General features: G+C 43.6%; 3 protein-coding genes across 10 annotated transcripts; 2 read left to right on the top strand and 1 right to left on the bottom strand.

Moving 5' to 3' along the window:
* Positions 1–12,512: 12,512 nt before the first annotated feature.
* Positions 12,513–79,574, bottom strand: PTDSS1 (phosphatidylserine synthase 1). Of its 2 annotated transcripts, none has more exons than XM_032609751.1 (13): positions 79,263–79,574; positions 67,650–67,741; positions 55,996–56,040; positions 52,654–52,778; positions 41,244–41,402; positions 37,819–37,970; positions 35,764–35,905; positions 33,727–33,839; positions 30,442–30,507; positions 26,474–26,573; positions 17,992–18,060; positions 17,169–17,238; positions 12,513–15,321 (listed from the first exon to the last, which is right to left on the bottom strand). In XM_032609751.1, the coding sequence occupies exons 1-13, from the start codon at positions 79,439–79,441 to the stop codon at positions 15,212–15,214; spliced, it is 1,422 nt and encodes a 473-aa protein (XP_032465642.1). In that variant the 5' UTR covers positions 79,442–79,574; the 3' UTR covers positions 12,513–15,211. The 2 variants fall into 2 exon arrangements, with proteins under 2 accessions (XP_032465642.1, XP_032465643.1); XM_032609752.1 differs by having other exon boundaries at positions 17,178–17,238.
* A 124-nt stretch (positions 79,575–79,698) lies between these two features.
* On the top strand, positions 79,699–107,067 carry MTERF3 (mitochondrial transcription termination factor 3). Of its 4 annotated transcripts, XM_032609753.1 has the most exons (9): positions 79,699–79,980; positions 80,128–80,742; positions 82,658–82,995; positions 84,305–84,457; positions 89,247–89,436; positions 93,619–93,766; positions 94,148–94,219; positions 95,626–95,787; positions 106,793–107,067. In XM_032609753.1, the coding sequence occupies exons 3-9, from the start codon at positions 82,671–82,673 to the stop codon at positions 106,985–106,987; spliced, it is 1,245 nt and encodes a 414-aa protein (XP_032465644.1). In that variant the 5' UTR covers positions 79,699–79,980; positions 80,128–80,742; positions 82,658–82,670; the 3' UTR covers positions 106,988–107,067. The 4 variants fall into 4 exon arrangements, with proteins under 4 accessions (XP_032465644.1, XP_032465647.1, XP_032465646.1 ...); XM_032609756.1 differs by lacking the exon at positions 80,128–80,742; XM_032609755.1 differs by lacking the exon at positions 80,128–80,742 and having other exon boundaries at positions 79,699–80,097.
* A 4,068-nt stretch (positions 107,068–111,135) lies between these two features.
* LOC116742539 (cytochrome b-c1 complex subunit 7) lies at positions 111,136–118,910 on the top strand. 4 transcript variants are annotated; one of them, XR_004346507.1, is made up of 5 exons: positions 111,194–111,224; positions 112,503–112,571; positions 113,735–113,806; positions 114,655–114,821; positions 115,497–118,496. XR_004346507.1 is itself a non-coding variant. In XM_032610257.1 (4 exons), exons 1-4 carry the CDS (start codon positions 111,206–111,208, stop codon positions 115,572–115,574), a joined length of 336 nt encoding a protein of 111 aa, XP_032466148.1. In that variant the 5' UTR covers positions 111,136–111,205; the 3' UTR covers positions 115,575–118,496. The 4 variants fall into 4 exon arrangements, 2 of the variants coding, with proteins under 2 accessions (XP_032466148.1, XP_032466149.1); XR_004346506.1 differs by having other exon boundaries at positions 111,198–111,224; positions 112,470–112,571; positions 115,497–118,910; XM_032610257.1 differs by lacking the exon at positions 112,503–112,571 and having other exon boundaries at positions 111,136–111,224.
* Positions 118,911–125,001: the final 6,091 nt, after the last annotated feature.

Here is a 125,001-nt window from a genome sequence, read left to right as displayed (position 1 = left end):
TTCAATATATATGAGTGGGAGTTGAATATATATGAGTTGTCTACCTATGGAAGAGAACAATAAACGGACTAGCTGAGAATTTGAATCATGGAATCGCAGAGCTGGAAGACATCTGGGAGTCATCCAATCTCATCTCCCACCCAAAGCAGAGATCTCTTCTATAGAATCTATGGTAGTTCCATGGCCAACCTAAAGGTAGCCAAGCTAATATCTTTGTTTTCTAGCTTTTGCTTATTATGAAGTTCCTACTTTTCATCAGCCAATACCTCCCTTTGGGGAATTCTCCCATTGGTTCAGTTTTTCCGTTGGATCTATATCAAATGTCACCTTTCTAAATGCTATGATTGCCCTTCTTCACATGGAGAAAGAGAAGAGAAGCATGAGTTGACCACCTACTCTGCTCCAGGACCACCACAATAACCCCACTAAATGGAGAAGATGATTTCTTATCTAAGGGCTCTGAAGCTAAGGTGTTGAGAAACGTGTCCAAGGTCACACAGCCCAGAAGTACTAGAGCAGAGATCTGAGCACAGACTTATCTCTTTTATACTATACTACACTGTCTCCTGAAGTCAGTTATCGACATGTCCCTTATCTTCTCTTCTACAGACTATCTAAATAGCCCTGGTTTCTGCAGAATTTCCTCCTCCGGGCACATGTTCTCCAGAATTCTCCTGATGTTCATCATTCCTTGAACAATCTCCAATCTGTCAATGTACCTCTCAAAATGGAACATAAGACCAGAATACAATTTCCAGTGTGGCCAAACCACCTTGGCTGACTTGTTTGCCTTCCAGGCCATCGTACATGCCCAGGGTGACTTTGGAAGCATGGTAGCCCTATCACACATTTGGCCTGGGCTGGTCTTAATGTAGCTGCAACCCCAGGTCTTTATCATATGAGCCAGTTTCAAGTCAGAGTTCATCTATCCTTTATTTATACTATTGATTCTAACAAGTCTCAATAAGATTCTGTTGGATTCCTTTCTTGGCTTTAAGACAATATTTCAGTGTGTTATATAGCATATTAACTGCCTCTCTCCCTTTAGGGTATCTGAAAAACTTAAAAGTAGGTCTTCCATGTTGTGATAAAATGTTGAACATTCCAGGAGACAGGGCAGAGCCTTGAGACATTACATTAGAGACCCCCCCCATAGGTGACTATTAATCAGTTAATTAAATGCTCTTTAGGTACAGTTGTCTGATTCCAACAACCTATTTTTTAAACCCACATTTCTCTACCTCCTTCACAGTTGATATGATAAAAAACTTAGCAAATTATCTTGCTGAGATTTGTCTAAAACCTTCTTTTCCAAGTGTGTTTTGTGGATCACTTGCTCATTGTGATAATGTTAAATATGTTCTTCACTGCAGGACTTCTCAGGGCCTTTAATGAGTTAATGTTCACTGTAACTCTCAGCAAAGAACTATAATAGCATAACTGGGTTTCAAAAAGCTGAGGTGGGTACTTTTAAAATTTTTAATTCTTTTTTAGCTTAGGTGGGGTTTATGCTCTGAAATTTGCTCATTTGTGATATTCCCTGGATCTCCCAATCTGGTAATCCTGTGAAAAAAGGACACATTAGCCTTGCACGGCTTGTTTAGTGAACCTCTGCTAATACCCAGTGATTAATGCTTTCTTCTGTAAGTATGGACACAGACCACCTTTAATAACCTGTTCCAGAACTTTACCGTGCATTAATACCAAGCTTGTTGATCTGCAGTTTTCAAAAATCTACCTCTATCCTCCTGTTTTAATGATACTTTCTTGTTTCTCTGGGCTTAACACACAAGGCTGTGAAATTCAGCACCATGATATTTACATGACATTTACCTAGAGATGACATTTTTAACACAGTTAGGTGGCATCTTGGGCTTCAATTCCCTCCCACCAATACATATTCTGCCTTTTTCAAGTTGAATATCGTTCTGTTGATGGAGACTATATAAATGAAATATAAATCACTCAGCCTCATGGTCAAGGCAGATTCCTAACTGACCCTACCTCAGACTTTCATGCTTCCCATTGACTTCCTGGATCTCAGCTAATTCGTATCATTTCCTTCTAAACCTTCATTCAAGTCTTTCCTAACCACATCTCTCCCTCCCTTTATTTCTTTGTCATGCATGTATTGACTTGTCCTGTTTTCTCTATCATATGTTCATTAAAGAATTCATTCATCTGGGGACTTCCCTGGCGGTTCAGTGGTTAAGACTTTGCCTTCCAATGCAGGGGGTGTGGGTTCGATCCCTGGTGGGGGAGCTAGGATCCCACATGCCTCGGGGCCAAAAGACCAAAACATAAAACAGAAGCAATATTGTAACAAATTCAATAACGACTTTAAAAAATGGTCCACATCAAAAAACCTTAAAAAAAAAATTCATTCATCCAAAAAACATTTGTTGAGTACCTGTTGTGCTAGATGTTAGATACCTGAGAGTGGACAAACCAAAAACGGTCTGGAAGTTAATAACTTGGCAGGGAAGACAGCTGTTGAGCAGGAACTAACAGTTACAAACGGAGATGGATGGTGCTATGGAGGGGCTAATCTAGGTTGGGTGTTGACGAAGGTCCTCGTATCGAAGTGATGTTCTAATTGAGAATGAAAGGACATGGATGAATTTGCTAGAGGAATAGTCGGGGACGGGATGTGATGGGGAAAACCCTTGATGAATGTTCAAGTAATGAAAATAGGTCAGAATGGCTGAAGTAAAGAGATTGGTGGCGGCGGAGGGGGGGCGGGGCGGGCAGTGCACAGGAGGGCCTGAACTTGACTTATGAGCCAAAATAAAGAGTAAAGAGAAATCACAGAAGGACCTGCAGCAGGAAGAATCATCTGATTGAACTTTTTCCAAACAGTGGACGCCATTCTTTTGCTTTCCCTTCTTGTCCTCTGTGTGGCTTTCAAAAGCGCTCCCCACCTTCATTTGAAAAATTGCTCTCAGAACATTCTAAACACCTCAGATCACCCCAGGCTTTGGCCACTCTGGATACTCTACTTTTACGGGGTGTTGTCACCCTTTTAGAAGCATCCTTGGCTACGAGCACTCTATTTTTGTATGTGCCCTTTAAAATTCTGAACCTGTTAGTCAGTGATAGAAGGTATCATAGAGTGAAGCTGGATTCTGAAGGTGAGAAATGTGCAGTGACGGGGCAGGGAAAAAAAAGTTTGGTAGAAAGGACAAATCCCCTAAATGCTTGAAGCCTGAGCAGCTGCACAAGCCACACAGGTTCGTCTTCTTCCTTGGTACTTGTGTACTGGGGCAGGAACGTCGCAGCGGGGATCTAGAGGCGGCCTGATCCCTGGCTATGGTACAGCCAGCTGTGTGACCCTAGCCAAGTTGCTTCACTACTCTGGGCCTCGGTGTCTTTCTTTTTCTCTATGTTTTTCCTAAATTGTGGTAAAATACACATAAAATTTACCATCTGGATCATTATCTAAGCGTACAGTTCAGTGGTTTAGAATACACTCATTGGGATTTCCCTGGTGGTCCAGTGGTTAAGACTCCGTGTTTCCAGTGCAGGGGGCTTGGATTCTACCTCTGGTCAGGGAACTAAGATCCCACCTGCTGCGTGGTGTGGCCATAATGGATAAAGTACACTCAAAATGTTGTGTTGCTTTCACCACCATTCGTTCACCTCCATAACTCTTTCCATCTTGTAAGACTGAATTTCTGCATCCATTAAACTCTCCATTTTCCCCTTTCCCCCAGCCCCTGGCAACCACTGTTCCACTCTCTGTCTCTGTGACTTTTTGTCTACTCTAAGTATCTCATGTAAGTGGAATCATACAGTATTTGTCCTTTCGCGACAGGCTTATTTCATTCAGCATTATGTCCTCAAGATTCATCCATGTTGAACGTATGGACACCAAGGAGGGAAAGTGGCGGGCGGAGGTGGTGGTGGTGGGATGAACTGGGAGGTTGGGACTGACATGCATACACTAATATGTATAAAATAGATAACTAATAAGAACCTGCTGTATAAAAAATAAAATTTAAAAATTAAAAAAAAAAGATTCATCCATGTTGTAGCATATTGCAGGACTCCTTCGTTTTAAGGCTGAATAATATTCCATTGTATGCATACCAAGATTTTGCTAATCCGTTCATCTGTCAGCGGACGCTTGTGTTGCTTCCGTGTTTTAGCTATTGTGAACAGTGCTGCTGTGAACATGGATGTACAAATATCTCTTCGAGTCTGCTTTCCACTCCTTTGGATGTATACCCAGAAGTGTAATTCCTGGATCGTGTGGTCATTCTATTTTCACTGTCTTGAGGATTCTCCGTACTGTTTTCCAGCAGCTGCACCATTTTACATCCCCACCAACGGTGCACAAGGGTTGCAATTTCTTCACTTCCCAGCAACACTTGTTAGTTTCTGTTCTGTCTTTATTTTGGGGATAGCAGCCATCCGGATGGGTGTGAGGGGGACCTTGGTACCTTGACCTGTGAACTGTAGGGGTACAACCATAGGCTGCCCCTGAGCCCCTTCTCCAAATGTCTGTTTCCTCTATCTGTGTGTGTGTGTTACAACATGAAAGTTATGCGGGCTCTGTCATCCAGCTCACAGCCTCCTCCTTGAACAGTTTGCGAGTCAGGAGCTGGACTGAAGAAACAACATCTGGGAGCAAATCTCTTTAGATTGGAGAGGAGGTGCAAATGTGCTATTCTGGGTCATTTCCTCAGACATCTTTTAATACAGCCCAGTCTTTTGGTTTCCATCAGCAGAAGGGCTCTGTTGGCTGATCATGGGATTGTAATTTTGCAGAATGAAGGTTGCCCTCTCCCTGCAGCCGGGTGAGTGATTCATTTTTGGCTCAGTTAACCCCAGAGAGAAGTCAGATTCACACAGACACTTGCTCAGAGAAGGTGGATTCTCCACATGGGGGTGGCTTTCTTGTGGAAACATAGTTTCAAAAAACACATAAGTGCTTTATTCAGGGGATAAAACACTTTACTCAATGGTCTGTCATTGCCTGCTTGGAAAGCTTGTGGTGAGCAGATGCCAGGGGGAAGAACATTTGTGTTCAAAAGCAAAAATAATTCCCCAAGCTAAACTGGTCCCAGCAGGATAAAGTTAGCTGGTTGAAAGATAATTATTTCAATTTGGGGAGAACCACCAATGGAAGTGCGTTTTCTCTGGGGCTCTTTCTTCATTAAAGCAGTCACCAGGCCTTGCAAGATACAGAAGGAAGGACATCTTTCCTAGACACACAGCAGATGCAGCTCCTGGCAGTCCAGACCCTGTGGCTCCGGAAAGAACCCCCGTGAACACCACTGTCACATTCTGAGAACCAGAGGGGCTGTCAGGAAGGAAGCAACATATATGGGAGCAGGAACTCCTCTGTATATTGGCAGATCTTGACTAGGCAGATCCAGGCAGCTCCTTATGGGGAAAGAAGCACAGAGCTGGGATGGGGGCCTTGGATGAATCAAGAACCAGGGAAGAAAATCAGAGCATTTTTGGGAACCTTGCAATATCAAAACGGGTGCTGGGCAGGAGAGTGGATGCCTTTGGTACCCGTCCCAGCCCTTGTGCTGAGAATCAAGAAGTGGTCCCTAGTCATCACCTTCAAAGGAAAGCTGTCCTAAGAAACTTGAAAACAAGGTATTTTCTGATTAACACTCCAAAGGGGCTCTGCCAATTTCCACTGCTGGTGGAAGTTTAAGAGAAAAAAAAAAGTAAGCAAGACAGCCCTCTGAAATGCCGGGGTGTGGGCCCAATGCACACAGGTAAAAGCACAGGCTGAAGAAGTAGAGGCAGGTCTATCACGCCTTCAGGGAAATGCAAATTTAAACAACGAGATACCACTAAATACCTATTAGAATGGCCAAAATCCAGAACACCGACACCACCAAATGCTGGCAAGGATGTGGAGCGACAGGAACTCTCATTCTTTGTTGGTGGGAATGCAAAATGGTACAGCCACTTTGGGAGCCAGTTTGGTGGTTTCTTACAAAACTGAATACACTCTTACCATATGACGTAGCAACTGCAGTGCTTGGTATTTACCCAAAGGAGTTGAAAATGTATGCCTACACAAAAACCTGCACACAAGTGTTTATAGCAGCTTTATTCATAATCGCCAAAACTTGGAAGCAACCGAGATGTCCTCTGGTGAGTGAGTGGATAAACAAACTGGTCCATCGAGACAACAGAATATTATTCAGCACTAAAAATAAATAAGCATGAAGGAGTCTTAAATGCATATTACCAAGTGCAAGGAGCCAATCTGAGAAGGCTACATACTGAATGATTCCAACGATATGACATTCTGGAAAAGGCAGAACTATGTAGACGGTAGAAAGTTCAGTTGTTGCCTGAAATTCCGGGGTGGGGGGGGGCAGGGATGAAAAGGCAGAGCCCAAAGGATTTTTAGGACAGTGAAAATACTCTGTATGATACTAAAATGGTAGAGATTTGTCGATTATACATCTGTCTAAACCCATACAGTGTACAATACCAAGCGTGAACTGTAAGGTAAACTGTGGACTCTGGGTGATAACGATGCATCCATGCAGGTTTTCAACTGTAACAAATGTCCCACTCTGGTGGCGGATCTGATACTGCATGAGTAGGGGCAGGGGCTATGAGAGAACTCTCTGTATATTCTGCTCAATTTTTCAGTGAACCAAAAACTCCTCTTAAAAGAAAAAACTCTTTAAAGATAAAGAGGGGGAATTCCCTGGTGGTCCAGTGGTTAAGACTCCACGCTTCCACTGCAGGACTGCAGGGGACATGGGTTTGATCCCTGGTCGGGGAACTAAGATCCCGCATGCTGCACAGCCTGGCTAAAAAATATAAATAAATGTCATGAGATGGACAACGGTATCATTAAAAGAAATAAAAATAAAGAGTGGAGGCAGCAGGACTTAACCGCAAGCCAACGTGCAGCTGGGCCAAAGGACTCCATGCAGGATTCCCGTGGAACCAGAGGGAAGTGGAACAGCCGCCCACACCTGGTGTCCATCCTGGAAGGGGTGGTCCTTGGCCTCTGTCCCACAGCCCCACTCACTCACGTACTCATTCAGAGCATTTACTGAGCACCTGCTCTGGCCTGGGGTTGGGGATGAACACTGCTAGGAACCTGGGCTGAGTCCAGGAGACCTGAGACAGAACTGCCACTCAGAGGTGGACACAGCACACAGGGATCAGGGGGCTTTCACAGAGCACAGCGTCTGAGCTGAGATTTTTCAGGACGATGAAACTTACCAGGCAGAATGCCAGGGGCAGACGTTCCAGGCGTGTCACAGATGCTGTGGAGCCTCAAAATGTGGTGTACTTGGTGGGCCATGGAGAGGGTGGGCGGGGGTCCCATAGTGCTATCAGTGCGGGGTGGAGGGCACGAGGGGGTGCAGAGGGTGAGCAGGAGCTGATGCTGGATACATGGCTGAGTCGGACCTTGCTGATCTGTGAGATGCCAAGGAGTGTGGGCTCAAGCCTGCACCTCCTTGCTCATCAGGTACCAGCCCCGCTGCTTCTCTCTGTAAGGCCTCTGCAGTCTGTCCTCCAATAAGGATCTCACGAGGGACGGATCAGATGATCCAGGGAAAGCACCACGCACGGTGTCCAGCACATAGTCAGCGTTAGTTTTGACTATTAATTATTTTGCCACCTAGGGCAAAAACACTACCTGCGAGTCACATTAGAGTCTCAACAGAAGAGCAGTTGGGTGATGCCAACACACTAAATATCAAGAACTTTATTTGGAAAAACTAAACATTCTTTCCCCCTCTCTCAGTCTGAGCAGCTGCTCATTAAAGGATTTTTTTTTTTGAACAAGATACGACTAACTGTTTGCAATGATTTTTTAGACGAGATCGGGTGCATTCAGGGTGGTATGGCTGTGGTGCTATGAGTTTTTAAAAACCAAGGGTCAGAATAGAACAGGTGGGAAAGGTTGGGGCAATGAGTCCAGTGTATGATGTGGCCTTCTGTTTTTGTCCTTGGGCCACTCTATTATACCCATCTGGGGTAGATTTCACGGCACTGGCCATCTCTGCAGCAGCGTACCAGAAGGTGTATGTATGCCCTTGTTCTAAACTAAAATGGCAATTCTGCTGTTCACGGCAACGTTATCTGAAAAACCAGTGGCAATACAAGTTGATTTACAGGCCAGCGATCGCACTTCGGAGCATTCATTACTCAAGGACTACAATTTTCATTTCCCTTTATAATTTTAATTTACAAACCTTAGTCTAAATATAAGCCTGGCTGTATTAGTCAGGGTTCTCCAGAGAAACAGAACCAACAGGAGATACACACACACACACACACACACACACACACACACACACACACACACACATCTATACATATGAGGAGAGCTATTATAGGAATTGTCTTTCACAGCTATGGAGGCCTAGAAGTCCCACAACCTGCTGTCTGCAAGCTAGAGAACCAAGAGAGTGGGCGCTGTGATTCAGTCCAAGTCCAAAGGCTTAACTGTGTGTGTGTAGTGGGGCAAAGGGGGAGTTTAAGTCCTAGTCTGAGTTTTGAAAGCTGAGAACCAGGGGCAACAACGTCCAAGAGGAGAAGAGGGATGTCTCAGATCAAGCAGAGAGAGAACAGATTCATCTGTCCTCTGCATTTTTGTTCTATTCAGGCCCTCAATAGATTGGATGAGGCCTGCCCACACTGGGGAGGGCAATCTGCTTTACTCTGTCTACTGACTCAAATGCCGATCTCTTTCGGAGACACCCTCACCGACACATCCGGAAATAATGCTTTACTAGCTGTTTGGACATCCCTTAGTCCAGTCAAGTTGACACATAAAATTACCCATCAGTTGACGTGTACATATTCTATAGCCATCACCACCGGGCTTATCTTCACCTTCTCTTGAAATTACTTAGATGTACATACACAGAACCTTCTGGTAGAGACACGATTTTGAGGAAGGGACCTGCAGCTGAGGTTATCCTGACAGTCAAAACGTACACAACACGCACTCAGAGATTTCTGAGAACCTTGGCCCTCTCCTCCGCGCCCTACGTGTGGTCTGGCTAGTCCTATGCTGAAGCCGAGCCTGGCATTTTGTGAATCAAATGTCCAAAGAAAATGACAGGAAGACATGAAGGTGAGCGTGGGAGTGAATAGGTGCTTGTAAGCCTATATATTTCTGTGGGTGGACACGCCTGTGATCTCAAGCACCATGTTCTCACGCACCCTCCTCTGCTGTCAGCACACTTCCTGACCACACGAAGAAAAACACAAACCCATCAATTTTAATAGATGCTCTGGCAGACTTGGGCCGTTCTCACAGTAGCTTGGGACCCTGGGTGTTTTTGCAGCATTCAGCCATCATTTTGAACTGGGACGAGGTTGGGTTTAAGGGCAAAAATGCTGAAGACTGGCAGAATGATCTCAGGTACTGGATTCTGTGGTCAGAGAAGGGCAGCAGGAATTCACCTGGTGACCAGTGGCTCCTTCAAGCCTCAGAGGAGCTGCTTCTGCCCTGCGTGTGAAGTCTAAGCCTGGCGCTGACCCACCCCAGGAATGAAAACTCAAACCCGGCCGCCGTTTGGTCTTCAGGATGAGTTTGCAGCTGTTTTCACTGTTTGCAGAAAGTAGAAGTAAGAAGTCTGTTCCCAGTGAGTGAGCAGACCTTGACTGCTAAGCGGGACAGGAAGAGAATTTCAAAACATCTTACAGAAAAAATCCTCCTCCTGGAAAGCCAAAATTGGGGGTGGGGTTTGCTAAGTGACAACACCAGGGGTTGGTTTGTAGCAGAGCGACCAGATTGGCAGGCTGATGACTGTGGAGGTGTCACTGTCACTGTCACCTACAGTCCTATCCCTCTCTGTGAAGAGAGGCATTTCAATCCTGGGCCAATGAGTCATCAGAAAATGCTATTTCTCATTTTGGAAAAAAACACTCTAACCCAGTGGGATATTTCACTGTTATCTGTTCTCCTTATAAATACGGTGATGGTGGCAGGGGGGAACGCAGGCCCTTAGAAATTAAAGCCATATGGATACCACATTTAAAGAAAAAAACACAAAACACAACAACCCAGGCCGTTACATTATTGCTGACCATAGGAATTCAGTATTTATAATTTACATTCTTTCCCATACTTTGCTGTTTTTCAGAAGTGAAGAGCAGAGGTTTATGGCCTCGCCGGATCGTAAATCAGATTCCTGAGGGTAGAGGGAGCTGCTACGGGCAGAAGGAATTGCCCGCTGACAGTTTGCAGAATGCACCAAAACATCAGGAAAAGAACCCAAATGGAGAGAGATGGGACCCTGCTTCAAGGAGCGTGAGACACCAGTTATTCCTTCCACCAAGCGTGCAACCAGCTGAAATCACACCAAGGATGGCCTGGAGGTTTGGCCATCGCTACAAAGCGAGCACCAGGGGTAGGGGAGGCAAAGGCGTGGGCGCCCCCAGGGGCTCCTCATAAGCCATTTGTCGAGGCTGTCTGGGAGCAAGGAAGGGGGCCAGATGGAGGCTCGGTTCCGGTAATGGGGCTTAAGACACGTGCCCAAGAATTAAGACAAGGAGCCTGGAGTCGGAGAAAGAGCATAAGCCTCTGGGTTGATCTGACGCCCCCTAGTGGCTGTGTACTCTTGGGTCAAGTACTCAAGCCTCATGACCCAGGAAAACAGGGATTAACAGCAAACTCACAGGACTGAAGAACACACATACGTCACAGGGGTGTGTGTGTGTGGGGGGGCGTCACAGGGACCCCCTTCCCCTGGAATTAGAAGTGCTGCCCTGGCACTTGGCTCTCCAGCAAAGCCAGCTGAGTGCTACGGTGGCCACTAGGGAGACTCGAGGGAAGGAGGGGTTTCCAAGAGCCCCATCCAGAGGTCTGGCGAAGGATCCCAGTCCTTCAAATGCCTTTGGAAGATTTGTTAGCGGTGGCCCTAGTGAACTCATCCCCTTGCTCTTGGCCTGGATTTCACACAGTCTAAGAGAAGGTAGAGGATTCTCAACATTTTGAAACCTGGGGATCCTCATAAGACTTTCCCAGGTTGCAACCATAAAATACCTAATCAGCCCGTGAATATGTAGTTGGATTGATGAGACCGAGTCAGGCAAGTGAGAACAAGAAGGTTTACAGTCCAGATTTTCCAGTATGGATTGTAACATAAATCCTGCCTGCAATTTCACACTGTAATTAAGGCTATAATATGTATACTTCAGACATGAGAATGCAATATTTTAGGTCTTTGGTCTCAGGTTTATCTACTTTTCTTTTAAAGGCAAACAAACCTTATTTCCTGTGTTGTAAAGCCACACGAGTCCCCTTTACTCAGCGTCCAGAAAAGGGGTACACGGGAACACTGGTATCTGAGGCCCTGGCGAGACCGTGTGGAGGCCGGGCACATCGGAGCAAACCTTCCTGCCATTTGGGGCATATGGGAGCCCACAACTTGCAGGCCCTTGGAGAACGTTTTCAGAGCATTCCAGTAACAAAACAAGCAAACAAAGTTAACACCTGGGGCACAGGAGGTTCAAGCATGAGCCCAGAATGGCTAAGGAGGTTGGGTGGTTGGTTGCCATCAGCTGGGAAAGCAAAACTCTCAGGCAAATTCTATTTTCTGAATGATGTTTCTGTCCTCACTGGGTTTATGAGAAGGGGATGGAAGAAAGGTAACGTCAAGGTAGACAAAGTTGCAGATGAATTTCTCAAAGGGATTAAAGGCGATCTTTAGTAAACATAGGTGACAAGGAAATTTTTACGTTTCAGCATTCCCACACACTAAAAAAACAAAACCCCAAAATATACACATCCAACTATTTTCCCCCTTCTTTGGTAGACATTAAAAATAATTCCTCTAAATTCACAGAAGACAGCAAAATAAAAAAGCTGTAGGTATTTATTGCATCAAAGGTAATATGAGAGTTAAATTTAAAAAATTTTGTAACCTTCACCTGTGATAGTCCTAGCATCAGGTTTAGGATAAAATGTGATAAAGTGAAATGTTGAAAAAATCTATTTTGGGCTAGCAACCAGACTCTGAAGCCCATTGGTCGTAGCCATTACTAATGCTGAAACTCACAAAGAACCAAATCTCAAATATAACCCTTGCAATGCACATGTACAGTGAAGGCAAGAGAGGCACCTGTAACGAAACACTGATGAACAGAAGTCTTGGTTCTCCTCGCATCTTGATTTCGATTGTAAAAGTGGGAAATACATTGAGGATTTGCAATTACCCACCTGGGGGATACCTGGTTTTCATAGCAATAAGAACTCTGTAAGTGAAGCCCACCTGGTGAACACGCGGGTAACCCTACGCATAATTAAAAGAGCACAGAGCACACAAATGAATCCCCCCTGTTTAAAGTGCTCACTTCCTCTGGTTTCCAATGGTTAAATTTTTTCTCTTCCACCCTGCATTTAGCTCCCCCCGTAAGGGCCTGAGTAACTGCACTATTATCAACAAGTAAGGCAACCCAAGGGTCCAATTCCACAAGGAGACCCCTGACAAAAAGAGGTATCACTTAGAGATGATGCAGAGCGGCTTCAGAGGGGAGACCAATAGGGCTGAACCTGATGGATTTGGTAAAGAATTTTATTTCTCCTAGGTGAGTACTTTACTCATGAGCTCACTACAGAAGCAGTCATGGTGAAAATAAGACTGGCATTTATAGGATGTCTTTTATCATCAAAATGCTTAGAACAGGTCAACGAAGTGTCCTAGCATTGCTATGGGAGCAGTTTGGCTAAGGCTTTTACAAATGGTGAAAACAGACACAAGAAAAGCAGGGAAGGGCCACGGAAAGACCAAGAATGACAAAAAAGAAAAAGTACTCAACACTCCATGCCATGCTACATACAGAGAAATATACGTAAAGAATTCGCGTATTACATCCAAAACAATGGTGCCTTTTAAGAGGGCAGTTTGTAAATGGCAAATGTGAGATCACTTGCAATCAAATCGTTTCTGATACTAAATGACAACTGTGATTAAAGGGATTAAAGGCGATCTTTAGTAAACATAGGTGACAAGGAAAATTTTACATTTCATCAATGTGAAGCCCATTTGCATAGAAATGAGTGGAAAAAGTAGACCAAACCCAGCAGCACAGTTTCTAGGAGGAAATGGCAGCCGTGGATCTGGCTGGTCAAGGAAAGCACTAGTTTTGGAAACACTGTAGTCAAGAGCTCTTACTGAAAGGGAAAAAAAAAGAAAAAGATTAAACTCAAAGAAAGGACACGGAAAGCAGCTGAGGACTTTCCCGGCCGTTCCGTACAAAGCCACTGAGGAAAGACTGTCTCACATGCATTCTGCTTTCACGTGACCCAAGGAAATCCAAGTCATCGCAGGTGGGCAGGTGCCTCTCCTAGGCCGGCCTTGGAGAAGGAAACGTCTTCTTCAGCTGCACCCGGCTATCGATCAGAGGAGGGTTAAAGCGCCAGGAAACAAACTTGGAGATGCTCAGGGAGGTGGCCCAGCACGAGGAAGTGGGGTTGAGGCCGACGACGTACACGATGTCCGTGATGCACAGACGTGCTCAGAGAAGCAAAACGAAACAAACTCACCTACTTTCAAAGTCAAACAAATTTTACATTGTACCCCTGTTTAAGAAAGGCCTCTCTGATGGGTGATAGAAGAGCGCGGGGGTCTATGGGACAAGCACCTCTTTGCCTCTCTTCAGGACTATCACGGGAAGGATGGGGCCGCTGCTGGGACCACAGGGCCGGCACAATCCGGCGCACCAGCCCGGTGACTGGCGAGGCTTCTCTGCTGGCAATGAGCACAGCAGGTGATCCTCGCTTTGCGTGACTCATTTAACCCCTTCACCCTGGGATTCTTTTGCAGGAAAAGAAAAACATGACACTTCTATGGGTAAAGACTTCCTTAAAGGGGGAAAAGACATCGAAACCTTTGTGCTCTGTGAAATGAGGGAACAAAAGGGTGGCTTGCAGCAAGTTTATATCTGTAGGAAAATCAACTGCGTACCGGCCACTTGCTAGAGAAAAAAATCCAGCTTGGTTGATGTAACCATTACCCTAGTAAGAAAACAATGACTATCTTGTTCATTTCCTCTTGATCACTTGGGAAGGTTAGGAAAAGGGACATATGTGTCTGTAAGCCCTCTAAAGTACACATTTTCTTCTCTTTTCTTCTCACTACGCGAAACACATACACATTCTTATTATCCTAAAGTCACTTGAAAAATACGGTGATTGCTTACAAATAGTGGAAAATACCAATAAAAGGCAAAGAAATGAGCACTTTACAGAGACAGAATTTGATGGGCTTTAACGTGAACCGTTTTATTTAAAACAGGGATCCATCAGAGGTGGTGAACTATCAGGGTCAATGTTCTAGAGCATGGCACGGATGGATGAAAGGGAATACTCACCAGCACCTCACACGGGACTAAAAGACAATGTCAGCAACACACCACGGAAGGAAAACAAACAAAATGGAAAAGGCACCTGGGGGGGAGGGGCTGCGGTGAGCACTGCCTCTCGGCAGGTCCACGCCTGTGCACTGTGGATAAGTCTGGACAAGCGACATTGGAAAGGGAACAAAAAGGTTCCGATCCGAAGCCCAGGATCCTACGTAGGTAGCTAACCTTTCCTCAGCCTGGTTTCCACCCACCGCTGTGTAGTTTCAGGTCCTAAAAAGGGGAGAAGGCTGCTAAAGTGTAACACAAACTCTCCCCCCCTTTTTTTCTCTAGGAAAAAAAAGAGAAACCTCCCCCAATTCAACCTCAGAGGTGGCTTCTGAAGGCTTGTTAAGCATCCTGACATAAAAAATAAGAAACAACAAAATAAAAGACAGGTAAGTGGCCTGGACTTAAACCAGTCAGTCAAACGGAAAGGCAGATTCAGAAAAATAAAACCTGGTGACCAGTCCGTCAGCTGTCTGGTTGGCGCCCTGCCTGAGTGAAGATGTTTAAACTGCATCCACAACACACGCACGCAAGCACAGAACTGCTTCTGGCAACTGAGTAAATAGCTACCCTCTCCTTTGAGCACGGTCCTGCTACCGGTGACCACGTGCCAAGTGCTGAAGTTACAAGAGACACCCGAGTGGCGAAGGACCCCCAGCAGTGGTCTGCCCCGTGTGGCCGGGTCTGTGGGCAACAAGACTTATGCTCTCAAATAATGACCCCTCCCAGCCCCCACTCCTTCCCGTTCACGCTATGCGTTTCGACCTCCCCGCAGGGAGGTCCAGCCGATTCTGTCCCCTCCCGGTTTGAGGCACTCCCTGGAACATCTTTGATTAACCAGGGTCCTTCATTTCTTTCCAACTCCGTTGGTGACTTTTGACTTGGAATGTCGATTCCTTCTTCTGGAAGAATGGCTCTCGTTGTTGCCTGGATGCTTGGGTGGGCCATCTTCAGAACCTGGCCAAAGGAATCGGGACACACCGTCACCGTGGGCTGTGGGCTGTGGGCTCCCGGCTCGGGGCTTCTGAAGCCTCTGATTCTGGTTCTCCCTGTCCGGGCCGCCCCACCGCTCCTCCACTGGTCCTTGTGCGCCATCTAGTGGCCTCGTTAATGAATCAAGGCACAGAAGCCCCGGCACTGAGCTAGCACAGCTGGGGCCAGGGTGTGCAAGCCATGGGCTCCACAAAGACAGGAGCGTCCTGAGGATGTTTACGTTCACACCGTAGGGCGGATCGTGGTCATGGTGATGGGGACCAGAAGTGAGAGCACAAATAACATCGAAGCACAAAGGAGGGACAATTAAAACAAACCACATGGGTGTCGAGTCTACCTTAGCAATCAAAGGACGCATCAACTAGGTGTCCACACCTTGACCTGCTACACACCATTGTTTCTAAATCCCTAAATGGGAATGGATTCTTGACTTGGCAAAAATCAAAGATATTACATGCCCTCAATGGTTTGATCTGGAAGCCACCTTTACAAATCTGCTGCTCATGACAGGCAGCCCCGGAGCGATACACTGAAGATGCCACATGTCCTCAAGAAGCTCACGGTCTGTGGGGACGGTGTCGTCTGTCACGCTCTATCATTTGTGTGGGAGCTTAGAGAAAGACGTCTACATTGGCTGAGTGCTGGGCAATCATCAGGCATCAGCCAGGTGGAGGGTGGAGCCAGGGCAGTGGTGGGGTGAGGGTGGGCATTCCGGGTAGGGGTGTGTGAGGCCTGGAAGGTCATCGGAACTTTCTGGCATTAGGCTGGCTCTGCCCTCAGGCTGAGAACATGGAAAACCTCTGGCTTAGCAGCTAAGCCAAAAGGTTCTCTGCTCCAGGGCTCAGATTTTTTTTTTTAAGCTGTCTACTTTTCATTTAAATATATCTCTACCATTGCTTGTTTCTTTTAGTCTTTTCAGTGGAGAACCCGGAATCGCCATGGACTGATCTCTAGGATGGTTCTGAATAAGGGAGCCCAGGGGAACCCCTGTGCCTACCTCCATCAGCATTCCATAATAGGTTACTGATTCAGGAGAAATCATCTCAGGGTGACCAGCACTCGGTAGAGTTTTCCCCAGGGACAGCTGTGATGAGCTTCACCCCAAAAGAACTCAGGAGAGCAACTGCCTCAGCAGTGTTTTCCCCTCCCTTGTCCCCGCTTCTCTGAGCAATTCTGTGGGTTAAAATTCATGGTCTCTGACATTCAGTTCTCTTCCTTCAGTCAAGCCCACAATCAGCTCATAACTGACACGGAAGTACCATCCAGTGGAGCCTCCTCTGGGTCATTGTTCTACGAGTCAAATTCTTTAAGAAAACCAGGTGGTCTCAAACCTTTCCGAAATGCTCCTTGGAGAGAGGCCAGTGGGAGATCCCTGACTACACTGTTGAGATCCCTCTCATGCTGGCCTATCTCTTGAATGGACACGATTAAGTCGATCCACCTCTTCGGAAAGGTTTCTCCTCCTGGCACACAACTCTTCCTAATGCTTTTCACTCACGGTGAAAGCCAAGAGGAGGAACATCCCCATCAGGATGCTCGAGACAGTGGGATCTTGTTACGTTTTCCTGTCTCAGAAAAGGCAGAACCACGTGGCACCTCTTCTTACGAAGCAAGTTTCTTGGGCAGAACCTGTGAGCACTTTGCATGTTTCTTAGTGAGTAACAGGAGACATGCGATGAGTAGGTTTGAGACCCTTCAGGGCATATATTTATCAACATTCGGAAGATAAATACTGATGCTAAATCCCTTTACTGGGTCTTGGGAGGGAGAGGACCCAGGAGCGTTTTTAACAATGAGCAAGAGAGAGATACCTTTTGTACCTTTCCTGTGAGGCCAGGAGATGTCAGGGCTGTAGGTGCCATCTTCACACTCTGAGTAGGTCTAGGGAGAGAGGCAGGCTTAGTGGTGGAATTTCAAGTGCTCCCGGGAGGAGGGAGACCAGCAAACAAGCGAGGCTGCTCAACCCTGGCCTCTCCCGGGCTGGGGATCCCCACCAGCAAGTGCAGGATCACCTCACGCTTATGCTCTCTGCTATAAGATCAAGGCTATATCCCAGGTGATGCAGATTACGTCTTCTAGGAAGCGCCTTTAGCTCCCTAGACTAAAAGTATGAATAAAGGATGAAAGCTGTTATTTTTACTTAAAAATAATTACAGTTGACAAGACTGCTACAGCATTTTAAGCCCACTCACATCTATCCTCTACCTTAATCTTCACCTACTATGAAGTGGGCAGGGCAGGAGTTTCCAGATGGGAGCCCCAGGCTGGGATACAGGTAGAGGCCTGGACAGAGTGAAAAACCTAGCTTTTCAAAAACTGCTCTGGGGCTTGCCATGCAATTTAAAAAATATATATATATATATATATATATATATAAACAAATAATTAAGCTTTAACCCCCTTAAGGAATGAGGATAAAAGTCCTGACCTATTGAATAGGGCAGTCACAAGTAAGGATGGCAACTGATAGGAAGTGAATTCTGAACTGGCTACGTTTCTAAAGCAGGGAGGCTGACACCCGGCTCTCACTGTGCCGTACATGCCACATCCTCACGTGAATGTGGTCTGGGCTAAAGCGCTAAGCAGGACGTGGTTAGTTTAAATAAAAGGCCATCTCCACCTTCCCTTCTATACCTTTTCTCGTTGACCATAGTGCTCTGCATACCAAACCATGCCGTACAGACACAGGAAGGTAGTGAAAGCCTGGAAGAGAAAAACAAGCACAAAACCATTTTATAAGTGAGGGTGCACAAAAAGATTCCATTTCCCGGAACTTCAGGGTTTCAACGGGAATTCATACACGATGGCTCGATGCATTTCTGCCTTCTCTCCCGGGATGCCGGTTACAGAATGGCTGGATGCGGCAGAGGTGAACCCCGGGGGGCAGGACCCCTAAAGCTTTCGACAAGAAGAGTTCCGATGAGGCCACAGTTACCACTGTGACTCCACTGTCAGAGTGAAGATCATTTCTAGATGTGGGATCAGGTGGGATGCATTTTCTGAACAGCTTTGCAGGTTCTGCCTAAGAGGACGTATAGGACTCCACATTGTACTTCTTTTTTTTCTTTTTGGCCTGATTTTCACAGCCTATCCTCTGCACCCTGCCCCCCATCACTGGAAAGAGTTAAAAGGACTTAGCTTGGGCTTCCCTGGTGGCGCAGTGTTTGAGAGTCCGCCTGCCGATGCAGGGGACACGGGTTCGCGCCCCGGTCCGGGAGGATCCCACATGTTGCGGAGCAGCTGGGCCCGTGAGGCATGGCCGCTGAGCCTGCGCGTCTGGAGCCTGTGCTCCGCAGCGGGAGAGGCCACAACAGTGAGAGGCCCGCGTACCACAAAAAAAAAAGGACTTAGCTTGTCAGCTTCTGAGGGGAAGAGGATTTCTGAATGAAAAAGCAGTTTCATTCAGTCTGGGGTCACAGTGGTGCCGGAGGGCATTGAGGACACACACCCACGTGTAGGTGGCAGACCCCAGCAGGACACCGCTGCCCTGGGCTTGGCGCTGCTTTTTAGTCTCAGTGGCCCGGCTCTGACCCCAGTTCTGGTTGCTTTTGTTTTTCTCAGTTAAGTAGATAGGAAACTAAAGCGAAAATAAAAATGTCTTGTGAGCCCTGGTGTGAAAAGAGAAGGGCGTGGTCCACGGGTACCCAGAGGCCAGGATCACCTCCGCTTCCCCCCATGTGTGCCCCACTGGCCCCCCTGCACCCTAAATTATACTCTAATTTAAGGAAAAAAATAGCACCTAGGGATCCAAAGTTTAAAAATGTGTCAAAAAACTACAAGTCGGGGAAAACTTCCTGGCTGTCTGGACTACGCAGTGTGTTGGGCCAGGTCCTCCAGCCAGGCCTCCCCTTCCCCTCGCGACTGTAAGTGAATCACCAAAACCCAACCAAACCAAACTGCCCGTCCTGCCATGACAGTTCCTCAGAATTCCTTGATTTAGGAACCCAGTGACAGTGAACCCTCTTCAAGGATTCCTAACCTCCATCTCTTCCACTGCATTTCCTCTTGGGGACCTGTCACCTTGACCCAGTCATGGGAACAGCTGTGAAATCATGATGGACTCTTCCCTTCTTGAATAATTTTAATTCTTTCTAAGAATCATAACTTTAGATCTAGAGGCATTGCCTCAGAGATCGTTAATTTCAATTCCCCTCATTTCACAGCAGAGGAACGAAGGCTCAGAGGCGACTGCCTTCTCAAAGACCCACAGCTAGAGTGTGGCAAGACTGAAGCCAGAACACAGGTCTCTTTATACCCCTGGATCTCATTTCAGGGCTGGCTATCGAGATAAATACTGATTTTATGTCTACACATCTTTATATCTCTATTGATCTGTCCACTCACCCATTCCCGGAGGAAGCAAAGCATCATGGGAAAAGCCAGTCCCATCCCATCCCTCTGCACAGCCCACAGCCTGGAGGGTAGAGCCAAGACTGCAGGGAAGGCTGGGCTGTGCGTTCTCATCACCGCAACTTGTAGTCCAGCCCTGGCCCAGTTCCTCAGGTCAGTGACGTTCACTGAGTGTCTGCTGGGCGCACAGAGTCACCTTAAGTCTCAAGAGAGAAAGGAGTCCAAGCGCTCCAGCTGGCCATTCTCCTTCTACATCAGTGAAGTGTGAATAGCGGCATGGTGGAGAGGTAACATGAACTATAAGAAGACCCACTAGTTCATTTTATATTAAATCCATTTACAAACTGGTATAAATTAGGAATTTTTTTTAAAAAGCTCATATCCCCTCCATCAAAAAATTAGGCAATGAATGAATATATTCAAATTACAGAATGAAAACTACTTCTAATCTTTAACATATTCCAGTACTTGTTCAGATTTCTAATATACAACCACCATTAAATGTACGATTTTCACGGCATGGCAAGAGTGGGAAGACTAGAGCATCCGCAGTGTGTCAACCTATGTATATGTCAGCTCCTTGACAAAGAGCAGAACAGGTCGGCCTAGGTTTCACAGGGAGGGCAGGGAGGACAGGTTCCACCTCCATGGGCCAGTCAGTGGCTGTGCGGCGGCGGCGGGGGTGGGGAGTGGGGGCAGCGCCGCGCCGCTAGACCGTGGGAGCAGTCAGGGCTGGGCTGGCTGTCACTGTGCAACCCGCCCACCAGAGGGCGGGCGTGTGGGGCTCTTCCTCTTCGTCCCCCAGCTTCCTCCCTTCCCCTGGGCGGGCAGGCGGGCAGCTGGGGCTGCTCCGGCACCAGACAGCTGAGCAGAGCTGGCTTTGCAGCGGGGCCGGCAAACACTGGCAGGTGCCGGGAGACTGATGCCTATCATCACGATCGCCATGCAGAGGGCCTGCCGCAGCTGCCAAGTTTACCACTTCACCTGGGTACAAGAGGCCCCTTTTATACACTTGTCCCAGGAGACAAAAGCTTGTAATTTATGGGTTTGCAATCACACCTGTGGAAATCTAGGCTCGTACCCACTTAAAATGTCAAGGCCTGGATTTAAAATGACAGTTGTACGGATTTTGTTTAAATAAAAGGAAGAAAGAAAGAAAAACGTGAGGGCTGAGAGCCAAGGCAGCACACACCCCCCCGTGTGGCTTCCACGCTATGGTAAGGTGTGCTCAAATTCACCCAGACTGATCAGACAACTGGTGCTGGGGGAGCTTATTAACCAGCATATGGGAGCTTTACTTCCACACTGATCCCAAATTCTGTGTACGTTCTCCTACCAGGCAAGGCGAATAATTGGGGCCTTTGTTTCTCTTAGTGTGGAGGCCTGGTGTAACTCAACGCTCTCTCACTCAATAATGTTTGCCTCACTCCTAAGATTGAGACCAATCTTGATCTCTAATAAAGGCCATGATTATAAAAACGTGCCAGGACCTTATTTCCACTCTTTTTCTCTAACTGGTAAATGTGCAAGGCAGTGGGGACCCCTAATCATCCCAGCCAAAGGCCTCTTTTCAGGCCAGGTCCCCCTGCATGGCATTCATCACTGCTAACACCAACTGGGGGATTCTGCTTATCTTCAAAGTCCTCTTTCCTGTGGCTGTTTCTTGCCCATGGCCTGGCCTCTAAAATGTGGCTGCTCCCCAGACGCCATTCTCAGCCAGCTCCTCCTTCCCACACTATGTTCCCCGACTCTTACCGACCCAACGGCTCCAACCATACCCGACACACAGGTGCCTCCCACCTCTTTCACCTCCAGTGCCGACCGAGTCTTTCCAGTGCCACTGGACAGACCAGAATTTCCAATGACACAAGACACCTTCACCTGTAAAATCTAAGGGTCCCTCACACCTAACTCATCTCCTTTCGAGGGGCTTCTCCGATATCCTCCAACCTGTTACTAGCACCAAAAGCCACCAGTGGCACAAACAGGAAAGCCTGGAGTTGCCCTCCCCAGCTCTCAGAAGAGGACAGCGTCTATCGAGTTGGGCTCTGGAGCTCTCAGATCCAGCCCTTTCTCTGCATCTTCAATGCCGCTGCCTTGGATAGGTTCTCACTGAGGTCCCTCCAACACCCTCAGGCTCAGCCCTTCTCCAATCCGCCCCCCGCCATACTCTCCCACCCTCCAGTTGCCCCATGAGACAGTCATTCCTCTGAAAAGCCTTCGAATCTCCAACCAAGACACACAGAGCCCATCCTACGCAGACGACCCCCTCTGCCTCCAACTCGCTCTCCTTCTTGCTCCCCAAACAGGTCGCCGTCCTCTTGTGACGCTGGCACGGGCATGGCTTCGAGTCTTTGGACGTGCTTGTCTCTCAACCTGCCTCGGTGTGTCCCGGTCTTTGTCCCTTGACCTCAGTCTTTTCTCCTCCCTGCGTGTGCCGAGTGTTTCCTGTGCTAGCGTCCGTGGGGACAAAAGGACAATGGAAACTTATTCTTTGTGAGCAGGAAGTGCCATGTGGAGGAGACCGATATAAATACCCCAAATTACATCACACTGGGGCTAGAACTAAAAGAAACATGTACCAAATGCGACTGGTCCCCCGAGGAAGGGTTGTCTAGTCTGCCTCGCAGGTGAGAGCGTATTGCATGCAGGACACGGATTTAAGTTTGGTCTTGGCATTAAGATTCACCAGGTAGAGAACGCAGGGAAAAGCACTCAGATCGGGCAGAGGAAGCCTCCTGGGTGAAGGCAAGACAAGTCGGGAAGGATGGTGGGTTGAGGTAACTAGGAATAGTCTGGCGGAGCCCGAGCACAGGGTACAGGGGGTGGGTGTGGTGAACGATCCAGAGAATGACGGCCCTAAACACACAAGCAGGACTTCCTATTTCAGCTGGTAGGTCTGTGGTGGGGATGCGGCTTCCTTCTTGCTGTTTCTGTCTACACAGAGGTATAACACTCCTGCTTTCCCTCACCCCTCGCCCCTTCCCCAGGGAGGCAAGTATCTTAACGGGGTAGGGAATAACAGATAAGGAAGCTGGGCGTCTCCCTTCTTTCCCTCTGGGTGCGAGGCCACCAGCGCAATGTGGGGGGCCTGCTTCCTGGGGCTGCAGAGGAAGCGTGTCTGCTTCTGGGGTTCACTAATCCGAAGCCCCTTGTTGGCACGCACCTGAAGCTGATACTGAAAAATGTGGACTCTCAGTAGTAAAGCTGCCGTTCTGTCTCCATAGCCTTCGTCCATCCTGACTATCTCTAATTGCTCTGAACCTGGTGGGGGGAAATGCTGTACTGTTAGGCCCTCTAGGCCCCAACGATAGGGAAAATGATTCTACGCAGGGCAAAGGGGTTCCGATCGGAAGTATGGAAGATCACTCTGGCAGCAGTGTAGGGAATGGAGGTGAAGGGCAGAATGGAGAAAATGGGTGTCTAGAGGGCAGAGGCGGTGGGAACAGAGAGGAGGGGATGGAGCTGGGCCACCCGGGTGAATGGATAGAGCCGGAGGGCCGACATGGGGGCTGACAGAGGAGAGGAAGCAGCCGCCTGGGTCTTAGGCTGGGGCACCTGAGGGATGGGGGAGCCGTTCACTGTGACCCTTTGTGATCCTGAGCACCCATCACCTCCAGGAGCTTCACCCCAGCTTGTCTGCTGCTCTCTCTAGGGCTCCTCTGGCTCCGTGCACACACAGCTTTCTTTTTGTTTTTTGCACACCTTTATTGGTGTATAATTGCTTTACAATGGTGTGCTAGTTTCTGCTTTATAAAAAAGTGAATATAACAAAGTGTATCAGCTATACATATACATATATCCACATATCTCGTCCCTCTTGCGTCTCCCTCCCACCCTCCCTATCCCACACCTCTAGATGGTCACAAAGCACCGAGCTGATCTCCCTGTGCTATGCTTCTGCTTCCCACTAGCTATCCATTTCACATTTGGTAGTGTATATCTGTCCGTGCCACTCTCTCACTTCATCCCAGCGTACCCTTTCCCCTCCCTGTGTCCTCAAGTCTGTTCTCTACGTCTGCATCTTTATTCCCTGTCACTAGGTTCATCAGTACCGCTTTTTTTAATTCCACATATATGTGTTAGCATATGGTGTTCGTTTTTCTCTTTCTGACTTACCTCACTCTGTATGACAGATTCTAGGTCCATCTACCTCACTACAACCCAAACATCTTTTATGATGTTTGCAATATAAGTAGTTTGCATGTGTAATTCCCACGTGGACTTGGAGATCCTCCGAAGGGGGACACCTGTGGAGGGGGAGCAGGAAATCTGCAGCCAGACTATCTGGGTTTGAGTCCTGGCTCTGCCACATGCTACCTGTGTGACCTTAGGTAAGTTAGTGAACCTCTCTGCGCCTTTATCTATAAAAGAGGGATAATAAAGTACCTCCCCTCAAAGCGTAAAGATCAAATATGCAATTCATGAAAAGCGCTTCAAACGGTGTCTGGCACCTAGTGAGCATGAATAAATCTCCACTATCACCTACCTGTGCGGCTCCAGCACCAGGGCAGCTCTAACAGGAACGTGGCAACATGACAGACGTATAAGGGACTATGCTAAGTGATACAGAGACTGAGAAACGGGGCATGTCCTCAAAATATGTCACTGTCACACAGACACCAAGGCAGATCAAAACTCGCCAACGTAAGGAGGTATATGCTAAGTGTCTAATCAGTAAAACAGAGTGAAAGTCTCTAAAACTTAGAGAGAGACTGGAGGAGCCCCACCGGCTGGGTGACCAGAGATCGCTCCTTGGACACGCCCTTGGGGAGACCTTTCTGGCTGCTGATGCCCCGGGGGGAGGCCCACAGTGGGCCGTTGTGAGGAGGGCCTTTGGCCCACGTCCCAGGAGTCCCGTCTGCCTCAACCTCCCTGTGGTCCCAGCGGCGCCAGGTGAGGGCTGCACCCACACCTGCCCACTGCCATGGGTCACGCTACAATTCACAGAGCTGGGGTGCCCACGCCAGACAGAAATTTGAGGAGCGCATGGTGAGATCTCCGGGCCCATCTGACACACTGCCCCAACCAATCCTTATATCTAGTCACACTGCAACAGAAAAAATACTTCTGAGCGTTAATTCCGGAGCCTGAGTACAAAGGAGATCATTATTCCCTTTCATTGTTCAAGATAAAACAGGATAGAACAGGCTCAAGGTGCCCTGGCACAGTTAGGATTTCTAGCAAGTAACCCTAAAAATAGACACCACAAAAGGCAATAAGAAACACTTTAAAAATGCAGAGTTTAGGGGCTTCCCTGGTGGTACAGTGGTTGGGAGTCTACCTGCCGATGCAGGGGACGCGGGTTCGTGCCCCGGTCCGGGAAGATCCCACATGCCGCGGAGCAGCTGGGCCTGTGAGCCATGGCCGCTGAGCCTGCACGTCCGGAGCCTGTGCTCCGCAATGGGAGAGGCCACAACAGTGAGAGGCCCGCGTACCACACACACAAAAAAAGAAATACAGAGTTTAGTTTTGCTCCCCGCCCCCACCAATTAGACTTGAATCTGATTAAGCCGCTACATCCAGCTACCGATTTACAGAAAGTACAGAGGACAAAGAAATCTGTTAAGTTACAGTAAGGATGGAGTCAGTAAAACCAGACTGAGGGAAAATCTAGAAGACAAAAGAGCTTGTTTCTTCAACGTAAAGGAGAGAGCTAGAGACAGAGGGAAAACTGTAGATTAAAAGAGACCTTTTATTAAAAGGCATGCCAACCAATTGCAATCAGTGGATGTTGACTCAAATAAACTGCAAAAAAATACAAAATGTAAGGAAACATTAGAAATGTGAACGTTGATTAGCTATTTGACAGTATGAAGGAATTAATTCTTTTTCAGGTGTGATAATGGTACGGTGGTTGCACCAACCAAAAAGCATCCTTATCTTCCTTAGAGATACGCCCTGAAATAGGGTCTGCTTCAGAGTAGCCCAGGGTTGGGGTTAGTGAGTATGGAATATAAGGACATAAGACTGCCCATGGGTTGATAACTGCTGAAACTGGATGATGGGTGCATGAGGGGTGAGCGACCCCCTATCTACTTCCACATATGTTTGAAATTTTCTATGATCATTAAAAAAAAAAAAAAGCCCGAGTTAATTTTCTGGACCAAGTAAGAGGGAAGAATCTTAAATGTAAAATAAGACTCCTCCCCAAAGTGACAAAACAAATTAAGAAGCGCAATCACCGAATTTTAAGCTAGGTAAGATCTTGCTTCATTTGAAAGAGGAGGGAAATGTCCCAGGACAACGGAGCTGGAGGCCCCCAGGGCTCTTCCCTTCCGAGAGGAAAACACATCCTTCACAGGCTTATAAAGTCGGCCTGCGGGGAAGAAACTGCATGGTCTGATTACCTCCAAGAACACCTCACCCGGCCTATAAACAACAGTCTGTCATTTTGTACATAAACCCTTGGACAGTAATACATATGTTACGGGGCACTGGAACTATCCTTAGCCCCTCACGGCAGGGCTGACACTTTCAGCAAGTGTCGATGAATTCTCATAAGCGAAATAAATGAGAGTGCGATGCACCTGCTGAGGGCATTTGACCAGAACCTGCAAAGGTGACCAATTTTAGGTGCCATGTGGTCCTATGTCTTTATTCTTCAACTTCAGACTAGTGGCCAATCTTGCGTTACTACAGTAGAATGTCCTGTCTATAAATTTCTAAGGAACCTTGGTACACAAGAGTGTTTTGTTTTGTTTTGTTTTAGAAGACACCATGGGGACTTTAACTAACACTTTGGGGTAAAAGAGTAATGACTTACCACACAAAGAAGCCAAAGTACAACATAGAGTATTTGGGTCTTAGAGAAGAGATCTTGTCCAAATTTTATGCAGACAATAGCTTCCAGGAAACCAATGACCCTGTTAGACAGAACAAGAGGTTAGATACGAATTCATCTTATCAGAGCATTATGCATTACCAGAAATATGCATAATTCCATCAAAAAGTTCAAGTGGTCATAAGATTTCTGCCCCAAACACTGGAAGCAGGTCCCCTACAAAATGACACTGTGCTTTCTTCAGGAATAATATATATTATTATATATACATACATATTTAGATTTAATTAAAAGTTTATTGTACTGTTACTCCTCTCTTCTTTTCTGCAGGCTGTTTTTTTTAGAGCAGTTTTAGGTTCACAGCAAACTTGAGAGGAAGGTACAGTCACTATACCCTCTGCCCCGACACATGCACAGCTGCCCCCACTGTCAACATGTATCACAAGTGATGAACCTGCATTGACACATCACCCAAAGTTCATAGGTTATGTCAGAGTTCACGCTTGGTGATGTACATTCCATGGGTTTGGACAGATGTATAATGACATGTGTCCACCATTAGAGGGTCATACCGAATGGTTTCACTGCCCTGAAAACCCTCTGTGCTCTGCCTCTTCATCCCTCTATCCCTCCCCAGAAATAATCAAATATTCTTTACATCTTCCTTCCTCACAGACTGCAATCTCAACTCGTACGTCTTCATAGCTGGAGGCTGCCTGGTATCTAAGTCGGAGCTTATCACAACGGGTGGACAGTCACCCCCTTGGCTGGAGCCCTTGCAGGGCCAGGGAACCTACTGCCTCTGTGGGCAGCTGCCTCTGCTGCCCAGTTTCTTTAGCTGCTGGGAAGTCGTTCCTTGTCTCAGGCTGGTACCTGCCTCCTTCCACCCCTGGTCCTAATTCTGCCCTCCGCAGTCGTATAGGGGAGTGTGAGCTTTCCAGGAGAGTCTTTCAGTAACTTGAAGGCAGCAATCACATTCCCTCCCAGCCATCTTAGAATTTCCAGATTTAATATGCTCCAGTTCTGCTGATGATAAAAACCCTTTATCCTCTGCATCTGTAAGCAATTTTGCTAAATCCAAAAACGTTGGAAAGAATAACTTCCATGTTTTCCTCTTTAGTTAAAACATTAGAGAAAAAAGCCAACCTTGTATAATACAACTTCATCTATGAATATTAAAATCAGACCTTTATTAAGGTTCAGAGCTTGAGGTAAGAACGGATGAGGTGAGGGTAACATAGCCGGTCACGTGATCCCAAAGACTGCCCAGGAACAGCGATTTCAGATAAGGCCACCTTAGGTGTGCCTCGATCACGACGGAATCTGGAGGGACTGGTCTTGTTGCACAGATAATCTCTAAAAAGGCAGGAAGAGGCCCAGAAGGCCCCCGGTCCCCTCCCTACTGGCAGACAGAGGTCACTGCCATGGTCAAGTGGATGGACGGCTCTAAACAACGGAATGCCCAGAGTCAGAGCCACCTGTGCAAAGCAGAAAGTCTCCTGGACACGCCTCTAAAGAATCTGGAGTTGTCTTGGCCCACAGCCCCAACGAAACAAGGTTAGGATTGGTTGCCTGAATCTTTACAGAGCACTCCCTGTTCCTCCCCAGCTCCCCGCCACAACAAAGGCTGGCACGTTGGAGAGCAGGGCTGAGGTCGACTGTCACACTGAAGTCGAGGCTGTCAGTGAAGCAGCGAGGGCAAGGGCGCCTGCCGGTGGACACACAGAGCATGTGCAACCTCTTGCTGGGACGTCTTGCTGGGATGCAGGACTGCATCAGAAACTGTTAAGCCCTGGAAAGAAGTGTGCCTACCTGCCCTTAACCAGACAGAACACCCAGAGCTTACTGTGAGAGGTTTCTGGGTATTCAAGCCGACTGAGGCAGCTTTCAAGAGCTTGGTGACCAGCAGACCAGAGCTGTTTCTCCAACTTCTGTGATCTGAGACCCACGGCAGGAAGCCTATTTTTCACTGTGGCCCAGTACACAGACACACGCGCGCGCGCACACACACACACACACACACGACTGAAACAAAAGTCACACAAAACAACCGGCCCCTTGCTCTGACATCTTCCGACTCTATTTGATTTTCAGAAAATGCTGTTCAGGACCCACTCAGTTGACTTCGTAACGAAGAAGGGAAGAGACTGGAGGCCGCGCCTCCTGTTTCACCGTCACAGGCTGACCGTGCTGACCGCCCAGAGGCAGCTCCTGCCCCAGTTCACGCACCAGGCAGGTCTGCCTTGCTTCACTTATGAAGAGGGACTTGCTCGTTTTCAGCATGGCCCACTAGTTCTCAAGGTTCACTAACCTTGATGTCACCATTCTGGGAGGACTTGAGTCTCTATAATAAAGCATCCTAAATTAGCCAGCTGACCTCTGCATCTCAGATCATTTGCGTTTTACTTTCTTTTACCACTTTTCAGCAAGGCGCAGCTTTCTGGAGTGGCGTTTGCCACCATTCTCTGCCCTTGCTCCACTCGGCCATTTCTCCCTCCACGGTGATTATAGTTTCAGACCGCCTGATCAGAAAAAAACTTTGTGGTAACACTGCCTCTCTCTCTGATCCGCCATCTCCTTTTCCTCAACAGGTAAGTAGAGAGTTCTGTGGAAAATACACCCACTCTCCATAGAGTAAGACGCTGGCAAGGACTTGTAAACGTGAAGAGAAAAATGCCCGTGGAAAGAAGAGGCATGTGGTGAAAGAAGGAAGTGCGGGAAAGATCCCCAGTCCTCGGACAAGACAGTAGGAAGGCAGACCACCTTCCTCCTTCCTGTGACAGAAGTATATTAGAAATCCGGTAGATGTGTGAATTCTCTCTCCCGCCAGATCAGTAATCAGTGGAAATCCATCCTATCCATAGGATGGAAATTGAGTCCATCCTATCACCCTTTAAGCTACTTTGGGTAGGAAAATCAGCTTACATCACAGAATTTATGAGAAACAGTGACAACGGCCCTTTGTCTTTTGGAAAGGCGGTGGGAAACTTGCCTAGATCAAACTTCACTAACTCCCCAGAATCTGGAGTGAGAGCTCCAGACACACACACACACACACACACACACACACACACACACTTGGAACGAATGACAATGCAACATAAGCAGCAAGTATCTCTAAATAGTTGATGTCTTTGGATGATGTTTCAATACGCATGTAATACAGGGAAAAAAAGTTACTCTGTTTAAAAATCTGTTAGGGTTTTCATCAGATTTTCTTTATGCTGTCACACTCCATTTAGAACCTAGGTTAGGTGCTGAATGTAAGCTCCCTGAGGGACTGAACTTCACCTACAGGTGTGCTGGATGTCTCTGGAACTTCAATTGCTAAATGGCATGGTGAGATGTTGATGGTATTGAAGCAGAAGAAGCACTTATCTGAGACACTGAAGAGTATCTCACATTTAATATTGGGGGTTAAACTGGGTAACCTCTGCTTTCTTTCAAATCATTTAAATAACTGTAAATTCAGATACACCATTTGTATCTGTAATGAGACAATAAATTGTCACCAATTGTTAGCTTTCTTTGGGACAATAAAATTAGACCCTGGTAGACAGCAAGCAGCCGCTTTGTGGGGTCTTTCTGGTGTGAAAGTAACGTAAAATGTGGTTAAGCCCATCACGATATGTTATCCCAAACTCACCATCAATTTCACAGGGAATTCATATAACTCATTTTCTGATTTATTTCAAGAAACAAGGTCTCCAAGTTCTACATGGGAATTATTTTTTGATTTCCTAATATTTTTTTAAAAAACAGTTTCTACACCCTCTTTGTGTAACTTGCCAATTAACTCCTCTAAATTTAAATCAGAAAAGGAATGTTAAAAATGAAAGACACACAAAAACAAAGCTGCACCGAGAGGCACTTAATGTAGGGTTAAGAAATAACCCAAGAAATTCAGAGGCTAAAGTGGTTTTATATGTCCACGATAAAAGATTACTCACCCAAACACCCAGCACTGGGTTCCCACACGCTTGCACTGTGTGTCGGTGAGGTAAGCATAGTACTGTCTGAAAGAACAAAGGTGGAATTCACTGAGAGCTTCTGGAAGACCAGCAAGTCAATATAGAATTAAATCACTTTGACAGCGTGAGTATAAAAAATGTCTGCCTTGTTCCACATACTTGGGCTGCCTGGTCTAGTTCTATTTAAGGGAACAAGAAGCCAGCGCCTGTTGAAACCTTCCTCTAAGAGGCTAAGAATTTGGATTGGGTTGGAGGGGGATGGTTATTGGAGCCAGATTATTGGCAAAGGCAGTCTTGCTTCAGACACAGACTCCCACAGCCTTGAGCCAAAGCCACCCCAGGTGGGTGCCTCAGTTTCCCTCCATGGAGGTGATTCCAGAAGGTCTCCTGCATGGTCACTGTCTCCTCTGGCTCTTTCCAGGATAAAGGTTGCTGATCGTAACCAGGCAATAAATATATACATTTGTGGCTCTCAGAAACTGGAATGGGACTGTAGCTGCACCTCACTGTCACTGAGGCCAAAAACTTTGAATGTTACTGACATGATCAGAAAAGAGGTGATGACATGGAGGTGAGAGGCTCAGTGCAGCAACCATGCAATAGAAATACAGTATGAGCCTTAAATGCAATTTAAAGTTTTCTAATAACCGTGTTAAAAAAGTAAAAAGGAACAGATGAAATTCATTTTAATAATTTATTTATATATAATCCAATGTATTGAAAACATTATAAAGAAGCATTTTATATTGTGTTTGCACTAAGCCTTTAAGGTCTACACGTACAGCACATTTCAGGGTGACTGGCCACACTCCCAGTGCCCAGTAGCCACACATGGGAGAGGCTGCCTGTGGGACAGTGGAGGCTTAGAGTCTCATTACTGCCCCTAAAACTTAACTCATCATCTTCTGGGGGGGAGGTGTGGAGGTGGGTCACAGACTCCTTTGAGGGTTTGATGAAAGCTATGATAAAGGCACATAAAACATGCACACAGAATTTTGCATTAAACTTTGGGGGGTTCATGGATGCCTAAAGCTCATCCATAAACTATCACCTCTGTACCCCAAAGTGAAGAATTGTAACTATAAAGAATTCAGGTTTTCCTCTAACTTCACATTTTCATTACCTAATTTGCTTTTGCCAGTTCAGCTACTTTACTAATGGTGTCCATGTCCTACACTGCACATTGTATTATTAGATTAAAAGAATGTTCACTCAAATATCTTCTCAGAGTAGAGTCATGTGAAAGTCTAAAAAGGAGATCTGAAAACAGAGAGATGGTATGTATGTATGATTTATACTGAAGCCTATGAGCTTTCTCTTCCTTTTAGGGCCTGGCATTTGCTAACTGGGACCTAAAACCCATCAGAGTACTTCCATCTTTCCAAGAAGCTTGTCAAACCATCTCCTTACATATGAATAGCCTCAAGTGGTGTAGGAGCACAGAAAGTGGCTAAGTTTTAAACAGAAAAGAATCGTGTGGAAACCCATAGGGTTTGGCAAAAATTTTAAGGAGCTCTCTAAAAGTCTGAACACTGGATTTTTAGTCTCTGGTCTAATCTCTAGTTTTTGTTGTGAAATGTTTAACAATGTTAAAATTTTCATGATAAATCACATGTGATTTGCTGTTCTGTTTTATAAGACATTTCTTTCCCCACTTATTGACTTTGTTGATTGCTCGTAATTTTATGAAGAAACTGCTGCTAATCTTTCCTGAAAATAACTGGCAGCCTCAAATTAAATCAAATTTTAAATACAGCAGGGAGGCTCCAACCCACCAAAGGAAAATTGCATGCATGAGATAACTACTTCGACGGACCACTGGTCTATAAAGTGACAAAAGGCTGCGGTTTACCAGCTGTTACTTTCCTGTATATATATATAAAATAAATATATTTGTAATAACGAATGAGGACAAGAAAAGGTGCTAGCTGGGGGTGAGGGCTATGTCTGACTAAGGAAAACACCCACTCTACGTGGCAAGTGAGACCTTCTACTTGTGTAGTTCACAAGTATATTACAAATAACGAATTAAGTTATCCTACAGCTTCTAAAGAGCAAACTCTTTTATCTGTTTGGTTTGTATTTATATCAGCTGTGCAGAGATCTTGGGTGTTTCTACTGATCAATGCTGGTCCTCCATACTAGATAGAGAACCCCAATGCCGGGCTTCCCTGGTGGCACAGTGGTTGAGAGTCCCCCTGCCGATGCAGGGGACATGGGTTCGTGTCCCGGTCCGGGAAGATCCCACATGCCGCGGAGTGGCTGGGCCCGTGAGCCATGGCCGCTGAGCCTGCGCGTCCGGAGCCTGTGCTCCGCAACGGGAGAGGCCACAACAGTGAGAGGCCTGCGTACCATAAAAAACAAAAAAACCCCAAAAAAACCCAAAAAAACAAAACAAAACCTCAATGCCATTTCCAAATAGGAACAATGAAACAAATGAAAGTGTTTTGCTTTGAAGTCCACTGGAATCGGTCCACGTTGGGGACAGTCTCTGAACACCGCCTCATCTCTAAGGCCCTACATGAGTCATGAATCCAGTGGAAGGAGGGCATGGACACCCATCCTTGTCCCTGTTGTCCTGGAGGACCACAGGAAGGACTTTTTTTTTTTTTTGCGGTATGCGGGCCTCTCACTGCTGTGGCCTCTCCCGTTGCGGAGCACAGGCTCCAGACGCGCAGACTCAGTGGCCATGGCTCACGGGCCCACGGGCCCAGACGCTCCACGGCATGTGGGATCTTCCCGGACCGGGGCACGAAGCCGTATCCCCTGCGTCGGCAGGTGGACTGTCAACCACTGCGCCACCAGGGAAGCTCAGGAAGGACATTTTTAAAAGGAAATTAACTTAATTGGCTCTAAAAGAACTAATAAAGTCTCATTCTAAAAATAACATAATTTATTACTTCAATCCACCATAAAAACGTTTGTTAGTTTTCAATAATCTCAGGAAGAAAACCTTAGCATTTCTGTTACTTATTTTGTTTTAAGTAGGATGCTACGGGGGAGAAAAGGACAGCAGTGAAGATCGTAAAGGCGTTTGAAAATAACGGTGTGGTGCTGGCCTTCATGTTACCGAGGTCTGAGAAGCAAAACGTTTTCTTCATATTCTGGATGTATAAGTCTCTTTTTTTCCCCCTGGATGTATAATTTTTCAGAATGACATTTTCACGGAAAATCTGCTAGCTTATGTGACTTCCTTTATGCTACATAGGAGAATACAAAGCAGGTAATCATGCTCAATTGACGGTCATGCTAACACAGAATTACCTCACTGTGGGAGCCGTGATGCCACCAATAAAGAGAATTCTACACCAACTTAACGGATGACTGGCTTGGAACACAAAGATATGTTTCAGGAAGAAGGTATTCAACTCAGTCAGCTGCAAAAGAAGGAGGCGTGAGTCAACCTGGTGCTTTGTGCTAAGTCATGAACATCTATTCCTTCAATGGACATTCTACAGCTAAAAATAACTGGTATGTTCAAAGCATTTCCAGAAGACATACCGGGTCTCTAAGGGTTGCTGCTTAAGCCCGGTAACAACCAGTACAACACAGGCACCAACCAAGCAGGGGTCCAGGGGAGGTGCTGGGTGTTGAGAGGGGCACAGGGGGCATCAGCCATCTGTTGTGTTTCCAGATTCACGTGACTGTCACCTGGCTCACGTGTGTGAGCTGCTGGGACAGTCGGGAGAGAGATGCTTTAAGAGCGAAATGATGACAACGAATCTGTACCATGGAACACCTCCGCAGCCCGGCAGAAATTAGGCCAGGTTGAAAAGTCTGACAGCAGGAAAGTAGGCTCTTCAATAACCAAAAGTAGCTTGAGGTGTGTGTGCGTGACTGAGAGATGACGGTGGACTCGGTCAGCTCGTGCCAGGGACCGAGCAGATCCTCAACCGAAGGCAGCTCTTAAAAGTGGGTGTGGGGTTGGTCCAGGCTTCACCTGGCAGTGGGACTGCTCCCTGAGGGTAGCGCCCAGTACCGCTCATCCCATGACCAGTCCTGGCAGCACAAAAGAGATGCCCACCGGGAAATCTGTGCTTAACGCCCAGAGGCCACTGCATTTCCCCTCCAGATTAAGCAAGGGGCAGAGATTAGGAAAGGTCACTGCTTTAAGGGCACATCACGTGGACCAGCAGGTTCATCTCAGTGACATAAAATGTGCGTCTTTCCCCACAGTGCTGAGTTTAAGGATATAAAATAAAAATGGTTCACTCATCACCACATAAGGAAAGCTGATCACTGCACCGTGCTCACCATCAAGGGGAAAGTGGGCCCAGTGGAATTCTGCCGTTCTAGGAGCACATTCCGCTCTCTCTCCTGGGCAAATCCAAATTCCTCCTAGGTCCTCGTAATAAAAGAAAACCTCTACCTTCCCTGGCATTGCCCCATAAGGTAAAACTTAATCACACTCCATTTACATACACACTGACTTCCCCAAAACATGGAGACTATATAACTATTCACGAACACTTCTGTAGCCATAAACTCCATTTCTTGACATGGGCATTATTATTCTCCCTCTGTGGACAAGGACAGTCTATCTTTAAAGTGACACATGCCCATTTTCTCCTTATGTTGGGAGTATTTTGTGCATATGTGTTCAAAATATGTCTGATGATTCTGAAAGACCCTTCCGGTGAAAGCTGGTTTCCCTCAGCTAGTCTCCCAAAGTTGTGAAACAATTAACCTGGGGACAGGAGGGACAATAAAAAAACGGCTGCCTCTGGAAAACAGAGTTGTTGGGTAGTCCCTTTCCAAGACCCCTGGCTGTCTGAATCACTTCAGTCTGCTTGGAGTGAGAGCCTCTCTCCACCGCCGACACCACTCTGGAGCACCCAGGTCCCCAAAGGGCTCCAGTCCCCACAGGTAGCAGAGGGCTTCTGTATTTAGTGTTCTACAAATTACCCAAAGTGGTAACAGCTGAGGCACAATTTTAAAACTCAAATACTGAATTTGGACTGTAAGAAAAAGCCTTACGTTTGTTGCTGTGGTCCTGAAAACGATCATTCGAGAAGGTAATCCAATGCCTAACTCACTGGGTGATAGATGCCGAGCACAAGGTTTTTACAGGGAATTTTAATCTGTTTCCAATTTGTAATTCAAAGGTCCATATTTTAAAGCGTCTTCACGATGAAGCAAGACCTTAAGCATAACAGCATCACTTTAATTCTATACGTCAGCTGCAGAATATTACATCTTCTAAAGCATCGAGCTGATAAGTAATGTCAACTAGCATGAACCCTAAATTCCTGGATGGTTTTTATTTTGTTTTCCCCTACTTTTGAGCATTTGAAGAGATACCTGCCAGATGATCATGAAAAGGTATATTCCAGCCACTCTCTGAAATGAAGATTTGGGGTCAAACCACCGAACATAGGTCCAGCTAGCAGGAGTGAACTGGAGCACGGCTCTTTTGATTTTCCCGGTGGTGGTGTGGATGTCCCTGTGAGAAGAAAACAGCTCCGGTGAAAATCCAGAGAGATAGGAGGGGGAAGAAACAAAAAGCCAAAAAACTGTAAAAAAATGCATTGACTATTTTACAACCAATGCTCAGAACAGAAAGATTCCTTTCTATTTGAACGTCTCTCCAACAGCGGCCTCTATTCACAGGTGATGCGCTGAGAGCAGCACGCCAGGTGGGGAGCATCAGTGGACTGGCCACGCCAGCACAGGCCACAGTTTGTGAACTGGTGACAAAAGAAGCTGAGGTACATTAAAGACAGCCATCTGGAACTAGGCCAGGGAGGACACCACTCCCACCCATGCCCCCACCCCCAGGGCACCCTGGTAACACAGAGAACATGCTCCATGTGTGAGGCGACCCACAGCATTTCCTCACTCTATAGCTTCCTCAATTAAGTAAACAGTTTGGCGTGACAGTGATTTTTAACCTTTCTTAGTTTCAATCCTAGAAATTACTCGATTTCATATTCCTGTGATAGAAACAAATAGTCCCACGTTTCACAAGTGACAACATTGGGGCTCCGAGAAAGGGAATGGCTGACTCCGGCTCACTTTGTAAACCTCAGAGTTGGGGGTAGATTCTGGTCCTCTCGTGCTAGACCAGGAGAGCCGAAATCCAAGGTCACAGTATTTAATAAATGGTAAAGATCTTTTAGATTCAACAGAGATGTATATCGAGGACCTTTAGGTCACAGACACCGTTTTAAAGTGCTGACGGCATAAGGATAAACAGGCCAGGCCTTTTATTCTTGGGGAGGGAGGAGGGAGATGGGAAGGGGGAGTAGAAGGAAACCAGGTTTGTCCCTTCACTCACTCACCCACCCACCAACAAGCATGCGGTGAGAAAATCTCCCAGCAAGAAGATTTGAGGCACAAGGCCAACAAAGAAACAGAGACTATCCAAAAATAAACAAGAATGATGAAGAACCTGTATATAAAAAATGGTGAAGCTTCACGGAAAGAGGTAGAGCAAGATGGGAATAACCAGAGATACAGTGTGACGGAGAACTGGAATACTTAATGTAGTGAAAAGGTTAATCCAACCTGATCTATATACATTCATATGTTTAATGTAACTTAAGACCAACGGGACTTTTTTGTTCATTAGTTGCGCTTACGTCTTGGGAATTTGACAGGATGATTCTCAAGTTGAATTTGAAGCCTAAATGTACGAAAACAGGGAAGCATTATGGAGTGTTTAAGGACCCAGACAGCCTGATGTAAGTTCAGACTCTACTGCTTGCTTGCTGGGTATCCTCAGGCAAATTACTACACGGAAGCCTCAGTACCTTCAACCCTAAAGTGAACAGAATGGCAGTGTCTATCCCTAGGATTGATGCAAGGCTCAGATGAGATACTGCGTATGACGCTTGCTTGGAGCAACACCCAGCACTGCGACAGATTCTGTTACAGTATGTACTGTATGAAATATATTAAAAAGTGTCCTTTCGAGTCAGTGGCCAAAGAAAGTATTATTCATGAAGGGGATGGGGAAAACCGGTTAATCAAACACAATAACGTGGTGAGTGAGAAGCCACCGCAGGGAAATGACATGATGGATGTGATGTTCCCAAGACCATTCAAGCCATGGTGGCAGAAGGCTTAGAGGGGTTAACCTGGGGACAAGGGACTAATGAATCCAGCCACGGGGGTCTGAATTCAGGCCGACGCATATGGATAAAAAGGAGGGGATGGATCTGAGAAACTCGTAAATGATTTAGCATTTTCTGGATCAATGCCTGAAACTGGGCTTATAATCATTTTTGAGTTCCAGTTACTAATGCATAATTTATTCCTCATCATCAGAGAACGTACTCATGTTGCGTGCTACTGAGGCAGTTAAATCTGCGTTGTGAGAAACCGTGACTCAGGGCCCGGAGGAAGATGACTCACTTGAAGCTTGCCCAGTGGTAAGTCCTCATCTCTAAAAACCGGCAGACGACCATGCCCAGCCAGATACCACCACCGTTGCACAGCAGGATGTCCAGAATGACTTGGTCCCACCAGCACTCGGCGAAATTGGGCAGAAGATGCATGAAGAAAAGCTGAGAAACACAAGCGATGGTGAAAAAGCAAACGTGAAAAAACAAACCTGGGGTACCAGGCAGAAAGATAACTTTCCTTTTACTAGTACATTCTCTTAGCAAAACTTGTTGATGTTTTAGGTTTTCCTGATGTATTAAAAAAAATAAATAAAACCAAGGTCTGTAATCAGGTTCTTGTTTATTTTGTGGATGGTTAGCAAATACTGCTAATCCAAACAGCTCCTCTTTTTTTGGACACAGGGCTTTAAAGAAATGATAACCCATCTTGAAAAATACTACCAGTAAATTACCTTGGCTAATGACAACATGACACGGACCCAGAAGAGGGAAGAGAGCAAAGTGTTCCTAACTGTCTACAGAGCACTGGCAGAATCCTCAAAATTAGAAGCTTGAGAATTTAAGCTGTGTATTTTAGAAACGGTCTATAGATATCTGGGAAAAACAGTGAGTAAGTGGTAAATTAGCTTAATAGGAAATCCCACACTAACTGATTTGCAGCGATAACCTTTTATTAAGTGCCTACGATGTACAAGGTGGTGAGATAAAATGGATCAACGTTCTTGGTCTTAAGGGCAGAGGCCAGACGCTTATTCAGAACACAAAATCAGGTATGCTGTGGCAAGTGTTACAATGGTGACATAAATTGGGACACTGAGAGATTCATTCAGATAGACGGCAATGGCGGTAGACTTCTGGAAGGAAGACAGGGTGGAGTGGGATCATTAAGGACAGGAATGACTGATTTCAAGAGATGGAGATAAGGTGAGGACATTCCAGAAAAAGGGCGCAGTGAGATCAAGGGTGGAACAGAAGTCTTTCACGGAAACAGTTTTGTCCAAAACAAAGGACCCGTCGGCTGTATCAAGCAGCATGGGGTGCTGTGTGAAGGCCTGCTTTAAGGAGGTCTGAAATTACAAAGACAACACCTGACAGTTCTCTGGAAAGAGGCAACCCCATGATTATAAACATCTGAGGTAATATAATAAATGCTACAAGTTAAAACTATTCATGAAAGCGTCGCATAGATTGTAAAAGAATACAAATATTGTACGAGGAGTTTGCCTTCCTGATGTACCTGCTTCCGAGGAGATACTGAACAGCTCCCACATGTGACAGCGAGGGGCTGTGTGCTGGCCCCCAGAGGGCCACGTACCACCCGGGACTGCATTCCCAGGTCCAAGCCGTGACATGGAGCATTAACTCACACGGGGCAGAGAGAAACTTCTGCAGAAGCCAATGACAGACTTGCTGAAATAATACTGGGTAAGGGATGTGGAGGACATACGTCCGCCCGAGGAGCCTTTCTGGAAAGTACCGGATTCGGGGGTGAGACAGCCCAGAGAGAGAGGAGTCGGGGACCTGGAAGGAGCCACATTTGTTCACTCCCTAGGGATTCGGGAGCGTCTGCCTGTATGTATGAGGCAGAGCGCTGGGGTCTGGGACTAGGCAGACATGGGCCCTGCCCTCTTGAGGCATAATGTTTAGCAGAAAAGAAAACATCTATCGAGTGTTTAACCTATGCTGAGTGTTTCAGAGGAGAAGAGCCAGGTGCTCTATTTCCAGGTGTACAAACATGAGCCCAGCCAGTACAGGGAGCAGGGCAGAGAGGGAGGAACTCAGAGGCAGGCTCCGTGGGAGGAAAGGACACAGCATCTTTGAAGTGAAGAATGCAAAGCTGGCTGGAGCAGAGGGCAGGTGAGAGGGTTCAAGGAGGCTGGGGAGGTGGGCTGGGCCAGCGAACACCAGGCCTCAGAGGCTGGTTCAGAAGCCACCTGGATTTTGTCTTAAGAGCAATGGACCAACAGGAAGGAGTTTTTAGTAGAAGGAGGTGATTGGGCTGAGGGGTGAAAGGTTCACTTTGGCAAAAGATAGTGTGCAGGGAGGAGATGGGAAATTCAGATGAGAGGGGAGAGCGCAGCAGAGGGGTAAACTGGAGAGGTGTTGAGAAAAGAGCCACCAGGAAAAGGGAGGCACAAGAGGCCCAGTGGGCAGGGGGCGGGCAGGGGAGGAAGAAAGGGAGGCTGAGGAAGGCCAAGTGCCCTGCACAGGTTTCATGGCGGTAAGGTCCTGAAGATGCCTGCAAGTTAGAGGGAGCCCGTGGTACGAGGGCAGGATACGGGCCACGTTCCCTGTCAAGCACCTCTGGATCCACTCCTGGCTCTGAGCTCTGGTTCCCATCGGTACACTGGGAATACATACTGCCCTTCTGGGTTATGGTGAAGATTCAGGATGATGTATGAACAGTGCTGGGCACTGTTATGGGTTGAATCGTTCCCCCTCAAAAATCCATACGATGGAAGTCCTAAGCTCCGGGACCTTATAATGTGAGCTTATTTGCAAATGCAGTCACTGCAGATGTAATAGTTGAGAAGGGGTCATACTGGAGGAGGTCGGCCCCTAATCCAACATGACTGGTGTCCTTATGAAAAGAATGCCATGTGAACACATGCAGGGTGAAGGCCACGTGAAGATGGAGGCGGAAACTCTGGTGACCTACAAGCCAAGGAACACCAAAGATGACCAGCAAACCGTGAGCAGAGCTTGGGACAGGTTCTGAAGGAACCAACCCTGCCCACACCCTGAACTCGGGCTTCTAGCCTCGGGGCCATGAGAGGAACACTAATAGAAGCGAATATCTAACTGGCATGCTTTGCTAAAGGTTAGGGTCAGGACAACGACAGGCATGAAGAAATAATGGTGCACACGGCCAAATTCTGCCCCCCGGAATGCTTAAGAATAACATAATAACTGAACAATAAAATGAACTAGTTCCCAAAATATCATTTCGGTAATAGTTTTTCAAGAATATATCTCTTTCATTCATTGAATGAGACAAACTTTTGATGACCGTGATATTTAAGCTACACTGGGAATCCATTTTTAAGTGACACAATGTCCTGGATGGCCTCATCATTCCCAAACACCACAATTCTATCTAACTGGAAACTAGTTAGTGGGTAAACTACCTATTAACTTCTTAGCAGGTGTCCTCATTGCCACTGCATTATCTTGCTTAGGATTTTAACTTCATTCTTTAGCTTGATTCCATTTGTTTCTCTTTAAGACTTGTGAGACAGAGCAGACCTTAAGTTGACAAGGAGTTTCTCTGTTTGTTTGACAAAGGTATAAAATATCCCTTGGGGATTTAAACAGTTTTGTACCACAGGAGCTGCAGAATGGATTACTTGACTCTTAACTGATGGACTACCTTCTTCCTGCATATAAACTGTCCACACTGTAGCATCTAGATAGCAGCCCACACCCTCTTCTTACCTCAGTCAGCTCCCAGGTAATACTGATTGTCCAGCAGAGACCATAACTACGGATCAGCAAGGCCTTCATAGCCCAGCCCCAGAAATGTCCAAAGGCAAATATATCAAAATGGCTGATAATCCTCTCCCAGGTGATAACATGGCAGTTCACAGCATACTCCTGTTTAAAATAATAAGGAAATAATTAGTAATACTCTAGAAATCAACTTGCTCCCAGGATTTGGACAATAAAATGAAAAGAACTGATATGATCTTGATAATTAATATATGTCCTACCCAATAAAAAGTTTTGGTAACTGAAGGTGCTTGAGGAAAAATGGACAAGTATTAGAGTTTATACACCAGAATTGCTTTGCTCTGAATTGCAAAAGCTTGGTTAAAGTGGGAAGCAAAACCATTTTACAAAGGCTTAACCCATCTTAAAGAAGTGGTATCGGGACTTCCCTGGTGGCTCAGTGGTTAAGAATCCACCTGCCAATGCAGGGGACACGGGTTCGAGCCCTGGTCCGGGGAGATCCTACATGCCACGGAGCAACTAAGCCTATGCACCACAACTACTGAGCCTGCGAGCCACAACTACTGAGCCTGCATGCCACAACTACTGAGCCCGTGTGCCTAGAGCCCGTGCTCCGCAACAAGAGAAGCCACTGCAACGAAGAGTAGCCCCCGCTTGCCGCAACTAGAGAAAGCCCATATGCAGCAACGAAGACCCAACGCAGCCAAAAGTTAAAAAAAAAAAAAGATAAATAAATAAATAAATTTATTTTTTAAAAAGTAGTGGTGTCATATAGCCCATGTCACTTGCCCATAGGGCAACTGTGTTAAAGCCATTAACAAAAACATAAATAGAATCCCAACAAATAAAGAATAAATAGAAACCCAATAGGTTCAGAAATTTTAAAACGTATCTCTAAATACGGAGTAAAAAAGAAATCATAATAGGAATTTAAAATATATTCAGTATTAAATGATAATGAAAACATTACACATCAAAATGATGAGATGCAGTTAAGCAGAAGTTAGAGGAAAATACAAAGCCTTAAATGTTTTTATTAGGAAAGAAGGAAAGCTGAAACATCCAACTTCAGAAATTAGAAGAAAACAGAATTACTCTTCCACCCAAAAATGTAGCAAGTATTACATAATTTAAATATTAAAACATTATAAAGCTTTGAAGAATTTAGGTTCCACTTCTAATCTTTTCATTTTTAATATATTTTAAAGTAATTTTAAATCAACTTCCTTATACTCCTGTGTTTATTATGAAGTAATTATCACATGACAACATTTCTCAGGAAGCTCTATATTTCACATTCTTTTTTCCCCAAATTAATCTGATAGGAAGGAGTTAAGATTTCAGCCAGCTGACGGAATTCCTATAAAGTATAATATTTTCAAATTTTAGAAGCAATACTTCCTGAGGGAGCCAAAAGTGCACCATGGCGCTCCTCTGTCTCTTCTGAAACTTACCGCATCAGACTTCTGAAGCCTTTCTCAGACCTAATCCATTTTAATTTGCAAAGCTCAAAGGACATTTTTAAAAATTGTATTTTTTGAGAAACATTCTGATGTGGTATTAAGATGTGTAAGTGGGAAATCTAGAGAAAAGAGGGAAAAAATCAATAGGGGTGAGTCAAGATAAGCCTTAAAAAGACCAAACTGCACTGCAATGAGATGAAAGTTCTCTTTCCAGGCTCTGGAGCACGTGCCTGTCCCACGAATCACAGACGGACAGAGAGAAACACCCTTGTGCTAAAGCAGTAACATGTTAGGTTAAGGACAGCTTAAAGGTTAAGGAGAGCTTAAGGCTCAGTCAACCCCAAATTCCTCACCCACCCTATCCTCTTATTTACTCCAGAGTGGGCTGCCTAGGGTTAGATAAGAAAGGGCTAAGTTCTGTTTTCAGAAATCTGTTCTTAAGGGAATCATGGGTTGAAGACCACTTTGGAGGCCTTTCTACTGCCCTCTAAGAGAATATTTATGTGTTCAACAAATGTAAAGGCACTTTGAAACCCATAAAGAGCCAGATGTGTCTACTGGCATATAATTATTATGAACAAATCTGCCAATAATCACATCTGGAAAATCCCGAGATCCTGGTGCTGGGAGGGATGCAGGACACCGTGGTCTAATGCAGACAGGGAGCAGCACACGCAGGCACGAACCCCTGGAAGCGGGAGGACAAGGCATGAAATGAGGACACAGAGGTGGGGAAGGCAAGTCTGGGGAGGTGGAAGCAAGCAGTAGGTAAGGACAGATTCTGCCCACCTCCCAACTGGTGGATCGCTGATCTCGGTGGCTCCACCCTCTCCCTGGCTTGCCCGACACTTAACCAAACACCAAGTCCTATTCATTTTACCTCCCCAAGTGTTTTTTCCTCCGTCTATCTCACCACCACTGTTATTTCTTGCTTAGATGCCTGCAGTAGCTTTCTAAAACTATGAAATGTATACATGATGCTCTGATAAGCACCTAACTCCCCAGCCCTAGCTGAAGACTACAGATTTTAACTGATCTCTCTGTAATCGATTCTCTACATACAAAATGATTTTGCAGATCACAAATCAGACCATTTTGGGTGTGTGTGTGTTTTGGGGAGGCGGTGTCTGGGAAGACAGCCTTCCCAGTGTGGAAGGATCTCTGGGCCTCCTGCCCTGCTCTCTCGCTCCTTCCTCCCTGGGGAAGGTGGTGACCTTGGAAGCAGAAAGAACACATGTACTCCACCCTCTTTAGGGTCCTCTCTTTGGAAATTATTTGCCCACAGACAGCACAGGTTCCCATCTGCTCTTTCAACCTTGGAGGAATTTTTGTGAGTCAGGCTCTGCCTTGTGGAAAGAAGCCCGTGGTTGTCCAATGGGACAGGGGAGCAGAGGCCTAATTCAGGGCGGGGGAATTAGCACAACCTCGTGGCCCAGGTCTAAAGCCATCTGCTTCACTGAGCTTCAACCAGGAAGAAATCAGCTGATCCTGTGCACCTTTCTTCCCCAGTTTCAACACTGGACTGGAGATGGGCGTAATGTTTACTGACCCGCTAAAGCACCAGTGGAGATCATGTACCTCCTCTGCTTATAAACCTTCAGGGTCTTTTATTACATTCTCAGTGTAATCCTAACTCCTCACCAATGTCTCCCCAGCCTCAGGAACTGCCCTCCTCTGCCTCTAATTCCTACTCTCCTTCACTCTTGACTGAACCCAGCTCCCAAGTTGGGGCTTCCACGCAGGCTGTTCCTTCTTCCTGAATAATGGCCTCGGCCCCCTACTCGCACTTTGCTTGGCTGATTCCCACTCATGTTTTAGTTGGCAACTTAGACATCAGCTCTTACAGAGGCTTTCCCTGACCTCCCAGACTAGACTGGGGTTCTTTTATAAGTTTTAATAGCACCCATATCTTTTTCTTTATCACACTGCACTGTATACTGAAATCATTATGCTTTCATTCTTATTTTTTTAGCTGTTTTATTTTAATTTTTTTATTGGAGAATAGTTGCTTTACGATGTTGTTAGTTTCTGCTGTACAGAAACTGCTGTACAGCCATATGTATACATATATCCCCTCTTTTTTTTTTTTTTTTTTTGCGGTACGCGGGCCTCTCACTGTTGTGGCCTCTCCCGTTGTGGAGCACAGGCTCCGGATGCGCAGGCCCAGTGGCCATGGCTCACGGGCCCAGCCGCTCCGTGGCATGTGGGATCTTCCCGGACCGGGGCATGAACCCGTGTCCCCTGCATCAGCAGGCGGACTCTCAACCACTGCGCCACCAGGGAAGCCCTCCCCTCCTTCTTGACCTCACTCTCCTAACCCAATCCCACCCATCCAGGTCGTCACAGAGCACAGAGTTGAGCTCCCTGTGCTACACAGCAGGTTCCCACTAGCTATCAGTTTTACAAATGGTAGTGTGTATGTGTCAATCCTAATCTCCCAATTCGTCTCAGCACCTACTGCCTCAGCCCCCCTGTGTCCACACATCTATTTTCTACATCTGCATCTCTATTCCTGCCCTGCAAATAGGGTCATCTGTACCATTTTTCTAGATTCCACATATATGCGTTAATATATGATATTTGTTTTTTTCTTTCTGACTTTCTTCACTCTGTATGACAGACTCTAAAAATCACATCTCTAAAAATGACCCAATTTCATTCCTTTCTATGGCTGAGTAATATTCCATATATAGGTACCACATCTTCTTTATCCATTCCCCTGCCGTTGGACATTTAGGTTGCTTCCATGTCTTGGCTATTGTAGATAGTGCTGCAATGAACATTGGGGTACATGTGTCCTTTTGAATTGTGGTTTTCTCAGGGTATATGCCCAGTAGTGGGATTGCTGGGTCATATGGTAGTTCTATTTTTAGTTTTTTAAGGAGCCTCCATACTGTTCTCCACAGTGGCTGTATCACTTGCATCCCTGGGATAAATCCCACTTGATCATGGTATATGACCTTTCTAATGTGTTGTTGGATTCTGTCTGCTAGTATTTTGTTCAGGATTTTTGCATCTATGTTCATCAGTGATATTGGCCTGTAGTTTTCTTTTTTTGTGACATCTTTGTCTGGTTTTGGTATCAGGGTGATGGTGGCCTCGTAGAATGAGTTTGGGAGTGCTTCGCCCTCTGCAACTTTTTGGAAGAGTTTGAGAAGGATGGGTGTTAGCTCTTCTCTAAATGTTTGATAGAATTTGCCTGTGAAGCCATCTGGCCCTGGATGTTTGTTTGTTGGAAGATTTTTAAATATAGTTTCAAGTTCATTACTTGGGATTGGTCTGTTTATATTTTCTATTTCTTCCTGGTTCAGTTTTGGAAGATTGTACCTTTCTAAGAATTTGTCCATTTCTTCCAGGTTGTCCATTTGATTGGCATATATTTGCTTGTAGTAGTCTCTTATGATCTTTTGTATTTCTGTGGTGTCAGTTGTAATTTCTTCTTTTTCATTTCTAATTTTACTGATTTGAGTCCTGTCCCTTCTTTTCTTGATGAGTCTGGCTAAAGTTTTATCAATTTTGTCTATCTTCTCAAAGAACCAACTTTTAGTTTTATTGATCTTTGCTATTGTTTTCTATCTCATTTATTTCTGCTCTGATATTTATGATTTCTTTCCTTCTACTAACTTTGGGGAGTTTTTTTGTTCTTTTTCTCTAGTTGCTTCAGGTGTAAGGTTAGATTGTTTGAGGTTTTTCTTGTTTCTTGAGGTGAGACTAAATTGCTATAAACTTCTCTCTTAGAACTGCTTTTGCTGTGTCCCATAGGTTTTGGGTCATCATGTTTTCACTGTCATTTGTTTCTAGGTATTTTTTTAAATTTCCTCTTTGATTTCTTCAGTGATCTCTTGGTTATTTAGTAGCGTATTGTTTAGCCTCCATGTGTTTGTGGTTTTTTTACAGTTTTTTTGCTGTAAATGATATCTAGTCTCACAGCATCATGGTTGGAAAAGATGCTTGATACAATTTCAATTTTCTTAAACTTACCAAGGCTTGATTTGTAATCCAAGATGTGATCTATCCTGGAGAATGTTTCGTGTGCACTTGAGAAGAAAGTGTATTCTGCTGCTTTCAGGTGGAATGCCCTGTAAATATCAACTAAGTCTATCTGGTCTATTGCATAATTTAAAGCTTGTATTTCCTTGTTTATTTTCTGTCTGGATAATCTGTCCATTGGTGTAAGTGAGGTGTTAAAGTCCCCCACTATTATTGTGTTACTCTCGATTTCGTCTTTTATAGCAGTTAGCAGTTGCCTTATGTATTGAGGTGTTCCTATGTTGGGTGCATATATATTTATAATTGTTATATCTTCTTCTTGGATTGATCCCTTGATCATTATGTAGTGGCCTTCCTTGTCTCTTGTAACATTCTTTATTTTAAAGTCTATTTTATCTGATATGATTATTGTTATTCTAGCTTTCTTTTGATTTCCATTTGCATGGAATATCTTTTTCCATCCCCTCACTTTCAGTCTGTATGTGTCCCTAGGTCTGAAGTGGGTCTCTTGTAGACAGCATATGTACGGGTCTTGTTTTTGTATCCACTCAGCAAGCCTGTGTCTTTTGGTTGCAGCATTTAATCCATTCATATTTAAGGTAATTATCGATATGTACGTTCCTGTGACCATTTTCTTAATTGTTTTGGGTTTGTTTTTGTAGGTCCTTTTCTTCTCTTGTGTTTCCCACTTAGAGAAGTTCCTTTAGCGTTTGCTGTAGAGCTGGTTTGGTGATGCTGAATTCTCTTAGCTTTTGCTTGTCTGTAAAGCTTTTGATTTCTCTGTTGAATCTGAATGAGATCCTTGCTGAGTAGAGTAATCTTGGTTGTAGGTTTTTTCCTTTCATCACTTTAAGTATATCCTGCCACTCCCTCTGGCCTGCAGAATTTCTGCTGAAAAGTCAGCTGATAATCTTATGGCAATTTCCTTGTATGTTATTTGTTGATTTCCCTTGCTGTTTTTAGTATTTTTTCTTTGAATTTAAATTTTGTTAGTTTGATTAATATGTGTCTCAGCCATGTTTCTCCTTGGGTTTATCCTATATGGGACTCTCTGTGCTTCCTAGACTTGGGTGGCTATTTCCTTCCCCATGTCAGGGAAGTTTTCGATTATAATCTCTTCAAATATTTTCTCAAACCCTTTCTCTTTCTTTTCTTCTTCTGGGGTCCCTGTAATTCAAATGTTGGTGCATTTAACATTGTTCCAGATATCTCTGAGATTGTCCTCATTTCATTCTTTTTTCTTTCTTCTGCTCCTCCACAGTTATTTCCACCATTCTATCTTCAGGCTTACTTATTTGCTCCAGATTTGCTATATTTTCTGCCTCAGTTATTCTGCTATTGATTCCTTCTAGTGTATTTTTCATTTCAGTTATTGTGTTGTTCATCACTTTTTGTTTGTTCTTTAGTTCTTCTAGGTCCTTGTTAAACATTTCTTGTATTTTCTTGATCTGTGCCTCCATTCTATTTCTGAGATTTGGGATCATCTTTACTATCATTACTCTGAATTCTTTTTCAGGTAGATTGCCTATTTCCTCTTCATTTATTTGGTCTTGTAGGTTTTTACCTTGCTCCTTCTTCTGTAACATATATTTTTGTTGTCTCATTTTTTTTGATGGGTGGGGCTGCATCCTGTTTTGCTGGTTGTTTGGCCTGAGGCATCCAGCACTGGAGTTTGCAGGCAGTTGGGTGGAGCCGGGTTTTGGTGCCGCGATGAGGACCTCTAGGAGAGCTCATACCGAGTAATATTCTCTGGGCCTGAAGTTCTCTGTTAGTCCAGGGGTTTGGACTCAGTGCTCCTCCCAGAGGAGCTCAGGCCTGATGCCCCGCCTGGGAACCAAGACCCCCCGCAAGCCGCACAGTGCCACAAAAGAAACAAGAAATGGGCAACAAACAAAAAGGAGCAGAACAATAACAAAGAATAAAAAATAAAATAAAGTTACAAAAATAAAACATATATTAGAAAAAATAAAAATAAGAATGAAACAAGAACAAAACAGGACCACAACAGAAAAAAAAAAAAAGGCCAGAGGAGGCTCTGGGCGGCAGGGCTTAGGCTCAGGACCTCTGCGACCAGAGGCGACCCTGGAGGGCAGAGTTTCAGGCCTGGGGCCAAGCAGGCGGGGGAGCCGCTGGCTGCGTTCTCCTCCAATCCCCCAACCCCCCGAAGGTCTCTCCCTGTCGGCGCTGATTCCCTCACCGTGAGTGGGCCCTTCCGAGCGTGGGAACCCCTCCCCTCCCCCACATTGTGCTTTCTTGATTCTAGGACACATCTTTTTCACATTTAGCATTTTGAGAACTGGGTGGATATTTCAACATATTACAATGTTTGGTGCACATATAATATAAGGTTTCCCTTTACCCCTTCCCAAAGTCATACTTGTAATTGATGGTGCATCTTACAATTGATGCTGACCTCCTGACCCTACGATCAAGCTTAATGTTATAAAAGAGAGACACCTAGATACCGTGTGGCTCTTAGTGTGATACACAGCACCATATGTGAGCAGCCCTGCCACGGAAACTGGACTGGAATCTGGACCCCATCCAGCCTCTACATCTAACTTCCGTTTATAGAAAATATAGGGGGACAGAGAGATACGTTAATGACACCCTGGAAATGCAAGCTACAAAATCCAGACTCGAGACGCTCCATAAAATAAACAATGTGGCTTCTTTGACAAACAAACCTCGAGGTTGAAAAACGGTATGGAGGACTGCAGATTAAGAGCTGCAACAAAGGCAATACGGGGACCTTGCCTGGATCCTAATTTGTACAAATCAACTGTAAAAAAAAACTTTACCAGGTGACTGGGGAAATGTGAACACTGCATACTGTTACCTTTAAGCAACTGAAAACAGCATTGTGGTTATGTTTTAAAAAATCCATATAGGGGCTTCCCTGGTGGCGCAGTGGTTGAGAGTCCGCCTGCCGATGCAGGGAACACGGGTTCGTGCCCCGGTCCGGGAAGATCCCACATGCCATGGAGGGGCTGGGCCCGTGAGCCATGGCTGCTGAGCCTGTGTGTCCGGAGCCTGTGCTCCGTAACGGGAGAGGCCATAGCAGTGAGATGCCCGCGTATCGCAAAAAAAAAAAAAAAAATCCATATATTTGGATATAATGTCTGATAACAATGCAAGATATGTGTGTGTTGGAGGCAGGGGGAGGGTGGAATGAAAGAAGATTGGGCCTGTGTTGATAAAATTTTAAAAAATTATTGGAGTTGTCTTAGACAACTCTCTTAGAAAAAGAGCCAATGATAATTTGTTTAATTTGCCTTCTTGTAGAGTCTAAACTCCAAGGGGAGAGGGAGCGATTGGGCCTACCCTCCTCCCCACTACCACCAGCACAGTGTCTAGCATGTAGGAAAAGCTCAGTGAGTATTTACTAAACGGAAGACTGCTGCTCCAGACCACCCAATCGCCAATTCAGATGTGCTCACAAAGCTTGTCTGAAGCTTAGAACACATTTTTTTTTTTTTTTGCAGTACGCGGGCCCTCTCACTGTTGTGGCCTCTCTCGTTGCGGAGCACGGGCTCCGGATGCGCAGGCTCAGCGGCCATGGCTCACAGGCCCAGTCGCTCCGCGGCATGTGGGATCTTCCCGGACCGGGGCACGAACCTGTGTCCCCTGCATCGGCAGGTGGACTCTCAACCACTGCGCCACCAGGGAAGCCCATATTTTTGAATAGAATAAATATTTAGGAACATAGCAAAGTTTCCAATTATACAAAAGACTGCCTCTAACAGGATTTCAATGACTGCCCTCCCCAACTCCAAGTTATAATGTTAATTTTAAGGGAAAAGGGAGTCTGAATTTCAATGTGCGATACCAAGCACGGACTAGAGCCTGGTATCAGGATTAGAAATAGGTGGAAGCTGAAGGAATGGGGAAGGCAGAGGGTTCCTGGAGCCAGGCAACTAAAGGCTTCTGTCTTGCATAAAGGCGCCCTCCTTACCACAGGTTCTAACAAGGGAATGCGTTTCTCTAGAGCCATCAATGAACAGATCCTTAGAACTGTAAAAGATTCCTTTAAGGAAGTAAAAAGTGATAAGGGATTGGAGATGAAGACTGAGGCTGGTCTACCACCACCTGGAACTGCAGAAGTTGAAAACAGCTTCGGGTTTTGTTTGGCAAGAAAGAATTAGCCAATCCCTGAAAACTAGTTTTAAATGCCGGTTTCAGCTCTTTGGGGGCTGTGATCGTGACAATCGGATGTCCCTGTGATGTCAAATTCCTAAGGAAGGTAGATGTCAAAGTATTATTAGATTCAACTTCCCCCCACTGACTGTGAGAACAAGACTGAGAGACACAACAGCAAATCCACCTGAAGTTAGTTTACTTCATAATATGTCCAATTTTGCTTAAAAACCCAGGAAACTTGCAGGGAGAAACATAATCTGGGATATCCTTCTCCCAATCTCCATATTGTAAGATGCCTGGGAGTATCAAACACTTGTTATTGTAATAACCATATGCTTGAGGCACCGGCCTGAGGGGAAATGTAGGTTTGGGACCCAGAGGGATCTTATATTAAGCTTCTATTTCCTCCTTGGTAAAATGGAGGCATTAACATGTAGACCGTATATAAAGCACCCAGCACACTACCTGGCAGAGCAGACAACCCACCATCAGCGACTGCTGTCAGCCTCACTGTAACTGTAGCATCATTAGAGGCTGTACATCACCCTGTACCATTCTCCTTCTCAGAGGAAGAAAGTCCAAGACAGACTTTTCTCCTTGACACTTTTAAATGATGTTTGGCATTCCTGTTTTTGTCTTTAGTTTGTCCTTTACAAAAGATAAAGATAAAATCCGGACACACCATTCCAAGAAGGGTCTGACCAACCTCAACTATGCTGGAATGATCACTTCTTGGACTGTTTATCAAGTCCCTCTGTATTGCTTTTTTGTTTGTTAAACAAGGACCCACCTACAGTCCAAATGCCTGTTCTCCTTTTCTGATCATCACTAGGTATTTCTTCAATCTGTACTAAATGTTAGGCACTTTAAAAAGTAAAAAAGGAAAGGAACTGTATTACAGTATAAAATAGTCTCTTCACTAAAAGTCAAAGTACAGAGTAGTTTTAGCCAAGAGAAAAAGTATTTATTGTCATTTAATAAAAACAATGAATGAAATGGCCTCCATCATTACGAATGGCAGGCACCTTCATGGCAAGCAGGTGGGAAGAGTCACAGCATCAGGGCTGGGGTCAGGGAGCAGAGGGGTCAAGGGTGACACGGACACAGCAGTGCAGCTGCCATCAGAGGACCTGGTGTGTGCGAGGCATCACGTTAGGCCTTCGTTTAGCTCACAATAAACTTCCAAGATAAGTTTTTCACTTTATTATTAAATTAAATATTATTTAATTTAATAATAAATTTAATATTTAATTTTATTAATAAATATTTTTATTAATATTTAATTAATTTAATTTAAATTTATTTTAATATTTAAATATTATATTTAATTTAATTTATATTTAAATTAATTAATTTATATTTAAATTTATTATATATAATTTAATTTATATTTAAATTTATTATAATATTTAAATATTATATTTAATTAATTTAATATTTAATAAATTTAATAATTTAATATTGAAATTAAATATTATTTCACTTTACAAAAGAGGGAATAGGCTATAAGTTCGTAGCCCAAGGTCCTACAGCTTACAAGTGTCAGAGGCTCAATTCCCACCCACGGCTGCCGGCTGATAATATTCACATATTCCTACCACCCCCTTTGGGCCAAGAGAGGATTCATTTCCCTGGACTGTACCATTCATGGAACCACGCACGGCACCAACCTGCCCAGAGTCCTGGTGTTTAGATACCTACGTAGGAAATATGGAGAAGGACCAATTTAAAATGTGAAGTCAATTACCTGCTATACCCAAGAGTCAACCAGTTTCTCTAAGACACAGCAGACAAGTACGTACCATGATATCTGCTTCCCTTGTGGCGTATCGAAGGTTCGGATCTAGCCAGTACATCAGGGATTTAACCTGCTCAAAGTTCAGGAAGAGCAGGAACACCAGGAACAGGAAGTAGAGCACGCTGAGCCCTGAGGGAAACAGAAACATCCTCAAGTCGGGGAGAGAGCCAGTGTCAGACGCATAACACACACCGGGCTCAAATTGCTCATGGCCCAAAGCATACACTGGTGCTGTAACATGGGCTGTGGAGACCCCCGTGACAAGCTGCTGGTCTTTCCTTTTTTTTTGCGGTACGCGGGCCTCTCACTGCTGTGGCCTCTCCCGTTGCGGAGCACAGGCTCCCGACGCACAGGCTCAGCAGCCATGGCTCACGGGCCCAGCCGCTCCATGGCATGTGGGATCTTCCCGGACCAGGGCACGAACCCGCATCCCCTGCACCGGCAGGCGGACTCTCAACCACTGCGCCACCAAGGGAAGCCCTGGTCTTTCCTTTGATGAGAGTCTGACATATGGTCCTAGTTCAGACTGGGAGGAGTCGTCAGTAACCCTTTCTGAGAAGAGGATGCCGATGCTCTCAGACCATGGGCGAGAGCGTGGAGGAGTAGACGTGGCCTTCAGGCAGGCAGAGGCGAGCAGACAGGTCCCTGCAATGAGGTCTAGGAGCCAGCACATGGCTGGGTGCTGGCAAAGAGGGGCACGGAGCAAGGCGGCTATGAAGCGACGGTCAGGGCTCGGGGCCACGGCGAAGACTGCAGGCTTGATCTTAAGTCAAAGAAGGAGCACCTGGGCTTCCCTGGTGGCGCAGTGGGTGAGAGTCCGCCTGCCGATGCAGGGGACACGGGTTCGTGCCCCAGTCCGGGAAGATCCCACATGCCGCGGAGCGGCTGGGCCCGTGAGCCATGGCTGCTGAGCCTGTGCGTCCGGAGCCTGTGCTCCTCAATGGGAGAGGCCACAACGGTGAGAGGCCCGCGTACTGCAAAAACAAAAAGGAAAGAAGGAGCACCTGACAGATTTCAAATGGGGAAATAAGATGATGTAGGTAACATTTCAGGAAGTGGACTCTGGTCACTGGGTGGCGAGTAGACCGGAGATGGGCCAAGCCAGGCAGACAGGCCAGTTTGGGGTAGGGACAGACAGGTGTGGAGGCAAGAGGTGGCCCAGGGTCACTCATCCCCATCTTACACCCCACCTCAGTCCCTGGGGGCATCACATCACTGTCACATCATGTCGTAATTGGTACCCTAATAATCACCCCATATCATTTAGAAAAGACAGTTAATAATCTAATTTAAGAAGGCAAAAGCCTGTAAAGACATTTTATAAAGACTTGAGAACCAGCCACCAGTGGCTTTGTCACTCCTTTTCCTGCTAGAATGAAAATGCGTATGTAGGACATCTAGATGCTGTGATACAAATGACCTTGGACCTCAGTACCCCCTCCAAAGCGGGCTGGCACCAGTTCCCAGGGAGCTGCTCTAGAGGAGAGAATGTCTGTGGCTGAAATTCTCCATAGCGGCTGTAGCACAGGCCTTCAGAAGGGGCCTCTCCCGGTCCTCGGGGAGCTCGGGGGGCCTGAGAGTAGCACGACTGACTCAGTCATGCATCCCGGGGCCCAGCGCTCTTGTGTTTTTAGGCAAGCTTATATGATTACCTTCTTATATATTATGTACCAGCTACTTTTACAGATTTTCACTTCAAACACCCCCCACTACATCCTTCTGAAATAATTATTTTAAGACAGAAAGGTGTTTGTGGAGCAGAAGGCTGTTAACCTAGAGTTCACAGTTGGTCTTCAACATCGCTGAAGCCCCGGATATAATACACAGAACTCTCTGTGTGTGTGTGTGTGTGTGTGTGTGTGTGTGTGTGTGTGTGTGAGCACGTGTGTACTGCGAAAGGGTCTATAGTTCTCATCAGGTTATCCAAGTGTTCCATGATCCCAGGGAAGAAATAAAACTGCTCATTACTTATGATGGACCATTTGAAATCTGAAAAACTTAGGTGTAGCCAACTAGCTAAAAAGGACATAACTTCAAGCAGCAATATTAAGTCCATGAGCTATAAGTATAACGCACCCAGGACTACCTTTTAAGAAATGTAAATGAATCATGCACTTCTCTGCAAAAAAAAAAAAAAAAAAAAAAATCCTCCCATGACTTCCTCCTGCCCTTCACAAGCTGTGTGGGGTCCCATCTGTGCCCAACTCTGCCTCTCTCACTACTCCCAGGCCTGCTACCCTCCGGCCACACTGACTGGGGACACACCAAGCCTCTTCTAGCTGGGGACCACTTTGGCAGTCTTGCCTTAGCCTGGCCTTCCTCCCCGCATCTTTGCCTGGATCCTTCTTTCCAGGCGGGTTTCTGCTTAAGCACACTTTCTTCAAGCCACCCCTCACCTGAAAGTGAAAGCAGCTACTTAGTCACTATTGCCTCTTGTGGTTTTAATAAACTTCCTAGCGCTTCGTGACATCAGCTATTTTTTGATTTGTTTCACAGTGTGTTTGCTATAGCTGCCCTCCCTGCCGGGGGCCCCTCCACCTGCAGCCTCCGGGCCAGAGCAGCCACCCACGCAGAAGGACTTGGTGAACGCCTGCTGAGCGAACGACCAAGATTCATTACTAAATTCAAAGAGATTTGCCTATAATCTCTGAAGGGTGAAAAATAAACAAACTTGAGCCAAATGTCCATTTTTCGGTCCTTTTGCATAAGATTAACTTTTCTGAACCTTGTATAACTTATTTGATGATTATTTAGGTAAGATGAAGCCAATATCTGAAGTTCTGAAGATATGCTTTAAATCCACTCAGGTGGTTTTACTCTTTGGACTAGAAATCAAGTAACCATAAGAGATCCAACATTTATATGAGATGCTTATCACTAAACCTTAGTTCAAATCAGGGCTCTTTGCTAAGACTTCTCTTTTTCTAAGCTCTTTCCCATTCACGACACTGGGGAGTTTGCTGGGGTTTCAGTCCCTCCTGGATGCTGATGAGACAAACGTGCTCATACGATGCACGTGAGCTTGCACCAGCGAATAGCAACGTCAGGAAGAACAAGCCACATTCCCTCGTGTCAAATCCCGTGCATTAACAGACAACAGCGTGGGGGCGGGGTGGTGACAGGGGTAGGGGTGGGGGCTTGAAACAGTTCACATGTATGAGAATTTCAGCTGTCACCAGCACTTTTTTGTGGCAGAGCATTTTAATAAAAAATTGATATCAGGAACACCAAAAAGTAAAAAGTTATTAAGTTTTACAGTAGGGTGGTAAGGAAAACTGCTATAATATACAGAAAAAGATTTGCTTCAAGTCGAATGGATTTTTAAACCGACTAATGGGTAACTCACCGAAAACCATTCGCCACAAGGCCGGATGAGGTCGAGTAAACGGACCTGCAGAGATAACATTACAAGGTCAGACAGACTGCTTTCAAACCAAGACTAAAATAAAGACAGTGATGCTGATCTCCACAGAGATAAAGGGTTAAAAAAAGCTCTCCACTGTTAATTTTTTTTTTCTACATAAATACTCTGGGGTCAAAGTCTAAGTTGAAATGTTCATCCGCATCGTAACAACCATTCCCCACAATTGTAACAGGCATCAATCTCAACAGAGCCTTTTTTTTTTTTTTTTTAAGCTTAACTCAGATCATAATTTCCTGTGGACACAATGTTACAACAGCGAGTAGGTCACCAGGCCAGCCTTTAACTGTATGTAATACTTACTGGACATTAACAAGAAACCTCACAGTCCCCCAGGAGCTACTGGACATCGTGTGTGTGTGTGTGTGTGTGTGTGTGTGTGTGAGAGAGAGAGAGAGTGTGTGTGTGTGTGTGTGTGTGTGTGTGTGTGTGAGAGAGAGAGAGAGAGAGAGAGAGAGAGAGAGAGAGAGAGAGAGAAAGAGGGCAGACACTGAGGGGCTCTGACAGTAAAAGAGAGAAATACGGTGCCTGGAAAACAAGTGCAATGGGGAGTGACACTGAAAGCAAACCCTTGGAGCAGTGGAACACGCTGATGCAGGAGCTTTTGATCATGTCCTGTGGTAACAAAATACCTTTGACTAGCTCAGATACACAGATGCAGATTCCACGGGAGGGAAACCAAAGTTTCACGGGATGAAATTTACTCTTACTACAAGTGATACAACAATACTCTGTCTTCTATTTTATTTCATTAAAAAAAAATAATAGAAGATGAACGCAAGTAAGCTGGGCCTTGATCTGTTAAACTGATTTACCACCAACTGCAGGGTTACAGCTCGCAAATATTGACCATTGTCCTAGAGGGCACCTGACCTATTTGGGGCTGCCCACGCCTTCCTGCACTTGGAGGATTTCTAGCATTGTGATCCCATATCTCCAGAAGAGATGTCAGAGCTTGCTGCACAGCTTCCTTATAAGCGGGTCCTGGTCCTTTCGTCGCACCCACGCCAGACAGCATCAGGAGCGGGTGACAGTGGAGGTAAGTGTGCAGAGCTCTCCCCTCCCCTTGGCCCAGGCCAGCAGGGACACTAGTGTGAGGTGGCACTCCTCACACTGATGAAGGTGGCACTGGCAACTGTGGCAGAGGCAGTTCCATTTAGAGTTCTCTGTACACGTGATGGTGGGACAGACTGTAGCCAAGGCTCACTCATTAGACCAGGCCTGGGTGATGTGCCGCCAGCTCCTAGAAGCTTAGCCTCGGGCCTGGTTTCCTAGCCCTCCTAGGATTCCTCCAGCCAGTCAGTCCATCACAGCTTCTGTTGCTTATGACCAGGAATCCTCTCTGCAGCAAACATTACATTGTAAATTTTATCCTGGGACTCATTCTGAAGGGCCCATCTCTTCTTAAAAAGACCACACTGAGGGCTTCCCTGGTGGCGCAGTGGTTGAGAGTCCGCCTGCCGATGCAGGGGACACGTGTTCGTGCCCCGGTCCGGGAAGATCCCACATGCCGCGGAGCGGCTGGGCCTGTGAGCCATGGCCACTGAGCCTGCGCGTCCAGAGCCTGTGCTCCGCAGCGGGAGAGGCCACAACAGTGAGAGGCCCGCGTACCGCAAAAAAAAAAGCACACTGAAACATTCTAACTGCTTTCTTTGGATGAATCAAGTTCATTTTAGTAATATCAGTTACAAGTACCTCCACCCTCCAAATCGATTCAGTTTCTGAGTTTAAATGAGGAGAGATCAGAAGATGAGTTAAGTTTGAGGGACTATACTTTATCCAAAATAATATGGTGTCTGAGTTTTGGATGGCAAGTTGAGAGAGCTCAGATAAGTGAGGGATTTTTCTGAAAGTTTATCTGTGTCTGTTCGATTTCTGAGGTCTGACAGCAAAGGCTCAGACAGCACGGGATACCTGTATTCTTTTTAATCAGCTGTTTTCTCAAAAAAGGCACAGCAAAGCATAGAAACCAGAATCCCCTCCCAGGTAACATAACCTGGTTAAATTTCTTCACAAGTTATTGGAAAACTGATGGCTACATTTGTCTTCTTTTAAGTAATTTTAATAGCTTGACTTGTCACCAGGAATGACTTGTCTTATGGTAGCAGTTTGGTTTGCAAGGATTACTTCATCCAAACTACTTTTTTTTTTTAACATCTTTATTGGAGTATAATTGCTTTGCAATGGTGTGTTAGTTTCTGCTCTTTAACAAAGTGAATCAGCTATACATGTCCATATATCCTCATTATCTCCTCCCTCTTGCATCTCCCTCCCACCCTCCCTATCCCACCCCTCTAGGTGGTCACAAAGCACTGAGCTGATCTCCCTGTGCTATGCTGCTTCCCACTAGCTGTCTATTTTACAGTTGGTAGTGTATATATGTCCATGCCACTCTCTCACTGCGTCCCAGCTTACCCTTCCCCCTCCCCGTGTCCTCAAGTCCATTCTCTACATCTGCGTCTTTATTCCCATCCTGCCCCTAGGTTCTTCAGAACCTTTTTTTTTTTTAGATTCCATATATATGTGTTAGCATACGGTATTTGTTTTTCTCTTTCTGACTTACTTCACTCTGTATGACCATCCAAACCATTGAATTAACCCCTCAGACATAACGTGGGACCCCAGCTTTCTCTATGACTTCTTCTTACAAGGTGAAACTCTGAAATTTTATGATTATTTGGCTTGCAACAGAATTCCATGCCCAATCGGTACTTGGCAGTGGGGTGGTGAGAGGACCACCATCATTCCCATTTTATAGATAAAGACACTGGGGCGTAAGGAACTCACCCAGGGCCACACGGCTCACAGGACTCCAGGTCTGAGAGCCCGTGTGCACCTTCCCATCAACTGTCAGAACGGGGCCAGCTTGGGAGGGGGAGGGGGGAGGGGAGGAGTTGACGGGCTGAGCCAGGACTGTCTCTGGGCCAGGAGAGGGGCAAGAAAGAGGCAAGCTAGTGAGTGGTGTTTAGCGCTGCCGCGACGTGGACTTGATAAGCAAGGTGAGGGAGAAGGCAGGGAACTGATACGCGTTCCCGCGCATCACAGTCCACCAGTAGAAAGGCCTCCAAAGTCTTCGTCGGCCTTTGATTACTTTAAGAGCAGTCTTTGGAAAACAGAACTTGGCCCTTTCTTTTTTTTTTTTTTGCCGTACGCGGGCCTCTCACTGCTGTGGCCTCTCCCGTTGTGGACGCGCAGGCTCAGCGGCCACGGCTCACGGGCCCAGCCGCTCCGCGGCATGTGGGATCTTCCCGGACCGGGGCACAAACCCGTGTCCCCTGCATCGGCAGGCGGACTCTCAACCACTGCGCCACCAGGGAAGCCCTCGGCCCTTTCTTATATCTAACCCTAAGCAGTGTGCTCCAGAGTAAATAAGAGGATAGAGTGGTTGAGGAATTTGGGGTTGATGGGGCCTTAAGCTCTCCTTAACCTAACAGGTAACTACTTCAGCCCAAGGTATTCCTCTCTGTCGGGCTGTGATTCCAGAGACAGACACACGTTCCTGGGCCTGGAAAGAGAATTTTCATCTTACTGCACTGCAGTTTGGCTTTTTAAAGGCTCATCTTGACTTGCTGCTATTGAATTGTTCCCTCTCTTCTCTAATATCCCATTTATACATCATCAGTGTTTACTTCATAAATGTTTCGCATAAAATACAATTTAAAAAAAAGTCCTTTCTGCCTTGCATTTGATCTGAGGAAGGCTTCAGAAATCTGATGCGGTGGTGGGTTTCAGGACAGACAGCAGAGCACCAAGGAGCTCTGTCCTGAACCAGGGGGTGAGAACAGACCAATGGGCCCTTTTGCCTACAAAAGGCAAGATAAGGCCCTGGAATGTTAGGTGACCTTAGAGTTGCTAACTTTAAAACCCAATCCAGGCCTTACTTCAGTCATCCAATCTGTCCTCTTCTTTCTGAGAAGAAATTCTGAATGCTTTCATGTAGTATTTCCAGAAGTACATGCCTGTAGCTTTACTCACAAAGAGTAGCCTCTTCACCATCAAAGACAATAATATTGCTGAAAATACTATTTTGCTTTTTAAAATATCAAGGATGAGGCTGGCGTTTTCCTGTATGAGAAGCCTTGATACTTATGCTCACCAGGTCACCCACACTTGATTACTCTGGTCAAGTCACCCTGAAAGCCTCCTACAGCATCCACCTGCCCAGGTGAGTATAGCCTTCCTGGAACATTTACCTCATCCCGGTACCTTCCCACAGGTCTTATTCCCCAGCAAACTATTTTCTCGGTGGTCTTCCTCTGACCAGTGTTATGGCCAGGACATCAGTAGGAGTGACCCATCTGACGGTGGGCTTCTTGTCTATACTTTATTTCTTATTTGGTAAAAGCTGCCTGGAAGAGTCTGGGTCTTCAGTTCAGTTATGCAGGAGAGATGGGGGAGGTGTCTCAGGGTGGTGATGGAGAAACAAGTGCTGGTTTTATTTACAAAGGTGGTTTTCTTACAAGGCACATTGAAAAATTACATGTTTTACTTTCTCATCAGTCCCTATGTCTAGAATACATCATTTCCAATCAGATATTAAGAGCAAGTTTTATTTCAAAAGAAAATAGAAACCAAACGACTTTGCCTTGAGAAAGCAAGCATTTAAAACACTTCCTCTGAAGTCAAAACATAAGATCACAGCTTGACTAGCCAGCAACCTATTGTCATATCCACGAATAAGGAGTTCAATAAGGGATCAACCCTTGGGAGGCAGGATCCTTTTAACCAAAGTCAGAAGCTGCATCTTCGCAGCTGCACGTCTGTGCCTTTGGGTCCTCTCAGTCTGCCTCTTCTCTTTATTAACTCTTTTTCAGCTTTATGTGATATAACTGACAAATAAAATCATGAGATATTTGATTTGTATGATTTGAAAGTTTAAATTCCTCTAGGAAAAACCTAGAAAAGGTGAATAAAATTATCTCTAAGCAAATTTCAAACCTAAGAAAGAATTTTTCTACAAGACAAAGTAGTGGAGTGGGAGACAGAGAATGGGGGGACATAGTACCTTTTTTTCCCTCATTTTTATCACCTTCATGCCTCAAGGAGATGTGATTCGCTCTATCTCAGCTCAGAGAAATCAGAAGAGGCCGAAGGAGAAAGGGAAGGATAAACGCAGGAAAACCAAGAAATATTAGTTATCTCACTCTCTTCAAAATACCTTGAAGAAGTGCTGAATGGTGCTACTCTTGCAGATGAGGAAAGGAAAAGAGAGGGCTAATCTGTGAACTTTTCTCCTGGCAGATTCATTCTTAATTCAACATATATTGATTGAGAGGCCACTCTGGGCCGGGCACTGGGGGTACAGGGTAAGGCTGTGGTGGTTTGGGTCGGGGTGTGTGTGGGGGGAAGGGCAGGAAGAGTCCATGGAGGCCCTCAGGAGCTGGAAAAGCACACAGAAGTCACCTGTTGAAAGAAATCTCACAGCCAGCTGGAGATGCAACAGGATTCTAAATTTCACTCCAGTGACAGAGTGATGCAATTGTAATTACACTCCAATGACACAGTGGCATAGTTAAAATTACACTTACACTTGAGTGTCAGTTGCTATAAGGAGGTAGACGTGGCACTTAAAATATTTTTTTCAAGGGAACCAAGAGAGAGAGAATGGGAGAGAAGACAGCAGGAAAGAAGTGGGCGTAGGTAACTGACCCTCTCCCTCCGAGGTCTCCCCTCAGGGTCCCTCTCCATGTCTGTTTGTAGGACTGAAGGAAGGAAGGAACTCTAGACCTCACCCCGCCACTCACTCTGTTGACTGTCAAATGAAATTCTGAGTCTCCACTCCTCCCCCATGTAACTCAGGGGTAAATTCTAAGCCAATGGAGGTTATCCTGTTTCTCTTTTATTCTTTCAGTCAGTGAAGATCTACTAGAGATCTATGATGTGCCTCTGATGTCCTCCAGCCACTGTAAACGCCTGTCCTCAGGTCTGCTTGGAGCAGAGGCATGTAGCCTAAGCCTCATCAAAGAGGAGTGAGGGCAAGTGTGCTGGGGGCTTTCTAGAAAAGGCCTCTTCACTCTTAAAAAGATGCATGGGAAGACGTGACCTCCTCTTCTGTTGGACACTGTCTGTGACTACACTTCAGCAGTGCAGCAGCTGTCCCAAGACCACGAGGGCAGCAAAGCACAGGCATCTTGCTGAAGACGGTGGAGCAGAAACAGGTGAAGAACCTGGGTCTTCACGCGTCACTGAGCTGCTGAATTAGTCAACCCTGAACCACTCTATCTCAGAACTTCTTGTAATGTAAGAAAGCAAACATTTTATTTATCCTTTAAGCAATTTTGAAAGGGGTTTCCTATTACTTGTGGCCAAAAGCATCCTGTTATAAACCTCATAGAGAAAGTCAAGGGCCTTCTTTGCTATCTAGACTCTGTACAAAAAGAACCAGAGGGCCCCTCCTGTACGAATTGATCGATTCTAGCACACAGAGAGCGTATGTAAACTCACAGACATACGAGACATATGGACACAACCAAACTTAGGCCTATACTTAAACATTCAGGGCAGCCTTTACTAGGTCAAGGATAAATGCGTTTGAAGGTGCCAAAACAGAGCCATTCTGGGAATGCCATCCACTGCGGGCACTTCCCCAAAACTGCCTTTCAAGGACAAGGCAAATGCTGGGCTCCATTGCTCCCATTCATTCCATTACTTAATTTGAGAATTTGTGCCAAGGGTGGGGAGAGAGGAAGAGAAGGTGACGAGATCGGAACAAGAAGAGTCGTGTCCGTTCCACTCGGTGAAGCATCCACCTAGCATCATGGCTCCTGAAAAGGCTGTAGTCTGAATGCCAGCTGGGGCGGGGGGGGGGGGCATCCACATGCCCAGGAGTACCCTTTCCCAGTGCCTGCCAGCTCCCCCATCAAATCTACGGTGCCCTCCAAGGCCACCCCCAATTTAAAAAATATTCAATAACAGCATTCTTTAATGTGGAAAACTTACAGTTTTACTAATCTGATGTAAAGTGTGAGCAAATGGCTCCTTAGAGAACAAGGCTGACACTGTGTTTGCCTTGTACACGTGGCTGCAAGACAGTCCCTCCAAGCACTGCTTCCCTAACGTCCTTATCCTTCCTGCACAGAATGCTGAATGGACTTTGTCCTTTTCTAAATCTGAGCCCTTGATTTTGGTGGCGGAAGGTTCAGCTCAATCTGTGGGCTGACATTTGGGCTCCAGAGGAGCAAAGGCACAACCACCGCCGCTGGGCGTGAGGTCCAAAGCACACTAGGCACGGGCCAACTCAGGCCCTAAGACTGCGCTCCTGGGAAAAAGAAAAGCCAGAGACTGACAGAGAGAAGAAGCAGCACAGGGAGATAGAAACATGTAGAAGACAGAGACGAAACACCTCATGATGGGCCTCATATGAGAAAAGGCCAGGACTCCACCGAGTACAGCAATGTGTGGGAGCCAGAGCCGTAACATCAGGCCGGCATCAGAGGCCGGGTGGCAGCTCAGCGGTGACTGATGGCCTTGGGTTCAGCTTCCTGGGCCATAAACGGAGCAGACTGAACTACATGAGCCCTGTGGGTCCTCCCCACTTTGTGTGTATCACAAGGTCCGGGCAGCCAGGATAAGAAAAGCATAAAACAAACAACTTTTATCTTTCCACGAGGAAAACAAAAGCCCAGTCCCATCATGAGAGACTCAGCCAGGTAAGTGGATATTGAAGATTAGATGTCTTCATGAAGGAAGAAGAGGACAAATCAGCAGAAATCATGCAAAATGTCATGTCCAACAGATTTAATCCCCCAACCTTCAGGGCTTTTGGAACCTTAAGAAAAATAGCTGCTAATGAAGCCCCAAAGCCCAGCTCCTGCCAAAGATCCACAGAAGGGATATCTGTAAAAAATCATGGCTATGGAGAGACTGATCTCTGAGAATCCTCAAACTTCCAAAATGGCTCTCAGAAATAGCAAGTTTAAATTTTTCAAAAAGCAGAAAAGAAACCTTTGAAGCTGTGAAGAACTAGGAAACAGTTAACACACAGCCAAGGAAAGCTGGAGGCTTGAAGAACACACACACCTTTGGATTGATCAGTTTCCTGCACACGTACTATGTTCTGACTGACTGATTTAAAACCAAAAATTTAAAAAAGGATGGTAGGGCACAGACAAGATGAGAAATAGGAATAGAGGGCACAGAAAAATAATGTTCATGGCATCAAGTGATGGCCGGGAAGTAAGCAGCAGAACTTCACAGGATACGGAAGGTAGAAGGCTGAGGGGGGAGACGGTGACCACTACCTGAACTGTCACCTACTCACCTTCCCTGGGGACTCTGGTGGCCATAGACCTTGTGTTGGTATCAAATCTGAGATGCAGCTCACCATCTCCTTTTTCTGGGCTGTATTCTTACTCCATCTTTGTAAGGCCAGGTTCTAGAGCTCAGGGGGACCACCCATAGCCTCTGGTATTCTCAGTGTGTGTGAGGCTTGATGCCCCAAGTGGCCACTTAAGTTGCACTACAGCACAGCACCCTTGAAAGAAAGGATGGGCTCCATAAGGTCTAAGCTCTCCCTAAACCTAAAACCCTGAGATTTTATGTGAAGGAAGTGGTAGGAAAAAGAAAGTTGGCAAATAGCTAGAAAAGCTTTTCAACACTGGGGACTTTTCCTAGAAAGAGAATGCCATAGCGACCAATCCCCCTTCATTCCATGACCTGTCTATATTTTGAATATTTTATCTTCATACTCCAATCAGAACTTTCATTATCAGAACTTTCATCATTGTGGCAAGGCCAAACTCTGTTGGTCATACCTGCATAAGGTATGCAGGTGCTGGGCACTGAAGGTCTGCGTCCCCCCCAAAATTCGTATGTTGAAATTCTAACCCTGAAGCTGAAGACTGTTGGACCTCCTGGACCCTACAGGGCCAAACCATAGAGCTACCTGACTGTGAACATTTGCTATCCTTTAAGACATAGGAAGAAGGACTCCAAGGTGGCTCAGAGGTCATCCGGGCTGTCATTTCCACCACAGGGCCATGGGGGGAGGGGAGGAGGACTGCCTCCACCTTGGTTTCAAAGGGCAAGACCAACACCCGGCTCTGTTGGGCCAGGGGACCGGAGCCCTGGGGATTCGACCCCCACTGGGAAAGCTGTGGAGGCAGACTACTGCTCCAGTGGGTCTGGAAGGCAGAGCATCAAGCCGAAGAGGATTACTCTCGAGAGATCTCCTAGAGAGAGATCTCCTAGAGTTTGCCTTCCTACGTTTTGGACTTGCCTGGGGCTTGTCACCACTTCCTTCTTTCCTGTTTCTTCCTTTGGGAATGGGAATGCCTACTCTGTGCCTGGCCCACGACTGTGTTCTGTAAGCACGGAACTTGCTTGATTTCACAGGTTCACAGCTGGGGAAGAATTCTGCCACAGAATGAACCTTCTGCTGTTTTAAGCCGCTCAGTCTACGGTATCCTATTATAGAGGCCTATACTAAGACAGAGGTTTTCATGTCTTGAAAGGTTTTCACTAAAGAAAAATAATAATAATAACAAAAATAAAATAAAGGTGAAATTTCATCTAAAAGCTTGAGTGGTTAGAGAGCTAAATTCAGCTGCCAAATAACTTGGCTATCTAGAACAATCCATTCCCTGAAGGATTCAGAATCATGGTTTTACTGGTTGGATCATTATGCTACCAGCAGAACCCACAAAAATACAGAATGAAATTCCATTGCCAACGTTTTGGAAGGCCTAAAGGACTTGCCGTGTGTGATACTGTGATTTATAAGAAGTAAGTACTTGGTCTTTGTTCCCTTTCTGGAACAGAATCCTAAACTCCTTGGAAGTTCCTAAGTGATGACAGTGAGAAGTGTCTTTTTTATGTTAATGAGGTGACTTTTGGGAAGCCGCTCAGGATGGGGGTCAGTGAAGCCAACAATGGGATTAGAGGGTAGGAAGCCTCAGTCCCACACCCCCTGAGCTCTGGGGAGCCTGGAGGGGCTGGCGGTTGAATCAATGGCCAAAGATTTAATCAATCATACCAACGTAATGAAACTTCCATAGGAAACTGAAAGGATAGGGTTTAGAAAGCTTCTGTGTTGGTGAGCGCGTGGAGATCTGGGGAGAGTGACGTGCCTGGAGAGGGCATGGACGCTGCTCGCCCCTTCCCACAGACTTTACCCTACGCATCTCTTCATCTGGCTTTTGATTAATATTCTCAGTCATCTAGTGAGCAAACTGGTTTCCTGAGTCCTGTGAGCTGTTCTAACAAATTAATGAAACCCAAGGAGGATTTATAGCCGGTCGGTCAGAAGCACAGGTGACACCCTGGACTTGGGATTGGCATCTGCAGCGGGGGCAGCAGCAGCCTTGTGGGACTTAACCTGTGGAATCTGATGCTATCTCCAGGTAGACAGTGTCAGAATCGAGTAGCACTGTAGGACACCCAGCTGGTGTTCAACTTGCTTGTTGGTGCAGGGACACCAACCCACCGCCACACACACTGGAATTGGTATTAGAATCCTATCACCACAGTACAGTTTCAGACAACAATCAGTAACGTTCATAATGAGCTCATAATATTACACATTATATTCTACGATGGGAGGATGGAGAAGAAGCACATCTTAAATCATCATATTTAAAACCTGAGCAGGGCCCATGGGGCGTAACTCATAAAAAAAGACTGAAACAGTTACAAAATATCCTAAGTGTAAAAGAAACAGGAGGGACTTCCCTGGTGGTCCAGTGGTTAAGACTTCGCCTTCCAATGCAGGGAGTGTGGGTTCGATCCCTGGTTGGGGAGCATGCCTCACAGCCAAAAAACCAAAACATAAGACAGAAAGAAGCAATATTGTAACAAATTCAATAAAGACTTTATAAAATGGTCTACATCAAAAAAACAAACAACAACAAAAAAACTTAAAAAAATAAAAGAAACAGGATATAAAAAGTGAGCGTTTAGAAATCACTCGTAGAGAATAGAGAATATTCCAGGGAGAAAGTACTAAAGGGGAACAAGAAAAAATAAAGCAACTCGTAAGGGACAATTCAGAGGAAAGGTATGAATCTTAAGTATGGCAAGATACCAAATTAGTTTTTAAACCCAGGCTTTTGCCTCACTCTATAATCATGATGGGGGAAAATTTCACGGTAAAAATTTTTTTAACCTGATAATGAAAATTCTTATCCCAACAAAGTTTACAGTTAAGACAACAATGATTTAAGTAATACTCTTTAGAGCACTGACTCTGTCCTTAGCAAAAAAGGAGTAACTGAACAGTAATCGAGTATTTTATGACTCGGCTGATAATAACAAACACAGCAACAAGAACAATAGTTGACATTCATTGAGAGCTTACAGTTTGTCAGTCACTGTTCAGAGTATTTTACTTGTTTTAATTCAGTTAACCCTTACCACTGTACTTCTCTCCATTTCAGAGAGAAATGGCTTAAAGAGGAACAGAGCTCGGAAGTGGCAGAAAGAGCAGTCTGTCTCCAGAGCCTGTGCCCTTAACCACCACACAACACTCAAGAGTCTTTTTTTATTCCACCCTCTAGTTTCATCTTCCAGATGACATGCATCTCAAAAATACCAACAAGGGCACAATGCACAGGAGAAATGCGATAAAACGTTACATCACTTACCATTGGGGAAAGCTAGTACACTGATGATAAGAAAGAAGAAAATTACGGAGAGGATACCCCTCCAGATGTTGTCTTCTGGGACAGAGTCATCCCTGAAAATAGAAAAGGAACATTGAGTATTCATTTTTGGATCTAAATAGTCAGCCTAGAAGGAATAAGAGTTCCATGTTCTAAAAACTGGGGGATTGCTAACTTTACTTTGCTGAGCTAAGTCATTACACACACTATTTACTACTCACTATCATTTCCTAAAATAATAGTGTCATAGTCAAGTCCAGTTCTGGCGAGGAAGGCAACTGGCAACCTCACATCCCAACACACATTCTGCTCAGACAAGCATTTGAGAGTCACAGTTCTCTAAAAAAAATTAAAAATACCCAGGCTGTCAAAAGGTAAGGTTTATTTTGGAGAAATACCTTTTGGTTTTAAGACTAACTAAAGATGACCTTTACTACACAGACTGTGGCAGAAAAACTGTTCAGGAATCAGAAAGGAAGCATAAGATTATAAGGAATAAGGGTATAATGCAATGAGATTATGCAGTCACTTGTCAAATATGGGCAGTTGGCTATCTAAGGGATGAATAAAAATGGGGCAGCGTGACATAATCAGAAAGCAGCAGTAAAAAATGTTAAAAGAAAAATTAAGAGAGTATGAATACGACTGGTTCACTTTGCTGTATGGCAAGAAACTAACACAACATTGTAAAGCAACTATATTCCAATAAAAATTAATAAAAAAAAAGAAAGAAAAATTAAGAGAAAACAAAATACAAGATTTAAACTCAGAGCAGAAGCAAAAGAACTGTGAATAGGAGATAAGCTTCCCCGCTCTCCTGCCTGGTCATTTCTAATGTATTACTGTGTTTAACTCCTCTATAACCCCAGTAACTGAAATGATTACATTTGTTGGTTTATATGTTGTCTATCTCCTCTGTAGAAAGTAAACTCCTAATGGCAGGGAATTATTCATTAATAGGCCCTCAATATATTTCTGGACTGATTATTGATTATGGAAGAAAATTTACTGTTTTAAAATGAAGTAAAATTTCCCAAATGGAAATTTTCTTAACATTGATGGTGAAGAATTTAGGTTTTGACAGTTTGCAACAAAAAAGAAGATTCTAGTAACATATCTGGGGCTCAGAGAAGCAAACAAAAGTGGGAAAATGGAAATACATGACAGTAAAATTTTCTGAAGTATTAATAACTATTGAGAAGCTTGGGAGAGGGAAGTTCAGTGTTTCAGTTTCGAAAGACGCAGGATGAGTAGACAGAAGATATGAGATGAAACAGAATGGAAGCAGATAGTTTAGAGATGATGAGACTGGTAGCAATAAATCTTAAAATTATAAAAGAAGCTGGGTTTATCTACAGAAGGACTGTAGTGAAACAGTTTTCAAAAGACAAATATTAAATTAAGATTAAATATTACTAAAGGAAAAGAGACAGGTGAAAAAAAATCTTAGAAGAAAACCGATTTTGCGTAGAAAGAAGTTCTAGAGCGTCAGAATACACACATGAAAAGGTATGGAATGAAACAATAATGAATTACCTAGTTAAGGACTGGGTCCTGGGGTGTTGGTTTAAAAGCAGAAGTTAACTTAGATGCCAGTTTCTGCACCCAATGAAATGATTTCCAGACTTATGACAGGATTGAACGTAAGGTTCTGAAATAAGAGATCATACAGATCTTAAACGTTTCCTAGATCATCCTATGGCCAAGTAACCCTAAACTAATGCTGGACAAATAATGCTTGGCTGTTAACTTCAGAGATCTGATTACAAAACCAAACTACAGAATCAGACAGACTTCCTTCTGCAGGAAGGAAGTGCATTAAAAAGTACAATCTTATTTTAATGGACATACTAATAATTACTAATAATTAACTAATAATTAAACACCTGCCCAGACGTCATGAATGCAACCTAAAATGCCAGCCCGACCATTACCAGGGCACTTGCCATGCCCTCCGGCTTATGCAGAGAAGCCCCATATCCAACTTTCAGGAACTTTTACTGAAGGATGGCTGCACACAGTGAGGGTAGGAACACAATGTCCTCATTCAGACCAAATCACACTACTGATATTGCTAATAATGACAGCAACGATAATAGCTCCTGTTTATCAAGTGTCTACTGTGTGCCAGGCACTGAACAGGCAGTTTCTAGACATTATCTCTAATTGTCACAACCCACTGGGCTCTTATCAACCATCTGAGGTAACCAAGGCTCAGATAGGTTTAGTAACTTGCCCAAGATTGTGGAGGTAAGAAGTTACAGAGCCAGCATTCAAAACCAGGCCTGCTAGACTCTGAAGATGATGAACTTTCCTCTTTGCCAAACTGCCACATGAAAACTTATCTGTCATCCTAAATCAGCCTGACTCATGGTAGATGCACAGGGATGGCGTAAGAGGGCTTCACAGGGCGTGCAATTCGTAAGTTACAAAATAAAAGCAAGGCTAAAATGAATAAACGTGGCCTAGGAAAAGAAGATGGAGTCCCATAACTCACAACTTATACCAAAATATGTTCTGGATGATTCAAGAAACTAAAAGTAAAACCAAAACAAAATTCTAGAAGAAATGATGGGAGAATTAAAAAAAAAAAAACCCAAAACCCCCAAACAAAACACAACAATCTCAGAGTGGGGAAGGCCTTTCGAAAGTACGATACAAACCTCCGAAGTCATAAAGGAGAAGGCTGACAAATCTGCATGGCAAGGAAATCAGTAACAAAATCATAAACTTGGAAAAAATATCTGCAACTCATGTGAAGGCAAAGGGTTAATTCCCCTAATTACAAAGCTCTCCCCCCAAATCAATTAACAGAAAGAACAAATGGACAAAGAAAAGCAAATAGAAAAATGGACAAAAGATATGAAGGGACAGTTCACAGAGCAGAAAAATCCATTGGCTCTCAGGCAAGTGAAGAAAAAAGATGCTCAACCTTGTTCATGGTAAGAGATGGGGAAATGGAAACAACACAAAGAGACCATTTTTATCTACCTTATGGAAAGGTAAAAATTTAATGACTGAGCCGGTGAGGCTATGCAGAAATAGATAAACAGGCATTCTCACATACCACCTTTATGGAGTGCCATTTGGCAACATTACTAATTTATAAATGCATATACCCTGTGACCCAGCAATTCCATGTATGACAATGTATCTCACAGATATACCTTCGTTTATGCAAAAATGACATATGTACAAGGTTGTTCACTGTGGCATTATATGTATTAGCAAAACTTGGAAACAACTAAATGTCTACCGAAAAGGGACTGATTAAATAAATTATGGTTCCGTCTCAAAATGGAGTACTAGGCAGCTGTAAAAAGAATGAAGCTTTTAATTAATTAACTGATACAGAATAAATTAAGAGATCATGAAGTAAACAAAGCAATTTGCAGAACAGTGAGTATAGTAAGCAACTTTCTATGCAAAAAAGAGAGCGTGTATATGTATATATAACTTGTAACTTCTGCTCATGGCTGCATAGCATGTCTCTGGAAATCCATCCAAGGTATGGTGACACTGGTTTTCTCCAAAGAGGATAAAAGAAGAGTGGGGCGAGACTTTTCACTACATACCCTTTGGGGTACCTTGGATTTTAAGCAATGTAGGTATGTTACGTTTCAAAAAAGTCAATTATACATCAACATTAAATTTGTAAGAACTTGAGATCAGTGATAAAACAATGAAACTGCAATTTTGTAAATTTTGAGCCATTTATTAGAAAGACAGGATCAAAAGAATGGCCTAGTTTCAGAAGTAAAAAAAAAGGCCAATTAAACCTGAATAGAACAGCAGCGAGTCTGAAAAGTTGGCCGTTTTATATTTGCTTAATTAGAAAAACAAAAAGTATCGAAGATGGACGGCAAGATCTTTGGCAAAACTGAAAATATACAGTACAGGAAGATCAAACTCCTGTGATCAAAGATTGAAGGCTAGGCAGGTGAGCTAAAGAAGAAATCTTGAGTCCTATCAGACTAGCAGCCCCAGATACACCCTCTGGCTTTCCTGAGAGTAGAGAGGGTGTACCCTCGGCATCCAGCACAGTCCCTACAAGAAGTGGGCGCGCAGAAAGAATGGAATGCATGACTGAGGAGGCTGCCCACGTCACCGGCCTCCTGACAAGCTGACCACACAGGGCCGTTCCGTAAGCTCTGGTGTGGCCTCTTCTTTCTCAGCTCCCAGTAATCCGGAGACTTAACCATATGCCGAGGGACACAGACATTTTCCATAGTTAACCATGAAAAGCAACTTGGCTGCAAAGGCCCCAAAGACCACACTACTGACTCCAGAGACCCTCAATTAGAGGACAAGAAGGGTTTATCTCTGGACATCCACTAGATCTGTGCCGCACTCAGAAAGCTAGCTAGCTGCTTTGCATGTTAGCTCTCTTAATCTTCCTAACATCCTCAAAGGGGGGAAATGATCATAATCTGCATTTTACTGACTCCAAAGTCTAAGTTTTTCCCCCTTTAGGAGGCTGTCTGGTGCAGTGACAAGGAAGACAGGCTTGTGGCCAGACGGCGTGGACCAGAATTCTGACTTCACACTTATCAGCCTGTGTGACCTTGGGTAGATTACTCAACCTCTCTGTGCCTTGGTTTCCTCCTCAGTATATCAAAGGGTAATAATAGTTCTACCTCACAGGGTTGTTGTGAGGATAAAATAACTCAACACGTGCGATGGACTTAGAACAGTGCCTGGCACAGAGGGCCTGTCAGTTATTAGTTTACAATGTCTGTCCACCCATTCCCTCAGCTAGCTGACACCTATCGCTGGGGACAAAGATGAACAAACTTGGTCCTGATTCTTGAGAGAATCATGATGAAAAGCACAATAAGACATAAAAATCAAATTATTATCTTAGTATAGCTTTGGCCTCAGAGAAAAGTTTTCAATTCGCTGGCACTGTCTCTGATTAACCTGATAAGACACCCCCAAACCCAAAAAACCACCTCGATTGTTCACACAAGACTGGCCCCTGTTCGTGGGGCTGTTACCATCTCCTCAGGCTCTGAGGGGACAATGTAGTTCTCACTTCCCAGGGGAGCTCAGAACCTGCAGTCAGGGCTGCCAGTCCCCCATCCTGACTTTTCCTGGCGTCAGGATTCTTGCTCAAATAAGACATTTTACTTTACAGCAACAAAAAAGAAAAGGACTTCAAGCTTTCAACTGTGATGCCGTGGCAGCGCCCTGACCTCTTTCCTAGGTCCTCTGAGGCTCTAATAACAAGCGCCTCGGTCTCTGGGGCTCTGAACTTTCCAAAGGCCTTTCTGGCATTTGACTGAACTGCTCCACAGTTCTGTGGGGGAGTATTATCTCCACTGGAAGGATGAAGAAAATAAAGCTCTTGCTTTGTCTTGTCCACAGTTACAACAAATAGAGGCAGAGTGAAGCAGGTGCCAGGGCTTCTGGAATGCTGGCTCTAGGTCAAGACTGCTACCCTTACCGGTATGATACCGACAAGCTTAGGGAGGCAGAGTCCTTTTCCCCGAAGTTCTGCTAAACTTAGGAGGAGCTCCAGAAGCACGCTGGGGTAGCCCTGACCATACTCGGTGAAAATACTGAATGGATTAGAATAAAATTGTAATTTCAGGCCCCATCTCATTCACCCACTGTATCACCCAGAGTGCCCAGCACAATGCTTGGCACGGAGCAGGCCTTCTCAATGTGGTGGGTGCCAGAAAGAGCAAGAGACGGGGGCTGAGCGGGCCCGAGACCCAGGTAATGTGAGGGGGAGTCACGGCCTGGGTCCACAGGCTCCACTGCACCTTCCTGCCCCAGTGCTGACCAATCAAGTACTCAAACATCTCAACTCCTTCTGTCACCCCTGTTTGAGTATAGGTAACTACCCAGGAGAGAACCCTAAAAGCAGGACAAGTATAAGGAAAGCCCTGAGTTTTTTTTAACAAAGGTTTGAACTCAAGGAGCTTTGGACTCAGATTCTTAAACTTGAACAACAGGCTACAGGCAGTGGGCAAGGAGACCGGGAAAACAAACTCCATCCACTCACAGACAATTTTTAGACAAGGCTGTCTCCCTGGGGCCAGGAAGGTAAGAACTCTATCCTGACTCCTAAGGCTGCAAAGTTGATTGTCCCCTCTCCCCCTCCTATCTTCTCCTTTCCATCTCTTTAACAGCAATCCTTGAAACTGAGACACACCGGTAGGCTCGTGTTTATGAGGCTAGTCACTGTTAAGGATCCTCTCTCCCAATGGAAAACTCAGCCCCAGGTTACAAGGTGGACCGATGTTAACTAGCTTTGGTATTATCTTTGAAGACTACATTCGTTTCATTTTATAAAAAGTTAGGATTCTTTTTAAGAATTATAGCTGACATGTCAACTAAAAGAGAAGAGTGATAGTTTTTGAAAGTTCATATTGTATAAATGATTTTTTTATATTTGATTCATTTAGCATTTACTGGGTGTGTATTCTGTGATGATTGAGATATCTGGCCTCAAGAAATTGATACAGAAACAAATACTAAAACAGGAGAGATACAATAATAAAAAAAATGTTTAGAAGTATATAAACATTTCTGCCTCTGAGCTTCCTGGACCAATCAAGAAAGGTGTCTGGAGGGGGACCATCCAGGTGCATTGCCAGGAATGCCATGGGCTCACGGGTAGGCAGGAGGTGTTCTCCAGTCAGAGAGAGGTGCCATCCTGGCATTACGGTCCAGCAACGTGCTATAGGTGATGGGGATCCAGGGAAAGAGTGTAAGCAAGGGATGGATGAGATCACGATCTCGATTTCAAAAGGTCATGAGGAAAGCAGTGTGGAGGATGGACTGGAGGGAAATGGAGTCAAGGCCTGAGAGTGTCTATCCCAGAGAGCAGAGGGTTTGCTGAGCCAAAGCCTGGGCATGGGCAGAGGAGGACAGCTCTGAAAGCTACTAAGGCCCAACTGGACCTGGTGAAGATAAACTAGATGAACTCCAGGATGGCGGAGACCTGGGATGGGCGGAGTGCAGACTGTTGAACTAAATTAAATGTGATGCCAGGACCTAGGGCTCAGGAAAGCAGTCCTAGCTGCCAGGACGAGTCCCTGGCTTCCAGATTTGTTGAGACTAAAACGCTGATAACTCCCCTATAGAAATCTGGGGCTAGAGGGATTATATCACAAGATAAACTATATTACACTTGGTAATAGAATTATACCTAAAATGCTAAACACTAGGCAGCAATACTAGGCATGTAAATTCTCTGAGGTAAGCATCATCTAAACCAAATAAATGTTTGAGTCACTCAGATGCTTATTTACTACAGAAGACCCCAAAGAAATATGACACATTTTCTCCTTCAATAAACGTATAATCTTATTAAGGACATAAAACAGCAGAAATAAGGATAAGAGAGGATAATTAAAAAGTGCTTGTTTATTTATGGCCGCACCACGGGGCAGGCGGGATCTTAATTCTCCGGCCAGGGATCGAACCCGCGCCCCCTGCAGTGGAAGCGCGGAGTCTTAACCACTGGACTGCCTGGGAATCCCTAGAAGGTGCTTATTTAAATCCAGTAAAAAATATGATTCAAATAGGAAGTGAGGAAGACAAATGTTATGATGGCTGTTAACTGGAACCTCTTTAGATGGCACCACCTAACACAGTGAGCTGCTTCACCTCCAAGGCTGGTGTAGCCCCAGTACACAGCCGAAATGGAGGATCATTTAACATTGCTGGTGTCCTGGAACAAGGACAGCCAGGCCTTCTGTTATTGGGAGAGAAAGAACATGATGTACATAAAGGAAACAGGCTCAAGACAACTGAATCAGCAGGGTCAGGAGTTATTTTCTAATGGGAATTGATATGGTCTAGAGGGAAAGAACAGGAAGGCTGGCAGCCATCCAGGAGGGAAGACACACAGAAGGTGGAACTATGGCTCCGTGATAAGATGAAGAGCTGGAGCTCCAAAGCCACTAAAGGAAATGAAGTAAAAAACCAGTATCACAAACAAATAAAAATCAATCAATCAAAAGTCTGTCCATTTCCCTGCCCTCATCCACTTCCTCAGTCCCATATCAAGGAGAAACCATACGTAAGCAGATGATCCCTTAGGTGCAGGAAGCTGCAGGAAGGCAATCTCTTCTGGGTAAGTGATGACTTTTGCTGGACAAGTGTCACCAGAGAGACTGACACCACTGTTTTACTGCCAGGTGCCTCTTAAGGAGACAGTGAGCTGCAACGAATGTGATCTCGTAAATTTTGGTGTTTTCAAATCTAAAGCCTGAGTTTTTGAAAGTAAGGCCGTTCAACATTTCCAAGTTTACCAACCTACGAAAGCAGCGTAAATATGAGGCACTCTGAGCCTGAGGGAAAGGCTCTCCTTGCCCTACTTTGGCCGAACAAACTTATAAGGCATAGGCCAAAGCATTTAATTTCTAAAAATACTTATCCTAAAATGTGGTAAAGTGAGCTTTTCCAATCTTAGGGGGAATGATTCAGTAACATCTGGCTTTATTGTTAGTGATGGGGACTGTAGGTTTAAACACTATGATTTAACAGTGAGTTGGCCTAGTTGTTCTTTAACAAAAGAACTGCTTGATAAGTCCAAACTTGTCTCAGACTTCTGTGAGAGGCATCTAATCCTTGCCAATCCTAAATTCTTGCTGTGTCTCTGCAGCATGTGACATGACCCAGGTACTGTTTCACACATACGGGTAACCTGACACCCCGAAAGTACTCTATCGCTGACTCTCTTCAACTACTAGTCTTTGAAAAACAAACTTTAAGAAGTAATTACTTTCAGTCTTTACGGAAGAAGACAGAGCTATCACTGTAATGTCTCAGTTTAAAGGGTCACAAATCATTACAAAAAATGAGGAAGACACAGTAAGTACTAATTGTACTAATGGTGCTTATGATTTCCTATAACATGAAACTTGTTATTAAGTAGTTCTTTAATATGTGACTTCTGTCTGTTTGAAATTAGTGGAAGAAGTAAAATTATTATCATTTTTGGAAAAGGCCATAGACTGAGGTTCAGATTATGCCTTTTCTATTACGTTTGACAAGCTGTTAAAATTCATATTCATTCCTTATAGTTTCACTGCTGTAATTTATTGAATGCTTTGGCATAATATGCAGTAAAAGGGAAATTCCAGAAGGATGTGACTTTCTGTATTAGAAAAGAGGAAGAGAGGTCTGTTCTGAAAGGGCCTAGAGTAATATTAAAGATAAAAGTTTGAAACAAACTGCTCATTCTTGCTTCTCATTATTTAAAATAAAATACCATAATTACTTTTCTAAGTTCCAAAGAAACTCCTGCACTAATTCCATCTCTTGCCAGCCCACATGAGATGAAGTGAAACTGAAGTTAATATGAAACAGGGATGCATGTTATCCAAGCAAAGCACTGTCCATTTTCCCAAAGTCTTTATCCTTTTTCTTAATTATAGAGCACACCACACTCTCACTCAATGACAAACATTATTTAGAAGGCATTAGCATACAATGAAATGATGTAATAATAACAATAGCTGAGGTTTACTGAGCACCTACTATTTGTCATGCATTGAGCTAAATACACATTATCTAAAAAAATGAATTGAGCCCTTATAACAAAATCCTATCAGGTATTACTAGATATTTTCACTTTACATACAGATAAGGAAACTGAGGTTTAGCAAAACTAAGCGGCCACACAGCCACTAGCTGGTAAAATCAGATGACATGATGAGTATTTGAGGGCAACCATAAATAGGGACAAGACTGATTTCTCTGCAAAGCTAGAAATTTGTTCTTGGTTGGATACTGTGGAAAGATCTGGTCTTACCCCGCTGTAGAGCGTTAGCAGAATATTTTACAATTGTAGCTGTTTCCCTCAATTATTAAGAGTAACTGTTTATATGCTTTATGGCTTTAGATAAGAGTCATGCAAATAGATAAACACTGACAAAATAAGAGTCAAATGCATTGTGGAGATAAGGAACAAGTGTGATGTAGGAGGACATTATCAGTTTTATGAAAATCTGAAAAAGTGCATTGGTTCTCAAGGGAGACACCATTGGCACTTGTGTGTATACAAGTGTGTAGGTGCCTATGTGTGCCTGTGTGTAAGGGACAACTCTTTGTCGTACAATGCTGTCCCTTGCGTTATAAACATTTATAACCCCCACCCACTAAATACCAGAAGTTCCCTCAATGCTTGTGGCCACCGAATATAACCCTGCACAGTTTCTGCGGATCTGGGCTGAGAACCATTGATTGTTGGATAAATATACTAGGAGAGAAGTAACTGACATTAATTATTCATCACGTGCCAAGTACTCTGCTAAGTGCATTCACACATATTCATTTAATCCTTATAACTCCATATGAGGTAAGTACATATTTTATCCCCATTTTAGAAGTGATCCTGAGTCTCAGAGAAAGGTTAAATAACTTAACCAAGGTCACGCGAATACTCTTGAGACCAACAGTGAGGCTCCCAAACTCCAGTTCTCTGGGTTGGTCTTTTAAGCATGGTATAGGCACACCTTTTCTTTCTTTAAAGAGGTTCATTCAGAAAACATAAATCCTTATAAGTAGGACCCAAGGTGTGCCTGTCATTTAGGCATGAATCAGTTCCCTGGCTTGGGGTTGAAGGGCCACATGTTCAGTGAGGTAGAGTTATAAGCTCTGGGCTGACAAAAGTTGGGCAGGGTTAACTCCTATGCACAGGTATATATTAGAAGTGCTTTGAGTGTGTGTGTGTTTTCAGGGGGATATGAGAGTTCTGCTACAGTGTGTGAGGTTTGTGCGTTTTATTTAATACTTTCCATAGCATTTATGATGCACCAGGCACTGCTACAATGGCCTGACAATGTCTCATTTCAGCATGTATGTTAGGTGATGAACAGAACAGAGCGTGCGCTGTGTGATGTGTGGTGGGTTCGTGTCTGTGTGGCAGTGCTGGAATGTCCGCTGTTATGTGTGTGTCCACGCCGCAGTTTCTGTTGTGGTATAGACAGAGGTGTTTGAGGCTGGGGGAAGGGTTCCGCGAGATGATTTGCGTGCCATGCATACAGACTGGAGTGCACCGCACGTGTGCATTTTGTGCACGCGGGTAGTGCCGAACACTGGAGGAGTTCCGCGGGAAGGGGTCTGAGTTGTGTCCTGGGCCTGTGTATGGTGCGTGGAAGGCAGGGGTGTTTTCAGTGTGAAGAGGTATGTGCTGAAAGTGGTGCATACCCGATGATTCACGCGGTGTGCTAGGCAGGGACGGAGGCCGGAGAGGAGGGGGCCCGTGTCGTGATGTGTGTGGGGAGCGACGCTGAGAGCCGCGGGAGAAGGGCGGGGGAGGAGATCGTGCTAGGTGACCCACGAGTGTTCCTGATGTGGCCCGAGGCGCTGTATGGGGAAAGGTGGTATGGAGACGGGTGGCGGTGGCGATGGGAGTGGGGATGGGGCTGGGTTGGAGGATAGGGACGAACGCCGGTCCAGAGGAGCTGTCGGGAAGGAAGCTGGGTGCGCTAAGTGACATACCCGCCGGTGGAAAAACGTGTGCGTGGAGCAATCAGCCCACTTCCTCACCCGGCCATGCTCCCCGCCACGGCCTCCATCCGCCCCTTCCCTTCGCCCAAAGGCGCGCCCCCAGCGCAGCCCGGCCCGCCTCACCTGGTGAAGGCAAAGTACATGAGGCTGACGATGGTGAAGCTGAGCAGAGTGATGGTGTGCGGCCGGTAGAAGAAGTCGATGGTGATGTCCTCCACTTGCTGCTCGTTGATCATCCGGAAATGCATCTTGTAGTTCACATCATCTTTGCTCAGGGTCCGGCTCCCCACGCAGGACGCCATGGCCCGCCTCCCCGTCCTGCGGCGGCGGCGGCGGCCCCGGCCCGTGGAGGCTGGGACCCCGGAGGTGACGAGCCGCAGCGAGAAGGCGGCTGGACGCCGGGGCCGGGTCTGGCGAGAAGCAAAGGAACGGAGCAGAGGGAAGGACAGGCGCGGGAGGGCGGGGTCGCGGCGCCGCCAACGCAGCCTCGGGCGGGGGACGCCGCTCGCCCGGCCCCGGCTGGCGTTGGAGGACGGGCATCTCTAGGGACTCGCGGTGGCTTTAGATTCTAAGTGGAAGATTCTGGAGGGAGGCGACGCGCAGGAAAAGGGAAACTGTGGCCCTTGGCCGGCTCTGTCCCCCGCAGGCCGCCCGCTCTCCCCCCGCGCAGCCTCGCAGATGGTCTGGCCCACTCCGGCCTCAGCCCACGTGGGCTAGGGAGCTAGGAGCAACCGGCGGGCGGGCAGACAAGTGGGCTATCTGTTCTGCGGGGCGGTTCGCGCGGCCCGGCCAGTCTGGTGGTCCCTGCGAGAAAGACCACGAGGCATAGGCCTCGCCACAGGTAAAGCGGAAGCCGCCGGAGCGCGAGGGGCGTGCGCCCTGCTGGGGTTCGGGTCCGGCCCTATCCTGCTGTAGGCCCCGCCCGGGGACCTCTTGGCCTTTAGGTCTTCAATTAAGGGTGAATAATTTCGTTTTGTTTTCTTGGCAGATGAAACGAAAACGCAATCATGTTGTTTATTCGCGCGCTTTGCGGAGGACGCGGAAGGAGGGCCAGCATGTCAACGGCCTTCCTCCGGAAGTTCGGTTGGGGAACTAAAATGGCCTAGGGAGGACGTCAATCAGTAGATGAGAGGCCCCTTATTACGAAGCCATCCTCCCACCCACCTTTCATCTCCTGATTTCATTTATTAGCCTTACACAGGTCGAAATCTTGAACCCTCGCCAAAGAATATTTAAGTGCCAATTCCTATTCCTAACGAGATACTAAGGCACGCAGTTGAGAACTAGTATATGACATATTTTAATGGACTTCAGAATTATTACAGGTTTTTTTTCTTTAACTTTAACCTTCCTGATGAAAAGGGTCGTGTTAGAGAGCTGATCACGGGGGTAGGGCTTTTATACACATGCGCAGATGCTTTACCGGGTTTAAATACTGTGTAAGCAGATGAGCTAACCGTAGTTGCAACTGATCCATTTCCATCCATAAAACATTGGAGCAGTGCAAGGCTCCGGGCTAGAGGGAATAGTCACTGGGAGGGTGGATCCAGAGATGAGACCCAGCCCTGCGCTCGTGAACGAACAATTAATCAACTGTTAAGAGGTATACACAACAATGAAATGATGATGTAGTGAAGATAGTGTGCTTGTAAATAAAAACAGAAGGATAAACATGAGTTGTTTGCATAAAGATCTTTTCATGAATATGGATAGAATTCAAAAGCAAATCGTTCTAATGTGAGAGGAGTTTTAATTTGAGCCTTACTCTAGAGGCTTCAGAGTGGGTTTGGGATTTCAGGAGTTTGCTTTAAAGTAGGACATCGCTTAGGCAAACTGAGAAGTCAGAACACTTTGGGGCTTAAGAATCACCTCATTGTACCCGTAACCTTTTTAAAAAGTTGTCATTTAAAGAATGGTTATTGAACCCCCCATCACGGGCCAGTCATTGTGCTGGATCACGGTGAGAAACTTAGTCTTAATGCAGCATAACAGGTCTTCTGGCTTCCAGCTCAATGCCCTTATGACATTGCTGTGCAGAGAATGAATATTGTAGGATTGAAGGGAAACACGGCAGATTTGGAGACTCATTTCCCACCAAAGTTTAACAAAAGTCACCTATCCCACAAGGCTATTTATTGTAAATACTTTTTTCCTTTCTAAGATCATTTCAGAATGACAGTGAGACATTTCACTTTTATAAATTCCTTTCAGGAGACTTCCCTAAACCACAAATCTCTAAGGGGAGGTTAGACCCTCAAGCATTTATCTGGTCTAATTCAGAGCATAAAACAAGCTGAATTTCAGTATAGAGAGAAATCAAAAAGTTGTATGCAACAGTTAATTCAGAATTCATTTATGTTTGGTTGTGTAATCAATAATAATATTGATGATGGCTAACATTTGTTGGGCATTTTGCATATGCTGGACTCTATGCTGTATTTTATATGGATTGTCTTACTTAATATAAAATAATATGCACCAAATTTATCCTTTAATTAAGCTGGCTAAATATAAAAGTTCTTTCCTGATAAAAGTCTCTTTTAAAAACAACTGCTTTTTCGGTCAAAATACACGTATATTCATTGCTGGTTGCTTATTATTTCTGTCTGTTCATTTTGCTTATTAGTTTTGACCCCTTTTTTTAAAAGCCTTTTTCTTTTTCCTACAAACAGAATTTGGCAAAACTGGTTTTGTTCAATTGTCTTTTGAGGAGCAGCTTTACCTGTGTAATAATAGTGCTCAACCCTGAGAATGAAGCAAGAAACAACCTTCTAGATAGCAATGATAATATTTTATGATTCATTTAAGACTAAGTAGAATTCTTCCTGTTTTTATTTTGTGATTAATGTACATACATAAAATGCATCTGAATAATTCAGTGTTATTTTTTTTTTTTGCGGTACTTGGGCCTCTCAGTGTTGGGGCCTCTCCCGTTGCGGAGCACAGGCTCCGGATGCGCAGGCTCAGTGGCCATGGCTCACGGGCCCAGCCACTCCGCGGCATGTGGGATCTTCCCAGACCGGTGCAAGAACCCGTGTCCCTGTCCCCTGCATGAGCAGGAGGACTCTCAACCACCGCGCCACCAGGGAAGCCCTCAGTGTTATTTTGATCAGCAATCTTCTTAAACGTCCTTCAAACCAAATTTCAAGAGCACTTAATTGCATCACCTGTTTTCTTTAAATATTAACAGGTTCAGCTGTAATTTGAACATTTACAGATTTTTGTTTTAATTGTTTTTCTTACGCCACTGATTTTGCTTTTTGTTTTTAAATTGCAAAGTGTATCTTTATTTTTCCAGTTCAGAAGTTTCTGTCTTTTGGTTTGTAACTGAAACTGCCTTGTTTTGGGCTTTTCCTGAGCTTAAAAACATCTGACTGCTTTAGGGATCTAAATTTATTAAACTCCTTTTAATTAGAAAAAAATAATTTCCAGTTTATCTTTTTGTTGTTTGAATACTGTTTTAAACATTTAAGTAAAGTACGTTTCTCTTTTTTGATAGTTATGTATTTCTTTTGTAGGACTTTAAGAAAAATGGCCCTGCTAGCCCAACAGATACCCAGATGGCTCAACTCAATTAAGTTGAGTAGCTTCCTTACTGCTATGCAACTCAGAAAATGTTTTCCCAGAGCAGGAAAAACATTGTTGCCTGGCTTTTTTGCTCAGCCTCAGCTGTCCTCTGACGATTGCTTTCTCCGGTCGGGGTTTAAGACTTATTGGACTTCCTCTGTGTGGAATAGTTCCCAGTCTACCAACTCAAGTAGTCAAGAGATTAAGTGCGCCCAAAACACTCTGCTTCCTTCTGTGAATGAGCCGTCACAAAAGATACCCAGCTTTGATTCTGAACTGTCTCTAGAAGGTAATTTTCAAGTTTCAGAAAATTCCCCTTTGCCCCACTTCGGTAGATTGAACGACTACCTGTTTACATTTTGTTGGCCCATTTCAAGTCATACTTTGTGCCAGGAGAGAAAAAGAACAATGCCGCTTCTATTCATTTGCTTCTATTATGCCTCTATTTTACTGACTAAGGAAAAAGTTGAGAGATTAATATGTATAAGAATGTTTTATAGCTATGAATAACACTTTCTAAGTTCGTTATTTAGATTCTTTAAATAAATTTTTTTCTGGTGGTAATTAGGTTTATTAGGATTTAATTTACCCTATTCTATATACCTAGTTAGGGTATAATTTTACCCAAGTAACAGTCCTCCTTTTTGGGTATACGGTCTTACGAATTTTGACATAATGCTTTTAGTTGTGTAACAGCCATCACAAACAACATATAGAACAAAAAGAACAACAAATAGCACACCCCAAAAAGCGCCCTCATGTCGTTTTTTTTAGTCAGTCTTCTCCCTCCTGTGCTTCTTGTTCTAGGCACATTTCTATGCAAGGAATATTTCACCGTAAATGAGATAATATTAGGTTAAGTAGAAGACGAAAGCAAGCAAGCTGGGGGTAAGGGCAGGGAGGGGAGGCTGGCTATGAGAAATGAGAAAGGGTAGTGATTAGAGACCAAAAATAGAATAAAAAGTCACAGCCCTGATTCCTTAGCCTAAGGTAGGTTACAGTTACCAGCATCTTCTATACTTAAGCGTTTGACTTAAGACAAACCAAACCTCAGACTCAAGGCTGTACTAGAGAGGTCACGTCCTTGGCAAAGGATTGTAGGTGATAGAAACAGAATCATAGAAGTCCTCTTACAGACATATTTGAGAATAACTTGGAGGAGAAGGGGTTGGATCAAAGTGAAGACACTTCAGGATGCGATGACTTGAACCCATACAATTCAGGCTGGTATGTTGTACTTTTGGCCAACTTAACAAGCTGTGGTAAACTCGATCTCTTTCTCAAAATGTACTTGAAGGTCGGTTGGTCTTTAGCATTCATACCTGTTGATTACAAGTGAAGGAAAGGAATTTTGTACAGGATTTCACCAACAGATTTCTTATCTTCGAGGAATAGTAGTTGATACCTCTAAATTAGAGTCTTAACCTTACCTCTTAGAAGGTAGAAAATATATGGAATTTTGAGATGTTTAATTCAGAAATGATGCCAAGATTCAAAAAGAAGCAAACTAGGCAAGAGGCTGTCTTTGTAGAAAGAGCTTCAAGTGTACAGATTGGAGAGCTAACTCTCTTCTCCTTTTCCATATCCTGGCTGCAAAGGACTGGACGATTTGCCTCCATTGTCTCCATTGCAGCCAATTTCCGAGGAGGAGGCTGTTCAGATTATTGCGGACCCTGCACTGCCCCCATCTTCATTCACACTTCGAGACTATGTGGATCATTCTGAGACTCTGAAGAAGTTAGTGCTTCTAGGTAAGTCTGAGTAACCAACACTTATTTTATTGCCTTACTTTTTTTTTTTTTTGCGGTACACGGGCCTCTCACTGTTGTGCCCTCTCCCGTTGCGGAGCACAGGCTCCGGACGCGCAGTCTCAGCGGCCATGGCTCACGGGCCCAGCCGCTCCGCGGCATGGCATGCGGGATCTTCCCGGACCGGGGCATGAACCCGTGTTCCTGCATCGGCAGGCGGACTCTCAACTACTGCGCCACCAGGGAAGCCCTATTGCCTTACTTTTAAAATTAGCATTTTTAATCTTTATCAAAGTACATACACATGCATAGAAGTCAAATAGTGGGAAAAGGCTTCTAGTGAAAAACCGCACTCCCAGCTTCATCCTTCCTGACTTCGCAGCCCATTCCCTAGAGTGTCTACTTTCCTAGCTCTTTCTGTTTGTGTTTAACCTCTAAATGTGCGTGTAATTGCTTATGGTACTGTTGCTTGGTTCATCAGTTTTAGACATCAGTTAATCTCTTACATGTACACATACTTTTCCCTTTCATTCTCTTCAATTCTCCCAATAGGCTGTATTAACAATGTTGAGGTTAATCATTAGTCACTGATTTCATTATAATTCTAAATATTGCTCGACTGCTGTCTAGGAAGTGTGCTATGATCGTTTTCCTTCCTTTTCAACCTTTCATTTTCTTGGAGTTAACAATTGCTTTGTTTTTCATTTGATTAGTTTTCTTTAAATTTTCCTACAACTTCCAATGGCCTCTCAGGACAGTTTTTCCTACAGTCACCCCTATCGGATGATATATTACTTCCATTTCCCTACTACCCTGACCTTCCTTCTGGAGCCCGCTGTCCTCCTGATGTGGACGGTTTCTCTCTAGGCCTGCTCCATAACTATCTTAGCTTGTCGACTGGTAGGATGCTCCTAGGTCTGGATGGTTGAAGGCAGCCAGGAGATCTGCCTGCAAACTTAGGTTCGTCCTCTTATCAATATTTTCAGTCTAGCACCTTATTGCTACTTTCTGCTTTTCCCATTATTTCTGGACCTGGCACTTCTCTTATTTGATTTTCCCAGATGAGAAACCTCCTTTGGGGGATTGAGAGGAACAGGATGGGCAAGGAATTATCTCAGATCCACTGCTTCTCTCATTGCTTAATCACTGCCTTAGTTTTCAGTGAAAAGTTAGGAGCTTCCTGGCTTGATAGTCTTCCTTTCAGCAGTACTGCCCTGGTAATCTCTCTAACATTAGTGCTCTTTCTAAAATGCGAATCTGCCTATGTCAGTGACCTACGTGAAATCCTTCTAAGCTCTTCCTGGTCTGGCCCTTGCTTAGCCTTTCAGCTTCACTTGCTTGCCACTTCCCTCCTTTTTGTTGGCCAGGTCTGACAACTGGAGAACTTAACTCAGGTTCGAGTAACTTCCCAAATGTCTTCTCTGACCCTCCAGATAGAGTGACCCTCCTCTGGGCTCTTTGCATCACCCCCTGCCTACCTCAGTCCTGGCAATAATAACACTATTATAATTGTTTACTGATCTGTCCTTGTGCAAGTTACTCAAATGTATAGGGAATGGCCTTCGTTCTCAAGAAGCTTCAGGTCTTCAGGAGCATCTAGATACACATACATAAGAATAACAGGGGCTTCCCTGGTGGCGCAGTGGTTGAGAGTCCGCCTGCCGATGCAGGGGACACGGGTTCGTGCCCTGGTCCGGGAAGATCCCACATGCCGCGGAGCGGCTGGGCCCGTGAGTCATAGCCACTGAGCCTGCGCGTCCGGAGCCTGTGCTCCGCAACGGGAGAGGCCATGGCAGTGAGAGGCCCGCGTACCACAAAAAAAAAAAAAAAAAAAAGAATAACAAATCCAAAAATGCAAGGTGAAGTGATAAATTCCACACAGAGATACACATAAAGTGTTCTGTGGGTTCGAAGGAGAGAGAAAGATGACATCTGCTGCAGGCATGAAAGCTCAGGGCTTTCCCAGCCCTTGTGAGAGGTGCTACGGGTAATGCCAGATAAACATAAGACCCATGTGGTCCCTACATTTAAATAATTCACAGTATACCTAGAGCTTTGAAATATGTTTCAGCCACTCCTTCATCTGTATGCTGATACTTCAACAGCACGTCTTGGCAGTAACTTAAATAACAGTACCCTAGAGGAACCATGATTGCATTGTTAAACAGTATTTTTGAGGACTCAAGTGTCCTGGTTCTTCTCTGCTTCTCAGATCTGTTTTCTCCCTTTCTCTGCTTGTTCTTTATCCCAGGAGGCTAACCTCTGCACTCGGCCTCCTTTGCCAGCTGGCTTCTGGGCAGCTTCAGCAGTGGGGGGCACTTGTAGGAGAAGAGGGAGGGCAGGTGGGAGTTGTTTTCCCTTTTCGCTCCCAGCCTTGGGTCATGGAACTGCCTTGTTCCATGGCAACAGCTCCTACTGAGCAGCCCTTTCTTTATAGCTTCCGGCTCCCTCTGGGTTCTCATAACACTCTTTCCTCCCTGTCCCTTTAGCGCTAGGGATGCCCTTGTTTGTTCCCTTGACTCTGCTCACACCACTGTACAGAGTCCCTTCATTAAAGTGTTTTTCATTTGAACTTTCTAGGACAACTGCTGTTGCCTGCCAGTCCCTGATTGATGCACTAAGTATGTGTGACCATAACTGAATACAGTGGTAATTATAGTTACTGAACTGATGGGGTAAAGCCAACTTAGGCTGTGGTCACCTATAAGTTAGAATCATGTATTATTCATTTTTTATATCCGCATAAGTGCCTGGTCCCATGAGAGGCATTCAGTGACTATTTTTTCAAGTTAATGAAATCGTGAGTAAGCCCAAGTATTTGTGCTGACAGCAGTGTGCTCTCCTGGTGAGATTCTGCTCTCTTGTTGCTGTTAAGAAGCAGCTTTTCAGGAATTCGATTTCAGCACAGTCAGGGTGTGACGGCTCATGCTGAGTGAGGCACTTCAGCGCATGTCATCTGTAATATTGAGTTAAGTTTGGAGTCCGAACCCTTTATGTTATTTTCAAAGCATCCCTTGCCACATTTATCACAGAGTTTTGGAACTAGTTTCTATCTTATTTATCCATCCATTGAATAATTTAATTTATTTTTCTATTAGTATTATTTTTAAATTATAAAAGAATTACATCTAGTTGTTAAAAGTGCAGACTGTTACAGGAGAAAGAACTCTTCCCATCTCTACATTTCTAGTTCCACTTTCCAAAGGTAACTACTGTCACCAATTTGTTGAGTACAAATTTTCTACCCAAATACATACATTACCCCACCTTTTTCTATGCAAATACATGTATTACAGAAAGCCATACAATGGCTTGTGTAGTCATACTTAATATTATTTTTAAAATTCTGTGTCTTCTTCTAGTAGCTTTAGAGTGGTAGTACATATGTAGATTCTTAATCTATCTGAAATTAATTTTTGTATCAGACATAGAAGGAATTATTATTTTTCAAATATATAGCTAGAGGTCCCATTATATTTTAATGAATAGTCTATCTTTTCCCTCATTGATTTGAAATGTCCTTATTGTATACGAGATTTGTAGTTCCTCCCGGATCCGTTTTTGGTCTTCATTCTGTGTCTTCATTCTGTGTGTATGTGTAATCTGTTTTTCTGTTCATGATCATCTTATATCAATACCTGTTTTAATATCAAGAAATTTGGGTTTGGAATTATATTTGGATCTAATAATACATGGAATTATAATTTATTTTTCTGGTTGTAGACACCATTAAAAAACAGTGCTTTTATTTCATTGTTTTTATATTTAAGACTGTAAAGTTTCATCTAGAAATCGGTTTGAGAGTTACATTTTAACCTGAAGCAATATTTTTAGCAATATAAAATTTAAGTCTAAACTAAAGTTTTACATTATTTTCAAATGTTTATTTTAAAGATAAGGAATAGGCCTTTCCTATTCGTGTTTAATTTTTAAAAATCAGGTAAAAGGAAAAAAGCGAGAGAATAAAATGCTTAGTGTTAATGAGAGTTTTGAATCAAGGGTTACTTTGATTCCCTGCCTAATTAACGTGAACATCGAATTATATCCATAACCAAAGTAAAATAACAACTTGCTTTCTCCCCCTTCTTAATCTCTCCTGTCCCTTGTCTCATTTACTTAGATTACCTAAGATTCTAAGGATATGTGAAGGTTGAAGGTGGTATACTTTCTGCTTCATTTTGTACTTGAGGGCTGTGTACGTTCATCTGCTTCCTGCAGACATGTCTTGAGCTCCTTCAAGCTACTTGTCTTTATGTTAATAAAGCCCTGGAGAATACAATGAGTAAGACACAGGGTAACTTTTATTCCTTCTGTGGAGGGGATCAGAAACAAATTTTTAAAATAATGCTTATAATTAAAGAAATGATAAACTTCAAAGAAAGTAACAATTCATAGGGTTTGTTACCCTGCAGAAATTACCAGTTAAGCAGTTACTGTGGAGATCATTAGGGGCTCATAAGCATCCTGCAAACAATATTCAAGAAACCATCGGTGAAAATGATGATCCTAGGTCAATATGACGTAGTGAATTTGTTTTGGGTGGAAATTTAGCCCCAAATGCACTGTTTTCCTTTATACATGGCTTTGAAATAAGTACTACATTTTTAAAAAATTTATTTTTATTTCTGCAACCAAATTAGTTTAAAAATATTTAGAAGTTTCTATTGGCCTGTCTCAGGTCTCCTTGGGATGGGTTGTTGATCTCCATCAGTAATTTCTTGTGTTTCTGTGCATAAAGTTTAATGACTCAGCCAAGCAGTTATCTTCAAATGGTGTTCGTAATTTATTACAGGAGTGGATTTATCCAAGATAGAAAAACATCCAGATGCAGCCAACCTCCTTCTGCGACTGGATTTTGAAAAAGACATTAAGCAAATACTCCTGTTTCTTAAAGATTTGGGCATAGAGGATAACCAACTGGGAACATTCCTGACGAAAAACTATGCTATTTTCTCTGAAGACCTTGAAAATCTTAAGACCAGGTAGGGCTTTTAGAATGATTTTCACATAATCCTAGAAGTGGCTATGAAGAAATATATGTGTAAGTTATTTTTTTAAGTCTCAGCAGCACAAGAATCTACTGAGGTAATTAATGAATGTGAATGTCATTTTTTTTGTTATGGACCTTCTTTGATCAAAATTAAGTATCTAAATCATTTCTTTTGTTCAACTACCCATCATTATTTTTATGATTTCAACTTAATGCTAAGTCAATCCTTTGGAAACTGGGATAAGTTTTTTTAAAAATCCATTAACAATGGCTAAATTATCTGATAGTACACTTAAAATTATGAAAGGCTGATCTTTTCTGTTGTTCTTTCTGGACAATTTTTGATGGTAGACATTTGACCTTGTTTTGGCAAATATTGTATAATTTGCTTAATCATTTCTGTCTATTTTGGTTTTTCCTTTTTTTCTTCTTTAAATAGCACTCTTATAAACATCTTTGTACTTCATTCAACATTCAAAGAGATAGTATCGATCTGTGAGGTACGAATCCTGCTGGGCATTGGGCACACCAGAGAGTGAGACAGAGTCTGTGTCTCATAAGTTCACATCTTGGATTTATCATCACCCCCACCTCTCACGTAAATTAGGTCTTCCCAGATTGCCTGAATGAGAACACTGTTCACCCCGCTGCCCAGATCGGAAATACTGGTGTTAACTTTGGCTTCTCTTCTTTTATCATCCACATCTAATAAACTGCCAAGGCCTGTTGGTTCTATTTTTATTGCTCTCAAATCAGTCAATGCATTTCTCTGAATCTTCACTTTGAATACTTTACCTCAGGTCCCCATCATTTCACGTGAAGAATACCGCAACTGTCTCCTAACTAATCTGCCTCTAATCTTCTCCCCCTAGACTATTCTCACACCGGTTTCAGAGAGCTTTGCAGTTCCTTGAACTATCAGAGTCTAGTCTCTGAACTAGGAAAAAAACAGAACAAAAAAACCCTACATTTCTTATATTGAATAGTTTGAACCCTTATTATATATGCAAGGCACTTAGATAGACACACTCTCCCCCTTCATGTGACTTACAGTCTGGTGTAATATAGACAGGCTATTACAATACAGGGGAGGGAAAGAATGATTCTAGGAGGCTCAGTCTGACATGTCTAGCTCTGCTCCTCCTGACTGTCTGGAACACTCATTCTCTCCCCATTTCAAAACCAACTTGCCCTTTTGCTCAAGATTTAGTTCAAGAAAGAGTACATACCAGGAGGTGGAGATCATTGGGAACTGTTTCAGAGGCTGCCTACTGCACCATTATTATTAATATCTCCATTTTACAGGAGAGGCACAGAGAGGTTAAATAATTTGCCCAAGATTACCCAGCTAGTGTAAGTGGCAGTGGGATTCAAATCCACTTAGTCTAACTCCAGAGTCCTGGCTACTACACTGTACTGTCTCCCTACTTTTAAATCTATGAAGGAAACATAAGCTTAAAAGCAGCTTAAGTTAATTTGCTCAAGATCACACATGCTCCTAACAATTAAAGAATACTCTCATGTAATAGTATAGTCTAATGTTTCCTAAACCTGGCTGACTGCCAAAGTAAACTGGAGCATTTTTAAAAGTTACTTGGAAGTTTTTAATAGGTAATTTACCACATGTACTCAAAAGGGTATACAGTGAAAAGTAAGCTTCTCCTGGAAGAGGCAAAGGTATGATAATCTTTTTTGAACTTACCTTCTGGCTCTGGTATGTACAGCAGTCTTATTTTCTAGAATTTCTATAATAGCACTGATCGCATATACTTGTTTTCTTTTCAATGAAGAGAATTTGAAATGTATTAAAAAGTTGGTTGATTCTTTTTAAGAATTTTCAAATGAATAATCTGCATTTAAGTTATTAGAAATTTTCTTTCGGCTGGGCCTTATATCTTAATTTTTTATTGGAAAAGTTATCACAGTAGATAACAGTTTCAATAATATTTTTATCAGATATTGATCTTTCCTGTGTCCAAAACAAAGGAAAAAAATGGTAATTCTCCTTCCCAACCTACATATTCCTATCCCTTATCAGCCTTGCAAGACCCATCTATGGAGGCAGCTACTATTATCAAGTTTTTTGTTCAACTAGCTAAGAATGTTCTATCATATACAAGCATGTATGTGTATCTATGTATGCACATACACAAGAACACATGTACATACAGTATGTAGCATTTATGCATACCATTCTGCACCTCACATTCTTACCTTAACTCTATGTTGGAGATAGTTTTTATTGGCTCTGCCTATTTTAACCCTTTTATAGTTTATACTGTGGATGTGTCTAGTCCCCTTTTGGTAAACATGGTGGTTGTTTCTGGCTTTACTATCACAAAGAAGCTGCAGTGACTCCTCTTATATATACATCATGTCACATATTGGTGTATATCTGTAGGATACATTTCTAGACGTAGAAGTTCTAGGTCAAAGGATATATGCATTTATAATTTTAATAGATATTGACAAATTGTCCTTCATACAGGTTTTCCAGCTTACACTCCCACCAACAGTGTACAGAAGTGCCAGTTTCCCTGTTTTCCACACTAATACAGTGTCATAAAACTTGATGATTTCAGTTCATTTCATAGATGAAAACATTACCTCACTGTTTTGGAAATGATGTTTGGAGCATCAGATGTTTGGAGGATCTTTTCTTTTTTTGAGGATCTTTTCCTATGTCGAACTTCTGTTTACATTTCCTTTTCTATAAATTAGAAGTGTCCTTTGCTATTCTTAATTGGGCCTTTTTCTTTTTTTGGTAAGCATTTTTTTATATATTAACAAAATTAGTTCCTTCTCTGTGACATGTTGTAAATATTTTCCCAGACTGTCACTTGTCTGACTTGGTTGATGATTTCTTTTTTGCCTTGCATTTAAATTTTGTATGTAGTTAAATTTATCAGTTTTTTTTCTCTCATTGCCTCTAAGGGACTGGTTTAAAGGGGTAATAGTCACTGAGTATAAAATATAATAAGTTCCAATATATGGTATAAAAGTATCGTAGTCATTAGAAGTAGGCATACCTGAGTTCAAGTTTCAGCTCTGTCATTAATTAGCTGGTGGTCTAAGACAAGTTATTTAACTCCTCTGAGTGTGTTTTTTCAAATGCAATGTGGGAAATTTACCTGGCCCACAGGGGGTTGTTTTGTTTTGTTTTTGTTTTTCTGATGAGAATTAAACAAGATAATGTCCAGGGATATTTCAGGCATTTAATTAAACTGCCTTTTACTATGTTTATAGATTTAAAAAAATCAATAATGTTATTTTATAGTCAAACTTCCTGTATTTTGCTACCTTACTTTGTTTCCCAGAAATTTAGCAGGAAACTTCTCAGTTGTTAACAAAATACATATTGAAGGACCGCAGTAAAAATTATTTATGAAAATACATTCTCGGGGCTTCCCTGGTGGCGTAGTGGTTGAGAGTCCGCCTGCCGATGAAGGGGACACGGGTTCGTGCCCCGGTCCGGGAGGATCCCACATGTCGCGGAGAGGCTGGGCCCGTGAGCCATGGCCGCTGGGCCTGCGCGTCCGGAGCCTGTGCTCCGCAACGGGAGAGGCCACAGCGGTGAGAGGCCCGCGTACCGCAAAAAAAAAAAAAAGAGAGAAAAAAAAAAGAAAATACATTCTCAGTAAATGTACTAAAATTAAAAATTCCAGGAATTCCCTGGCAGTCCAGTGGTTAGGACTCCACACTTCCACTGCTGGGGGCCTGGGTTTGATCCCTGCTCGGGGAACTAGGATCGTGCAAGCTGCACAGCGCAGCCAAAAAAAACATTTCCTCTTTTCAGTCTTAGCCATGCTTGATGGTCTTTCTTTGTAAAAAGAGTTCTGAATCCCATCTTTTCTTAATTTGTGTGTTTTCTATTCTTATCAAAAAAAAACAAAAAAAACAAAAAACTTAAATAGAAGCTATTTCATTTTTTTCTACCAACTAATAAAGTAAGTCAGATTAACTGAAAAGGGAATCTGTCTGTTAGCGGATTTCAGAAATATTTTCTGTTTCCAGTTATAAATGGAAACCATTCTAGAGTTGGATGGATGCTTGCTTTGTTTTAACCATATTTGGGGCCATTATAGAATGTTTTTACTTAAACTTTTTTTTGGTGTGGGAATATGACACTAGTAAATATTTATCATATGTGCATGTATTTTGTTTGTTTCTCTAGGGTGGCTTATCTACTGTCAAAAAATTTCAGTAAAGTGGATATTGCACAGATGGTCAGAAATGCACCATTTTTGCTGAGTTTTTCAGTGGAAAGACTGGATAACAGATTGGGATTTTTTCAGAAAGAACTGGAACTTAGTGTGAAGAAGGTAAAGAGAAGGAGAGAATTTGTGTGTTTCCATGTCAGCTACATTTAGTAACTGTTAAATCTCATGTTTCTAACAGATACTTGGCCTGTATGAATTCTATAAATGCCTGATATTTTCTGTACAAGAATGAATTACCTTGCTAGGTTAATCATATAGCTATATCATTTTGTAATAATTCCATCAAGTTAGTTTCTTAAGTTTTATTCTGAGCACTGGTTTTTTTCCTCAAACAATATTAAGTTTATGTATTTTTGGGTTCCTTAGCATTTCTCTACTGGGTCATATTTTAAATTTTAGTTTTGTACTCCTAGTAATGCCTTGTTTTCTCCAACCTAGTTGAATATGCATACATATTAATAATAGATTGTTTTATAACTGTAGACTAGAGATCTGGTAATTCGTCTCCCAAGGCTACTAACTGGAAGTCTGGAGCCTGTGAAGGAAAACATGAAGGTAGGATGACTGTTAGTTTTTGAGAAATCAGCTTCTTTAAGTGGTTAAGTCCTCTGAAGAGGATAGATTTGCTCCCATCATCTTAAAGAAAACTAGATTGTAAAAGAAGTTATTTCTGAAAAGATAGAGGAAATGATATAATAAATATCTAGCAAGCAGTTTACCTTAGTTTATAATTTTTTCACATGTCAACCAGGTGTTACATGAGTTAGTCTCCTTGCAGACATTGATACCCATAATCCTAGTGGAGCAGGTTAGGTATCTGGATGGGACCTGGAAGCTGCTTCCTTTGCCCAGGGTGAGGGTCTGTGTCTTCGTCACCTAGGCGGGAGACGAGCTGTGGAGGCTGGAGCCAGAAGGCTTCTTTGAAGAGAGCAGTAGCCAGCATATTGCTCTCCTAGAACGTGTGCCAATTACCAGCTCTAGATCTATCAGAGAACATGCCAGACACTCCTTACTGTGCTCCCTCCAAGGGAATAGGATAGAACCAGGGGCAGCTGACTTGTTAGTATACAAAGCTGTCGGAGTATTTGAAATTATTATATTAAGCCTATTTTCTGAGGTGCCTAAAGTGTTTCATACTCGGCCGTTGAAGAAATTTTTATTGAGCGCCTGCCCATGCGCTGTGCTGGGGAGATAGTCGCTGCCGTTGTGGAGCTTACGGTCCAGTGGGGGGAATCTCCCGCAGAGCGATGAGAGCAACGGATTGGTCAGGGAGGATGGGATACTATGAATGCACACAGAGGACCTAACCTACATTGGAGTGTTTTTTTTATCATCTCTGTTTAGAATTTTGACATGTAGTTCTTCCAGAGGACATGCATAGGAGTACGCTTGGGAGCAGAGGCTCAGAAAGCACTTTGAGAATCTTGCTGTTGGTCTGTGTGGTGTGGGGCCCATACAGGTAACCTGCGCAGGCCTCCTGTGAGCACCGTTAACTCTTATTTCGTAATTACGCTAGCTCCTTTTGGTGATCTTCATGGTGGTCATCAGGCTGTGATTAGCTCATCCTCAGGAGAGGGGTTTAAAATTCAGGTTACCCCAGAAGCAGGAAACTATGAACTCGTAAGATCATTGGAATAGCCATCTCCAGATTTTTTTTTTTTTTTTTTCTTTTTTGCGGTACGCGGGCCTCTCACTGTGGTGGCCTCTCCCGCTGTAGAGCACAGGCTCCAGACGCGCAGGCTCAGCGGCCATGGCTCACGGGCCCAGCCGCTCCGCGGCATGTGGGATCTTCCTGGACCGGGGCACGAACCCGTGTCCCGTGCATCGGCAGGCGGACTCTCAACCACTGCGCCACCAGGGAAGCCCCATCTCCAGATTTTAATGTCCTTATTTTAAATTTTGAAAGAATCAATGTGTCCCCTGGCATATTACCAAAATAACTATTTCTATCTTTCTCTTAGGTTTACCGGCTTGAACTAGGTTTTAAACATAATGAAATTCAACATATGATCACCAAAATCCCAAAGATGTTAACCGCAAGTAAAAGGAAAGTTACCGAGACTTTCGACTACGTGCACAACGTGATGTGCATTCCGCACCACATCATTGTCAAGTTCCCACAGGTGAGGAGCGCATAGCTCGCTGTTCTGTAAGAGCCGTCATCGCCGTTCATCCGGAGCTGCTCTCCATGTGCACAGTCCGCGTGTGAAAACCCCTTGCTGTTTGGGAAGGAATCAGACCAAATGCAGTAGAGTTCTGAGAGTGGTATTAAGGTCACATTTCTTTTTGCGCATCTTTTTAGCAAGACCACATCTAGCAAATGCAGTAGATGGATTACTTGTGAAAAGTTTACATCTTCTAGGGCATTCATGTACATCTCCAGAGGAGAAATGAGTGATGAATCTATTTCCCTGTAGTTTGTAACCTAGTCCTCGTTCTGCCTGTTGGAATCTAACATACTCTCTTGTGCTTTTCTCCCTTTAAATTTGAAATAGATCACTTCCCTTAAAGGTCCTTTCAATTCTAAATGTACTTTTCCATTCAGTCTATCTAAATCCATTAGTTAACAAGCCATGTTATAATGATCTCCTACCAAAGCATAAAACACTTCCAGTTAGCTATCATGCGAAAGCCATAATTATATTTTCTAAGCTAATTAGACTTTTTCCTGTTCTTTACTTGGTGAATGACATTATCTGCTTGTTCACAAGAATGTTAACTTTTTGAAAGCAGATCGTGTCTGATTTATACACTGCTGAATTCCCAGAGCCTGGAACTATAATGGGCCAATTAGTAGGCACTGGATAGAAATTTGTTGAACACATGATTGATTGAATCTCATAAAAGTCATCCTTCTTTCCTATTTGGCATGTGAATAGACACTCAGTGAGTATTCATTGGATAAATGAAAGATTGAATTTCATTAAAGTGATTCCTCTACTCCACTTGCCAAATGTGTTCTTGATGTAAAGGTGGGCAAAGAACTATGACTTTAATATAACTGTCAGAGCTAGACTGCATTTGGTGCAGTTCCCTCACAAATAGTAGTGTTTATTTACCTATCATACTGCACTCTGAATGGGCCCTTAATAGAGCATTTTTCTATTTCATCAAATGCATGTGTATTCATTATAAAAAGTGTTAGAAGCCTGCAGTGGTGAAAATCTGGCTTATAGAAACATTGTAAAGTAAGTAATCTTCAACTAAAAAGCAATGACAATTAGTTTTCCACTGGGTTGATAGATAATTCAGTGACAGTAGGGCATGATAAGAGAACATGACTTGAGGATAGAAAAATCAATGAGTCATGGTCTGTATTCTTGTGGAACTCATAATCTAGTGTGGAAGACAAGTTTTTTAAATGTAATTGCTTTACATAATGTTAGAGTCTTAACAGATATTGTATACAGCTATTGATTTAATTTAGGAGAGGTAGAAAAATCGTAGAAATAATAAGTTATTGATTGTTCATTTACTGTGTGCCAGCTCTGTCTTTACTGCTTTACTTATATTGATTCATTTAATCTTCACAACAACCATATGAGGTAGGTACTGTTATTGTCCCTATTTTCCAAATGAAGAAATTAAGCATAAAAAGATTCAGTAACTTGTCCAGGGGCCAGAGCCAGGATTAGAACTGTGGCAGTCATTTTGAAAACCCATGCTCTTACCAAAGATATACTGCCACTCTAAGAAGTGACATTTGAGTTGTCAGTTGAATGAACTGGGTTTAACAGTGGACAGAAACTTTCCAAGTAGAGAAAATTATAAACTTGACTAGATGCATCAAAATCAGTTGTTTAAAAACACAGATTTTAGGCTCCCCACATCCTAGCTTCTGGGAAGCCTGGTTATAGACCTGTGGCTTCCATATTGGGAGGATTCTCAGATTCTTAGGGGTCTGGGTAGGATTGCTTTTAAAAAAAACAAAAAAAAAAACCTCATTGGGAATTCCCTGGCAATCCAGTGGTTAGGACCCAGTGCTTTCACTGCTGGGGGCCTGGGTTCGATCCCTGGTCCGGGAACTAAGATCCCACCAGCTGTGTGGCACAGCCAAAAAGAAAAGAACGAAAACAGCAACAAAAAACCTCATTAATGGAAAAATACATTAACTGACAGTGAGGGAATGGATGTAGACTTAAAAGTTTTGGCTGGAGCTTTAAAAACTTAGTGCTGTGAAACAGTTTTCTCATGCAGGTAACAGTTCTGGTTGGTACATAATTTTATGATTAATTAAAAATTGGGAAACAATTATAACTTTAAAACTATGGTTAGTTGTTTCAAAGCAGTGACCATGGTAGGCAAAGGATAACAAAAGCAGTGAGGGTAATGAACATGAGGAAACCACTAGTTCAGGAAAGAGGTTATATTCAGGATCCCCTGAAACCTTGTTTCTCCTCTTTCCCTGTGGGTTTCTGTGAAGGCAGAGCTGGAGTCTATGTTAGGACAGGAGGCGATCAGTAATTCTTAAGTTAGGGTTTTTTTGGTGTTTTTTGTTTGTTTTAATCCTTGAGAACTTAACGGATCATTGATAGGATGAAACTTTTCTGACATTGCAAAGTGGCCCCTGGTGGTCAACAACAACAAAAAAAGAGGGAGAAACTCAATCTGAGCCATGACTTTTGGACTTGAAAGATCACATAAAATCTGTGATACTAAAGTCACTTTGAACCACTGGGAAAGAAATATCTGGTCATAGCTGTATAAGTGCTTCAAAGTGTTACTATATTTAGGAAATATAGTTTGGGAGCTTCAGAATCATTTGTGGCCTTGTCCGTATGTTGTATGATAATTTTGTAAGCCGAGAGTCACTGGAAGCGTCATACTTCTAAAGAAATACATCTAAAAGCTTCTTACATCTTTTGACCAGTAATAATGCGGTAATGGGAATTTAGTTACCAAAGTGAAGGCAGAGCAGCACATAATTTGTTTCTGCAGAGGGAGTAAAAGATGTTTTGTTCCAAAAGCAAGCCAATCCCACGTTGAGTTAGCATACTATATTTTTTTGGTCACTGTTCTCAAATTACTTTAGTTTTCAACAATTGTTTTTCATAATGTCCTTTCCAAGTGATCTGTTATTTATTTTGTCTCCACTCGAATATAAAGAAAGACTCCTGGAGGTTATGTGCCATGTGGAGTGTCCCCAGTGTATCTTGATAATACAGTGAAGAGACGGACCTGAGACCTAATACTGAATGTGGGTTCATTGGGCCTTGCCAGGGAGCCTCACAGATGTCTCTTCAGCTTAGGGCTCTATTTCAAGTCTGGCCAGATCTCGCAATTCTCCCTTCTTCCTTGCAGCTGGCTTTAGGGACTTAGCCTGCTTCTGACTCCCTTTTAAAGTTACTGTATTCACTCTATTCCTCAAGAGTTTAATCCCAAGGCAGGTTCCTTTGAACGCATGAAGTCCAGCTTCATTTCATTTTGATACTAGTCAGAGGGAGCAACGGGAATTAAGAAAGAAAGAAAGGAAGAAAGAAACAAAGGAAAATAGGGAAGATTCACGGATTATGAAATCTTACACAGTTTTTGATGCCATAAACTTTGATCTCTGACCTTGGTTCTCCAACTTGGCAGGCATCAGAATCCCTTGGAGGACTTGTGGGTCCCACTCTCAAAGTGTCTGATTTGGTAGCTTCGGGCTGGAGCCTGAGGATTTGCTTTTTTAACAGCTCCTCTCGTCTCCCTGGATTAGTCTGGTCTTTGCCTACAAGGTAGCCCTTTATTATTTTACAATTGTTCTGCTTGTTAGTTTTGAGTCCCTTTTAAATCATAATTTCTTAGCAGAAGGCAAAGGATTTAAACCCTCTAGCATTTATAATAATTTTTGGTTTATTTTTTTCTTTTTAACATCTTTATTGGAGTATAATTGCTTTACAATGGTGTGTTAGTTTCTGCTTTATAACAAAGTGAATCAGTTATACATATACATATGTTCCCATATCTCTTCCCTCTCGCGTCTCCCTCCCTCCCACCCTCCCTATCCCACCCCTCTAGGTGGTCACAAAGCACCAAGCTGATCTCCCTGTGCTATGCGGCTGCTTCCCACTAGCTATCTGTTTTACGTTTGGTAGTGTATATATGTCCATGCCACTCTGTCACTTTGTCACAGCTGACCCTTCCCCCTCCCCATATCCTCAAGTCCATTCTCTAGTAGGTCTGTGTCTTTATTCCCATCTTGCCCCTAGGTTCTTCATGACATTTTTTTTTCTTCGATTCCATATATATGTGTTAGCATACAGTATTTGTCTTTCTCTTTCTGACTTATTTCACTCTGTAGGACAGACTCTAGGTCCATCCACCTCACTACAAATAACTCAATTTCGTTTCTTTTTATGGGTGAGTAATATTCCATTGTATATATGTGCCACATCCTCTTTATCCATTCATCTGTCGATGGACACTTAGGTTGCTTCCATGTCCTGGCTATTGTAAATAGTGCTGCAGTGAACGCTGTGGTACATGACTCTTTGAATTACGGTTTTCTCAGGGTATATGCCCAGTAGTGGATTGCTGGGTCATATGGTAGTTTTATTTTTAGTTTTTTAAGGAACCTCCATAATGTTCTCCATAGTGGCTGTATCAGTTTACATTCCCACCAACAGTGCAAGAGGGTTCCCTTTTCTCCACACCCTCCAGCATTTATTGTTTGTGGATTTTTTGATGATGGCCATTCTGAACGGTGTGAGGTGATACCTCATTGTAGTTTTGATTTGCATTTCTCTAATGATTAGTGATGTTGAGTATCTTTTCATGTGTTTGTTGGCAATCTGTATATCTTCTTTGGAGAAATGTCTATTTAGGTCTTCTGCCCATATGTGGATTGGGTTGTTTGTTTTTTGATATTCAGCTGCATGATTTGCTTATATACTTGAGAGATTAATGCTTTGTCAGTTGCTTCATTTGCAAATATTTTCTCCCATTCTGAGTGCTGCCTTTTCATCTTGTTTATGGTTTCCTTTGCTGTGCAAAAGCTTTTAAGTTTCACTAGGTCCCATTTGTTTATTTTTGTTTTTATTTCCATTTCTCTAGGAGGTGGATCAAAATGGATCTTGCTGTGATTTATGTCATAGAGTGTTCTGCCTATATTTTCCTCTAAGAGTTTGATAGTGTCCGGCCTTACATTTAGGTCTTTAATCCGTTTTGAGTTTATTTTTGTGTATACTTTTAGGGAGTGTTCTAATTTCATTCTTTTACATGTAGCTGTCCAGTTTTCCCAGCACCACTTATTGAAGAGGCTATCTTTTCTCCACTGCATAATCTTGCCGCCTTTATTTTATTTATTTATTTATTTATTTATTTATTTATTTACTTTGCAGTACGTGGGCCTCTCACTGTTGTAGACTCTCCCGTTGTGGAGCACAGGCTCCGGACGCGCAGGCTCAGCGGCCATGGCTCACGGGCCCAGCCGCTCTGCGGCATGTGGGATCTTCCCGGGCCGGGGCACGAACCTGTGTCCCCTGCATCGGCAGGCGGACTCTCAACCACTGCGCCACCAGGGAAGCCCCATTGCCGCCTTTATTAAAGATAAAATGACCATATGTGTTTGGGTTTATCTCTGAGCTTTCTATCCTCTTTTCTGTTGATCTATATTTCTGTTTTTTTGTGCCAGTACCATACTGTCTTGATTGCTGTAGCTTTGTAGTATAGTCTGAAGTCAGGGAGCCTGATTCCTCCAGCTCCGTTTTTCTTTGTCAAGATTGTTTTGGCTATTTGGGGTCTTTTCTGTTTCCATACAAATTGTGCAATTTTTTGTTCCAGTTCTGTGAAAAATGACATTGGTAGTTTGATAGGGATTGCATTGAATCTGTAGATTGCTTTGGGTAGTATAGTCATCTTCACAATGTTGATTCTTCCAGTCCAAGAACAAGATGTTGATTCTCTCCATCCGTTTGTATCGTTTTTAATTTCTTTCATCAGTGTCTTACAGTTTTCTGCAAACAGGTCTTTTGTCTCCTTAGGTAGGTTTCTTCCTAGGTATTTTATTCTTTTTGTTGCAATGGTAAATGGGAGTGTTTCCTTAATTTCTCTTTCAGATTTTTCATCATTAGTGTATAGGAGTGCAAGAGATTTCTGTGCATTAATTTTGTATACTGCTGCTCTACCAAATTCATTGATTAGCTCTAACAGTTTTCTCATAGCATCTTTAGGATTCTCTATGTATAGTGTCACATCATCTGCAAACAGTGACAGCTTTACTTCTTCTTTTCCAATTTGGATTACATTTATTTGTTTTTCTTCTCTGATTGCTGTGGCTAAAACTTCCAAAACTATGTTGAATAATAGTGATGAGAGTGGACAACCTTGTCTTGTTCCTGATCTTAGAGGAAATGTTTTCAGTTTTCACCATTGAGAATGATGTTGGCTGTGGGTTTCTCATATATGGCCTCTATTATATTGAGGTAAGTTCCCTCTATGCCTACTTTCTGGAGGGTTTTTATCCTAAATGGGTGTTGAATTTTGTCAAAAGCTTTTTCTGCATCTATTGAGATGGTCATATGGTTTTTCTCCTTCAATTTGTTAATATGGTGTATCGCATTGATTGATTTGCGTATATCGAAGAATCCTTGCATTCCTGGGATAAACCCCACTTGATCATGGTGTACGATCCTTTTAATGTGCTGTTGGATTCTGTTTGCTAGTATTTTGTTGAGGATTTTTGCATCTATATTCATCAGAGATATTGGCCTATAGTTTTCTTTTTTTGTGACATCTTTGTCTGGTTTTGGTATCAGGGTGATGGTGGCCTCGTAGAATGAGTTTGGGAGTGTTCCTCCCTTTGCTATATTTTGGAAGAGTTTGAGAAGGCTAGGCGTTAGCTCTTCTTTAAATGTTTGATTGAATTCACCTGTGAAGCCATCTGGTCCTGGCCTTTTGTTTGCTGGAAGATTTTTAATCACAGTCTTAATTTCAGTGCTTGTGATTGGTCTGTATATATTTTCTATTTCTTCCTGGTTCAGTCTTGGAAGGTTGTGGTTTTCTAAGAATTTGTCCATTTCTTCCAGGTTGTCCATGTTATTGGCATACTGTTGTTTGTAGTAATCCCTCATGATCTTTTGTATTTCTGCAGTGTCAGTTGCTACTTCTCCTTTTTCATTTCTAATTCTATTGACTTTAGTCTTCTCCCGTTTTTTATGGTTGAGTCTGGCTAAGGGTTTATCAATTTCGTTTATCTTCTCAAAGAACCAGCTTTTAGTTTTATTGATCTTTGCTATCGTTTCCTTCATTTCTTTTGCATTTATTTCTGATCTGATCTTTATGATTTCTCTCCTTCTGCTAACTTTGGGGGTTTTTTTGCTCTTCTTTCTCTATTTGCTTTAGGTGTAAGGTTAGGTTGTTTATTTGAGATTTTTCTTGTTTCTTGAGGGAGGATTGTATTGCCATAAACTTCCCTCTTAGAACTGCTTTTGCTACATCCCATAGGTTTTGGGTCATCGTGTTTTCATTGTCATTTATATCTAGGTATATTTTGATTTCCTCTTTGATTTCTTCAGTGATCTCTTGGTTATTTAGTAGTGTATTGTTTAGCCTCCATGTGTTTTTATTTTTTACAGATTTTTTTTCCTGTAATCGATAGCTAGTCTCATAGCGTTGTGGTAGGAAAAGATACTTGATACAATTTCAATTTTCTTAAATTTACCAAGGCTTGATTTGTGACCCAAGATATGATCTATCCTGGAGAATGTTCCATGAGCACTTGAGAAGAAAGTGTATTCTGTCATTTTTGGATGGAATGTCCTATAAATATCAATTAAGTCCATCTTGTTTAATGTGTCATTAAAACTTGTGTTTCCTTATTTATTTTCATTTTGGATGATCTGTCCATTGGTGAAAGTGGCATGTTAAAAGTCCCCTACTATTTTTGTGTTACTGTCAATTTCCCCTTTTATGGCTGTTAGCATTTGCCTTATGTACTGAGGTGCTCCTGTGTTGGGTGCATAAATATTTACAATTGTTATATCTTCTTCTTGGATTGATCCCTTGATCGTTATGTAGTGTCCTTCTTTGTCTCTTGTAATAGTGTTCATTTTAAAGTCTATTTTGTGTGATATGAGAATTGCTCCTCCAGCTTTCTTTTGATTTCCATTTGCATGGAATATCTTTTTCCATCCCCCCACTTTCAGTCTGTATGTGTCCCTAGGTCTGACGTGGGTCTCTTCTAGACAGCAGATGTATGGGTCTTGTTTTTGTATCCATTTAGCCAGTCTGTGTCTTTTGGTTGGAGCATTTAATCCATTTACATTTAAGGTAGTTATCAGTATGTATGTTCCTATTACCATTTTCTTAATTGTCTTGGGTTTGTTTTTGTAGGTCTTTTCCTCCTCTTGTGTTTCCTGCCTAGAGAAGTTCCTTTAGCATTTGTTGTAAAATTGGTTTGGTGGTGCTGAATTCTCTTAACTTTTGATTATCTGTAAAGGGTTTAATTTCTCTGTCAAATATGCATGAGATCCTTGCTGGTTAGAGTAATCTTGGTTGTAGGTTTTTCCCTTTCATCACTTTAAATATGTCCTCTCACTCCCTTCTGGCCTGCAGAGTTTCTGCTGAAAAATCAGCTGTTAACTTTATGGTGATTCCCTTGTATGAAATTTGTTGTTTTTCCCTTGCTGCTTTTAATACTTTTTCTTTTATTTAATTTTTGATAGTTTGATTATTATGTGTCTCAGCATGTTTCTCTTTGGGTTTATCTGGTATGGTACTCTCTGGGCTTCCTGGACTTGACTATTTCCTTTCCCACGTTAGAGAAGTTTTTGACTATAATGTGTTCAAATATTTTCTCAGACCGTTTCTTTTTCTCTTCTTCTTCTGGGACCTGTATAATTCCAATGTTGGTGCATTTAATGTTGTCCCAGAGGTCTCTGAGACTGTCCTCAATTCTTTTCATTCTTTTTTCTTTATTCTGCTCCCTGGCAGTTATTTCCACCATTTTATCTTTCTGCTCATTTATCCGTTCTTCTGCCTCAGTTATTCTGTTATTGACTCCTTCTAGAGTATTTTTAATTTCAGTAATTGTGTTGTTCATCACTGTTTGTTTGATCTTTAGTTCTTCTAGATCCTTGTTAAATGTTTCTTGTGTTTTCTCCTTTCTGTTTCCAAGGTTTGGGATCATCTTTACTATCATTACTCTGAATTCTTCTTTAGGTAGGTTGCCTATTTCTTCTTCATCTATTTGGTCTTGTAGGTTTTTACCTTGCTCCTTCGTCTGTAACATATTTTTTTGTTCTTTTATTTTTTTGATGGGTGGTGCTGTATTCCTTTCTTACTGGTTGTTTGGCCTGAGACATCCAGCACTGTCGTTTGCAGGCAGTTGGATAGAGCTGGGTCTTGGTACTGAGATGAGGACCTCTGGGACGCCTCACTCTGATGGATATTCTCTGGGGTCTGAGGTTCTCTGGTAGTCCAGTGGTTTGGACTTGGAGCTCCCACCACAGGAGCTCCGACCTGGAAACCAAGATCCCACAAGCTTCGTGGTGCAGAAAAAAAGAAGGAAGAATGAAAGAAAAAAAGGAGCAGTACAATATCAAAGAATAAAAAACAAAATAAAGGGCTTCCCTGGTGGCGCAGTGGTTGAGAGTCCACCTGCCGATGCATGGGACACGGGTTTGTGCCCCAGTCCGGGAAGATCCCACATGCTGTGGAGCGGCTGGGCCCGTGAGCCATGGCCACTGAGCCTGCGCATCCGGAGCCTGTGTACCGCAACGGGAGAGGGCACAGCTGTGAGAGGCCCGCGTACCACAAAAAAACAAAATAAAATTAGAAAGATAAAAAATATATTAGGAAAAATAAAACTATAATTGAAACTACTGCAACAAGGTAAAATAAAACCACAGCAGGAAAAAGAAAAAAAAGGTGTGGGGGAGGGCAGCAAGCCAAAAGGAGAGATCACTAACAAACCATAAAGAATAAAATGAAATTAGAAAAATAAAAGATTTATTAGGAAAATAAAAATATAAAAGAATCAACAACAATGAATCAGCAAGTTAAAACAGAACCTCAGTTTAAAAGAGGAAAAAATAAAAGAAAAAAGGAAAAAAAAAAAAAAGAAAACCTTGGTTATGGGGGTGGAGTTTAGGTGGGGGGTGGAACTTAGGCATGGGTGGGGTTTGGGGGGCAGGACCCAGGCGGGTGGGGGTGTGACATTTGAGTGTGGGACAGGGCCTCTGCTTAGGACCTGTGCAGAAGGGGGAGGCAGCACGTGGGAAGGAGGGCTGTGGAGTGTGGGCTTCTGGAGTTAGGAGGAAGGGCCCTGGGTGAGGGTGTGTGGGTTCGGTTTAGGCCCAACTCATTGGAGGGGGTCTCCCAGTGTAGAGGTGGGGCCCTGTGTGGGGTGTAGGGGCGGGGCTTGGACTTTGCGCTCTAAGAGGGAGGCTCTGAGGGCAGAGGGTTAGTCCTGGGAGCCCAACAAGGCTTCCCGGTGCCTAAGTGGACAAGGAAGGCACTGGCCTCTTCCCTTACGTTCCTTCACGCACCTCCCCCATCATCTACCCCAGGGTCTCCCCCGTCGCCGCTGGACCCCTAACCGTGGGTGGGTCCCGCTGGGTATAGGAACTCCTCCCCTCCCCCAGCCACCCCTCAGGGATTGCCGGTCCCAGAGGTCCAGCCTTTACTTTTGCTCCCCCTTCCCTCCCTCCCACTCCCTCAGGACCCGCGCGGCTGGACCTCCTTGGTGGGCAGAGGATCAGGCCCGGGATCTCAGCAGGTTTCTGGGGGCCCAAGTGGGCAGGGGAAACCTGGCCATTCTCCGTTTTGATCCTCTGCCCTCCCAGTGGTTCCCCAATTTCCCCCTTCCGTCGTGGGATCCCTTCCCCTCCCCCAGGTGCCCCTCAGGGGTACCAGTCCCGTCCTGCCTCCACTTCTCCTCCCCCTTCACTCCCCCCACGCCCCACGTCCTACCCGGTCGCTGGGTTTTCCTCCCGTCCCCTTAGGTGTCCGTGGTCCCCCACCGGTGCCTGCTAGGTGACCTCGTTGTGAGGAGATGCGAATTCCACATCCTCCCAGTGCGCCATCTTGACTCCGCCCCCTCAATTCTTTATATTTGTTAGCTTATTAAAATTCTTAGTCAGATAAACATTTTTATAGTTCATCTTTCAGTGCACGGTGTTTTTTAAAAACTTTCTTTTTCTTTTCTAGGTATTTAATTCAAGGTTGTTTAAAGTCAAAGAAAGACATTTGTTTCTTGCCTATTTAGGAAGAGCACAGTATGATCCAGGAAAACCTAACTACATCTCTTTGGACAAATTGGTATCTGTGCCTGATGAAATATTTTGTGAAGAGATGGCCAAGGCCTCAGTACAGGACTTTGAAAAATTCTTAAAAACTCTTTAGTTTTTGATAGATGTTAAAATGTAATAATGTAAAGTGAATGTACATATGAATAAATATATTTTAAATACCTCAAACCTCAACTGATGTCGGAAACAATTTCTTAATATTATAAATTTGGGAACACTTTTGGTAGGTGTTTCTTACAAGTTCCTGGTAAGTTAATTCATCTTTGACTCAATCAGTTCCTTCTTGGGAAGGAGAGAATTAAAATATAGCAAGCTTAGCGAAAGAGAGTCAGTTTACTAGGCTGGTGTGTTGTCCTTCTGGTGAAGATGAGAACAGTAGAAGATTTTCCTTTTTATTTTCAAAGTCTTTTAAAGGGGTTTCATCACAAGACAGCTCTATTTTCTTTGAAGTGTTAGGAGTTTCTGGGGCAGGCTATATTATCCATCTAATATCTACTACTCACTTAGATTATGCTACAGAACACATTCGATTTGGGATTATCTACACTGTTATGTTTCTGAGCAAAGATAGTCAAAGTTGCCCACAGCTGGCTACTGAGAATCAGGAAAGGAAAAGGGATAGGGAGGAAAGTTGTTTGAAGGTGAGCAGTGAGACATAGTAAAAGGCCATAACAAGCCTTTGACTTTTTGCCAGTGTGTGAAGATTTGAAGCATGAACGCTTTTTTGTATTTTCCATTTACCATTTAGACATGTAATCCTGGGCAAATGATTTAACCCGTGCGTCTGATTCTTTATTTGTAAGGTGAGGCATCCTGGCTTCACTTATCTGCCTTAGGATCACGAGATTGAGTAGACTGTTAACACTGGTGGCCTCCAAGGAGCCACACCTGGTATCTGCGCTCGCACTGTAGCCCCCTCCCATGCTGAGTGCTCTGCTTCATGGGACACTTGTGCATCTGTGCTTGTCCTCTTGGAACCCTGAGCCAGGATGGAAAGAGGTCTGGTGACTCTTGGAGAAATGAGGTGGAACAAGACTCCTGACCAAACCTCAGCTATTCCGGCTCTGCCACCTGGGCACCAGGTAAGGGAGTGAAGAGGCCCTCTTGGATATTCCAGCCTCAGAAGATACCACACGGAGCAGAGCTACCCGGCCGAATTCACAACTTGGAGAAACAAAGTTTTAAACCACTAACTTTGGGGGAAGTTTGTGTGCATTGGGGTTTTGTGTGCCTAGATATCCTGAAACCTTGTGAGAAACTAAATTCATAATTGGTCAGGGCCTTCCTGTTGGCGTATTTTGTTCATTCGCTCAACAGACATTTGAGTTCCTAGAATACAGTGTTGAGTGTGGCATGGATGTGTGCCTTCATGGAGTTCTCTAATGGATGAGATCAATACACAGGGAACAAGGAAGAAGGTTCAACCAGGAGGCAAAGCATGGAACCATCCTGCCTAGTCTTCCTATGGCTCAGAACCTCATTTTGCCTTTATTAACAACCCACTCAGAACAGGCTAGCTGTGCTGCTGTAATGAACAGCCCTAAAACCCCAGAAGTTTTTATTTCATACATGTCCAACTTGGGGCCAAAAAATTTCTGCTCCACGTCATCTGAGTGGCAGAGGTTGATGGCGCTTCCACCATGTCTGAAATGTAGCCAGTCTATGGAAGGGGAAAGGAATGTGAAAAACTGCTCTTAAAAACATCTCACAGGGGCTTCCCTGGTGGCGCAGTGGTTGAGAGTCCGCCTGCCGATGCAGGGGACGCAGGTTCGTGCCCCGGTCCGGGAAGATCCCACATGCCGTGGAGCGGCTGGGCCCGTGAGCCATGGCCGCTGAGCCTGCGCGTCCGGAGCCTGTGCTCCGCAACGGGAGAGGCCACAGCAGTGAAAGGCCCGCGTACCGCAAAAAAAAAAAAAAAAAAAAAAAAAAAGTCTCACATTTTTCTTGGCCAAAGCATCACATGGCCATGCCTAGCTTTAAGGGGGCAGAGAAGTGCAATCCTGCCATATGCCAGAAGGAAAACCAAAAATAATTTTTGAATCAACACTAATGGCTACCAGCAAACATCCAGGCTCTCTAGGCTTAATGCCTGTAGGAGCTGGATTTTGTGACAGTCCTGGGTATAATCCCTTGACAAGGTCTTCCTTTTCTTGCCACCTTCACCCTGTAACCAGAAAACTGAAACTTGAAGGGTAAGGAGGGAGGGAGAAGAGTTTACTGAGTACTTTTTTATTTAATTTAATAATTTCTTTAAAATTTATTTATTTTGGCTGCGTTGGGTCTTCATTGCTGCGTGCAGGCTTTCTCTAGTTGCGGCGAGCGGGGGCTACTCTTTGTTGCACTGCACAGGCTTCTCATTGTGGTGGCTTGTTGTAGAGCACGGGCTCTAGGCGCGTGAGCTTCAGTAGTTGTGGCACTCGAGCTCAGAAGTTGTGGCTCACAGGCTTTAGAGTGCAGGCTCAGTAGTTGTGCACGGGCTTAGCTGCTCTGCGGCATGTGGGATGTCCCCAGACCAGGGCTCGAACCCATGTCCCCTGCACTGGCAGGCGGATTCTTCACCACTGCGCCACCAGGGAAGTCCCTACTGAGTAATTCTTGTAAGGTGATGTGCCAACTTACAAATGTACTGCATTTCTTCATATCTTCCAACTTCACTTTGTCTAGTGTAGTCTGGGAGCAGCCATTCATCACTTTTTAGTACTGCATATAACGCTGAGTAATATTGAGAATTTGTGGTGGCAGAGAGAAAAAGAAAAAGGCAGAAGGCAACAGAATTTTAGAATTGGAATGTGACTAAGACCATTAAACCTTTTGGATTTACAATTAGATTTACAATTAGCCATTCTATACTGTCCCAGGTCTCAGCTTAGGATGGAAGAAAACAGAAGTAGATATTGGTGGGTAGTTGCTCTGGACTGAATTGTGACCCCCCCCAACCCCCAAATTCATGTAATGAAGCTCTAACCCTCAATGTAATGGCATTTGGATGGGGCCTTTGAGAGATAATACAGGTTTAGATAAAGTCATAAAGGTGGGGCTTTCGTGATGGTATTAGTGTCCTTGTAAGGGACACAAAAGAGCTTGCTGGCTCTCTACCATGGGAGGACACAGTAAGAAGGCAGCCCTCTACAAGCCACAGGGAAAGAGTTCTCAACTAAAACTGACCATGCTGGCATCTTGATCTTATGCTTCTAACCTCCAGAACTGTGAGAAAATAAATTTGTTTTTTAAGCTACTCAGTCTACAGTATTTTGTTACCATAGACTGAGCTGACCCAGACAGTAGTGGTTGCAGAAGTTCATCAGTAACTGCATAAGCATCAGTCATCCTAACTTGGATTGTTTTCTGTCCCTAGAGTGTTTTTTTTTTCCAACTTTTAAATCTCTTTAATACACCTGGAGTTTATTTTGATGCAAGGTGTAAAGAGGGAGTCTGGCTTGTCCCCTCTCCCTGCCTCACCCACTAACCAATAATTTTGTTCTGCATCCTTTAGTAAAATTCTCCTCCCTCAACAGTTTGTGATATTGCTGTCCCTAGGTTTTTATAGCTTAGACTTAACATGTTGGGACTGAGACCTTAAAAATGTACTTTGATCTTAAAATTGCATTTGAATTCTGCTATACATCTCAGATTTAATATTAAAATTTTTTTTCAACTGACCTTCCACTATAATGGCTTGAGGTAGAACTTCACCTGGAGAAACAAGGTGAGAGAGGGTTAGTGTCTCCTGGATTAGTGGTGTAGCATATAGCCGTAGAATTAAGGAGTGCCGAAGTTTTATCTGGATTCTCAGATTCTGGAAGATGAATCCGGATTCTTCCTAGCTTGTGTGCTCTTGGACAATTTATGCAACCTTTCTGAGCCTCAGTTTCCTCTTCTCTACAATGGGTACAATCATAGTATTTATCATATAGGTTTGGAATTAAATGAAAATATGTCCATAAAACGCTTAGCGTGTTGCTTGTCACAAAGGGCTCAATTTATGCTGCCCAAGCTCTTCGAGCTCGTCAGCAACAGAACCAGGCTGAAGACCGGGTGTCCTAATTCCTTGCCTAGTGCTTTTTCCATCTGGTCACATGGAATGCCTCTTGGAACCGGGGGCGGGTCCAAGCCTATGGGATTGCTGTAATTCTTGCGAAGACGGGCGCGGGGCAGGTGCCAACGCCGGCCGCCAGAACTGCGCCTGCGCGTGCACCCTCTCGCTCTCCCACCCCCGCCCCTCCTCGCGACGTTGACGTAACACGCCTGCGTACTGGGCCTTGCGCGACCTCTAGGACTTACCCAGCAAGCAACGCTTCTGTCTCGGGTTAAAATGGCGAGTAGGCCAGCCGGTAAGTGAGCGGTGTCCTGCTTGGCGGGCATCGCCGTGCTCAAACTTCTATTCTCGCAGCAATTTGCTCTTCTTCCTCTGCTCTTTCTAAATGGCCAGGTTTGCGGCAAAAGGGAAGGCGGTGGCTCCAGGCCGCCTGAAGGAGGCCTTGGCCTCACCCCCCTGCTGTCTCCAGGCCCGGCTCGTTTGGGGATGGGACCCGCTGTTGGTGAAGGTGCCCGCGGTGTCTCCCACAGCACTGGCGTTCCGGCCTGCTAGAGCTCAGCAGCCCTTCCCGTCGGCCTTAGAAGAGTTCAGGGGAGATAATTAGTGGCTGACTTTCAACCCAAGTGAACTGAGTGCTTACTGTGAGCCAAGCGCTGTCATGTGCGTTCTTAGCTCGATAAACTCTCCTGCCAGTGCGAGGAAGATGGTGCTAGTTTCCCTTTTCGGCTGGTGAGATAACCGAGGCGAAGTGACCGGAGGAAGTAGGATTGGAAATCTCAATCTCGTTCCACCTCTCGCGCTTCTCAAACTGGGAATTAGAGGCAGCTGAGCAAGGGTTACAGCGAAACTTCAGTTTAACCTTGGCTTATCTGGAACGTCAACTTGATCTGTGGATTTGGAGAAATTTGTATTTATTCCAGGCACGGGGACAAATGTATTTATTATGGAATAGGATGCAGAAATTACCGGAATACTTAAAATAGAACGTGAAAAAAGTACAGTTTTCCCTGTGTGTGGGTTGTTTTTGGTTTTTTTTTTTTGCCAATCCCTGCCCTCTGGCGGTATAAATTGGAATAGCTTTAAAAAAAACGTTGGTTCCTTCCCTGCCCCCAGCAATTGTGAAGCTATTAGGAAACATCAGATTGCCAGAAAAATTCGTTAACCTAAATGACATTGAGCTTTTGGGGAGTGGGGGAGAAATTTAAGAATTCATTATTTCATTAACTTGACAAATACTGTAGGCGTTCTGCTTCTGACCTGTGTTTGGAAACTAGATAGACCTGGCCTCAGCCCTATTACTAGCTGCCTTTGATCTTGGATGGGATAATTTATGTAAGCCTTATTCCTCTTCTGCAAGGATAGGCGTGTTGTAAATAACTCTAGCTAATGGTGGTAAAGCAGATAGAATAGTGCCTAGCACACAGTGAGTGTTCAATGAATAGTAATCATTATTACCATCACTGGTAAATATGTTTACAAATAATTTATGTCCTATAAGTATGTTTGTATATTGTTGACTCTTTGGTAGTTGTCTTTCCAGAAATAACGATATACATGGTGCTTCATTTCCAAGGAGATTTACCAAAGCTGTGATGTACTAAGGAGGGGTTGAAGTAAAAGGAGAGTTTGTTTTCCTTCTTTGGTAAGGGGCTAACCCTAAGACAAAACTTTAAAAGAAAATTTAAACTTGCCATACCTCCCCTTCTGTACCACGTGTCTCCTGTAAACATCAGGCCCTATCATGTTGCCCTTAGGTCCTACTGGGTAACCCATCCTGCTCAGTCCTGTTCCCCAGAGAGTTTTAACATTACCTGTTTTTCCTCATCCATTTTCAAATATGCATTCCCTCGGTGGAAAGTTAGTGGCTTGGGAGTAGGAGAATGTACTTCTTTTACTAGTCCATATTAATATTAAATGACTGACTAATGGTATCAAAACCCTCCTAGAAATACATATATTTTTAAAGAGAGTAGCCAAGTGAAATAAAGATAATGTAGAATAAAAATTTTGGAGGATGGGGGTCATTTAGATTTGCCAATGTATGCTGAAGTCTCATCTTTTCATACAACTCCAACTCCCTTGAAAAGTTTACAGTTATTTCCTGTAACCTATTTCTGAAACTACAAATGATGGAGAAGTTCCCAGTTTCTTTTTCATCCCCCACCCCTCAATTCTGATGGTAGCAGGGGGACAAAAAGGAATGGGATGCTTGACTTTGAGAAGCTGGAGTGGCCCTCCGTATCCACAGGTTCCACATTCAAGGATCCAGCCAACCTCCTGATGGAAGATATTTGGGGGAAAAGTTCCACAAAGTTTAAAAAAGCAAAACTTGAATTTGTTGCTCTCAGGCAACTATTTACATAGCATTTATTTCGGATTTACAACTATTCACATAGCATTTACATTGTATTATAAGTAATCCAGAGATTATTTAAAGTATACAGGAAGATGTGCTTAGGTTATATGCAAACACTACACCATTTTATATAGGGGACTTGAGCCTCTCGGATTTTGATATCTGAGGGGGGTCCTGGAATCAATCCCCTGAGGATATCGAGGGACTTATTGTACCTACAGATCTTCAGTACGTTAAGTGTTTGAGTTTATCCTTTTTCCCCCATGACTTAACTGCCCAATTTTTTGGCCTGCAATACTTTTGCTCATAGATGGAATAAGCTATTTTTATCTGCAATACATAGGGTATATGCTTTGAAAAGAACTTCCTTCCTGTGTTGGCATTTTTTACCTGGTTGCTTAGGTACTATATAAGTGAACTGTTAGCAGTTAACAGTGTGACAATATCAGTTGCAGCATCAAGCAGATGGCTGGAGGGTCTTCGAAAATGGTATTACAATGCTGCCGGGTTCAATAAACTGGGTGAGTATTTGTGCTTCTGTTTTTTTTTTTTTCTTTTTCTGAGAGTAGTGCTTTTGCAAGAGTTATGGATCCCCAAAATACGTTAACTAATTGCACCTGTGTGCACCAGAAATCTTAAAATTAGGTCACATTTTATTGTTAAATCCATTTCCTTTTTATTATTATGAGAAGAGAGGGATGGAATTGTCTCAAATGTATGAGCTGGAAATGATTTATGTTCTTGAAATATGGTAGCAGAACATTTTCCTCATTATATGTTCCCTCTCTCAACTCCTCCGCTTATCATTTTAAAATTTAAGTTGTATGAACTTTGAAAGTAGAGGTTTTTCAAATGTTAAAATTGTCTGACATCTTTACAGTTATTTGATGCCTGAACTATTTTTTAGAACTTTTTACTTTGCCATGAACTTCATCTTTTGTAATTGAAGCGTGAGGGAAGCATCATTAAATGTTACTGCTTCCTTAGTACACTATCATTTTAAGCTTCTTTAATACCTTGATCTCAGAATTAAAGTATAAGAAAGTAGAGATATAGTCTATTGATATGTGTTTAAAAACAAACTAGACATTTTAAATGATTTTAAAATTGCTATAGATAAAATGTGAATTTTGTGGCAGTAGATTTTAAAAGACTCATATTGTTTCCACAGTACCATTTAAGAAATAATCCATTAAATAACCCATTATTGTGTGTGACATGAATTGAGTTTCCATGATACCTAACTCTTCATATTACCACCCAGGTTAAGTTAATGACTTAGGTTACAAGTCATAATTTTACTCATTTTTTAGAAATTCCTTATTTTTGAGATGCATATTCAATCTTACTCTCTTGTTTTTTATCATAGGCTTAATGCGAGATGATACAATATATGAGAATGACGATGTAAAAGAAGCCATAAAAAGGCTTCCTGAGAACGTTTATAATGACAGGGTGTTTCGCATTAAGAGAGCACTGGACCTGACCATGAGCCAGCAGATCTTGCCTAAAGAGCAGTGGACAAAATATGAGGAGGTAGAACAGCTCTTTTGTATCTGATAATGTTAGCCATGAAGAATTGAGTATTAGAAACAGAGAACACATTCGTTTGTATAGTGCTTTAGAGTTCTTAAAGTTGTGTCAAATCAAAATCCTTATGACAGTCTGGTGAGGTTAGTAGAGCAAGTGTTAGTTCCATTTTAGAGGTAAACACATTGCGACTTAGAGATGAAGTGACTTCCAGAATCATTAAGCAGGCCGCTGATATAGAGATCCAGGACTAGAATCCAGGTCTTCTGCCTCCCAGGCCATTGTTCTCCCTCTACACTCTGCTTTCTGCTCGGATGAAAAAATGGTGGTGTTCATGTGATCGGCCCATTGAGTGGCCTTCTGGCTCCTGGGAAGGACGCTGTGAAGCAAACCCTCACCCCCTGAACTGCATTGAAGCTAGGCCAAAGCTTATAGACTCATTCCTTTTTCTTTTCTGACAGTCTTCTCTCTAATAACTTATCAGAGTAGCTTATTACAGTCTCTTTATGGGTTTTTACAGTTTAGAAAAGCAGGCAGTTTTTAGTCTGCTTGAGAATACATTTTCTTAAGTTGGAAATTAATTTTGATAGATTTCTTTTGTTGTTTAAGACCTATTGAGTATTGGGGGTATATCAGTATGTAATGGTAGCATATAATATTTTTCTTTTATTCATTCTTTAGGATAAATTCTACCTTGAACCATATCTGAAAGAGGTTATTCGGGAAAGAAAAGAGAGAGAAGAATGGGCAAAGAAATAATCATGTAGTCTAAATCTGGATGCAGCTATCCTGAAGTATTTTTATGAAGTTGGTTAAACCTGAAATGTCCAATGTAGAACTATCTGGGCTGTAAATGTATTACTTTAAATAAATCTCTATTATAATTGTTGGAGTTTTGGAATTCTAAACCTTATTCTGAGTAACTACTGTATTTACTTATCTGTTACAGTTTTTTCCAAACTTGTAAGATATTTTTTCAGTTAGTGGTTAACTGCCTCCTGGAGCCCAGAGAAGCCACTTGAATCAGTTTAAGTAGAATGGTCACATCTGGATTGTTAGCAAGATACTTAGAAGCCCCAACAGGGCCTCCCTTGCAAGGATGGAATAGAGCAAGAAACAAGCACCAGTGAGTTTATTTTACCTGAAGCAAACAGCACAAGCAGATTGGCTCTCAGACTTCAAAAGTTACTGAACGAAAGGAGAGAGGATTCATCCCTTAGTTTGCTAGGATTGGGAAACAGCCTTTTTTCAACCACTGTTGTCCAAATATAATTGCTTTTGCATCCTATCTTTAAAAAAAAAATTATGTATACAACCCCAATATGAATCTGTATAAGTTATATATATGTGCTCCTGTGCTAATATGTGTATTAGAAAATAAAAAACAGACATTAGAGAAATAGTCAAAAATATAAAGACAGATCATACTTTCTTCCCAGATCCCAGTGACTTTCCACTTTGGAAATGATTATTAAAGTCTATAATAAGCATTGGATAGTAATAATATTTAAAAGTTTTAAGGCTATAGTCTAATTTTTTAATATAAATTAGAACCATTCAATAATGCCATCATTCCCACCCCTAAATTCTGAAAAGGTTTTTTTGGTGGGAGCAAGGACATGGAACCACAGCGAGTGGGGAAGGAGCTGTGTGGAACCTGCAGTCTACACAGTGTCCCACAAGCCACTGCTCTGTGTGGCGCGGACGTCTGATTGGGGTCTTACCTTGAAGAACAAAGCAACAGAATGTGAAAAACAAGTTTTGTGTTATAGAGAGATACTGCAGGTTCAGTTCTAGACCACCACAATGAAGGAAATACCAAAATAAAGTGAGTCACTTGAAGTTTTTGGTTTCCCACTGCATATAAAAGTTACGTTTATAACTGCAATTAAGTGTACAGTAGCATTGTGTCTATAAAAACCAGTGTATACATTCAGCAAGCTGTAATAACATCAGAAATCACTGATCGCCATAACAGACACAATAATAATAATAAAGTTTGACGTATTTCGAGAACTGCCAAAATGTGACAGAGACATGAAGTTCCAAATGCAGTTGGGAAAATGGCGCCAATCGACTTGCTGGATACAGGGCTGCCGCAAACCTTCAATTTGTAAAAAACACGGTATCTGTGAAGCCCAATAAAAGGAGGCATGACTGTAGTTAAAATGCCTAAAACAGAATCAAAGGCGGGTGTGTACATTTGGCATTTGGCATTTTTTCCACGGAGTGTGATAAGATTTTGACCAACACGTTTGACTTTTGCAACGAGTACATCGTGTCTTTAAAAGTTTGCTAAAATATTAGGAAGCCTCATTAAATTCCCTAAGACCTATCTTCTCTTTGATACTCGAAACATCTATCCCGAAGTCATTCTTGTCAGTTTTTTTGTGGTCTGTCCAAGTTGCCTAGATCCTCATTTGATAATGGTTTTGATCATGATAAGAGCAGTTCTTTAACATGTTCAGTATTTTTGTAAGATTTGTGATTTTACTTTGTAATCTGAATTACACTTTTGGAGCAGTATTGCAAATCACAGAGCAACGGGAAGGTGTAGGTAGATGCTCATGTTAAGGGACTGTTTGCTTAAGGGTCTGTTGATTTACTTCTGTCGTGATGCTTCCCTATTAGACCTAACTAGGTAACTAAGAGAAATTCTCAGACAACCAAGGACCTCCCAGTGTTTCAGTGCTCCAATTTCTTTCTTTTCTCAGATCTTTTCAAATAAATTTGAATCCCATACATTGCTGGTGGCTCATCATCCTGTAGACAGAATAGTAGAATTGGTCAGAGCCAATTCTGGGTTAGACGGCCCAGATCTGAATCCATTCACTTACCGGGTAATTTTAGGAATATGGTTTAAACTCTGTGGCTCAGTTTCCTCAGCCCTAAAATGGGGCTAATGATAACCTACTTTAAGGGTTGTTGTGAAAATTAACTGACTTCATTGTATGTCAAGCTCTTAGAACAGTTCTTGGCACACAGTAAGCACTATTCTGACTTACTAAAAGGTTCAGTAATAAGAATAAAAACTGGGCCAAAGCCCCAAATTCCTATAGCCGTAATAATTCTCTATTCACAAACGATGGTATCTTGTTAATATAGGCATCCCCACTGCGTGACTTTGAAAATAACCAAAATAGAATTCAAAGGTTAGGTAAGCATAAAACCTTAACCAAATCCTTGACAGCCTGGTGGGTGAAATGCAAATGGATTTACCCATTTGAGCGACGTGAATATTAGGAACCACAGTCGCAGAGATGAATACAGTTAAAGGGTGAAAGACGACACAACAGGAAAAAGGTCCCTTTATTAGAGTGAGGTACTAAATTCAGCCACTAGGTGGTGATACACTACAACTTTCCTACTCAGAGGTGCACTGCACCAGCACTCCTGTAGATTTGTCCATTCTCTGCCCCCACCAACTCCTTCCCTTTCATTTTTCAAGTTGACAACACCTTAGAGGTTTATGGCCATCAGGAGGATTTACTACTAAGCTATATACTGATGTAATGAAATCTAATATATGCTGTGCAATGAATTATGAGATGTTATTTAGTTTCAGGATTTTATTACTTCAATCGGTTTTGACCGTATTTCCTTTTATATGATTGCTCACTCTTTAAACATACCAGATGACTGTGTAAGGAACACCTAATAAAGCCTATAGATGTTAAAATATATATGTTTTAACTTATTTGCCATAATTTGTTTAAATTCTGGTTATACTGGTATTCATATTAAAAGCCATAACATGTTAGAATCTGAGATCTCAGGTCGGATGGTGCCTCTGGATTATATTTTGCTAAGAAATTTCATTGTATGTATTAACAATTGAGCAGGGAAGAAGGACTGGATCATTACAAGGTGGTTAATTTTTAGCATAGATTCCAGAAAGCTTGTTAATATTTGAGTGGCTTATGTATTATGGCAAACTATTTTAAATGTTATTCTGGGTTCTGACTATATCTCTCCTACGGTTGAAAGAATGTATTATTTGTTTAACTTTGTATTTTAATACATTTGCCTATTTTTGCATAAAATGCCAAAAATGTAATTTCAAAATAAATCCCTGTGAAACTTCTGGTAACATTATTCAATTGAATCATCGTTCTATTAGTATTCTAACTATTTTAAAGAAAATTTTATACATATATATGAAACTGTATTTATAAGTCAAACCAAAACAAAGATAATTATTTGTTTTACAAGAGTCAGCTTTTAATTCCTTTCTTATGCATGCATTTAAAGTATGGTTTGCCACTAAACTAGAAACTCAGATCTGATGCCAACACTTTAGGCAAGTCATCCTTTAAAGGCTTGGGCTCCTCAGCTATAAAATGAAGTGGTTTATGAAATGAGTCGTTATTTCAGGACCAAAACATCCCGGGTCTGTATTTTTAATTTATGCAATTATTGTTAGGATGAACTAATATTGATGGAGTATCAACTTTGTAACAGGCACTGTTCATATGTGGTCCCTTTTTTTTTTTTTTGAAATACGCGGGCCTCTCACTGTCGTGGCCTCTCCCATTGCGGAGCACAGGCTCCGGACGCACAGGCTCAGCGGTCATGGCTCACGGGCCCAGCCGCTCCGCGGCATGTGGGATCTTCCCGGACCGGGGCACGAACCTGTGTCCCCTGCATCGGCAGGCGGACTCTCAACAACTGCGACACCAGGGAAGCCCCATATGTGGTCCCTTTTGATCCTCCCTGCAACCTTCTGGAATAGATATAATTACACCCATTGTACGGAATAAGAAACTGGGCTTGTTCATTATATGTATTTTTTTTGGTGTGTGCTTTTTATGTTTCATGCTAGGCAGAAGCTAGGTGAAGGATAGGGTTTCTGAACATTGGCGCTATTGACATTTGGGCTGGGTAGTTCTTTGTTTTGGCGGCTTTCCTGTACATTGTAGGGTGTTTAGCAGCATCCTGGTTTTCCCCCAGTTATGACTGTCAAAAATGTCTCCAGACATTTTTGGCTAAATGTCCCCCTGCGGGACAGAACTGCCTTCAGTTGAAAACCACCGGTACAGCGGGTACAGAGAGAGAAACCAAGATGGTGGAGAGTGATACGTAAATAGGTATATAAACATGTAAATATATGTAAACAAATGTGTAAATTATCTGTAAGCCTATATACACTGGGTGTTATGGAAACACGGAGAAGGGAAAACCAACTCAACTTGGCAGGTGATCAGAGAAGACCCTCTGACTACTTAGCTAATTCCAAAAGAGTAAGCAAAGCCAGCCAAGCCAAGCCGAGGGAAATCAACAGGAAGTGCTCAGAGCAGGGAAGCGCAGCCATATGCCTAGGGAAGAATGGGTAGTTTCACATTGATGGAGTGGCAGATGTCAGCTGGGAGGTGGGGAAGTGAAACTTGGAAGGTATATGCCACATTGAGATGCTGTGAGCAGGAAAGTGTTTGAGTAGATTCTAGCAAGTAAAAATTCCCAGAATTTTCAAGTTGGGTTAAGGGAGATTCATGTTAAAGTTTCTCAATACTGAGCTGCCAATTTGCTTTTCAAGACTGTAATAATTTATACTCCTCTAGGCAATTCACCAGGGCTCTTTTCAATGCACCCCTGCCTGCACTGAGTATTCTCATTAAGAACAATCTTTGTGAGTTTGGTTGGAGAAAGGGTTTCTTGTTTAAATTTGCATTTCTTGGACTGAGTAGTTAAACATTTTTCCATATGCTGTTATCAGGTTGTTTTTCCTCCTTAATCAATCTTGTTCATGTCCTTTGCCTATGTGTCTATTTTTATTTTCACAGCATTTTCCTTATTTGTTTAGTTTTCTTCTTAGTTCCTCCCTCTCCCCCCAATTTGGGTCAGTTCTTATCTATTCGTATAAGACCTTTATATATTTAGACAGTACTCCTTTTACTTAAACTTGCTGAAATGATATTTTCTTATTTCGTTGTTTGAATTTTGTTTTGGTTATTTTTTGACGCCTTTTCAACTTTGTTCATGGTGGTTTTTGTCAAATGGAAGTTTCCAATTTTTATGTATTACAATCAGTCTTCTCCTCTGTGATTTCACCTTTGAGGTCATGTTTGAGAAGTCCTCCCTTTACTCCGTGGTTATATAAATATCCAGCGAGGTTTTCATCCAGTACTTTTAGCTCTAAGAAGTAAAACCATAAATCTTTAATCCCTATGGAATTAGGTATATAGTGTGAGCAGAGTATATTTTTGAGAGATACTAGGAGGTCCAGTTGGCAAGGCTGGTTGATCAATTACACGTGTAGGGCGTGGAGGTGGGAAGTAGAGAGGAAGATGAGGAGGGGACCCACTAAGGGGGATCCCTTGAGGATGCAGGCTGGTGATCAGCCCCTTCTGTGGGCTTGTCATTCTGTCAGATTGTTCGCTGTGCTGGGCATTCCAGATCCACTCTCTGCACACCTCCATCCCGCTCTGAGACCCAGGGGCTGACCTGTATGGATTGCATCAGCGGACACCCTTGCCCTCTGGCTTCCGGCTTGGGCTTGGCCAATGAGAATTCACCTGCAGAAGAGGGCAGGCAAGCAGAGAGACTAGGGTATGTATTCCCCCAGCCCACCCCGGCTACAGGTTGGCAGTCCCTCTCAGGACTCCTGCAGCATTCTCCCTCCCACACCCATAACCCTGCCTGCCCTTTGTTAGTAGTTCCTTCGTTGAATGTTCCTTGGTTGCAGGAACCTGAAGGCAACCCAGGACCTTGACTTACACAGACAGAGCTGGGCTCCACCCCTCAACCCTAGGTAGTTGGGGGTTTCCCATGGGAGCACCAAGGGCTGTGGAACTGGTTTGTGGTTTGTCCCTGGGAAACCTTACAAGCTTGCTTCTTTGAGGCTGGCTAATTCATGGCCCAGAGTCAGCCTCCAAGAGGCCACGCCAGTTCCTGTCGAAGGCAGTGTCTCCCACCACCCCCACTTCTCTGCCTCTACGCCTGATGGATCTGCTTCCAATCAGAGACTTGCTCTCCGACGCAGTTTAATTCAGGGAAATGCTAGTGCTGAAACGATGCTGTATGACAGAAAACAGAAGGTTCGCCCATCCTGACATACTGCTGTACTGTCATTCTGGGCAAGCTCTTTCCTCGTGTTTAACTCCCTCTTCCCCAAACGCACTCTGCAAAAGTCTACCTCTGATCTTTGTCTCTCCTGTTCCCTGTCTCCTGGCATGCCACTCGCAACCCTCACCATTCTCTCCTCTTCCCCGTATTCTAGCTTTACTTTAAGGCAAAAATTAAATTCTACTTACTTGCAGAAGCCCTCTCAGATCCCCAGACACTTGCCATTTTCTATTTTCTTGGAATTCTGAAGCATTACTGCTTCAAAAAATCATTTTGTTACTTAACAATAGCTAATACTATTTACCTAGTGTTCATTATGTGCCATGTGTGGTCTTGTTATTCCTTAAAAAACTCTTCAGGGCTTCCCTGGTGGCACAGTGGTTGAGAGTCCGCCTGCCGATGCCGGGGACACGGGTTCGTTCCCCCGTCCGGGAGGATCCCACATGCCGCGGAGCGGCTGGGCCCGTGAGTCATGACCGCTGAGCCTGCGCGTCCGGAGCCTGTGCTCCACAATGGGAGAGGCCACAACAGTGAGAGGCCCGTGTAACGCAAAAAAAAAAAAAAAAAAAAAAAAAAACTCTTCAAGGTGGGTATGATTATCCGCTTTTCATATAGGCTCAGAGAGAGTGGGTAACTGCTACAGGATCACAGTTAGCAAGCGAGCAAACTGAAATTTAAATTCCATCTGCCTTTATATTGCTCTGTTGTCTTTTCAGCGTATGCCATCTCATACTTACCATCTTTATGTTTACAAATTCAATTTCATTTTGTACTCATCTTTTGCTTATGTTTTTCTTTTTCAACTCTACAAGTTATCTATCTTTGGTTTGAAAAGTAGTGTAATCATCCTTCCTCTGAGGAGGTGACATTTGAACTATACCCTGAATGTTGGAGAGGAGCCACCAGGTGAAGCCACCCTGGTTCTCAAGCTGGGCTGTTCAGGGAATCACCTGGGAAGCTTAAAAACAAACAACCCAAACCAAAACCACTTTGGTGCCTGGGTACCACTCTGGAGATTCTGAATTGATGCCTGGGTACCACTCTGGAGATTCTGAATTGATTGGTTTGGGATGCGGCCTGGAATGCAGATGGTTTTACTGTGTGACTAAGGCTGAAAAACGTTGGTCAAGGGAAGAACATTCCCAGCTGAGAAAACATCAAGTGCAAAGGATTTGTGGTGGCAGTGAGCGTAAGTGGGGAGCAGGGAGGGGACACTGATGGAGAAGGCCATCCTGCTGAATCCGAATGGAGGAGGGAGAATGCAAACTCCAAGATCAGAAAGGCAGGCACAGCCCGCACCCCCCCCCCCCCCCCCCCGTGGAGGGCATTTTATCCTGGGGAATAAGTTTGAATTTTATGTAAATGAAACTGGAAGGCCTGAAGGGTTTTGAGCAGAGCAGTGAACTATGATTTTGAAGCAAGTACTATGTATAAAACTACCTCATTCTTTTTAAGGAAAGCATAGCCCTCCAGATTATGTATATCCCATAATTTATTCAACCACTTTCCAGTTGATTGACATTTGGGTTGCTTCCAATGGAATGCTATTACAAATAGAGCTGCAGTGAAAATCCTCGTGCACTTGTGCTTTTGCATTTTTGTAGGATAGAGTCCAAAGGCTTAAAAAATTTAGACAGGGAACACTGTGGTGGGGAGGGGAAAAAATCCTTTAAAACTCCGTATCATGCAAGGGAGAGAGATCCCTTAAGCCCAAGTGTCTCAACTGTGTGTTCCACACCAGCCTGGATAAAGCCAGGTTTAGCAGACCATCCAGATTTTGCAAACAGCCGCTGAAGTGTCCTACAATAATACTGAAGTGTAAGAAACATGGACACGCCCAGCGTTACTGAAACGGACATTTCATTTCCCCTTAGGTTTTAATAATATCATAAATAGATTACATTCGCTCTGCTTTCAGTCCTATCCAAGTGATTTAGCTAAAATATTGTATGTTTAGTATTTCATGTTCACATGAAAGTCAGTTTTTAAAAATCCTGTCATAAATCAGAACAGAATTTCCCTTTCAGATAAGTATACCATTTTTTATAATTTCCATTGTCTATACAAAAGGAGCCTAATACAAAATGTTTCTCCATCGATTCAAATCTTTTCTTTTTTTTTTTTAATTTCTCAAGGCGTTTTCACCTTTCTGACACATTTGTGTACAAAAAAGTTCTGATCTGTTCATTTCACTAACGTTTATTCATAGGTTGTGCTAGCTGCTGGGCTCCAAAGATAGAGCACACTCAACCCTTGTGCTTGTTGAGTTTGCAGTCTAGAGGGGGAGGTAGCCCAGCAGGTAGAGAGTCACAACTCAGGGTGAGCCGGGCTTCTTCAGGGAAAGCAGGGGATGACGTGGGAGCACAGAAGGTGGACCAAACACTGTGCCGAGGGCTGGAGGGGGGTGATAAGCAACTGGAAAGGATTGTGGCTAAATTAAGCAGACATTTGTACTGGGAGGCTATCATGAAATCAATGGAAGGTGTATGAGTTTCCTATTGCTGCTGTAACAAATCATGGCAAACCTAGCTTAAAACAACCCAAATTTATCATCTTATCATTCTGGAGGTCAGAAGCCCATAAGTCTCAGAGAGCTAAAATCAAGGTGTCATCAGGGCTGGTTCCTTCTGGAGGTTCTGGGGGGAAAATCTGTTCCTTTAATCTTGCAGCTTTTCGAGGCTGCCAGCATTGCCTGGTTCATGGCCACATCAGTCCAATCTCTGCTGCTACCAGCTCACAGCCTTCTCCTATCATTGACCCCCTCCTCCTCTTGTAAGAACCCCTGTGATTACATTGGGCCCACAGATAATCCAGGATAATCTGCCCATCTCAAGATTCCTTTTTTTTTTTTTTTTAGTTATTTCTGAGATATACATTTTAAAGTAATAACTAGAATTATGACTTATAACATTATACCAGAACATATAAGATTTTTAGAAATTTCATGTAATGTCTGAAACACTGCTGGGGGCGTCATCCTGGAGGAAGAGAGGCCTGGGCTGGAGGCCTGAGGAAGTTGTAAGCATAACTCAGGTGAGTTCTTCTGTTCTTCTTCAGGTAGCTCACTTAAGGACACTTGGGCCCTTTATCAGGCTGATATTTTTTTAAAATTTTATTTATTTAT

Source organism: Phocoena sinus, chromosome 17 (assembly GCF_008692025.1).
Source record: "Phocoena sinus isolate mPhoSin1 chromosome 17, mPhoSin1.pri, whole genome shotgun sequence".
NCBI classification, from domain to species: domain Eukaryota; kingdom Metazoa; phylum Chordata; class Mammalia; order Artiodactyla; family Phocoenidae; genus Phocoena; species Phocoena sinus.
This window is presented reverse-complemented; position numbering and strand designations above follow the sequence as displayed.

Excerpts from the sequence above, each read along its gene's own strand:
- PTDSS1 (XM_032609751.1), bottom strand. The coding sequence starts at position 79,441 with ATGGCGTCCTGCGTGGGGAGCCGGACCCTGAGCAAAGATGATGTGAAC. Across the intron at positions 18,061-26,473 it reads TACTTTGGCTTCTTTGTGTG|GCTTTCACTACCTTCCTGTG; the intron begins GTAAGTCATTAC and ends TTTCTCTTCCAG. Across the intron at positions 17,239-17,991 it reads ACTATGGTCAACGAGAAAAG|ACCTACTCAGAGTGTGAAGA; the intron begins GTATAGAAGGGA and ends CTCTCTCCCTAG.
- MTERF3 (XM_032609756.1), top strand. The coding sequence starts at position 82,671 with ATGGCCCTGCTAGCCCAACAGATACCCAGATGGCTCAACTCAATTAAG. Across the intron at positions 93,767-94,147 it reads TGGAACTTAGTGTGAAGAAG|ACTAGAGATCTGGTAATTCG; the intron begins GTAAAGAGAAGG and ends TTATAACTGTAG. Across the intron at positions 95,788-106,792 it reads TCATTGTCAAGTTCCCACAG|GTATTTAATTCAAGGTTGTT; the intron begins GTGAGGAGCGCA and ends TTTCTTTTCTAG.
- LOC116742539 (XM_032610257.1), top strand. Across the intron at positions 113,807-114,654 it reads TGCCGGGTTCAATAAACTGG|GCTTAATGCGAGATGATACA; the intron begins GTGAGTATTTGT and ends TTTTTATCATAG. Across the intron at positions 114,822-115,496 it reads AGTGGACAAAATATGAGGAG|GATAAATTCTACCTTGAACC; the intron begins GTAGAACAGCTC and ends TTCATTCTTTAG.